The following is a 134,625-nucleotide window of genomic DNA, read 5'->3' on the forward strand; positions in this document are numbered from 1 at the left end:
ACAGAGAGCACTGACGTTTTTGATGGCTTAGCAAGTTAAAACGTCACTGAGAGCGCAATAGTGTTTGTGTTACTCGTGCTAGCTATGGCTACATTGGTTAATTAGTCCGGCTGTAACCGTCAGAGTTTCAGAAGCTGGGAGGGCCACAGTGCCATACCTTAATTCTTGCTGATGACATGCACTCAAGTTATAAGAAGGATCCTGCCACCATGCCCAAATAATACAGCAGATATCTACAAGGAGATAAGTTTGTTCAACAGACTATGTCTTATTAAGTGATGTATAGTGAATTTTCCAAAATCGGCCCAAAACAAATTAGGACCCTTTCCCCCCCTCTTTTTTTCTAGTTTGTGTAGAACGTATGTGAGCTGCTTCTCAAAACATTATGTATAAATGAGGGAAAGATTGGTACTTTAAAGAAACCATTGATGCTCTTCTGGACTGGAATACCTTTTTTCAATTAAAATTAATGTTTTTTGTGATGGTGGAATTTTTACCTTTATAATTACAGAAGTCAAAACATCAGATGATTATAGCTTACCATCTAAACTCCCCATCTCTTGGCAAGTCTGAATTAGAGAGCTCAGCTGTATCGGCCTTTCTAGTGGATTTGCTTAAAGAGGAGATAGCTTAAGTCATTAGGTACATATTCCCTGACATTCTAGAGGTCAACCTTGCACAGTGTGTGACATAAAGAGTATAACTTATAGAAATGGAATGGTACTGGCCCAAAGGGCAGCAGGTGGATTGCCAGAATACTGAAAAACCATATCTGCATTGTACCACAGCATATTCTACATTGTCAGAGAGCTTGGTGGCTGGTACAGAGAGCACGACAGAGCTTTTGAGCTCCGCCCAGTATCCACAAGAATATTCACTCTCGCTTCGCTCTGTGAACTCCTTGATACTTATCCATTGGTTGACTATGAGATTGGATCAGTCCACATTGTGACTTTAAAAAGGCATATAGAAATAAAAGGTGTTCATATAAGTGTAATAGGTTCAGTCGCATGTATTTCATTAGATAAATTCTACTTTTTTATGTCTGATCTTTATAACTTTGAGTATTGGGTATGGATAGCTTTATGAAAACTAAACTGAAAGGATTCTTTCTGAATGTCTGATATGTAATTCTTTTTTTCCTACAGAGTCCTATGGGGAGTCCTATGGTCCTAAAGACTGTTTTGGCTGACGGAACCTGTCGAAGGCTCACTCTCTAATGAAGCGCCTGAATCAACTGAGGATCTCATCGTTGAAGTCAAGAGACAGTGTTGTCTTCAGGGCAGCTTCAGTTTATGGATTCCTTGTTTGGGAATGAGTTTCTTAACCTTACCTCAGTTTCAGAAGTAGCAGACAAGGGGACTCTTAAAGCTATTGACATGTCAAAGCCCACCACATGGACATAAAAAAGAGTAACAGAGTTGGTGAAACTCAAGATGGAAAAGACTTTTTCATACAGAAGACATGAAGTTGTTCGTGATGCACCAATGGTGGAGGCTTTCATGGCAAGATGGCCTGCTCTATTTGATTTCCATGAGGTAAGGTTTGCCTCATACACGGTGTTCTTGTGGTATTAGCCTAAAATGGTTAAGGCACAGTTGTTATTTGACAGCCCATTTCTTCAGCATGAGTGATTGCGGCCTTCTTCCAGGCATTAAACCTTTGAAGCTCATTTCTCTGTGCTCATGTTTTCAGATCAACGCTGAGTTTAAGAGAATTGCCACTATCCCCCCTCAAACAAAGTTCCTGGCTCAGCTGGCTCTCCACTTGGACAACCTGGTGAAGTTGGTCAACAGAAGAGGAGAGCTTGGACTAATACTGAAAAGAATTGTGGCATAAATGGATAATGTAAGTGATAAAGCCTCAACATTCACTTAACATGATCCTCTTTGGATGAAATTTTATAATTGTGGAAGATTTCAAATGTTTCCCATGATAAATTCTCTCATTTTGTATTTTTACATCTACTTGTTTTTTTTAACCTTCACTTTGTCAACTTATTATTAATTGCCAGTAAACCTATTATTAATTTGTGTGCCTTTACTTTAAAAACATTCATGTAAAGTACACTATTAAAACTTAAATGAAGGACAAGAGCTGAATGAAGATGCTAATTACATACATTTCATTTCAGTGTGAAGATGTTGATGCTGAGTGTGTTAAGGGAGTGTGTATCTACATGGGTGAAGACCCTGGCATGCTTATCCATGAGTATGTGGTATGTACTTGTCTTTTTTTTTTTTTTTTTTGGACTTTCCACAGTGTGTCATATTACTTACTTGGAAATGACTAACATGGCTTCTTTTTTACAGGGCATGGAAGAACGTGCCATCAGTGAGACTGTTGAAGACACCACTGTTTGAATTTATCTTCTTAAAGAGCAAGCTTCAGCAGATGAACAAGAGTTGTCCTTGCAGGCATCAGGGTGGCGAAGACTTTGGATAATGTAGCATTTGCTGTGATAATGCTATTTGGACTCATGTATGCATTAAACCTTGCCTACCCTGCTGACCTTTGCTACAACTTTGACGTTTTCCAGAAGGTTTTCATGGAACTGGATGGAGCTAAACTCTCTAAAGTTCTTGCTTTCAAAAACCATCTGTTTCATTGAGAAGTCAAAGACTGCACTTCTGCAATTCTTTGCAGTTTTTCATTTTGTGTTCAGTAATGTTATACTGCTTATGTTTTTATTGCTTTCCCCTCATGTGACTGCAATGCAGGATAATTTTTCCTTTTGGTATCATGTTGTAAGAAATTTTTACTGACGATTTTTAGCAATATGTTCTAAGTCAACCTTAATGTCCTGCTTACATGTTTAAAATGAAGATTAAAATTCATGTAGGTGTTTGGTATTAGTTATGTAACAATGTCATTTAAGGCTCAACTTAGTTGAAATCTTGTACAGGTAAATACATGTACAGAAGCTGAAACTGTTGTCAAATAACACACAAGTTATATTTGGGTAAATCTGTTTATTCATAAAAGCGTGTTGCTTTTTTTTCAGGTAGTCTTAATTTAGTTTACATTTTCAATTGTGTAATTAATACAAATGTTTTATATGTAAGAGATGACAGGATCATCTATAAGCACTTTCTTTTATTTGCTGCTAAGGTCAGTTTTTTGTGAAATATTTGCAAATATATTCTCAAACTAACTTTTTCTTTTAGTTATTTCTGCAGGCTATCTTTAAAAATGTGTTAACAAGTTTACATGGATGTGATTTTGGACTTGTTCATGGCAGAATTGCTGCTTTCACTGCTGTTACAGTTTAATAAAGGTGAATTGTTCAGTAGCACTCACAGTCTTTGCCTTTTTTGTCAATAATAATCAGTTAATATTTCAATTGAAAAAATTAAGTAGGATTTAAAGCCATAATTTGTGTTGCAGGAACATAATTGCAATGTGTTTACATTACATAATATCATTGCGTACCACTGGCAAATAAAAATAAGTTGGTGTTAAACATTAAAATATATTGACATTATGCAATACATTGATATTATGATAATAGATTAATATTAGTACATCAAACATGATTTTTTAAAGTAATCTGATATAAATAAAATACTTTGATCTGACAAGCATTAATTACTTGAGGGAAAGTGGAAAATTAAGTCAGTCATACTTATTCATATTATGTGGGACCGATGTACACAATAAAATCAAGTAAATTGAAAGAACTTTTTTTTTTCAGTGTAGGATAGACCCTACAATAATACATGCAGAGAAAAACCCAACAACCACATGACCTCTATGAGCAAGCTCTTTAGCGACAGTGGGAAGGAAAAACTCCCTGTCTGTCACACTCAGTTTAAATGGCTAACTTTAAACCAGGTTCAGGCTGTGCAAAAATGCCAGAGGAAGAAGGCTTTGGTGATTGATGTCGCTGTCAGGGAATTACATCTTAGATCTCTATCCAGAAGAAACTAAAGCATTTTTTTGTACCTGGGTATAAACATGGTATAAGAACTGAATCTCTTTGGAAGCCAGCCTCTAGTGGTCATTCCTGGAACTGCAGTGTTGGTCATTTCCAACCAGGCTTAATTTTTCAGCCGAGGACATTGTTGCTTGATTGAAACATGGTGACATTGTTACTTAAAGATGGGTACATTGACAGCTAACGACAGCTGTGATTCCAGCTAATTTCATTTAAAAATGAAATCTAAGGGACCGTTTTAAAAATGCACAATTTGGTTACCAATACTAAGTAAATGAAATTTAAATCATACACATTGTCAAAGCAAAAGGCTGGCAACATAAGTTAATAACTGATGAAATACATTGTTCAAATGTTTAATTTAACTAACATTAATATGTAAATGAACTGAATGGTTTGATGCTGGTATCAGCTCTGCTGTCTTCAACAGTTAAATGGTCTTAAGACCAGGCAGACAGACTAACATTACAACAGGCTTTAAAACTAAGATATTGCTGACATTCAGGCCCAGTTATGCTCACTAACTTCACTTATACCTTTAGTAACAATCAGTCTGGGTTTACATTACAAGTTGTCCACCACTATATTTATGCACATAAGAGTTATTGGGACTATGACACACTTCATTTAGGCTGCGTCGTGACTTCAGCTGCGCGGCTTCTATTACTGTGTGACTTTATAGATGTTCCCACTTATTTCAAACAACACAAAGTGACGCGGGTATAGCAGAAAGAAAAACAAATTTGTGTGTGGCCAACTTGTAAATAAGCCATCGCTGGTCAAAATTGGAAGGAATGCTGAGGTCCAGAATTGGAGGTGAAAAGAGGCAGCCTCCTGTCATGCTGCCAGCTGCAGATCCAATCAGCTTTTATTTGTTGGATTGGACTGCTCTCATCTCTCATGTCTCTCATATGCTCTCTTTCGCTTCGTCAGGCTAAAAAGCAAAAAAATTGCAAATGCAAACCCAAGTGAGCAAGCTGCAGAGACCGGAGCACAGCCACAAGCACGGTAACAGGCGCAGTATTGGCACAGTGTAGATCGCATCAAAGCACGACACTGGATAGCGTCGTATTACATACAGAACATATCAGGGAAGCAGGTTTTTGCCTGAAAGCTCTTCCTTCTGCCCGTCTTTTGTTTTTTACATATGGCAGGACTTAAAGCTGCGCGTTTTATTAACAAGCATGAAAATCTAAGTTTAGCAGAGAAGAGCAAACAAGTCCCACCTGCTACAAAATTGTCAGATATGGGAAACCTGCTGTTCATGGAACGGACTCATTCATTTACGCAGCTTATTGCTCCTGCTGAGTTAAATTAATGTTTAAGAAAAAGTGCTTTGAGCAAATACTGATGTCAGCATGACAACTACTTCAATTAAAATCTGCGGGTGCATAAAAGCACCATGACATCAACCATTGTCTGGTGTCAGAGGAGGAAACCACACAAGTCAAATTTCAAATTCAAATTCAAATTCAAATTTTATTTGTCACGTACACAGTCATACACAGTACGATATGTAGTGAAATGCTTGGACAACTGCTCGTGACCTAAAGAAAACAAAAAAGGAAAAGGCTATGAATAAGATAGGAAATAAATATGAAAAATTAAAAAGGGTAAATTTAACTAGTCCAAGCCATTCTTTGCACCAGGCTGTAAACATGCTTTATAATGTTGTTAAGCAGGACATTTTACCACAGGAGTCAGACTCAAGCAGCCACTGGAGGAACTTCGCACACCCACTTTGAGCCCCAGATTTGATGATCATGTTGATTCATATTTTTATATTTGTACATGTGTGCTCCTGATCAGCTGGCGTTTTAAATGTGAATTCATTTTATACCTGCCATGATGCTCACAGGTTATAGAACAACGAGAGAAAGGACAGGACCAGGATCATATCCATTGTAATCCATTTCATTCATTCAAGCATGTCTGCAGGGTTCAGTCTAAATCATTCTAAATGGATTTGATGCCCCTTGTCTCCTTGCTCCTGTCTGCAGGTTTATTACATTTTAGGGAGCTGTGCTGTCAAAAAGGAGCAACTGCTCCTTTAGATCCCGCAGCCTTTTATTATTTATTATTTAATATTTATAGGCAAACTATAAATCTCTGTGAGTACAACAGGGTATACATTGTATACCTGCTCGCAGGCTCCACTGCAGCCAAAATAGCTGTGACTCACCTGGACCTCTGTGGAGGTGCTTAGGGGTTGTTTAACGTTATTTACCGTAATCGAATTATTACACTCAACGATTGCAGTTAACTTAAAAAAAAACAATCAATGTGATCTTTTTTGTTGAAAAGAAACTGGGAAATGTTTTTTCCATTGGTGCATACACATAGTAAAATTGGGCAAAGTTACACATAATGTGATCATTTCATCCTTACATGGACAAAAGTGCTGGGCCATCTTACACCTACAGGAGCTGCTTGGGTGTGGAAACTCATGCCACTAAGCTCTCTGTGCAAAGTTGTGGTGCTAAAGTTAATTCCAGAGGAGGTTTGGAGCTATTGAGCATTATTTGGCTCAGCACTTGGCAAACCCTGTTGATTTGTAATACATTTGTCCTTATTGTGAACATCCAAATGTTGTTGAACAGAGGGGATATCCTGAATATGGTCACCTCAGGCACACCACGGCCTGGTTTAAAGCAAATAAACATTATTTCAACTGTGAATCAAGCAAAGCTACCCTAATAGATTAATATATGTTATGTCCACCAACCATTAAGTTGTACATTTTTACATATATTTTTAATGTATCTAAATGTTTCAATAATTTTAGTAGAGTCAAAAATATGGCCGTTTACTTGAAGACATTTACTGCAAAGCTTGAAAGTTATAAAGCTAAACAGCTTCCAGTGTTTTTTCCACCCTGAAGTGCTGAATTCCTATCACATTAACTTGCTCTAAATCTTACGGGTCTCCACTGAAATGCTTCTCCCTGAGCTGCACCTCTACAGGTAATGAATACTGGTAGTAAACATGAAAGGATGTTTCCCCACACTTTATAATTAGATTGCTAAATCATTTGCTGCAGAGATGCTGGCCCTGCTTTGGGGGAGGGAGAGTTACAGCACGCCTGTGTGCAGTGTTTGAGTGTAGGATAGTATTTTAACATCTGCTTGTTTGTGTGTTTTTAGCATGTGCTTGTGTACTGTAATGAAATGTATGTACTCAGGAGTTTAATTATGCGAACAATGAGAAATATACACATTATTTACTGGGAGAGAAGTGATAACAAACATTTTGGCGCTGACTGTCAGCTGAATGTCTTTTCTTGACATCTAGGCCTGCGGATGATATATAAGGAAATGCTCTACACTGGTGTCCAAAACAAACAACCATGTTTCCTCGAGTGAAGGTCAACACATGCAGATAAGGTTCTTGAATTCATGCCCTGCCACTGCCGGGTTAACCTCTGCTAACTAATAGCTTAATAAGACTCCTCTCTGGTGGTTTGGTAAACATCTGCTCCGCATAATGTCATTAAAATTGCTAATAAAGAATTTGAAAATGAGCTTGACATTGCTTTTATTTCGTTAACTGGGTCACAATCACAAAGATGCTGGAGAAGGACGGAAGTGATATTTAATTTGGGTAAATTCAAAATGACACAGCTGTGTCAACAAAAAGAGAGGAAGGCGGGGAATGAATGACGATATTTCTCATGTCTCTTGTGTTAAACACGGCGGCCTTTGAAGGACGTTCTGACCTTCAGAATCATCAGATCAGCACAAGCATCAACAAACGGGAGCCAAACACTGAAGCTCTTTTAACAGCTGCTCCAGTTCAGGAAACAAGACCAGTGCTGACACTGGTCTCACTGCTGTCTTTGTTTAAAGCCTCTTAGTGTGGAGAGGGCACATGTTTTCAAGAGGAGGGACTTGCACGAGCTGGTATACACAACAAAATTTAGAATAACGCATGACTTATTATCTGCTAATTACATCAGCACTGTACAGTATTTTGTTTACCGTAGATAGGACAAACATTTTATGTACCAGTGCAGTGAGCCAGTATTGTGCAAAGAAAATTACAACAAATCTATCAGGACATAATTGTAACTTGACTGTTATTACTATTTGCATTCAGCGCTAAAAAAGTCAAAATAAGGACAATAAAAATATATCGATGCAGCTATTAGAAATAATATATATGGAGGATTAGGTTATTAGTAATTACATTAATATTAAGTGGATTAGTAGAATTATCTATACTCTCTTAAGAAAAGTATTGTTATAATAAAATGTGATAATGTTGCAATGCAGTGTTAAAGCATCGTGTCCCCGGGTTTCACGTGAGTTGAGCACCTAAGAGAGTTGCCCTAATTAACAGGCATCAATATGTTTGCACATTAACGTGACTGAGTCGTGACTATTTCAGTGTTTAAATCTCTGTTCAGTCACAAATCTTCATAAAACAAACAAACACAAAGGTGCAGTGATTCACAGTGGACCAGCTGCTCCATTACAAACCTTGATCCACAACATCATCTAGTGGTGGAGCACAGCTCTTACATCCACCGTTAAATATGTGACTGTGAAGAACTTCACATTCAGATTATATATCAGACAGGATATGAGTATGATGCTAGTGCTAATTATTATGAGGCACAACCTGAAACATGTTTAACATCTTGTTGTGAGTGTGGCCTTCTCAGGATGCTCACACTGGTCTATAATATGTTTATCACTTGAATTTGTGAATTAATTAAATGATTTCCTGTTAAAGGGCTGAATTAATTCATTATTGGTGAATTAGAAAATAGTTTTCCATAATTAACTAAAGCTATGAACAAAATGTGAAGAAACAGCAGATGTAACTTTATATCTGAATATCTCTTGAAGAGGCTGAACGAGGGCCAGGTTGTTCTTTCTTGTAATACTGATTTGTACCACGAGATGGTGAAGCAAGATAATACAGCCTCTGTGCCAGCCCAGACACTTTTATTATTCCTGTACCTCATGTGGTGAAGCCAGCTCATAACAAGCAAGAGGACCCTGAACCTGCAAAGCTTCTAGAGCCAGCTGAAACTTTGACCGTATCAGGCCTTTTCCACTAAAACCTACTCGGCTTGACCTGATTCGACTCAGTTTTTAGGGTTTTCTCTGGTACTTTTTAAGCACCTGCTTAAAAAGCTGCACAAAAACCTGACAAAAAGCTATAGATATATATTATATACACATATAAGCAGCAGGTATACCATCACATCCTCCATTGTTGTGTTGTGTTTGTGTCACATACAAATGCTGTGTTGCTAACGTGATGCACATTTAGGTGCTACACAGTTGAAAAAGGCACAAGTCTGAGGAGACTGGGAGTGCAACAGTTCCCCTGTCATCACCAACAGCAGTAGTTAAGCTCCATTTCCATCACTGGTCTCCCAGCCTCCCTGCTGAGTTGCTCCACTGCTGCCCACCCAGCCGTCCCCCTTAACAGATTTGCTTTCTCTACGCGCCCCCACGTGGGCATTCCTGCAATGATCCACAGCCAGTGACTCAGAACTGCTCCACAGTCTTGTCATACTGTTTTGTATCATTTGTCTGCATGTGAGTTTCCATTGTTCTCCGCCTGATAGAATGTATGGATTTTGTCGTTTGCTGCCTTTTGGACTTTTGCTTCACCAAAAGTTTGCTTTTGTTCATTTACTCATATCAAAGTCTGCATTTTGGGTAGGCACGTTTCACTAGACATGGCACAGGGTTCTGCAAATATTGTTAGAAAGTACTGGAAAGACTCAATTCCAAGGTCGCCTCTTAATGCTCCCATAAAGATTCCCAAATATTACTGTTCCTTAATGTAAGGAGCTCCATATTGTGGCCCCTTTGGGCACATTATAACATGGGAGTCTGTAAATGTCCTGAGAATGTCTCAATAGTCCAGTTAGTTTGTTAACCTCAAAAATCGTCACAGGCTCTGCAGTGTCACTGTCTACCCCAGTAGATTCCAGCACGGAGAGGAAACGGAGAGGTGCTGGGCGACATGGCATGAGGCTGGAGCGGTTCTCCTGAACCCCCAGCAGGAACAAAGGCAGGGCCAGCGGGTGCAGAGACCTCTGGCATGGGTGGAGCTAACTGTAGCTGCACAAGGCACACAGCTGGCTCAGGTTGCAACGGCAAACAGTCTGTCAAGGATTTATTAGCGAGATGCGGTCCCCTGCTGGCTGAATGAGCTCCTTGGAGCTTCCAGCAGAGGATGGAAGTGGCTGAACAGGTGGCTGAGCTACTGACTGAGCTGGAAACAGAGCTGATGCCAGAGCTAAAGACTGAACAGGTAACAGAGTTGACAACAGGGCTAGAGACTGGAGTAGAGTTTGTAGAGGTGGTTGTTATAATGAAGGTTGTAGTGGCAGTGGATAAGCAGTTAGCTGAACTAGGACCCCTGAGCCTCCAGAACACGAGGAAAACTGCTGGATGGGCTCACCTGAGCCTCCACCGGAAACAGGAATGGGTACAGGCACCTGCTGGACACTAGTTGCTCCCACCTGAGGAGTAGGTACGGGTGAAAATGTTACGGGTCCCAAGGATGAAGACCACGATGACAAATATGTTACCTGTAAAAGCAGGTGAAGAGCAGAATAAGGAAGACACGATGCGTCTCTGCTTTCCTCCAGAACGTGTCTGTCTGATTTATTTCACACAAATAAATGCTATATAAACACTAAACATGAGCTTTCAATATACTGTTCAGCTGGTTCCTCATTCACATCAATTACATTTACTTATTTCACAACCTCAGTGAAATATACTCTTTTTAACTGGTTCAGTTTCTCAAATTCACACTTCTTTCACAATGGCGGACGAGCGGGGCTGAAAACTTTTAAATATTACTCTTTCTGGGTCACAAAAGAAACTTTTAAGTTATTTTCAAGCGACAATGTAGCTGTGTAAACTTCAAATATCTGCTCGATTTATCAAGACATCATATATTTCCAAACGCGCTCCGACTCGGAGACATCTGTGACCCGCCAGCTCCATAGCAGACAGCGAGGTCGAGGATTATTAGAGCCGGCGAGAACAGCGGACTCCCGGCACATCGTTTTCAACCCCCCCGCGGTCTTTTCGCTACTCAGGTTAAACAAACCCCAAACCCCAGCAGCTGTCTATTGTATTGAGTGTCCACTAAAATAAAAATAAAAGCATTCTAACATCTCACCTGCTTGTTTTTATTAAGGTATGTACACGTATGTACATGTACACTATTTTTATTAATAGAGCCAGGCGATGGCGAAGCAGAAGCCGAGGCCGAAGCTGGACCAGGCGGAGGCGAAGCAGGAACAGAGGCCGAAGCCGGACCCGACGACGGCGAAGCAGGAGCTGAGGCCGAGGCCGGACCAGGCGAAGCAGAAGCTCAGGCCGAAGCCGGACCAGGCGAAGCAGAAGCTGAGGCCGAAGCCGGACCCGACGACGGCGAAGCAGGAGCTGAGGCCGAAGCCGGACCAGGCGAAGCAGAAGCTGAGGCCGAAGCCGGACCAGGCGAAGCAGAAGCTCAGGCCGAAGCTGGACCAGGCGAAGCACAGGCAGAAGCTGGACCAGACGAGGCAGAAGCAGAGGCCGAAGCCGGACCAGGCGAAGCAGAAGCTGAGGCCGAAGCTGGACCAGGCAGAGGCGAAGCAGGAACAGAGGCCGATGCTGGACCTGACGATGGCGAAGCAGGAGCTGATGCTGAGGCTGGACCAGGCGAAGCAGAAGCCGAAGCTGGACCAGGCAAAGCAGAAGCAGAAGCCGAAGCTGGACCAGGCGAAGCACAGGCTGAAGCTGGACCAGGCGAAGCAGAAGCAGAAACCGAAGCTGGACCAGGCGAAGCAGAGGCAGAAGCTGGACCAGGCGAAGCAGAAGCAGAGGCAGAAGCTGGACCAGGCGTAGCAGAAGCAGAGGCTGGACCAGGCGTAGCAGAAGCAGAGGCTGGACCAGGCGTAGCAGAAGCAGAAGCTGGACCAGGCGTAGCAGAAGCAGAGGCTGGACCAGGCGTAGCAGAAGCAGAGGCTGGACCAGGCGTAGCAGAAACTGGACCAGGCGTAGCAGAAGCAGAGGCTGGACCAGGCGTAGCAGAAGCAGAGGCTGGACCAGGCGTAGCAGAAACTGGACCAGGCATAGCAGAGGCAGAGGCTGGACCAGGCGTAGCAGAGGCAGAACCAGGTGACAGTGAGGCAGCCACAGGTGGTGGCTGGACGGGCTCCTCGGGCCCCCCAGCTGACGTGGCAAGAGGCTGTGTAAGTTGCAGCAACACACAGTCTATCGTGGGTGAAATGAGTTTGTATGAGTTCTCAGACTGAGGTGTGGCAGAACCAGGCGAGGTGTCGTCCTCAGGCTGAGGCGCAGAAGCAGCAAGCGGTAGCGCAGCAGGTGGTGGTCCTGCAGGCGGCGGCGCGGGAGCCGCAGGTGGTGGCACTACAGCCACAGGTGGTGAAGCAGAAGGTGGCCGGACGGGTTCCTTGGGCCCACCAGCTAACGAGGTGTGAAACTGGACAGGCTCCTCAGGCCCTCCAGCTGACGTGGTGTGAGACTGAACGGGCTCCTCGGGCCCTTCAGCAGACGAGGCGTGAAGCTGGACGGGCTCCTCGGGCCCTCCAGCTGACGTGGCGTGAAGCTGGACGGGCTCCTCGGGCCCTCCAGCTGACGAGGCATGAGGCTGGACGGGCTCCTCGGGCCCTCCAGCTGATGAAACATGAAGCTGGCTGGGTTAGTATTTAGTATTTTAGTATTAGTATTTATTTATTTATTGTCATTGTCAAGAACAATGAAATTGCGTTTGGGGCTTCCATACAACCCAAAAAAAAGAAGAAAATAATAAATACCCCTTAAAACCCAAGTGTACATATTTAACCCAGTGTGACTCCAATGCAATAAGACAATCCTTAGCAATAATGTTCGTAGAAATTCAGACAAAGACCTGAGAAACATGACAAAATACAACAATGCAACCCATTCAATATTATTGTACTGTGAGATATGATATCAGATATGATAGTTATCTATTTAAGAAAGAGGGGGGGGGGCAGGAGGGGGAAGAGAATAAAGAACCTCCAGCAGACGAAGCATGAAGCTGGCAGGGTTCTCCCGAACCTGCAGCAGATGAAACATGAAGCTGGCTGGGTTCTCCCGAACCTCCAGCAGACGAAACGTGAGGCCGGACGGGCTCCTCGGGCCCTCCAGCTAACACTAAAAAAGGCTGCACAAGCTGCACCTCCGTCCCCGGCTCCAAAACGGCCTGGATAGCAGTCCCACAACAGCTTAGCTGAGCCTGATGGCTAGCATTTCCTGTGCAAACAGTCTCTTTACAGCCGGGCTCATGAACCGGAAAAGCAGTGTCAGTTTCCATAACCTCTGAAGAAAAAACATGAGGAGACAAAACATAGTCACTCACTTGCGTTCGTGGTGCGGAGCGTCGGTGGCGCGCACGCCGTTTCTTCTTGGGAGTGGAAGACGGCGGAGCGATAGGTGGAAGTCCCTGGTAACTCCGAGGTCCCCCGAGAGCCAGTCGAGTTCCCCGGAAAGAGGGCTTGTGCTCCGGAATGAGCCATGGCTTCCACCGGAGCTCCTCCTCCAATAGAGCGCAGAATATTAACTGGCGCTCGTCGTGGTCCAAGTCTATGGTGTCCAGTGCTTCCCCGCACTGGACCGTGGCAAGAGCATGGCGAGACTGTGACGAGGGCGTGGAAACTGGTGAGCTGTGAGGTGGGGACGCTGCAGCGAGTCTCAGCGAGCCGACACGAACTGTCTCAGGCACGCAAGGCAGCGGCAGCGATTCCTGTTCACAGTCCTGATGTTGTTGAAGTGAAAAAACAGTGCGAACGAAATCCTGCACATCCTCCGACAATTCTGCCGTGTAGACAGGGTAAGCAGACAGGATCTGGAGAAGCCGAACTTTAACTGACTCCGCCTCACTCTCCTGTCTGCATACAGAATAGATGTTCCATTGTCCCTGGAGGATGGTCACACGTGCGCTGAACTCAAAAAAATCCTCGCAGACATCCGCTGGGTCCATACTGGTCGGGTCGTTCTGTCACGGCGGGGTGCGCCGCTGTGTAATGGAAAAAGGGACCCAAAAGCAGATGAGGACGAGGAGTAGTAAGTTTCAACAGAAAAGTGATCCTTTAATGATAACGGCAAGGGAAGACCAGGAAACCAAAACAAACTGGCAAAACACTAAGAAACAAAACACTAAAGGTACTAAGACCAAAAACCATAACTGTCATGGTCCTGCGACCATGACTCAGTGACTTTGTGTTTGTGTTCTTTATTGTTATTATTCTCTTTATTATTCATGGGCTGTTTTGGGATGGTTTGTGTTTTGGGATTTTAGGTACTGGGTTCTGAGTTTGTGCTCCCTCTATTGGTCCCTGGTGTTAGTGTTCCCCTGTCTCGTCAGGTTAACCAGGTCCAGCTGTGTCTCCCACCTGTGTGTGATTTCCCAGTGTCTCTGTGTACTTATAGTGTGTGTTTTCCTCTGCTCCTCGTCGCGTCGTCTGTATTCATAACTTGTGAAATCCCCTGCGTGCTCTCCCTGCTGTTCTCCCTTCATGTTCAGGTTTGCCACTCCTTTGTGTAGTTTATCCCAGTTTAGTTCGTCCTTAGTTCTGTTTGCCATCTCCACTTTATGTCTGGTATTGTTAATAAATCACCCTTCACGTCTGAATAAGTGCTGCATTTGAGTCCTCCTTCCACTCTTCACACGGCCGCTGCCCCGAACCGTGACAGTACGACGCGACCACGAAATGGACCCAGCAGCGCTTAATCCGACTAAGGAGCTACGGGAGAATCTCATCGATGCCACACAGGAGCTCATCGACCTGTGGCTGGAAAACCCGGGCGGGGAGTCCCAGCGCGCTATAGAGAGGCGGCTACAGGACTTTGTTTTCTGGGGCTATTCAGAGCGGGATGGGAGACTGTACGGGTCGCTTACCCACCTTCGTGGTAACAGATCCTTCGCAAGTGGGCGTGTACAAACCCTCTGTAAAACCAAGAGACTGTTTCTCTGCCGCCCCCTCTGAGCCAGGACTTTATCGCCATTCTCCGGCTCAGTTCTGTGTCCAGCCACAAACCTCCCAGTCTGTAGCTCAACCGCTAGCCTCCCCAAGGCTAGCGGTTCAAAAAAGTTATAACATGCCAGAATCTAATGCTATAGCTGCAGCATGGGCTGCAAAAAACTTTCCTTTCCAGTTGTTAAAGTTATTCCTATAGGCTGTATGCAGTATTTTATATATCTACTTGTGAGTTGAAATGTTTAATTTGGCATTGAAGTGGTGCTTTGAGATAGCAAAAACATTTTCATACTGTTTAATCTCATTTAGTGTTTTCTTTTTTTCTGTAGAGCATTTATGGTTGACAAAGACTTTGTGGAAATAAATGCTTTGCAGAAGGTTTTTCCAGAGTCAGCTATCCTTCTATGCTGGTACCATGTCTTGCAGGTAAACCACATTGTTTTCTTTTCACGTTGTCTAAGATGCACCTGAAACACATTTTTACAACAGGGTCCTGTTGTTATGATTTGCCTCATTGTGATATTCACCTACTCAGGTTAATGAATATAAAGGGATAAAATGTTGAGTGACTATGTCCATCCATTTAAGACCACAGTGCACTCATCTTCTGGTGGCTGCTTCCCAAAGCTCTTTTTGACATTTAAAAATATGTTTGCCTGGTTGATTTCTGTAATGCACAGGTCCTCTTGTCCAGTGAGTGACAAAGTTATTTTTGGACGTCAGCTTTCTTTTATGCTTTTTGTACAGCTGCTCCTCTGTCTCTCTCTCCAGATTAACTTTTTTTCTCTTACATTCACAGGCTGTTAATCGATGGCTTTCAAAATCAGAGTCCGGGGTCCATGGGCTTTCTAACACCCAAAAGAGAAATGAAATCATTTCTTTCTTTTGTAAGCTGAAAGCTTGCACATCTGTAAGTGTAATTTGTCTATTTCACATTTTGATTTCTTGATTACACTAAGAGCATAATAACTTTCAGTTGCTAAAAGAAGTTACAGAGAGATACAAAATAGATTTTTGAAACAATTTCTAAAACTGGCTTCTTATCTTGCTTATCAAAACAAGTACTTAAGCTGTGCAGAACATCATTGTGTCACCCACTATGCAGTAGAACTTGTGAGTGGGATTCTTTCACAGACAGATGCTGAAACCAAATATGCTTATAGGTTTAGTGTTCCTTCTTAGCCATTGTAAGGGAAGAAATAATTGCTTCTTAATACAAAAACACGACATATTATTAATAACTTAAAATTCTTAATGTTATTCAATAAAAGGAAAAGGGCTTCAATACATAATATTAAAGATTTCAATAGGTCTGTTAAATGGATTGAAATATATTCTGTTGCATCCAATTCTCTTAGGAGGACGACTTTAAAGCCACATCAGCAGAGTTCTGCCAGACATTTAAGCAATACCCTTTGGTGTGCCAGTATTTTCAGAAGCACTGGGAAGGCATTGGCCACATGTGGTGTGACTACGGCCGTCACTTCAGTCACGCTCGTTCTGAAACAAACAATGTGATTGAAAGGTATGATTTATTATTTTGACCTCATTCAATTGTATTGCTGAAAAAAAGATATTATGCTTTAATCCAAGAGGCTAAACTGAGTAGGTTCGTCATGTCATTGCCAGAACAGGTTTTAGGCAAATCCTTTAAATTCTAGCAGCGTTTTTTATGTTATCACAACAAAAAACAGAGTAGGTGGATTTGCCTAAATCAGCTAAACCGGCACAGAGCATTCCTTTATAAAAGACGTGTGCAATAGGTATTCCAATTTTTAAAAAAATAATACAGTCTTGATTAAAACTTTAAATTCCTTCAATTACAGTTACTAATCATTTCAAATAACTTTTGTTCAGATTTTTCCACCGCCTGAAATACCAGTTTTTATCTGGCTACAAGAATAGGCGTCTGGATGATCTGATTGAAGTGCTCCTAGGGAAGGCCGACGACTACTTCTCAGTCATAAAAACCCTGCAAGATGTGGGCCGCATGAAAAACAGGTTTGCTGACACCTTGTCTCAAGTTTCAGACTCTGCTTCAAGACTGATGGAAAGTGGTTGGGCTCTTAAAATTACAGTCCAGAACAGCCATGGAGTTAATGCATATCAAGTCCCATCTGAGTCTAGAGAAGACATGGTGTATGATGTCTGCCCTGTTGAGTCCTACTGCAACTGTACATATGGCTTACGAGGACTTCTTTGCAAGCATCTAGTGTTACTTGCAAAATTAGCAGAGGTTGACAATGACATCTATCCAAACATGGAAACAGACATTTCTACCTTGGCAAGAATTGCAGTGAAAGAAAGGCATTACTTTGTACACTGTGAGGACTTGAAAGTGATAAAAATGCCAAGTTTGTTTGGAAATCTGTGTTTTTTTGCATCGGCTGAAACACTTCAGTGCACTTGTTGTACGTTCTCTCTCTATAACACATGTGCTTGCCTGAAGGTGGCTTGTAGCCATTTTAAACAAATGAAAAACTCTCTGAAAAGTCCTCTATCAACTTTGAATGACACTCCTGTAGTTGAAAGCACAGACAAAAAATGCACAGAAGATGCGGTTGGAAAACTAAATGCTGTTTTAGACACAGTTAAACAGTGGGCATTCATTCCAGAGGGTATTACTGCAATGATAGATGAACTGCATACAAATGTCTTAAAAACAAAACAAGTAGGCAAAAGTATATGCCAGTACGAAATAAAGACGACAGATAATGCACGCAAAATTAGGCCATTGTATTCTAGCAAGAAACGTTCGGCCAGCATCGACATTCCAGCAGTCTGTGAAAATGAATGTGAACAGTCGATAACCACTGAAAGAGAGACATCCTCTGGAGAAAATGAAAACCTTTTGGAATACAAAACAAAAAAGAGAAGAGTTAAAGCTAAGTATATGCACAAGTAGACTTTTGTGTAGACATTTCAAAGGGACTGCATCCATTACTTCTGTTTATTGAAACTAAAGCTGTCTTAACTTTCTGCCAAGGAACAGATGAAAAGAAATTGTTTGCTCTCTCAAGCAGTTGTTATTTATGTGTGTTATTCATTACTTTGGCTTGGTTGCTGTTTTTGATACAAATTCATCTGTGCCCATTGTAATATTTTCATATGTTACTATTTTTATATTGCTATGCATTATAAATAAAGGATTACTTATTACTATTAAAGGTCTGCATTTGCAATTGTTGGTATTATTTATAAAATATGCGCTCTTAAGTTTTTTGCTCCATAAAATGGTACCTGTCACTTTTTGGACATAGAGTATCAGCTGTTGAGAATCCTGGCTCATGCAAAATAGAAGTAAAAGGTTTCAACATCCAGCCTTTTTATGATTAAATACAAAGTGTAATAACAGAGTTATTGGGGTGTGATTTTGTTAATAGTTAGTCTTAAGTATAAGTTTAATAGTAATGAGTAAGAAAATATAGCCAGAATAATGGAATGAGACTAACACCTGACCTCACACTGAGATTTGGTATGAAGTGGCATGTTTGTGCTAATGCTGACATTGGGGCTCAGAGTTCCTCTGTGTGTATATATTTGTGAACGTTAACTTGGCTAATGTCCAAGGGTTTGACTGCTTTCCTGTTGGATTGTATCACAAAGAACAGGGATAAGAGCACCAGTGGCCGTGCACACCCTCATCTCTCTCCTTCACCCGATCATTAGTGTTGGAAACCGGCATTAGCTCAGAGTAGATTAGACTTCAGTATAGTGCAAGTGATTTGATTTTATGATTATTTGATTCAGTTTTTTCTGTGTTCAAGCTCAATTACTTTAATAAAATATGTTGAATTCAAACAAATAAATAAACAAATAAACTGTGGACATTACCCTTTTAAACCTTTCTGAAACAAGACAGGTAAAAACCAGCGTATAAAAGTTTACATAGGTATAAATAGCTCTAACACTTTACTCCAGCCTGGCGTCCACACATGTGGACATCACATTTTGGGTTATTTAGACCAAAATACTAAATCTTGATCAACAAGTGCCTGATATACAGTTATGAGGACATTATACTGCAACTGTTCTATCGAAATTTCAAATGAATGTCCTCATATGTGGCTCTCATTTTTCTCAGAAACAAAAATTAGGTAAAAAAAAACAAAACCTCTTTTTACATTCATCGGGTTCCAATCGGCCCAAATATCAAAGAGAAATTAAAAATGCATGCCATGGAAGATTTCGGGTCTTAGGGGGTTAAAATGACCAGACCCCTCCGGCCTGTTTTCCAGGCCACTAAATTAAACCCAGTCAATTACCAATTGAACAGAATAAAAACCTACGAGGTCCACTAATAGTCCAAAAGTCCAAATCTTTAATAGAAAAGACAGGCAGAACTCAAACAAACAATAATCCAAACGAGGAGCATATATACACACTGGAAAGTAAATAATTATAAGTTATTAAATCAGACTAATTAAATACAGTAAAACTAATAAGGGAAGACGAACACACGGGAAATAAAAATAACAGTGTAAACATACCAAAACTCAAAATAAAACAGGAAAGCTACTACAAACCGAGTGTGACACAATTACATTCATATTGAAACATATGTGATAATTTTCTTTCTTTGTAGCATTTTTAAGATACAGTGGGGCAAAAAAGTATTTAGTCAGCCACCGATTGTGCAAGTTCCCCCACTTAAAATGATGACAGAGGTCAGTAATTTGCACCAGAGGTACACTGCAACTGTGAGAGACAGAATGTGAAAAAAAAATCCATGAATTCACATGGTAGGATTTGTAAAGAATTTATACGTAAATTAGGGTGGAAAATAAGTATTTGGTCACCTCAAACAAGGAAAATCTCTGGCTCTCACAGACCTGTAACGTCTTCTGTAAGAAGCTTTTCTGTCCCCCACTCGTTACCTGTATGAATGGCACCTGTTTGAACTCATCATCTGTATAAAAGACACCTGTCCACAGCCTCAAACAGTCAGACTCCAAACTCCGCCATGGCCAAGACCAAAGAGCTTTCGAAGGACACCAGGAAAAGTATTGTAGACCTGCACCAGACTGGGAAGAGTGAATCTACAATAGGCAAGCAGCTTGGTGTGAAAAAATCAACTGTGGGAGCAATCATCAGAAAATGGAAGACATACAAGACCACTGATAATCTCCCTCGATCTGGGGCTCCACGCAAGATCTCATCCCGTGGGGTCAGAATGATCATGAGAACGGTGAGCAAAGATCCCAGAACCACACGGGGGGACCTGGTGAATGACCTGCAGAGAGCTGGGACCAAAGTAACAAAGGTCACCATCAGTAACACACTACAACGGCAGGGAATCAAATCCCGCAGTGCCAGACGTGTTCCGCTGCTGAAGCCAGTGCATGTCCAGGCCCGTCTGAAGTTTGCCAGAGAGCACATGGATGATACAGCAGAGGATTGGGAGAATGTCATGTGGTCAGATGAAACCAAAGTAGAACTCTTTGGTATAAACTCAACTCGTCGTGTTTGGAGGAAGAAGAATACTGAGTTGCATCCCAAGAACACCATACCTACTGTGAAGCATGGGGGTGGAAACATCATGCTATGGGGCTGTTTTTCTGCCAAGGGGACAGGACGACTGATCCGTGTTAAGGACAGAATGAATGGGGCCATGTATCGTGAGATTTTGAGCCAAAACCTCCTTCCATCAGTGAGAACTTTGAAGATGAAACGAGGCTGGGTCTTCCAACATGACAATGATCCAAAACACACCGCCCGGGCAACAAAGGAGTGGCTCCGTAAGAAGCATTTGAAAGTCCTGGAGTGGCCTAGCCAGTCTCCAGACCTCAACCCCATAGAAAATCTGTGGCGGGAGTTGAAAGTCCGTGTTGCTCGGCGACAGCCCCAAAACATCACTGCTCTCGAGAAGATCTGCATGGAGGAATGGGCCAAAATACCAGCTACTGTGTGTGCAAACCTGGTAAAGACCTATAGTAAACGTTTGACCTCTGTTATTGCCAACAAAGGTTATGTTACAAAGTATTGAGTTGTATTTTTGTTATTGACCAAATACTTATTTTCCACCCTGATTTACGAATAAATTCTTTACAAATCCTACCATGTGGATTCATGGATTTTTTTTTTCACATTCTGTCTCTCACAGTTGAAGTGTACCTCTGGTGCAAATTACTGACCTCTGTCATCATTTTAGGTGGGGGAACTTGCACAATCGGTGGCTGACTAAATACTTTTTTGCCCCACTGTATGTGTTAGAACAGTCATTATGCTGTTTGGATTAGGAACCAATCATTTTTGCCAAATAGTTAACACAAACTTAGAACAACAATGAACAATTTTCAAGATTCTGATTTACAGAACAAACAAAAGTCACAAAAGGTTTCATTATTTAAGAGACAAGATCAAGTTTTTCACACAGGAATGAAATGACAGAATCCAGTGCAGCGGGGCCAAAGGTGTGTGTCAGCAAACTGAAGGTTGAGGAATCAGTCAGCTCATGTTTAAGATTGTGTTGGATTTTGAGAAGAGTCTGTCTGTTATTAGAAAGTAAGATTAACGATGTTACACCAATAACCCAAATACGGGGAAATGACAAATAATACCAAAAAAGATACAACTTTCATATTGTTTTACTAACTTACTTTGTCATATCAGCACTTGAATGGTCGATGCCTTTACAGACCATGTCTGTTGTGACATCGCAGGCCAATCTTCCGGCAAACCCGAGGGCTAGCTCCCCAGCCTCCTCTTCACTCAGAACACTAAACACTGTTACTTTAGTTTTGGCCTTCTTAGGCCTGTCAAGAATCATTGCGGGCAGTTTGGCTTTACGGCCCTAAAAAAGAAAAAGTGCAAACACCAAAAGAGCAGAGAGAGACACACACACGCGCACAAAGTTAAATGCTTTTGTTTACATGGTGTAATTGTGTATATGTTGCAGCAAATGCACAATTTCCAGCCACATTGTCACTTCATTGATACGAGTAACCCGGATTTATTTCAGGTGACATCAAAATCACGAAATGTATACCTACCCCAATCAAACCTCTGAAAACATGAACTGACATGTTCTCTGCGTTGATTCTGCGCTTGATCTCGTCTTCTGTTATTGTGTAGGTTTTCTTTTTTGAGCTTGGTACAGATAAGCGACCATGCACTCTGTAAACTGTACTAGTTCCTTCTGAATCAGTTTGAAATTCTGCATCTGCATCGATCCTGTCAACATCATCAGCAGCAGCATTATCTGTACTCAGACTTGTGCCGTATACTTCTGCTTCTTTTTCGTTGTCTTCAGTCTGTGTACCTTCATCTCTTTCAGTCTGTGTACCTTCATCTCTGACTGTCAGTCCTCCTATCTCACTGTTACTTGTCGATTTGCTGCAGATGTTCTCTCCCTTAGGAACTTTTCCTTTGTCATTCGCTGCCTGATGCTTTCCCTGATGACATTCTTCACTGGCTACTTCTATTGCTCCTCCTGTATAGCCACCTACTATGCTGCACAACTCCTTTCCCTCTGCTGTGCTGCACTGTGCTGTTACATAAAGAAGAATGATATAAACAGCACTATATCAATTTAATTGTGAAGAGAAATCCCCACAATACGACACAGTTATGTCTAAAATAGTTTTGTGTAAAAACTGGATCTTGAAACGTCCACTTTAATTACACAGTCCTGGTGTGCAAAGGCAAAATTACGAAAAAAAAATTCACTTTAAACATTTTTGGACATTGTTTAGTTATATTGTGACTTACTCTCACAGAAGATACAGATGCCACAAACAGACTTTGAACAACGCATGTGCTTGTAGGCACCACATTTCTGGCACTGCACCTGTGAATTAAAAAAAAAAAGAAGAAGAAGAAGAAATAAACAAACAAAAAACAAATGAACAAAGTCCATTAAATAAACAATCTATATGGCTAAGGACATGTCATAGTGTACCTGGTCTTTGGCTGCAATCACATGGGACAACATCTACACGATGTCCCAGGGCAACTTCTACATGATGTCCCAGGGACAACATTTACGCGATGTCCCAGGGACAACATTTACACAATGTCCCAGGGACAACATTTACGCGATGTCCCAGGGACAACATTTACGCGATGCCCCTGGGACAAATTTGTAAATTTCTGGATTACTGTTAATCTCCATAGAATCAAGAACTCATGTCCAGTTTCACAGCTATGGACCAGTTAATTATGTTTCCAGGTGATAGTTTGATTCATAGATTCAGCACACAACCATAAGTCTAGGCCTTTTAGTCCAGATTCTCTTCACTTATGTTTGTAAAATGATCAGGGAAGCTACTGCAATTTTGCCTGACCCAACCCCCGGGCCACGAAACACCCAAAAAGTTGGGGAACGCTGGTCTAGAGAACACTGGTTAGCTAATGCTGTCGTCAAGTAGCCTATCGCTAGCAAACAAACAGCAAGCCAAGTGAGGAACATATGTATAATGCTTACCGTTTATTAAAGGAAAGTATCCTAAATTGACTTCAAATTCGGCGGACAGGCGAATTGACTTCTGTGACCTGTGGCTGCTTCTCCACCTGTGGCTGCTTCACCACCCGTGGCTGCAGCGCCGCCTCCTGCAGTACCACCACCTGCAGCGCTACCACCTGCTACTGCCACGCCTCACCCTGAGGACGCAGCCTCGCCTGGCCCGGCTTCATCCTCGCCTGGCCCGGTTTCATCCACGCCTGGCCCGGTTTCATCCACGCCTGGCCCGGTTTCATCCACGCCTGGCCCAGCTTCATCCTCGCCTGGTCCAGCTTCAGCTTCATCCTCGCCTGGCCCGGCTTCAGCTACAGCTTCGTCCTCGCCCGGCCCAGCTTCACCCTCGTCTGGTCCAGCCTTCGTGTCTGCGTCCTCATCTGGTCCAGCCTTCGTGTCTGCGTCCTCGTCTGGTCCAGCCTTCGTGTCTGCGTCTTCGTCTGGTCCAGCCTTCGTGTCTGCATCTTCATCTGGTCCAGCCTTCGTGTCTGCATCTTCGTCTGGTCCAGCCCTCGTGTCTGCATGTTCGTCTGGTCCAGCCTTCGTGTCTGCATCTTCGCCTGCAGCAGCGTCTTCAGCATCCGCACCATCGCCTGCAGCAGCGTCTTCAGCATCCGCACCATCGCCTGCAGCAGCGTCTTCAGCATCCGCATCATCGCCTGCAGCAGCGTCTTCAGCATCTTCGCCCGCTGCGGCCCCGGCTTCCGTGCCTTCAGCCTCGCCTGGCCCAGCCTCGTTTGGGTCTGGAGCTAAACGGCCGTTTTCTAGACCGCTGGCTAGGCTACTGGCCGGGCGCCGTCGCCTGACTGGCCGCCGTTGCCTTCCGCACGGCCGGCCCCCGGACCGCCATTGCCTGAGCGGCCGCCGTTGCCTTCCGCACGGCCGGCCCCCGGACCGTCATTGCCTGAGCGGCCGCCGTTGCCTTCCGCACGGCCGGCCCCCGGACCGCCATTGCCTGAGCGGCCGCCGTTGCCTTCCGCACGGCCGGCCCCCGGACCCTCTTCGCCTGAGTGGTCGCCGTTGCCTTCTGCACGGCCGGCCCCCAGACCCTCTTCGCCTTTTTTTTTTTTTTTTTTTTTTTGGGACTCTGGGGCCTCCATCTTTGGTCATGGCCCAGTCCCTCCGTCCTGCGCCCCCTGCCGCCCGCCCGGATCTGGTGGTGTGTTTCTGTGGCTGTCGGGGGCCAGCCCTTGAGGGGGGGGGGGGGGTACTGTCATGGTCCTGCGACCATGACTCGGTGACTTTGTGTTTGTGTTCTTTATTGTTATTATTCTCTTTATTATTCATGGGCTGTTTTGGGATGGTTTGTGTTTTGGGATTTTAGGTACTGGGTTCTGAGTTTGTGCTCCCTCTATTGGTCCCTGGTGTCAGTGTTCCCCTGTCTCGTCAGGTTAACCAGGTCCAGCTGTGTCTCCCACCTGTGTGTGATTTCCCAGTGTCTCTGTGTACCGGGACAAACTGTGTGAAGTGCGAAGAGTGGACCCAGGTGCGGACATACTAAAACTCAACTTTAACTGAAGATGAGCTGTTTATTAAGGCAGACAAAATGGTACAAAAATAAAATGGCCAACAAAATGCAAAACTAAACAATAACCTAAACTGGGTAAACTAGAAAGGTGAAATGAACCATGAAAAACCCTGGTGAATAGAAAAACAAACAAGAAAGACTCTGAACATGGCAATGTCATATGGAAACCCGAAAGCATGACATGGCGTGGAAAAACCACAGACGGTCCACCAAGGAATAGCTGAAAACACACAGACTAAATACACAGGAGGTGATCAGGGGAAGTGACAACACATGGGGAAACAGCTGACACACATGAACATAACGACGTCACGGGGGAGGAGTAAAACTAAACACACTGAACGTAGAACACAGGACCTCTTCAAAATAAAACAGGAAACATAATGAGACACAGACGTGACAACATGAACTTGACAACATAAGACACACAGACATGAAACACATGAGAGGCAAGGGAGACTTAAACATAGAGGAGAAGACACAAAGGAAATCTAAGAAACAATGAACTACAGCAACAACCTGGGCATGACAGGAAAGAACTTAGGTAACTTAAAGAACTTAAATATAAGACAAAAAACATCAAAATATATATACACTCAAAACGCTGAGCCAAATGGCCCAGGATCGTGACATATACTCTGGAATCAAAAGTATTATAAGGCTACAATTTAGTATTTAAGTGACTAAAAGAGTGAGGAAAAGAGGTAACTTCATAATTTGATAACTTTATAAATTTGAGAGATTTGTCATACGCATATGATTTGAAAAAAGACAGCTTCTTTTTCACATAGTTCTCAAAAAAAGACCTGATCTCATAGCAGAAATGGCCTGGAATATTGATATAATCAAATCAATTGTCCCTTAGCCTAAGGCCAGTCTGTCCACCAAACTTCAAGAAATCCATTTCTGCTGGCAGACAGACTAGCATGGAAGAAAGCATAACCTCTTTCACAAGGGAGATAAACCCTCAACTGTGAATCAAACAAAGGCATTTATATCAGTATCTGACACCGCAGTATATGAAACGTCATATATATTACATAAAACACATCAGCCTCTATTAAACTACATGAATCAACATGATAGCCCTCTTCCTTGTGTGTGTGTGTGTGTGTGTGTGTGTGTGTGTGTGTGTGTGTGTGTGTGTGTGTGTGTGTGTGTGTGTGTGTCTGTCTTCATTACATTTTGAGAACACTTACAGCACACTCCAACTCTGTAAATTAAAGAAAGAAAGAGAACCCTGTCAAATTGTCAGGGTTCTCCCCACAATACCAACCAAAGTTTTGTGCTTTAGTGTGCTTAGGAACGTTAATACAGTATTTACACTTGGTGGTGTAAAATGGTTAAGTGATGACGTGACGAATCCTACTTCCGGGCCTAAAGTAGTCTGCGTTTAATATGGCTTTTGTGTTGTTAACATGTTTAATGTTATGTATTTTCTTCTATTTAATCTCAAAAAGCTCCTAAAACAGTCAGTGATCACTGTTGACCTCCCTCGGCTTTTATTACCGCTAATCATTTATTTAAGGTCAGTTTTTAAAACCTTAGGATGTAACTACAGCCCAGCCCATGCAGCAGTATATGAATGACTAACCTCGTATTGTGGATGGATTATCTCAGTTGTTCTCCTGGCTGAAGTTTGGTCCTTTTACAGCATCCTGCCATGCGATTACATTTGTTCCTGACCACCGAGAACACTCACGGTAACTTTTATCGAGTGGAAAAAAAGTTAGCTTGTTTATATTATGCTAACATAGCTGTGTCGCTAGCGGTCACGTAGCACATCATTATATACCAGCTAGCCCAACTTCAGTAACCCTACAAACGTCACTGCTGTTTAGTTTTCTGTCTTCATTTATGCTGGAAGTGATAGCAGAGCTGTACGTTTTAATTTGTTTCCAAAACCCCGCAGTCAGGACATGCTATATTGTATTTAGATAGAAGCTAGCGAGCTAACTCCCTGCTAACTTCTAACTCCGTTAAATGTCATAAATTCCGTTTTCATGGATGCCTGGATGTTAAACTCAATTGTTACACCTGGTAGAGCAGAACGCTGATCATTTTATTAAAGATGAAAGACTTTAGACTGTTTTTCAACTCTCAGTAATGCCATAGTGATCGTTTGATATATGGACCTGCAGCGGAGTTTAGGCCCAGACACGGCTAGTGACGTCAGACTGAACAACCGCATAGCATTGTATAAGTTGCAAACACACACTAAGCTAAAACGCACACATTGAAGCAGCAAACATCACTGGAGGCTCTTAGATTAGTTGCTGATAGTAAGTTTCTTAAACAAATAAGAAGATAGGTGTCACATTGAAAAATGCCTGAGGATCTTAAATTCAATACTATTAACAGATAAAATATGTTTTAGTCCTAAACTTATGCTAGTAATGCATCAATAACCGGCTTTTTCTGTCTGCCTGTGTATGCTGGAGATCCAAATGCTAAGCTAATTACTTAGCCATGCTTTTCACATCTGTATTTATTAGCTGCTAAGCTAAAGTAATATAAAACAATGTTCCAAATAGTCAATATATATAAGAAGACGTACTGGACTTGAGTAACTCAGATTTAAGTTTTCACATTCACGCTTGAACGATTACATTTATTTGTAATTTTGATTTTCTTCTGCTTAACTGAAATCTGTTGATGGTTGCAGGGTAGGCAGCTTATTCCAGATGTACTTTTCCCCAGCAACATTTTGCAGTTTTTTCCAGAAGATTTGATTTGTTCCCAGTGATGGGAATAACGGCGTTACAGGTAATGGCTTTAGTAATGGCGGTACTTTTTTCAGTAACGAGTAATGTAACTAATTATTATTGCAATCGTTACAACGCCATTACCATTACGAACAAAAAATGCGGTCGCGTAACTATTTTTCAACAAACAGACGGTTGAAGCTGTGTTCAGCTTACCGCATCTTATATCAGTTGCTGTAGCAAGTAGCTGTAAGTAATCTGGGAGCTGCAGCTTTAAGCAGCTGTGCGCTCCCGCAGACAGCAATCGCTGTCTGACAGACGATCACTTTTTGGCACAACACCTGCAGCTAGGGGCCAAAATGAGTGCTGCTGTTTAACTGAGGAAGAATAAAGTAGTCGTGGTAACCCAATCACATGACCACTTTAAGATGACAGGGCAACAAGGTGATATATGCCAGTTTTTACAGTACATTGTGTTGATAGGCCACGTAAAACCAGAGTTATGATGAACAATATATACGCGTGTTTTTTCCTGAATAGTTTCGTCACGTTTACTGTCTAAGGACAGCAGCGAGCACTCTCTGCTTATGAGCAAAAAAAATAAAACAAAACAAAAAACGTGTGTGGGAAAATGCACCATGTCGACCAATCAAAAAATAATATGGCGACATGACATTTGGCTGTTTAGGAAGAGGGGGAAGATTTAGGAGTGACGGCGAGAGAGAGAGAGCGCGAGTTTTGAGATGTGAGAGATTTGTGACGTTTAGCGTGTTTGGAGTGTGTAGTTAATGTGTTGTCTTGTGTAGTTAGTGTGTAGAGTTGTGGATAGTTTTGTGTTGTGTCAGAACAATGAGGCGACTGCTGTCTCCAGGTAGAAACAGGAGTGATACACCTGCTGCTGTCAGACCTGCAGGTATCAGGCTGTGATGTTCTCCTTTATAGTGGACAGAAATTATGTTTTAGGAGTGGCACAAATATTTGTGTGGCATCTTATTGAATGCAGAACAGCTGATGGTTATGTAAATAGATGTGGTTATTAAAAAAAGGGTAAAAGGTAATTGGCTGCAAATAACTTTGTTGTTTGCAAAACTTGTGCATATGATTTTAAACTTTAAAACATTTAAAGTTATGAAATATGATTCATTAAACATGTTTGTGGTTGTTACAGTAAAAAAATTACTTTTTCTACTCTGATTTCATGTTTTTTGTCTGATTTTAGATCAGTTGTGTTAATACAGTATGTCAACATGAAAACATAACTGTAAATTCAGACACGTGAGGTTGTGCTGGAAAGGCAGCTTAGTTGGCAGCTTAGTGTCTCACCTTTCTACTTCTGTTTCTTCCCGTCTAACGGTTCCTTGTCCAGTGCTTTCTGGACTTCCAACAGTTCCTTCACTGTATTTTCAAGTCAGGATAACTGCTGGATTCTCTCAAAGAAAAGATCTTTGCACACATAAGGAGACGTGCTCAGAAGATGTTGGCTGTCTTTGGATCTACCTTTACACGTGAACAAACATTCTTACTTATAAAATTTCACAAGTCCAGGTACAGATCCTCTCTCTTGGCGATGATCACCTGTCCAGTGTCCATTGTATTTCGACCTCTTGTTGCACTTATTCAAGCCTAAAACAGGCAAGTATTTCTTCACTTAACAAGAAAAAAATAACTGAAAAATACCAGATAAACTAAAAAACTAAATGCAAAGTTGCAACAGCACTTCAAATCTTTAACATTTTGCCAGAACATGCACATTTTGTTTACAGGTCTCTGGACGTAGCGTTTTCAGTGGCAGAAACGTCCAGATGAACAGAATCAACTTTTGGAGATTTACTTACCTTGATTATTGAGAATGCATCAAGACATTTTGTTTACAGTTGTTTTTCTGGATTTGATTAAATAGTGATAAAATGTTTGCATTTTTACAATGCCTGTCTCATATTTTCATTCCCTACAGCATCCACTCTTACCATTGGCAGCTTTATATAATAATAATTTATGTATTATGGAGATAAAAGTAATATTATACGAAACTGAGTTCAGCTTATTGGTGCAGCACTCTACAAGAGTCCCAGGAGCACCTCGGGAAAATTAATTGCCTGCCTTTGGTTTGAATGGTACATAGAGATGTAGCCTAAAGTCCAGTTATATCGAGCATGACGCTGAATCATGCTGGTTCAGCACCTATGATGCAGTTATATAACAGAAACCCAAGTCTCAAAATTATGACTTCTTACTGCTAGTTCAGCTCTTAACCTGCTGAGTTATTCAGCCACTGAGAAAATATGATGATATTATGGACTAGAGCTACAGTTTGTAGTTCATAGACTCACCAAAAAAAAGCAAATAAGCTCATCATGTGACACACAGTGACACCAATTTAATTTACAAGTGGATGAACATAAATAAGATTAACATGTTTCTTACATTTAATAATAATAAGTCTTTGTACACCAAACAGATGTACCGCGTTGTGATCATACAAATAGTCAATATAATTGTTGACTGTGGGAGAAAAAAACAAACATAATTATAAATCAATAAGACTAACAGAGATGACAGAGGAGACATGACACTCAAATATCCCTAATAGAACTACTGGGGATTGTTTCACATCAGCAAAGATGGTGGTACAGTGGAAATAAAAGTTTCAGGGAAAAACATGTTTTAACTTTTTGACATTCAGCTGGTCATTAATAACTCATCTAAAGTTAGGATTCAGGTCTGGTTAACCTTCTCAGGTCTGAGCTATTATAGGTGGTAACACTAACCCTGTATTTAGGGCTGCCACGATTGGTCGACTAGTCACGATTACATCGACTATCAAACTCGTCGACGACTGATTTAATAGTCGACGCGTCGTTTGAAGCTTTGTAAGATCCCAAAAGACGCAGGAATAAGTAGCAGGATTTAAGAGTGTAATAACGGACTGAAACAGAAGATGGCAGCACTGCATGTACAAGGATGCCAGCTGCCGTTAAACCCCGAAGAAGAAGAAGAAGCTGTGTCCCAGAATTCATAGTGCGGCCCACCTCAGTTTCCAACAATGGCGGCAGCTAGCTAGTTTTAATATTACTCTTATTATTCTTTCTGGGTCACAAAATAAACGTTTAACATATTTTCAGGCAAGAATGTAGCTGTGTAAACCTCAAATATCTGCTCAGTTTATCAGGACACCACATATTTTCAAAAGCGCTCCGACGTTTTCGGAGACGTCTGTTACCCACTAGCTCGATAGCGAGCCGGGGGGCTAGGCTAACTAGAGCCGTGAGAACACCGCACTCCCGGCAAATCGTTTTCAAACCCACCGCCGTCTTTCGCTACTCAGGTTAAACATGATATATAAGTCACTTAGATAACTTAACAATGTTATTGTTTGGCTTTTTTCAGTGTTTTATTTGTTCCTGAGTAAATCGGTTTGTCTGAGATTAAAGTTATAGTTTTTACACAGCTGAATAAACGTCAAGCAGACAGCTGATTATCAGAAGTGTGAGATGCTCCAGAATTTACTCCGGTGTCCTGTTATATTTTAGATAGCAAGGAGTTTATTAAACTTCACCGAAAGAATCTGCAAACTTCATTAAAATTCAATAAACTCTCATCTTGTCTTTATTTTTAGTTAGCACAAACACTTAAAGCTGTAAGCTAATGATAGTTATATAAGAGCAGATGCTGCTGGTGCAATAAGCTGTACGTTTTACGTCCAATGGATGATGATCTGATTAGTCGACTATCAAAATAATCGTTTGTGGCAGCCCTAACTGTATTGTAAAGATAGGAAAATGGAATTTTTAGGAAAACCAATCCAAAAGATTTTTGACAAGGTTCCTGGAAGTATTCCATGATGGCTCCTGAGTGAAAGTATTGCTGTGTCCAAATTCAAGACCTGCATCCTTCGAAGGACCCGGCCTTCACGGTCAACATAGGCCGGGTCCTTCGAAGACCCAGAAGGCTGGAAGTGCGAGGCTGTGAAATGGGACGGTCTAGCCTTCAGATTTGTGTCACCGCTGTCTCAGTGGAGTTTAATAAAATCAGCCGTCTGCTCCTTGCTCCCTAAAATATAACAGGACACTGGAGTAAATTCTCCAGCATCTCACACTTCTGATAATCAGCTGTCTGCTTGACATTTATTCAGCTGTGTAAAAACTATAACTTTAATCTCAGCCAAACAGATTTACTCAGGAACAAATAAAACACTGAAAAAAGCCAAATAATAACATTTTTAAGTTGTCTAAGTGACTTATGTATCATGTTTAACCTGAGTAGTGTAAAACCGCGGGGTCTGAAAACGATGTGCCGGGAGTTTCCGCCTGCTCTAGTGAGCCTTGAACCCCGGCTAGCTATCGAGCTGGTGGGTAACAGACGTCTCCGAAAACGTCGGAGCGCTTTTGCAAATATGCAATGTCTTGATAAATCGAGCAGATATTTGAGGTTTACACAGCTACATTCTCCCTGAAAATATGTTAAAAGTTTATTTTGTGACCCAGAAAGAGGAATATTAAAACTAAGTAGCTGCCTCCGTTGATGGAAACTGGAATTGGCTGCACTATGAATTCTGGGACAGGTTGGGCATCGAAGGATACAACTGACCCATCCTTCAAATCTGGGGAAATGAAGGACGCATTTGTCGGACGCATTTGTCGGAGTCTTTGAATTTGGGCAGCTTTCGTCGCCTGGCTGTGATGTCATCGGTCTACAAATGCGGCCTCTGAATTTGGACACAGCTTATTTGGACTTTGGCTGAAGTCTATGCGAGCGGACTCTGGATATAAAAATCTAGCCCAAAAGTCTAACTGAATTAGCATCACTCATTTTTAGACAAAATAAAAGACTTAGTGTATTTTCATTGTGCATAGATTTTTTTGGGTGAAACAAACCGGCTATGTAATAATGCACAGGCTAAAACTGGACTATGTGTTTTAGCCTGTGCATTATTGCATGAACTATTCCATGTACTGATGAAATGCCATTCACAATATTTTTGCCCAGTATATGAAGTTCATGTGGAGGTTTTCTTATACATAAATTACATAAAGAATTAAAACTACTTGTGCTAGAATTGGTCTAAGCATAAGCATTAATATGCCTTTTTTAATTTATGCCTAAAATATTTTTTATTAATAAATGTCAACATTCTCAATTTGTGGTACAGTACCACATTGTAATGAAAAGAAATTGAGGTTTGTTTGATTGTTTCCTCTTTTTTGCTTGCAGTGGGTGCATCCATTTGTTTTTTGCCATCACAAAGTGGTTGTGGAGTGGTGCACGGTGAGCGTGTGCATGCGACGAGCTTGTGCGTGAGACTGTGTGCGTATGAGGCTGCGTACAGCGTGTCTGTATCTGGCAGACATCAGGTTGTACAATAAAGGATTGACGGCGGCACTGAGGTAGAAGAGCACGGAGGACACAAGATTAAAATACTGAGACAGATAATATAAAAAGTACAAGTGTGTATCAGGGGGTGCGTATGTGTCGCTGAAGACTGTGTCATTGTAGGTGTGGTCATAGTGCAGCTCTGTAGATGCTGCAGAATAGGCAGTTGTGGGGATGGGAGGCGCTGTTTCAGGTTTGTCATGTTGGGACTTTACGGTAATTGATAGCTTACTTTGCAGGCTGTGTGTGATTGTGTTTGTGCTTCTTTGCAGTTGGTTATGTGTGTTTCTGTTGTCTGGTTGTGTATTAATAACATGAGCCAAAACATTTTTATTTTGAGTGTGTCCATTATGTATGTCGGTCTTTTCATGTCGCCCTTTTGTGTGTGACATGATATGAGAGTGCAAGGACAGTGTTTCAGTGTTTATGTCCAGGTCTAAGTGGCTAGGTGGGTTAGTAACAGTGGGTATGGTGACATCTTTTCTGTCCATGCTGACATGCGTGATAGTGTCTGACTGGGAGTTAGTGTCCAGGTAAGTTTCCTGTCTCTCAGTCCCAGTGCCCAGAGAAAGAGAAAATATGGTTCGACCAACATGGAACGGCAGCCAACACAAGACGAACGCCAAGACGATCACTCCTGAAGAAAAAAAGATGAGAACATTAAGTCAGAACCGCCAACGTTCCAGATCGAGTCCTGACCAATCACGGCACGTACTACATGGACTACAGTATGCAAACGTCTTTGCCCACCCCTCAGTTTTTTTATATGTTGTTTTAAAAAATGGAAAATAGGCACAGCCATTAATGTAACCATGTACAAACATACATGGAAATACAGGTCGAATGAGCGTCTGAGTCAGTATTAGGTATGACTGCCTTTATGAACTCTCTCAGGCAGCTTTCGTCTAATTTCTTGAAGCAGTCTTCAGGAGTAGTTCTCCAGGCTTTTTGAATGCTCATCTTTGGATGTTTGTGACCCTTTGGTTCCATTCTGTATCAAGCTGTTTCTATACGGCTCCATGACGGACAGGCTTCCAAGAACGAACTAACCCATCAACAACTCTACCAACGTAAATAAAACAAAAAACAAAACTGCTTGAATATCCCCCCCAAAACAAAAAACATGTCTTTCACCTGGCCGCCATACTGGTGAGAATTTAAAAGAATTTGAAATTGTGTGTGTGTGTGTGTGCTTACATATCTTTGTGGGGACCAAAAATTGGAAGTTTACTATGCTTGTGGGAACCAACAGCCTTTATGGGGATAAAATCCACGTCCCCACAAGTTTGAAGGTATTTTTGAGGCTCAAAATATGGTTTTAGTGTCAGGGTTACTATTAGGTTATGGTTAGGTTTAGGCATAGTGTGTGTGTGTGCTTCCTCACCCAGCATTTTGACAGTGTTCCTGTGACTCTGGTCTCTACGGCTGCTTTTTGGGCGGAGCCACAGTGTGCGCCCAATCAGACTATATACCACTCCCAGAATGCAGAGAGGTACCAAGAAATACAAATTGGAGAGAATCATCATGGCTGACAACAGGCCAGAGGAGATGGCAAAATGTGTACAGCGGCACTCTCTCTTGTCAGTCTCTCCCTCACGGCCTTCATTGGAGCTTCCGTCCATTCCTCCTCCCTCGTCTTCCTTTTTGTTTTGCTGCTCTCCCTCTAATCCCATCTTTCCGTCTCCCTCCCTTCCATGTTCAACTGTATGTTTTTCAAGTTTCATTTCACCTTTGTCTTCCGGTGGCCTGTTATCTACTTCTGCTGTTTCTGTCTCCACTTTTTCTCCGATCCATTTCAGTTCACCAGCTCGTTCCTCCCAACTCTTTGTCTCTTTTTCACCCCACTTTATTCCCTCTGGGCCTCCATCCATGTGTCTGCTTTCTTTTTCTCCTCCACCCATCATAAACCCTCCCTGATCTCCTTCCCTGCCTGTCCACCCCCCGTCTTCTTTCCATTGGATGAGCCCGAGGTCTTCTCGTCCAACGTCCTCCACTCCAACCATGACCAGCACTGGTGCGGCACTCACAGCCGCACTCAGCCAGAGGCAGCCTATGATGGCCCGGGTTCTGCGCCGTGTCACTACTGTCTTGGCTGTGATCGGCCAGCAGACTGCCAGGTATCTCTCCAGGGAGAGGAAGGTGATGTGGAGGATGGTGCAGAAGGTGCAGCACTCTGAGAGGAACATAGTCAGCTTACAGGCAAGGTCTCCCAGGGGCCAGGGCCGGGGCCTCCAGAGCTTGGAGAGACAGAACAATTATTTTCCTCTGATTGCATTTTATACCTTTTTTAACCTGTAAAGAATATGTGAGCAGTGCATAGCATGTCAACAGACTCAGATAAGAACAAGTATTTAATATTAACTCAGCTGCTTAGTTTAAATGAACATTCTGAAAACTACTTTATTATAAGAAAATCATAATTTTCTACTTATCAAGACAAAAGGTATCGTTTTTTAGTCAGTGCCCACCTAACCAGAGCGAACCCCCACAGGCACACGAGAGCATGCAAACTCCACACACAACTGCCCCACTGTGACCAGATCATCCTCACTGAACTGAGCTTTTAGCTCCTTTAATGCCACATCCTGTCGGCCCATCTGTTGATTGACTGTATGCTTCAGATGACTATTTTAAAGATGTCTTCTCTTTATGAAATTATACAGAGTGCTGCCTTCCTCCCCTCACCCCAACCAGTCACAGTAGATGGCCTCTCCTCCCTGAGCCAGCTCCTGCAGGAGGTTTCTTTCCTGTTATAAGGGAGTTTTTCCTTCCTACTAGCACCAAAATTGTGTGCTCATAGAGGGTTGTCTGATTTTTAGGGTTGTCTCCATTTTCTCCACTGTAGGATCTTTACATTACAATATAAAGCACCTTGAGGCACCTGTTGCTGTGATTTGGGGCTATATAAGTACAAATAAACTGTTGGAAATTCAGTGCTCAGCTCAGTCTGAAGCCTGTCTTTGAGTTTGTACGTACACAGACCTCGTTATGTAAACCATGTTTTACTGAGCGTCTGCCATTCTGACAATATATATGAAAGAAAAATTAAAAACTTATTAGGGCTCTTTATTATTGTGGCAACATATGGGTTAGTTGTAACGTTTGTTCTTCAAGCTCTTGGCGTCTTACAGAATCAAAGGCCAGATCTGTCTTTGCTTGTGTTAATTAAGTTACGCTGCACAAGGAATATGATAAAAACCCATGCAACTAACAAAAATATGACTTGTTATTTATCCACATACTTAAAGTGATTGTGCCAAGCCTGCGATAGAAGAGTGATTTAAGATTTCTCTAAGTGTGACACAAGCTTTCAATGTAACAAGATTTAATTTAGAGGCAGGGGTCCCCCTGAGGGGAAGGCAACAATAACATCTTTAAACAATTACTAGAAAACACAAACAGGAAGCGAATCTATTGTGCCTGCTTTGTTCACCCAATGGAGTGATTTTCTGTGACTCGACTAAACCTAACTAACATCATGATCTGATTGCTTAGTGCCACAACGTGGCTGTAGGTCTGGTGTTCAGGCCAAAGTAAAGCAAGCATGCATTACAAAATATGCACTGTGTCAGTAGATACCTTATATAAATCCAGAGGCAGCAGCAGGAGTATCAGCAGATCACTAACAGCCATGCTGCTCAGGTAGAGGTAGGTGGAGGTTCTCATGTGTGGACGCAGCCAAACCACCAGAATTGTTAGTATATTTCCCAGGAGGCCAAATAACATCAGGGGGATGTAAATCACAGTCACGCACACTGCAAGAAGAAATAATTATCTGTTTTTATCAGATCTCAATTTGATCTGTTTCCATCTATCTTCCTCATATACATAACACACACACACACACACATATATGTACATATATACAGGGCTGCACATACGTGGTCCGCAGGTGTGCATGCGCTGTCAAAATAAAAAACGTGCACCAGATAAGAAGTTGTCCGCTAGAGTGGGATTTTCATGGCACCACCTCTCTGTGCGTTCATCATTTGTTTGAAGCCAGCTCACCTCCTGCAACCACTTTTCCGAGAATACGTGCTTCTTTTGTGGTTCGGACTCCTGACATTTGTTTGGAGGTGGAGGAAAACCAAAGTAATTGCTTAAAGGAGCTTCTTCGACATCTTTAAGAGTTCTAAACAAACTCTGTCCTCCTCCAGAAAATCTTATGTACGCAAACGCGCGTCGCAATTTCTTATGTGGTGCGCGTCTTTTATTTTGACAGCGCATGCGCACCTGCGGACCACTTATGTGCAGCCCTGTATATATGTATATATATGCGTGTGTGTGTGTGTGTGTGTGTATTTTTTTTACATATTGTATAGATTTCTTTACAAATAATTCAATGAAACTATAGCCAGCAGCTGGTTAGCTTAGCTTAGCACCAACCATAGACTGTACATAAAGGTGGACATGCCTTTTCAGCACAGATAATAAAAAGGATCAACATTTCCAGATACTAGACAAAGAGTGTAGCTAGAATCATGTCCTCATATTACCACCGCTGCCTGCTTGATATAATGAGAAAACGACAAGGAGAATGCAGGGTGGATCTGCCTGGAAACACAGGCTTCACAGGCTAGCAACATGTGAAATACCTGGAAAGGCTTCTGACTCTAATAAGGACGTCATTAGAGTCAGACCTTTTATTTCTTAGAAGAGTTGCCCCCCTTTCCTTATCACTGACTGCATACAAGGAGAAAATAAAACCAGTCAATGATAAGGCCAGTGTTGCCAACTTAGCGACTTTTCACAACAAGCAGCGGTGCTGCCGTGGGCACCTCGCCCGTGCCAAAGTGCTCACGGGCGGAGGATAGTCCTCCCCCAGCAGGTGATTTTCACCCCTATGCGTCCAAACTGCAAATGAATCGCACATGAGCGAAGCCGCTGCTCCCGCACTGACTGTAACGCAGTCAGTTCTTCTTTTACTCTTATGCTGTTTTGTGGATCACAAGGTTTAAAACTACTAATAAACACACAAACACAAACAGAGTACCTCCACCAGAGCGCCTATTTCGGATCACAGCCGGTCCAAGCCCGGGTAAAGGAGCAGGGTTGGAATTGTGACATTAAAAAACAATAATTGCTAAAAGAAATTTAATTTGTAGTTCTAAATAAACTCTAACTGCATTTTTTACTCACTTTATGTCTCTTCCACGATGTTATTTTTCTCTCCTACAACATAGGTTACAATGACGTTAGCATGACCAATTGTGCAAATTAGGCGATGACATCGTTTAGCTTTAAGCCAATAGCGATTTTCCTTAATGAGGAGTTGGCAACACTGGCTAAGGTTGCAGTGTCCCTCAGACTGACATTCAGGTCAGGCCCCCTGCTTGTAAAGTCTGGATTTAAAACATCAGCTTGAGCTTTCAAAACACAACTTCAATAACCATGTGTGGTGTTTCTTGTTATATACACTTTTATATACGCTCTGGACACAAAAAGTGGAAATGGAGAGTGCTAGCTAATAAACAAAAAAAGAAGAAAAGAAAAGGAAACCCTATATGTCATAGGTGTCAAACTCTGGCCCGCGGGCCAAATTTGGCCTGCAGCCTAATTACATTTGGCCCATGAAGCCATACCAAATTACTATTAGAGCTGGCCTACTGGTATTACACAGCTAATATATATATTGTTTAGTATTAAGCTTTGCTTGTTGCATATTCAGTTTTTCAGCAAAACGTGTTTGAGTCCATAAGAAAAGATTCATTCTTAAATCTGGAGGAATAAATATATTTCAATAAATATTAACGTTAGCCCGCGACTTTGTTCCAGTTTTGACCTTTGGCCCACTGTGTGTTTGAGTTTGACACCCCTGCTATATGTTAAGATAAGCAAACGAGCCTCTGGCATTAGATTTCAGTGCCTTGTGCCATGTTTACATCAGATAAAGTTTACTACTGATATTGACAAATTTAACTAACAGGGACATGTAACCATGCAAGCTTGCACGAACATCTCACAACACAATCCACTGCTGATGAGTTGCTTAGATGTGAGTTGCACAACCCATGAAACCAATCCTTTTATTTAGCCTAAAACCACATGTACAGAGCAAATCAGGTTCCTGGAGTGAATCAAGCAGTACTCAGCATCACCCAGAAAACAGCATTATACACCCAAACTACTTTAACACCAATGGAACGTAAGAGAAAATATGACTTTGAAATATTCAGATACCACAATTTCCTTCAATCAACAATTTGTTCTTTTTCTTTCTAAAGAGAAAGATGCGCTGTAGCTGCAGGTTTTTATTTTTATTATTTTATTTCTAAGACTACTTTTACAACTGTGTTTACCCACCTAATTCAATCAGTCCAAACATAGGTTCCTCCCAGTGGCACTCTTGGTTGGAGCAGTCCTCCGGGAAGCCGGACGTAAGGCCGCAGTTTTTTTCTCCACAGCCACGGCCCCCGTCTACATCCATCAAATCCATGATGGGTGGGGTGCGAGGGGGGAAAGGGTGGGCATCGACAAGAAAAGTGACAGCAGGAAAAGCAGCGGAGTATGTCCCCCAGGTTACAGGGTGCAGAGGTGACGCACGCTGATGGATTTCCTATGGCGCTCGATAGCGGCCGACGCTGACAGCGATGTTCAGGGGAGAGAAACAGTCCAGTTGGAACGAAGAAAAAACACATTTAGACGGGTTTACAAGACAAAGTGTTGGTGATGTAAGTGAGTACAGTTAAATTAAAGGTTAACAACAACATTATAGAGTACACACCAGTGTTTACATCGGCCCTAGCTCCAAAGTCACAACTTTATAACATCAAGAAAACCAGTATACAAATATGGGGACATGCATATTCAACACTGACTGTAATGGTCCGTTTCTCCAAGCAATACTTTTGTTACCATGTGGAACAAATAATATCAATGAAAACAACAACAAAAACATACATATTTTTTGTATTAGCATTTTCAGATTGAAAAATTAGCCACATGCAAAAACACAGTTATAACCTAAAATACTCACTGACTGAGCCTCGGCGTGTCATGTATCGCTGCTGCGGACACACGTCTGCCTTGGCCGTGACTTACACACCTACCATCTCTCTCTCTCTCTCTTTCTTATACCTCTCTCTCTCATGTCTTACTGTGTACAGCACCCTGCGCACCACATACCTCTTTTACACTACGCCACCTGATGTTTCCTAAGATGCCACCGGCTGTTTCATGTCGTAATGAAATCAAACTTGTTTCAGGACACCTTGTTCTTGTTCAGATGTATCTTTGTAAACCTTTTCTCTGATGGCCGTTTCAGTCAGAAGAGGCTTTCTCGTACAACTCGTCCATTATGAGAAGTTCGTGTTCTTTTTCTAATTGTGCTGTCATGAATATTCGCATTCAGCACGTTAATCGAGGCCTGTGAGATAATAATAATAATAATAATAACTTTATTTATAAAGTGCTTTCAAACAAAGTGCTGTACAACTAAAGGGATAAATAAAATAAAAGTGATACATAGCAACACAGGTAAGAGACACAAGACAAGTTAAAAACAATAAAAATGTAAAAACTAAAAGCCACAGAATTAAGACATGTAGGATGAACAAATGTGTCTTCAACTTAGCTGTAAAAACCTCCACAGAGCAGCCTGCTGAATATCTTGAGGGAGGTTGTTCCACAGAAACAGGCACGAAAAGAAAAAGCTCTCCAACTGTCTTTGTTCAGGCTCTATGAACTTTTAGAAGGCCAGAGTCCTGAGATCGGAGAGCACGAGAACCTGACAAGGTAGCCAATGCAGAGATCTCAGCACAGGGGTAATGTGCTCAAATTTCCCAGTTCTTGTTAAAATGCGAGCAGCTGCATTTTGCACCATCTGTAGACCTCTAAAACTTTTCTTTGGTAGGCCAATAATCAATGCAGGAAGACACAAATGCATGGACAAGAACCTCTGCAGTGTCGCTTGACAGAACTTGTCTGATTCTGGCGATGTATCTCCTGGGTGTTTTGGAGTTTGTCCGAGTATTGCACAGTCTGAGCTTGGGGTGAATTTGATGAGATGTCCACACCTGGGACGATTGTGGCATTGTGTTAATACCTGAATGTTTCAAACCAGCAAACTGCCAAACGTTCTGCTTTTGTAGGTGCGCTCACAGTCGCTGATTATCAGTTAACCAGGTTCATTCTCTTGATTGTTACAGATACAGAACGGTTGTTCTTCGTTTGTGACAAACTTTATTTTTCTCGTGACTGTTTATAGTTCTGAAGTGGAAATTTAAAGCTCTAAAAGAAATAACTTTCTGAGTTTTAAAAAAACCTCTTGGATTGTTAGCTCAGCTTGGTCCCTAACAGGACAATACATTCATGTATTTTACTCAAAGATGTTGTCTAAGCATTTACTTCTGTCTCATAACTATGTACAAATCACTGTCCTTATTTGGAGCAGTTTTTAATTTGTACTTAAAGGTGGAGGCCATAAAACACGAAGACTCATGAACACAATGTATCACAATGGTCATAAGGTGATGTTTTCAAACTTGGCACAAATATTCTCATGGAAAATATCACTGTCATCTCATACAACAAGGTTTTCTCAAGAAGCATAATTAATTCATGAGCAATTATAACATTTTTCACATTTTGTTGATTTTGTTTGTGGGGATAGGTTAATTGAAAAATCTAAATTGCCCATGAGTATTAAAGTCTAATAATAAAAACATATGATTCCAGGAATAAAATGAAATGATATAATATAAATGAAAAACCAAAGAGATATATGTATGATCTTAACTGATATGCAAATTAGATTAGATTCAATTTATTGTCATCATTACAGTGAAATGGTGAATAGCAGAATGCAAAGTAACAGTATAATATCATATGAGAATGTTATGTTATGATTATCTTTGACCGAATCACAGCAGTGCTCATATTAAAAAACAGCATTCCCTCTCATGTGATATTGCTTAATTAACATTAATGATGTGCGCTTTAACAACTAGGCTTACAACTATAATATATACAGGGGTGGAAAAGTGACTATTACCTGCAGGGTAAACGTTAGCTAACCAGAAGGCAATAACAATGTAAACAAAAAACACCTGCTTAAAAGATGAATACAAATGAGGAATGGTGGGAAAGGTGGGAGTACTGTAATTACCTAATGTTACATTATTATTTTCCATAACAATTTAGCCCCCTCCACAATATTAACTGACGTTAAAACAGTTAACTAGCTATTTATTGATTAGCAATTAGCGAATCATGTAACATTAGCTTAATGCTAAAAATTTAGGTTACTATCACATTCAGACAAATAATTTCATGTAGGCTAACGTTACCTACCTCTGTCTTTTTCTCGTTTCTCCTCCTCTTCTTTTCTCTTTTTTCTTCCCTGGGCACCTGACAGTTTTGGCCGTTTTGACATCTTGTGTTGATTTTTTGATGTGGTGACGTCCAAAAGGAACCATGATACGGGAAGGGAGGGGGCGCACCGTGCGGGGAGGGGGGGGGCGTAATGTTGTAACAAATAATATTTCTATTAAATAAGCTTTACTTTGCATTTTAATTAACGTGGGATTATTTTTTGTATTTAGAAATAATAGTACCAACTTTTTTTTTTTTTTTCAACATTTGTGGCACTGGCGTGGCGCCCCCTGATGGACGGCGCCCTTAGCGTTTGCCTATACGGCCTATGCCACGGGCCGGCCCTGCTGGCAGGGCTAGGGGCCAGGACTCTCCTCTTCGGGTTTTTGGATCTGGATGTTTACGCCATTGCTCTGTCTGCAGTCTAAACCTAATCCTAACAGTAAACAGTAAGCGTTCTTATGTAGCGCTTTATATAACCTGCCTCATTCACTCATTTACAGAAGCACTTAAAAATCTCTGAACATGGAATGATAGATGTTCTCCAATTCATCAAAGAGCAACTTGTGTTTGAGTATCTTCCCCAAGGATACATTGGCATGCAGACTGGAGCAGCCAGGGTTTGAACCACCAGCCTTCCAGTTAGTAGATGACCTGCTCTACCTATTGGGTAGGAAGTCTTTGATATTTGCTAGAGTTATTTTTTTTTTTCGTCATCTGTTTGCAAAGACTTGTAAGAACAATTCAATGAGTATATAAAAAAATTAGGTCAGGGTTAGTCAGTGATGATGATTTATACCTCAGAGGGTTAACAGTTATCTGTGGGTGAAATGTGCATGTGTAAGGAGCTTGGTGACTTTGTTGGTGGTTTTGCCTAGAGCAAAAAACGCTTCTGGAAGGGATGAGCCATCTTATGAGCTTTTGAAGCTCATAGAGATAATTTGTTTTTAAAGGAAGTCGTATCATTGCTCAGGTCAGTTGCCGGCAGAATGGAAATGGGTTGTTTTTCTAGCTGTCAGACTTGGCGATGAAAACAATTGTTTCAGCCACACAGTACTTCTACAATAAAATGATGTCTATGATGTGTTCTTTTCTCGATAGACAAAAACTTGAAGCAGTTTACATAAATACAATTTTATATCAACTGACCATAAAATAGATAGCACAGTGGCACAACAAGAAGGTCCTGGCTTTGGCCTTTCCGTGCAGGGGTTTGCATGTTTGTGTGGTACTCTGGCTTCCGCTCACAGTCCAGACATGCAGTTATTGGGATTAGGTTAATTTGAAAATGGTGGTAGGTGTGAATGTGAGCATGAATAATCTCTCTGTGTTAGCCGTGTGACAAAGTGGTGACCTGTCCAGGGTCTTATGGCAGCTGGGATAGGCTCCTTGCCCCCCATGACCCTGACTTGGATAAGCAGAAGAGGATGGAATTAAAGTACATCTACATGATGCTCATAATGTCCTTAAAGGGACTTTCTTAATCCATCTATTCTCTTATGCTTATCCAAATCCCCCAAAGGAAGCATTGTTTTACCAGCAGGCATGTTTTCAGATGTCTGCTGCTGTATTTTTTAAAGCCCTGCCCCCATTTCTTCTGGGGGCGGGATTTCCTTTTCCCAGGTCACCATAGTAAATAAAAATGCTTCTCAGTGACTTGCCTGGTTAAATAATGAATTACATTAATGTGATGTACTATGTTTTTGTACAAATTGGTCTTGCACAGAAGTACAGCCCCGCTCTAGTTCAACTTCAGTTGATGTCTCTTCAACACAAAACAGATTTTTTGAACATTTTTGGATTATTTGATAGCTTTACTTCATTTTGAAGGTTTTTAGCTAGTTTGGAGATCAGAAATATACAAAAAGTAGCTTTTAAGTACCTTGTATTTTTCATTGATTATATGGTGATTTATGATACAGGGTTTCTTTGAGCATCAGGGATGTTGGCTAGTTGGTAATCCTGGATTCTCTATCCCTCGTTTCACTATACCCGGCTCGCAAACATTATCAGTGGGGTGTGTGATTATTGATCACACGATGAGTTTCTGTTGTTTATTTTGGTATAGATGTCGGTCTGTTAATTAGACTGAGCTCAATGTTTTGATTGTTTTTCCTGTCTTGCTTCTGTGGATCACCTGTGTTTCCTGGAGTCAGTCGGCCATCGGTCTAAATGAAGAGAGTATGACTGACTGGAGCACAAGAGCAGTGAGGCAAATTATAGGAGTGATTTTCTGTAGTCTGTGACACTTTATGAATATATGGATGAACAGTACCAATACTATAGTTACCCACAATCAAAAGGCATGGCAGCAGGAAGAAGGATTACCTTTGAGAAAAACAATCCAGACGAGTAAAAACTCATCATATGTATATCTCGAGATGATGTGCACCATGTCCTCAAAAAGTCTGAAGAAACTGGACAAGTGGAGGACAAAAGAAGAAGTGACGGGACTGAAAACCCATGTACAGCAGATGAACAGCATCTGGAAGTCATGTCCTCAAGAAACAGGAATAAACCAGCAAATAGTAAAGCACAGTTCTGTGCATTTGAACCTGTGGTGTTGTGCATTCATGTCAAAACTGATGGGATTATGAATTCAGAAAAGTACTATCAGAGTTTAATCCACCATGCAATACCATCTGAAAAGTGTCTGATTGGTTAAGCCTTAATTTTTTTCATCAGGGCAATGATCCCAAACACACTGCCAATGCAGAAAAAAAGACCTGGATAGAGGAACTATTCCTGAAGAAACAACAAGAAAGCTGCCTAAGAGAGTTCAGGCTGTGTTGGAGGATAAAGGGCCTCACACCAAATATTAACTAACTAAATTGCGCAAACTCGGTTTTTGCCTCATATACTGTATTTGCATGTTTGCTTAAATGGCTGCACTTATTTTATATTTTTCTTACAAAACATGAAGAGATGACTGGTGGCTCAAGAAGCAAAAAAAAAACTAAATAAATTACTGAGGAGGAGATTCTTTGGCAGGATTGAAAATCATGAAGCCAGCCAACCAGAAGGTGGCGCTATTCCGTCACAACACAGTCAAACTAAAAGCCTGTTTCTAAAAGACCCGGTGAAGAAGACCAGACGCTAAAGACGAGAACGGGAGGACGTGACTGTCTGAGCGAATGAAAATGGCTTTGAGGGCATGTTTGAGGACCAAGCCGGGTTTAACAGGTAGGTTTGAGAGTTTCGGGGGGAGAAAGTCCGAGTTTGTGCGTCTCTATTTCCTCAAAACACACCGAGCTCCTGCTGCCGACGGTGCGCTGCAGAAACTGGAGCAAAGGTCGCAGCGCTTGTCTCTTTATGTCGGTGTGTGCAACTCCACTCACCCACAACACGGGAGCTGAGAGCGAATACGAGGCTGAACGTGTAAAGAAGCGTGTGTTTGTTATGTGCTGCATGCCAGCTGTTAGCTTTAGCTGTCTGTCACAGAGGCTCCGGAAACAAAAGCTCATGAGAAACTGTTTTTCTGTTCATTAGCGAAAGAAAAAAATGTTTTCGTGCATCATTTCAACTTGGATCTCTTCAAACTATTAACACGACTGCACATTGATACGTATTATATCAAGTTCTATAATAAGTATGCTACATGGCTGTTTCCTGTCTTTTGAATGTGTGTGTTGCTGCTTTGTGACCGATGACTTTGAACTGAGCCAGTGTGCTGTGTTCCTGTGCAGGTCTTCTGTCCCAGCTCTCCTGCAGCGGTCATGCTGCTGCTCGCAGGGCTCCTGCGCTTGTTGCTCAGCGGAGCAGCAGCTCCACCTCACAGAAGATCAAAGTGGATTTTGACCAGAGCTCAGGTGAGCATTTTGCTAATACGACTGTGCAGGTGAAAGGATGCTTTGTAAATGAGACATGAAGTACAACTGTGAGTGAGTTGTTCTAAATATGTAGGGGAAGGTCATGTAAATACAGATGTGTGGAAAATTCAGCTGGCTCTGCCTGTAAGTCTCTTGTCCCACAGACATTAACTCCCCCTGTTTAACTCCAGCTGGCACATGAGGCAGTTCTCCAGCTGTAGCATGTTCAGCTCGGAGCTGAGCGAGCACCACGATCACCAGGAGGAGTTGGAGTCCGTCTGCTGGACTAGAAGAAGCCAAATTACATCAAGGGCAGCCACAACAGAAATACCTGTGACTCACCAAAGCTGCATTGTAATGAAATTAAATAAAAGTTATTGTCCAGCATAAAAGGAGCATTTTTAAAAGCTGAGGCGCGTAGCAAGCTTAGAGCAGCGTGATGGATAATGCAAACCCAGCAAAAAAGCAACTGTGTGAATATTTAAAACAACAGTTGATGCTCAAGGCTATTAACCAACCCAGGGAGGTGTAATACACTTCGATAAAATCTTCTTCTCCATCAGAAAAACAATGTTAGTATATTTATTATGCTATAATAAATATCATCTTATATATTACTCGCCTCCCAGTCTGACTGCGAGGAGACAGAGGGGGGAGGGGCAAAAAAACCTGGCAAATCAAATATGTGGATCTGGTGCTGCGATGACTGACTGAGCCCATAAAGTCATCAGGAAAGTGTTTACTGAGGCTAGGAGCTTCTCCCACACTTTTATAGGGCTGTGTCATTGATATTGATGTCCGCAGTGCCGTGTAGAGTGAAATCCAATAACGTGGGCGATTAAAGTAGAAAAGAATTTATCAGCGTGGTGGCCCCCAAAGCCCCTCCTCTCACCACATCCAGAGCAGAGCCAAGCCTCTGGGAGACCGCTGAGGTGAGTTTCTCACATCACTGTCAGTCCAATTAAAGCACCTTAGCGGGTGGATACACCCGTATGAATCAATATCCTCTCACCCCATTGACTTAATTAGTCGGATGCAAAGTGCAGCAGGCCGGCGATCGCTCAGGTTGTTTGTCTTTCCTCTCAGGGATCACTAATTTGAGTTTAATCCAGTGTGACCTCAGCTGCCATCATCAGCAGACACAAAGCATGCAAAATCTCCATCGCAGGTTTCCTGGCACAGCAATCACTGCAGCATTCAAGTGAATGATCATGGCCTCTGTCTCTGCAGGTGTGGCAGTGATGCACATGCAGAGTCCTCCTGTCAACAGTCTTAGTTTAGAGTTTCTCACTGATGTCTGCATTGCTCTTGAGAAGCTGGAGATGGACAAGAGCTGCAGAGGCCTCGTCGTCACCTCGGTACAGTTAAAGCAGCTTTGTGCAGATGGACTAACATCTGTGTTACAGTGAAGTCTTTCATGTTTACAGTTCCACAGCTGAAGTTTGAACATGCTAAGTATAATGACAGTTTATCCAGCGGGTTTAGCTTCTGGATGTGTTTTACCCTGAAATCCAGAGCCAGCCCAAGGTGTTCTCAGCCGGGCTGGACATCTTGGACATGTATGGGAAGAGTCCAGAGCACTGTGCGGAGTTCTGGAAAGCTGTGCAAGAGATGTGGCTCAAGTTCTATGGCTCCAACATGATCACTATAGCAGCAGTCAATGTACGTATAGAACAACGCAGCACCTACCTCCACACTGTCTGCACCTCACACAAGGACAGAGTGGTGCATTCTGGGGGGCAAACACACTGAAATAAGCTTGCGGGCTTCTCGTTACTCGTCACCCAGGGCTCCAGTCCTGCAGGAGGCTGCCTGCTGTCGATGACATGTGACTACAGAATAATGGCGGATAACCCTCGTTACAGCATCGGTCTCAATGAGACCAAGCTCGGCATTGTAGCACCTTTTTGGTAAGAAATTACACCAACACTAATTACAATAATAATTGATAGTACCAGCAGCAAGGTAGAAACACAGTTTACATGCATTAGTCTCATTTAAGCTCAGTGAATGCGAGAGGTTTGCAGTTAGCTTCTTCTTGCATGGTTCTCCTGCGCTGTAACGCCGCTGCTCATGTTGTGGAGATAAAAACAAAGAACTCATTTCAGTCTCACTGCGGTTCATCTTTTTGAATCGGGGTTTGTATAATTTTGTGCCAAAGCCCCTAAAACCAATACAACTTCTCAGTTTAAAAACTGTTTTATTAACATTTCACACCCATCTTTGTTTTGTCTTGTCACTGTAAAACTGCTCCTGCAGGTTTAAGGACACTATGGTAAACACAGTCGGACATCGGGCCACAGAGATGGCCCTACAGTTGGGGCTGCTCTACAGCCCTGCAGAGGCCTTGAAGATAGGATTGGTGGACCAGCTGGTGCATGAAGACCAGGTCCTCACTACAGCCACAGAGACCATGACCAAGTGGTTGGCTATTCCAGGTATACTAAACATCAGTTATACTTGTCATTTTTTCCACCTGTGGTGCTGCAACTTGGTCTGCACAATATGTTCATGTGTATGTCAGGTTATTGCTGCCAAAAAGATTCACCTGAGTCAAGATTTCTAATCTTGTTTCTATTCAAGATAAAGTAAAAAGTCTGACAGCTCTTTGGTCATTTGACCACATTTTGAAGTCAAGGTAAAAATGTCTCCGCCTGTCCTCTTCGCTGCTGTGCTGCTCATATGTGTCATAATCAACACAGGAGAACCTAGAACAAAGTTTAATCGGTCGTCCTATTATCTCAATGCTGCTGTGGGTTTTTTTCAGTCAAACAGATGTTAGATGGAAATGTGTGATCACCTCTGTAAAATCAGACGTTTTGGCACGTTGAGGTTTTGGAGTATTCAGGTGGTTAATTCCATGGTCTTCACAAGGTCGAACTACAACACTCTACAACAAACAAAACGAGCTACATGTCTGAGACTACAGGCTCAGTTAGCATGTTAGCACTTGTCAACATTTCAAGACCAGACAAGCATGACTCATTTGACACCAAAGCGGAAACGTTTGAACATAATGTTGCATGGTGCAGTCAGTGAGTCGATCATAAGCACGTCATGCATCTATCCAATATCGAAAGCTTTGCCCAAATTGTGCCACGATCCCTTCACAGCAGCCAACCTACAACAGACGTGCTGGAAATGAAAAGAATCGAGGTTTTGCAGTGGCCCCGTCAAAGTCCAGACGTCAGCTGGATTGAAATGCTGCGACCTTATGAAAGAATTCTCCCCAAACCTCAATGAGCTGGAGTCGCACTATAAAGACAAACGGGCCAAAACTCCTCCGACGATGTGAGACTGAAAGTCGTGCAGTCAATAACGACTTTATTGCTGTTCAAGGTAGTTCTGCAGTCTACTGCATCATGGGGAGTAAAACCAGGGTTCCTGCACACTATCAAAGACAAGGAAATGATGTTTTATTTAAAGTAGATTTATTTGTGTAGCTCAGGTGGTGGAGCAGGTCATCCACTGATCGGAAGGTTGGTGGCTCGACTCCTGGCTTCCCCTGGTCTATGTGCCAAATATCCTTGGGCAAGATACTAACCCCAAATTGCTCTGAATGTGTGTGAACATTAGCTATGAAGCACTTAGAAAGATGTGCTTGTGCGAATGGGTGATTGCACAAGTTGTGTAAAGTGCTTTGAGCGCTCAGATGAGTAGAAACGCGCTACATAAGAACCAGTCCATTTACCATTTGGGTAATATAATTGCAGGTAACATTTCCAAGGCAGGTAGGAAAAAAATGAGCTGCTATCAGTGTATGTTTGTTTTAAGGTGAGGTGGCACGAACCCGCATGTAGGGAGATGTAACCTCGTACCTCAGAAGTGTCGATATGGGTGTATTTCCATCTGTACAGCAGTATTTAGTACATCCTGGTACTTGGCAGGATGTGCAGGAGGCAGAGAAAGAGCATAAGCTTTCAGCACCTGTTAGAAATGTCACTTTCCCACATAAGAAATAAAAGGTGCTCCACAATAGTGCTGCAATTGAATATATTTTGCAATGAATTGAAGCCCATGTCAGTATTCATAGAAGAAATTGTATATGAATGCACAGCTTCCTTACATGTGCATTTGTTTCATTTGCAGATCACGCCAGACAGCTCACAAAGTCCATGATGAGGAAGCCAACCATAGACAAGCTGGCGGCTAACAGAGAGGCTGATGTCAATAACTTTGTCAAGTTCATCACCAAGGACTCTATTCAGAAGTCCCTGGGGATGTATCTGGAGATGCTTAAGAGAAGAAAGGCTTAGAGAGGGGAAACATGTTTGCACACTTTGTAGCACCAGCTACAGATGTGATCTGACATCAGGCAGTGAGCAGTCTACATGTTTGGGGGATAAAACCCAGCATTTACCCCTCAAGGTGTTAATAAAAACACTCGAGGTTAGGGTGTGACTTTTTGTTTTGGTTTGAAGAGCCGTACACTCGGGCAACCTGCCGAGCCTTCTCCATCACTCAGCATTACCTGCAGTATGCTTACGCGAGCAAACTGCTAATTGTTGCAAAAGAGTCTCACATATGAAGGACTAACAGCAAATCTGACCTTTAGTGCATCTAAATGTGGCAAAGCCTTTGTCATCTCTAACAAATGTTTGGTTTTTACTGTGAAATATCCAAATAAATGTCTGGATTCATACATTAAATGGATTAAAGCGTGTGGTTCTCATTCATTATCTCTGTAACTCAGACGTCTCTACATTCAAATGACAGTTGAGAATGTTAAAAATTCAGCGGACAACCAAATCAAAATGAATCTTGCATTCTTATAACAAGGAGCATTTTTCATTCTTTGTATGTTTGTGTTTTGGACAATTGAATCAATATACGACACTTCAAAAGGACCTGAGTGTCAGCGCAACACAATCGGCTAAACTTCAGGTGTGCATTGTCTCCACACTTTTCACTGTCACGTCCTGTGTGTGACAGACATGAATGACCTCTGCTGTGGTGCTCCCTGTTTTCTTTGAGCACTACATTTACACATTTAAGAGTATTACCCTCAAATGTGTTTGGATTTGTCAATGTGTGAGTCGTCTACTAAGCCTAAAGCTACAAGTCACTAATGTGACTCCTGGAAAAGTAAATGTTCTTTCATGTAAAGAGATGAAATCAGCACGTGTATTCACTTTAATATTACATCCTCGGGGGGGAGGCTAAGTATTTTGCAGCAGCTTGGTATTGAACTGCAAACCTTCCAATTAGTAGAACTGAACTACAGCAACCCCAACTCAACTGTTCAGCCAGGACAAGCAGTGCTTGTCTAGTCAGTTATACCAAAGCATAAGTGATGTGCTTCTACATCACTGCCATCTTGAGGCTGCAGTCAGCTATCGTCTCTCCAAGCACACTTCTCTTGGACGCTATTAGAAACTCTAGTGTCTCTATTTCCCAGGCGTCTTTAGCTTTTTGTATGCAGACAACCTGATTTTCCATTTCAGTGTTTAAAAATCACAGGTTAACATATGTGGTGAACACATTTCAGCTTTACAGGAGTAACTGAAGATGACTGAAAATAATCTTTAATGAATACATTGTTTCTTCTTTTGTGTAGGGGAGACCGGGGATAGTTGTAACGTGGGTCAGTTGTAACACTTCCAGTTTCTCCAATCAGGGCTAAGTTTCAAATGATGTGACTCATCCTGTGCATGCCCAACTCAGTTCTGCTATCACATGTGAAAAATCAGCACATTTTGTCAAACACAGACAATTTAACATGAAAAAAAGTCATTTGTATGCCAAAAAGTAAGTTTTTCTACTTTATTTCAATTTCTAATAGCATTATCTGCTTTGCAGTTAAACTCATCAAACTTAAATTGTGTTATTTGTATGTCTATGGGGATATATTCTGTGTAGGTCTTTAGTGCTAGTGTTTTAGCTGTTGGCTGTAATGTTAGCTAGTTCATGGCTATAGGAGTCTGGGTCAGTTGTAACAGCTACAGTCGGGGTCAGTTGTAACAATAACGCAGATGTTACAACTTACCACACTATTACTTTAACTTATATTAAACAAGTTGGGGCAACGACATCAGCAGAGAGAGGTTCACTGGTCACCTTTGTATATGCGGTTAATGCCATTGGCAACACAATTCCTCCACTGTTTGTGTTCCCACACATACATTATGCAGACCACTGTGTCAGAGATGGACCAGTAGGAAGTACTGGTAGTGGAAATAAATCAGGATGGGTGCAAGAAACCCAAAAGTAATGGAATTGCGATGCTGGTGCACAGCTACATTTTTTCAGCTTCATTGTTATGTTCAAAGTTGGTGCAAGAGTTGTAGGTTATAATGCCCACTGAGCCAATGAGGCCAAACTCAAGGAAGACCAACCAAAATTAATGAAATATTCAGTTGCAGAAAATTCCATAATTTGGAATTTAAGCTAGATTTCTGCATTCTGTCTCTCTCACACACACACACACACACACACACACACACACACACACACACACACACACACACACACACACACACACACACACACACACACACAGCTACATAAATGGCTCTAAGTGGATTCATGTGTTGAATAAACAAAGATTACATGTTAATGTTTTGTTAGTACCCTTATTTCATTGTGTTACATTTCACCCCAGGATATGTTACAACTAACCCAGACTATGGGGTTAATTGTAACATTTCACTCTTCGTGTTTGAGGCCATACCATGCAATGGGTAATTGTGCTGCAGAGAAAGTAGCTGCACTATTTAATAGCAGAGACATGTAAATACTTTGCATTACATTTTGAATCCACTACCTTAAAAGAGCTCCAATTTACAGACAGAAATGTCAAAGATGTGACAACTATCCCCGGTCTCCCCTACAGATGTATTACTCTACCGCTCTTTTATGTTTTTTCAACATTTTTGGCTCAGTTTTGCAGGTTAGTGTTTTGCTGTGTGTCTGAGCTGTTTTGGGAAATTAATTAAAAAACTTCAGTAACTCAAAACTCTGAAGACATTTAAGCAGACAAAAGAAGTGAAATAAAATACACACGCGTTATTAAAGGTTTCCAAATCAACAAAGGGTCTCAGTAAATGTTCAGACTTGTTCCAGACAAATGTGCTCCACTGCAACAAGAAGCCGAATTCTTTACAACACACAAGTTTTCAGTGAAATTCTTTTAGTGGCTTTATTGTGCATTTGCATTTCATGAAGCTGTGGCTGACAGTAGTCCCCAACTGAATGATCATTGTGCTGGCTGCAGATTGAGCACGATGTGTGGAAAGCTTGTGGAAGTCACGGTTCAAGCAACGTGAGCCTAACCGCTCAGCTTCACCTCCACGGGGAAGTGGTCGCTGACAGCCAACGCCTGAGAGACAGAGAAACCCTTCTTTTAGTGGCTCACAGTTTGTGCTGCAGACGGCTTCAGTTTCCACAGGTTTCTTTCCAGTGCTGAAAAACTCAACGTGCCTGCATGGTAATGCCATCACTACAGTATACACTGCATTATGATTTTGTTTGCATCTCTGTGGTCGTTACTACAGCCACTGCTTTACAAAGTTGCTCGATTTTCTGTAGCTCAAAGCTGATATTAAAAAAGCAAAAGTGCTTTAAAACTGCATGATTTCTGATGGGGCGACTGCTTTGCCCTTTGTGTAGAATGCCTCTCTTCTGATTGGAGCTCAGTAAACATTTTGCTGACGAGTCTATGGTCTCAGTTGCAGTGAATACAGCATTATGTTAACTTTTTATATTGACGTTTCCATTAGTGTCAGCGGGGAATGAGGCAGGTTGTGCTTTTTAGTTCAAATGAATTCTTACAGAGATAAGGATTGAAATTCATCTGTTACCAGATCTTGTTTGAGATTCAGGTCCGTCATGTAGTTATACACCTTCGCACTATCTTTCACCACTCCTCTCATCATGTCCGCAGTGACCACAATCCTGCAAACACAGAAAGATGATTAGAGTTTAGAGTTTGCGTGCACACATCAGAACGACCTGCCACAATCTGTCTACCTGTCGTAAGGGCAGACAGTTTGCGACACGGTAGTGTCGGCCGCATCAGTGATCAGCCAATGGAAAGTCTTGTCAGTGAAGATGCGGATCTGCTGCCAGTCAGACCCGGACACATAACTACAGCCTGCGTTGAAGTCACCCAGCAGCACGATGTCCTGCAGGGAGAGTAGTGTGAGTCGCATTTACCGAATGTGTGTTTTTCCACCAAATAAATGATTTTTACTTGTAGGCTGTAAATACATCATTGTTCCAGCGAGCGCGGACATCTGCCACCACGTCATAGAGAGCATTTAGCTCCCGAACAGCTGATTCTGGGGAGGTGTGCTGAGGGATCAGAGTAAAGTCTCTCACAGCTACAGAAGAGAAGGGAACGAAGGAGTGTTGACAGTGACGGAGGCGCTTACACCGCATGAGAATGATAAAGGACTAGTGACTAACATGTCCCAGGAACTACCACGCACAAATGTTTGAATGAGGATCCACATCATTATCAGTGTGATGCAGAAACAGCTGTATAGCTCGAGCCACAGCACCTACCAGTGTGTTTGGAGGAGAACATTACGACAAACGGCTCCCTGCTAAAGGCGTCTTGTCCAGTTTCCTCCGGGCCGTCGTCATAGGTGTAGCTTTTTGCCACCGATACCAGCGCCTCCCTGTGGAGAAAATCACCACCTTTTCATTTGCTGCCAGTGTGTACTTCATTTCTAAACATGTCCAGTTGCTTCTCGGGACAAATTTATTGTAGTTCTGCTTTTCCCCTTTTTTAAAATCACTTCTTCTGAATTCTGAGTGTGTATAAGATGTATGTTTATGCCAGAACAAAGACGGAGGATTTGCCGTTAAATTACTTCAAACATGCCTCAAACACTACAAACATGCTGGAAATATAAATTTTTAATCAAGTTGTTTTGAATGGTTATTTGAGAAACTTATGGGAGGTTCTTTAACCCTCTGAGGTCTAAGTGATGATGATCCAACACCAATCCTGACTTTAACCCCGGGCAACGTGAACAAGTCATTTTTATTTTTGTTAAATTGTTTGGCTTTAAGAAACAAAGAAAACAATCAAACTATTCACATTCTGCCATGAAAAAGACTTTTTCCCTTTCTACAAAATACATATTTAGAGCAAGAACTAAAAATGCTTTTTACACGGCATCACTGCAACGAACCATGTTTTGTTGCAAACAGCCGCCCCTCCCTGAGCCTGACTCTGCCGGAGGTTTCTTCCTGTCAAAAGGGAGTTTTTCCTTCCCACTGTTGCCAAAGTGCTGCTCATAGGGGTCATATGATTGTTGGGTTTTTCTCTGTATGTGTTATTGTAGGGTCTACCTGACAGTATAAAGCGCCTTGAGGCGACTCTTGTTGTGATTTGGCGCTGTGTAAATAAAATTGAACTGAATAAATATCATTTCACTGTGTGTAGAGTAGAGACTTATTTTTTTCATCGTGGTGCACCTGTAAAGGAAGAGATATCGCTCTTTATAGGTGCTCGCACCGAGAGGCTCGCTGACGATGTATTTGTACTGAGGAGAATCTCTGGGGGGAAACAAACACACACTTTTATGTTTCCATACGTTTGCATTTCATGCTCAGTGTTACTCTGAATGTTCCATGTTCGGTGTGTGGACTCACTTGTTGACGTACTCCATGAGTTTTTGGGTTGCTGAGAGATCACCGTCTCTGACCTCTTGGATCAGAATGACGTCATAGCGTTGGACAATCTGCAAAACACACATAAAAAATGAAAATGAATCAGCTGATTGTCCATCTTGCAACATCACGTTTGTTTATATTTTACCTTGCACGAAAAAATTCATGTGTTAAGCTTTAGATTGTAAAGGCAACACTACAGCTGTTGCACATCCAGTTATTTCATTGATCATTCCTTAAGCATAGAGGTGGGAATATTCTAGGAATATTCAGGTTTACTTCTGCAACAGGCCAAATCATCCAAAGCATTTCTCAAAATTCAGTTCAAACTATTTCAAAACGCACACACAAGATAACACTTCTGGATTGGTTTTGAAAGCACTCTGACCAAAATTGCATTACAAATGGGTGGATGTGAACATTTTGTACAAACTGTCATATCTACCAAAGAGGGAAAAGTCCCAGACCTTGGTAATGATGTTCATCAGAGTGGTGTTGGAGGCTTTGGTGTCTCCGAAGGATTTGATGTTAAAGGCTCCCAGCAGCAGCGAGTTAGAGAGATGCAGCAAGGTCAGAAAAAGCCCCAAAGTGCCCACCAAATGCATCCTACACCAAACAGGTCACATGTTAAAAATGACTTAGAAATCACATGAAACACTGACGCTTACAAATGATTTCATATTTATTTTACACGTATGTAAGCTAATGACTTCCCAGGTTAATAATTTCCAGTTCCTGTGCATTAAAAACCGATTTGCAGGCTGAAGTAAGGCCTTTCCTTTCACTCCATATTTCTCTGTCATAAAGTCCAGTTTAACATGGAGGTTAGTCCAAAACAAAGCGGCTCATGTTCCACCATCTGCTGAGAGCTCATGACATGAGAGTGAGAGACCAAACACCTGCTCCTCTGGATGTATTTTTGGCAGTTTATCTAACATGCTATTTAGCGCGTCGCTATTTGCAGCATGTTGCAAGGCTTGGTAAAATATTATCCTTTTAGGACAATATATTACTCTGTTGCCCTGGTTACACCGTCCTGGAGCTGTTGTGGAAGACCAAAGGTTGCCAAATATGGAAACAGAGAGCTGCATTTATACTGTGATGGTTTGCATGTGCTGCTGAAATGTGTTTGTAAACGCACAATTACTGCAGGAAAAATGCACAAAAGTTACTGTAATGCTGCTGTAGCCTGAAACATCCACTCTAAACAAGAAACTGGCTCACAGTATTGCACCGAATACAGCTCAGATGTTTTTGTAGCGAGTGAGAGGTCCATACCTGCTCCTGTATGTCTGCACGGTGGAGACGCCTGAACTCGTGAATCTTCTGAAAGCTCCTGAAAAGCTTCTGAGCAGAATGGCGACCAGTGTCTCTTTTGAGGTTTTTATCTACCTGCAGGCGCATGTGACTGCAGGGTGCTGGGGAGGAGTACAGAGAAAAGGTGTGTTGTGGATGGGGTACAGATTTCAGGCTTTCAGGTTCTCACATCCCAAGATTGCAGTGCAACAAGGATAACGTTGCAACCTCAAATTCTTTTCTGCTCGTCATACAATAAAAACACTTCAGCATTGTTTTAACTTGCTGTTGTCCTGTTTGGCATTTGTGTGAAGTTCTGTCACACTTCACAAATGAACTCAGAATGAGTGTCGCAGTGTTGGGATGACCTTAAACTTTGGCAAAATCCTTACGGAAACTGAAGAAATTCCTTCAAGCAGTTTGAAAGATGCCTTGTTCATGAGAGCAGGGACAGACAAAACATAATATCTACTCTAGGTCTGCTCCAGCAGAGACACGTAACAGTCATTAGCAATAACAACAGTAATATTGCTACAGCCTTGTTAAACTATCATCTGTCCCAGTGTTATATCTTGAAATCAGACCTTCAAAAACCTTCCGATAGGCTGATACAACACAAGTATGCCACCGTCTCCACCTTATTGGTCAGAAAGTTTTTCTTCCCAGTTGTAGCTGAACAAACAGAACCCATTCACTTACAATGCATTCAAGCTTGACAACACAATAATACACTTTAGTGAAGTTTCATAAAAGTGCTCATACTTACAGCATGTTACAGTTGTCATGTTACTGATGAGGGTTAAGCTCTATGTTTTTAACATTGTAATCAGATCTGCCAGGTCGGTGCTTAGACATATACCGGTATCCACTACACCCAGCCTCCTGACTCTTTCTTTACTGCCAGCTGTCGAGAATCTGATGCCTCAGCAAATACTGAATAAATTTCGGTGTCACCGCTGCTGTCCACATTCATGCTCCCGTCAGGGTAAACCATAGTTTCCCAAACTTTCCATGTATTTTAAACTTGAGAATCCAAGTGAAGCCAAGATGTTTGCTGACTATTAGTCTTGTTTATGAAGTAGACAAACGAATTTTGTGTAGAAAGGATGAGGGCTCAGTGTGCGCGTGAGGAAAGCTTGCACGAGAGGAAATCTCCACTGGGACATGGAAAACTACCACATACTGACCTAAAGAGCAACGAGTACAGAGGGAGAAACAGCAGGAAGTGCAGCTTAACCACAGATTTGTAGCCACTCTTGCAGTTTAAACCAAAGACCAACAGAGAGTTGCACTAGGGCCAAAGTAGCAGGATCATTTTCTGTATTTGACTTTTGGTTATATGCACATGTGACCTGATGGGGACTGCAGATGTGCAGTATCTGCACCTTATATTTATATTTTATTTTATATTATATTTTTCTCTAACATCCATAAACATGCACACTCTGGTAAAACTAATTAAAGTTAAATACTTCTTTGTAAGATGTTTAATAAAGAATGATAAAATGGAAAAGTGCCATGTGTGTAGCTAAAAATAAGCCCCAGAGCGAACGCCAAGGCTGCAGTCTGGGAACCGGCGGGGCGGTCACCGCTGGGATGTGCTTATCAGAGTGTGGAAAGTTGTGGACTTTAAAGTGTTGAACTTTGATGGATAACCAGTAGGGGTGCAACGATACACAAAATTCACGGTTCGGTTCGGTTCGATACTTTGGTGTCACGTTTCGATATTTTTTCGATACAAAAAAATGTTCATGCATTTTTAATTTGTCATTTATTAAAATTATAAATATATATTTTAACTCAAAAGTACAGTTTTTAAATTTAACCCTAACCCTTGTGCGTGTTTTTTATTTTGACAGCGAATGCGCACCTGCGGACCACTTATGTGCAGCCCTGGTTATTTAGCTCGTCATATTGCAGCCACAGAAATTCTTTTGTCCATGAAACCATAAAGCTGCACTTTCTTTTTGCCTTATAGTCTGATTTGTCATAACTTCTCCGTTTTGTGGTAAGCTTTTCTTTGGCTGTCACTTCTTCACCCTGACCTGTCTTATTTGGCTCAGCAGAACTGAAATGCTTTTACACACGCACTCACATAAGCTCAGCGATTCTCTGCGCGATCAACCTCTCACATATATTTTTCCTTCCTACAATAGCCCGACGGGCAGGGCAGAGATAGATTTTGGTAGCCCGACTGGAAAAATCGCTAGCTCCGGGACGTCGGGCTAGCGATATTGCGAGCCCTGTATCTGATTGAGGAATCACTCATCTTTGGAAAAGAGAGTTTATTACAGAGAAATGGCTCTTTCCAAAATAAAAGCTATACTATCCGCTTCTTCTGGGCTATATTCTCAGCAGCATAAGGAGAATCATGTGCTAACAGCTGTCTAAATGACTCGGCTAAAGTTAGTAGCATGCTTGTTGTTTTTGTCTTTGCACTAGGATGATGTCGGCGTAAATGTGCAGTCATATTCGTTGTGTTCCCACTAGTGCTTTCAGGTTAATCTCGTTGAAATGACCTTAACGCCACAACACGGCAAATCTCCGTTAACGAGCTACCGCCGATCGCCCCGTGCATGGGGCTAGACGGCCAACACGTTAACGAGCTAACTGCGCTAACACACTAGTTCCCACCCATGTAATTGAGCATTGCATGGCACATCCAACATACTGTTTTACTTTAGTCCATGACTCGCTTACCTTCAGGGTCATACGTTACATGAAAACCAAAATAATTCCAAACGCCAGATCTGAATGAGGTTCAATTTGCCTGTTGCAAGGAGAGCTTAGCTTCTGTCTCGCTAGCTTGCCCTGCGCTCTTCCTTCTGACTATGCTGTCTGTGTTGAGCGCTCAGTGGATCTGCGCTGGACAGTGCAGCCTAGGCGGAGTAGTCGAACACAGATTCACTGAGCGCTCAACACAGACAGCATCGTCAGAAGGAAAATTTATAAAATAAATTACAAATAGTAAGTGTTTACCTGTTTTACTAAATGTACTTAAGAACTGCTGAGACCGTTTATAAACCTGTGTTTAAATTTCAAGAAAAGAATGATGCATTTGCATTTCTGTATTAATAGTTGGAACCGAGGAGGAAATATGAATATGAATGCAGCTGCATCGTTTTTTGCATTCATGATGTCGTTTTATTCAAATCAGTTTGTGTTAAATGCCCCAGACAACAAATCTGTTGTCGGTTTAATTTCAGAAAGGATGGCGCCACATCATGTGATCATTACAGCATATGTACAGATCTAAATGCATTTCATGTCCTATTATAGTTTTATTCACTTCAGATTAGCATCAAAGTTGTAGCCGCGTCTTTGCCCATTATGAGCCATAAAGTTGGACACTGTTGGAGACTGTTCTGCTGGTGATAAATGAAACGAGACGATCGTTTAAAAGGATTTTATTTTGAAATCTAACACCCATGTAGAGCTAACATTGACCGTAATAACATCGTAATAACATCGTAATAACATCGTAATAACATCGTAATAACATCGTAATAACATCGTAATAACATCGTAATAACATCTTTACAGTTTGTGTAAACCCAACAGAAACCATGTTGTCCCAAAACGCTGCGTTTGTGTCCCATATGTAACACCGTGTATTATCCAACTTATTTCACATGGTTTAACTTGAACTTTAAAAACTACAATAAAGTTTTGCTGTATTACCAGTAACAAATCTTTTATATACACATTAGCTTGTTTAAAAAAACTGACTGAATTACCTCTAAACTGGTTCTAGGCTTTGTCACACTGGTCGCACTGGTGCGTGTCCATGGTCAGTAAGCGTAGAGTTGACTTAAGCTCGAGTTTGTGTAAACTGAACTGCTGCACCGATCACGTATCAGCGTCTGTTGGTGTGTTTCTGGGGTCGCTGGCTGGAGGCTTTCCCAGAAAGGTCACATGCTGCGCCAGCTTGTGTGTCGCCAAGCTCGACTTCAAAGCAAAAGCCCTCCCACACTGGTCACACTTGTGTGCTTTAACTCCACTGTGGACCAGTTTATGTCTCTTTAAGTTGCTCTTATAATTAAAAGCCTTTCCGCACTCCTCACATGTGTGGGGTTTTTCTCCGCTGTGGACCATCTCATGGATTTTTAAGTGGCTCATCCGAGTAAAAGCCTTCTCACACTGGCTACATGCGTATGGTTTGACTCCTCTGTGCAGGCGCTGATGAGTTCTCAAGTTGCCCATCAAACTAAATGTCTTTCCGCACTCCTCACATGTGTGGGGTTTTTCTCCGCTGTGGACCATCTTATGGGTTTGTAAGTGGCTCATCTGAGTAAAAGCCTTGCCACACTGGCTACATGCGTATGGTTTGACTCCTCTGTGCAGGCGCTGATGAGTTCTCAAGTTGCCCATAGAACGAAATGTCTTTCCACACTGGTGGCATATGTGTGGTTTGACGCCGCTGTGGCTGAGGTGATGTGTTTTTAAGTTGCTTTTCCGAGTAAAAGTCTTTCCACACTGGTCACAACTGAAGGGCTTTTCCCCACTGTGGATGCGCTGGTGTCTTCTGAGGTGACACGGGGCATGAAACTTCTTGTTACACTGATCACACCTGTAGTGCTCAAGTAAGTTTGCACTTGAGTGAGCATCTTCAGCCAACTGAGAGCACTGAGGTGTTGGGCTCTCTTTGTCGTCTTGTTCCTACAGCAACAAAGACACAGGCAGGGAGTCAGAAGCTTAATAAGTGTTTGAGTTAAATCTTGTTTTGTCGTGCCGGCCTCTCTGCTTCGATAAGAAACCTGTTTGTTGGATGATGCCCATAATAGTAACCTGTTGTGTTGTAAATTGTTTGGATGCGTTTTGGAAAAGAAAGACTGTATTATTGCATAAAATACATTTAAACAAGTGCATCGCTGATTGCATCTTGTGGACATCGGTTCTACCAGCTGATTGCCCTGCTCAGTCTTTACGCCCGACCCAACGAGGGACAATCAAATGCAGAGGGGACAGTGCGACTTCACCCGTGCACTTGCACCTCTTGCACACAGTCCTCATTTACAAAGTGCTCTGCAAATCACCCCGTCCCTGTTACAGTGCAGCGAGCCAAAAATGAACCATTTAGTCCTTGGTGTAAGACCAGGGGTGTCGAACTCCAGGCCTCGAGGGCCGGTGTCCTGCAGGTTTTAGATCTCACCCTGGGTCAGCACACCTGAATCAATTGATTAGTTCGTTACCAGGAGAACTGGAAGTCATTTAACCATTTAAATCAGCTGTGTTGGAAATAAGGAAAGGTCTAAGAGGTTGAAGCCTTCGTCTTTCCATTTACTATTTTCTTTTCTTAACATGCATTTAGTTTCTCATGTTCTGGAAAACTGTAAATAATTACTAAAGGGTGGTAGTTAACAATAATCATAATGATATAATGACAATAAATGATGATCATTCATGAAAGTTGTACTGATAGACTTTTCACGTTTCCTAAAAGCAGCTCGGCCTTGGTTTGCATGGCACTTCCAGATGTGTTTATAAACTACGAACAATTTCACGTATAAAAGTCTGTAAAATGTTCGGACTCATGATTTATAAAAACGATGTTTTTCTCACCGTGTGTGAAGAAAACATTTTCTTCTTTCCAAGATGGCCGACTACGTTCCTCCGTCAGACTGCTCGACCCACCAACACCTGCCAGGAAAGAGCTTTATTAGGCTCCGGAGCCGAAATGCACATTAAAGTCACTTTACATCCAGATGACTTAGACCGTCCTAAGATAATAAACTTTTAGCCTGGTCTAGATTAAACTGAGCTGATGGCAAGACGGAGGATCAGAGGACTTGAAGCTTTAAATAATCCCTCAAGGAGACAGGTCTAACCTTTCCTTTGAAATATCTCTGAGGTAGCATGGACAACATACACGTGCAGATGAGAAATGACACCCTGATTCAATCATTCCCTCTCTGTAAACACTTTAACTGGGAAGCCAAGCTAAAGGTTAAATGATCAGCGGCTGTAGGTTTAGCTGTGCTCGTATGCCCGGACAATACAAATATATAAATAAAGAACTGCACACAAACACAATTACACTACTTGATCTGTTACAATCGAGCGACATTACTTGTCAGCATCTGGAATCATGGAACTCTTTGGTCACGGTGAAGGAACAGTGTGCAGGGCTGTTTTTAAAATGAGGTTTTTCACCAAGCATCCTGATGGGCTCTTCCCAAGAGTTAGTGGACAGATAGTTGGAGGTCATGTTCCCAACAAGCAGCAACTGGTGCCGAGGATGAAAGGAACCATGAATGTGCTCAAAGCTAGATTGCGAAACCGCGATATCAGAAACACATCCTGCATGTGCTGAACTTGCTTTCTAGCAAAGCACCCTGGTTTGCAGTGTCCCAGGTGTAGGCCAGCACTGAGGATTGTTCTCCAGTCACTGTACACACAGTTTAAGGGAGGACAGCAGTTCCTACTTTGAAGGTAAACCTTAAATGATCAGCAGCCATGAGTTTAGTTGTGCTCGTACAAGTTATTGTCTCCAGTGTCTCTGCGGGTCCCTAACACTCCCTCACAAACACACCTGAGCTGGGAACATACCTGAGGGAGAGCAGCAGATGACAGCATGCAGGAGACAACAAACTAATCTAAACATATAAAACAACTCCAACCAACATCAGCTTGGTGGTTACCTTTGGAGGAGCCCAGCCCATGAGCTGTGCTGTGATGACTTATGGTGAACAGGTGTGCCAACAACTAAGAGCCGAGACAGAGCCTCTTAAAGCTGTAGGACAAAAAACAGCACGTCCAGAGCACCTGAAGGCCAGAAGGTGGCAGCAGCAAACGGGTGTCAGGTACAATCTTCAGCTTCCATAGTATCTACAGATCATACACTCCTCCCTTTGCTCAGTGTTTTCACCTTCAGCACATAAAGGTGAACTTCAACCACACCAACAGACTGGAATATGTTCACCCACACAGACCTGGACCAGTACGCCTCATCTGTACTGGATTACATCTCCAAAACCACAGACAGTGTCACCACCTGACAGTGGGCAGGGATAGCTCAGTAGGTAGAGTGGTGGCACCATGATCGGAAGGTCGGTGGTTCGACTCCACTGAACGGCTACCCTGAGGTACCCTTGAGCAAGGTACCGTCCCTACACACTGCTCCCCGGGCGCTGCATTGGTGGCTGCCCACTGCTTCACTGGGTGAATGGGTTAAATGCAGAGGAACTATATCGATAAACCCATCTTGCCTCAATGACTACCGCCCAGTAGCACTCACCCCCATCATCACTAAGTGCTTAGAGCAGCTGGTCCTAGCACACTTCAAATCCTGTCTCCCCCCCACCCTGGACCCCCACCAATTCGCATACCGCCAGAACAGGAGCACAGAGGATGCAGTCTCCATCGCACTGCACTCTGTCCTCTCACACCTGGACAATGTTACGAGTTCAAATATTGGGGATGGAGACAAGAGGAAAAACCACAATAACAACACTGGTCCGGCCGGGTTGAGTCAAACGATGATTTTAATGATCACACGCGTGGGAGATGGACACCGTACGCAGACAGCATCAGATCTCAAAATGGTGGAGCATTGCTCAAACTCTTATAGCCTCTGGTGCCTCCACCTTATCATAAAAAGCCTAAACATTCACATGCTTTCTCTCACACAGCGCCTAAGCTACGACCTTGGCTCCCCGGTTATCTGCTCCTGCTGAGATGGGGCAGAAAACTCCAGCATGTTCTCTTCTAATCAGACAAATAAGGCGATGACTTTCTGCGAACAGTATTTCTTATAACTCAGCAGTATAATGCATCATAAAACAATATCATTCATCCACAATAAATCAGCAGTCTAATGTAATGCAAACTAATGCAAGAGTTATCACCTTCTTCTAATTCAGGAGAATAATGCAAACTAAAGCTACATAATAATTCACAATCTTTAATTAGGGGTCTAACATGGCATAAAATAATATTATAATCTCACAACAACAACACCACCTACGCCAGAATGCTGTTTATAGACTTCAGTGCAGCGTTCAATACAATCCACCCCTCACAACTCATCAGGAAACTGACAGACCTGGGCATCAGTTCCCTCATCTGCAAATGGTTACTGGACTTCCTGACCAACCGCCCCCAACATGTCCGGCTGGATAACCGCTGCTCATCTACCATCACAATGAACACCGGTGTACCACAAGGCTGCGTGATGAGCCCTTTCCTCTACTCCCTCTTCACCCACGACTGCAGACCTGCTGATGGTTCCAACACCATCATTAAGTTTGCAGATGACATCACGGTGATTGGCCTCATCAGTGCTTTGAGCGCTCAGATGAGTAGAAACGCGCTACATAAGAACCAGTCCATTTACCATTTGGGTAATAAAATTGCAGGTAACATTTCCAAGGCAGGTAGGAAAAAAATGAGCTGCTATCAGTGTATGTTTGTTTTAAGGTGAGGTGGCACGAACCCGCATGTAGGGAGATGTAACCTCGTACCTCAGAAGTGTCGATATGGGTGTATTTCCATCTGTACAGCAGTATTTAGTACATCCTGGTACTTGGCAGGATGTGCAGGAGGCAGAGAAAGAGCATAAGCTTTCAGCACCTGTTAGAAATGTCACTTTCCCACATAAGAAATAAAAGGTGCTCCACAATAGTGCTGCAATTGAATATATTTTGCAATGAATTGAAGCCCATGTCAGTATTCATAGAAGAAATTGTATATGAATGCACAGCTTCCTTACATGTGCATTTGTTTCATTTGCAGATCACGCCAGACAGCTCACAAAGTCCATGATGAGGAAGCCAACCATAGACAAGCTGGCGGCTAACAGAGAGGCTGATGTCAATAACTTTGTCAAGTTCATCACCAAGGACTCTATTCAGAAGTCCCTGGGGATGTATCTGGAGATGCTTAAGAGAAGAAAGGCTTAGAGAGGGGAAACATGTTTGCACACTTTGTAGCACCAGCTACAGATGTGATCTGACATCAGGCAGTGAGCAGTCTACATGTTTGGGGGATAAAACCCAGCATTTACCCCTCAAGGTGTTAATAAAAACACTCGAGGTTAGGGTGTGACTTTTTGTTTTGGTTTGAAGAGCCGTACACTCGGGCAACCTGCCGAGCCTTCTCCATCACTCAGCATTACCTGCAGTATGCTTACGCGAGCAAACTGCTAATTGTTGCAAAAGAGTCTCACATATGAAGGACTAACAGCAAATCTGACCTTTAGTGCATCTAAATGTGGCAAAGCCTTTGTCATCTCTAACAAATGTTTGGTTTTTACTGTGAAATATCCAAATAAATGTCTGGATTCATACATTAAATGGATTAAAGCGTGTGGTTCTCATTCATTATCTCTGTAACTCAGACGTCTCTACATTCAAATGACAGTTGAGAATGTTAAAAATTCAGCGGACAACCAAATCAAAATGAATCTTGCATTCTTATAACAAGGAGCATTTTTCATTCTTTGTATGTTTGTGTTTTGGACAATTGAATCAATATACGACACTTCAAAAGGACCTGAGTGTCAGCGCAACACAATCGGCTAAACTTCAGGTGTGCATTGTCTCCACACTTTTCACTGTCACGTCCTGTGTGTGACAGACATGAATGACCTCTGCTGTGGTGCTCCCTGTTTTCTTTGAGCACTACATTTACACATTTAAGAGTATTACCCTCAAATGTGTTTGGATTTGTCAATGTGTGAGTCGTCTACTAAGCCTAAAGCTACAAGTCACTAATGTGACTCCTGGAAAAGTAAATGTTCTTTCATGTAAAGAGATGAAATCAGCACGTGTATTCACTTTAATATTACATCCTCGGGGGGGAGGCTAAGTATTTTGCAGCAGCTTGGTATTGAACTGCAAACCTTCCAATTAGTAGAACTGAACTACAGCAACCCCAACTCAACTGTTCAGCCAGGACAAGCAGTGCTTGTCTAGTCAGTTATACCAAAGCATAAGTGATGTGCTTCTACATCACTGCCATCTTGAGGCTGCAGTCAGCTATCGTCTCTCCAAGCACACTTCTCTTGGACGCTATTAGAAACTCTAGTGTCTCTATTTCCCAGGCGTCTTTAGCTTTTTGTATGCAGACAACCTGATTTTCCATTTCAGTGTTTAAAAATCACAGGTTAACATATGTGGTGAACACATTTCAGCTTTACAGGAGTAACTGAAGATGACTGAAAATAATCTTTAATGAATACATTGTTTCTTCTTTTGTGTAGGGGAGACCGGGGATAGTTGTAACGTGGGTCAGTTGTAACACTTCCAGTTTCTCCAATCAGGGCTAAGTTTCAAATGATGTGACTCATCCTGTGCATGCCCAACTCAGTTCTGCTATCACATGTGAAAAATCAGCACATTTTGTCAAACACAGACAATTTAACATGAAAAAAAGTCATTTGTATGCCAAAAAGTAAGTTTTTCTACTTTATTTCAATTTCTAATAGCATTATCTGCTTTGCAGTTAAACTCATCAAACTTAAATTGTGTTATTTGTATGTCTATGGGGATATATTCTGTGTAGGTCTTTAGTGCTAATGTTTTAGCTGTTGGCTGTAATGTTAGCTAGTTCATGGCTATAGGAGTCTGGGTCAGTTGTAACAGCTACAGTCGGGGTCAGTTGTAACAATAACGCAGATGTTACAACTTACCACACTATTACTTTAACTTATATTAAACAAGTTGGGGCAACGACATCAGCAGAGAGAGGTTCACTGGTCACCTTTGTATATGCGGTTAATGCCATTGGCAACACAATTCCTCCACTGTTTGTGTTCCCACACATACATTATGCTGACCACTGTGTCAGAGATGGACCAGCAGGAAGTACTGGTAGTGGAAATAAATCAGGATGGGTGCAAGAAACAGATTTCCTCATTGTAATGGTGGGCGGTACTAACCAGTCCTCATGAAGAACAGTGCTCTTTAATGAATTCAGCACAGACTAACATCCAAGGGATAGCAGTGACACACATCGGCTATCAGCTAGCCACCTAACTGTATTCTATCTCTTTCTATTCTCTAAACCTTTTCCGGCTCCGCTTTACCTCTTATTTTGCGACACCACCCTCTAGTGGTGCAATATGATATAAACATTACGGAACACAACATCTCCTCTCTCTTTATAAAACGAGTTCACCAAATAGCATAGTACAGAAATAAAGTAATTCACTGTTTAGCAAACCAAACATACACTGGTGAACTTAAATGTCGCAATAGTTATAACATCAGAATACTACAGCTAGAAAAGCTAAATAAGCCTGACATTGTAAAATGAAAAGAAATTATTCCCGTTTTTCCATTACAATATTTTTCTCTAGTGCATTGGTGACAGGAAATCAGTTCTTCTTAAACCCAAAATAGAACAAGTAATGACATTTCTCTAATGTCCTTTTCAAGCAACCTATTATGGTACAATATAGTCTTTGTGCCAACGAGGCTTGTACTTGACGCGTGGCAGTCTTCTAGCAGTAGGTGAGCCAGTCTGGGTGTGGTGCAACCTAGCAGTGTCAGCGTTCTTTTCAGTCACTGGGCGACAGCGTGCTAGATGAGTGGCATTCCAAATCTTCCCATCACTCAGCAAGAAGGCATTCGAGCCTTTGGCTTTTGTTACTGTTACAGGAGGGGTAAATCTGGGATGTCCTTTAGGGACATGGTGGGGTTTCCTTATCCTCACACTCTCTCCTGGTAGAAAAGAAGGTTTCCGTGCGTGACGCCTACCATCAGTGTAACGTTGCATTTTCAACTGATATTTCTGAACTGAGCGACGTGCAACGTCATCCAGTGGAGACACAGCAGGAGGCAAAGGGAGGACATCCAGTTTAGTACGCATCTTCCTGCCATACAGGAGTTCATAGGGAGCGAGGGAAGTAGTTGCATGCTGTGTTGCACGGTAAACTTGAAGCCAATCCAGCACAGTCGCCTTCCATGGTTTCGACTGCTGGATTGCTGTCTGGATACAGGTGTGGAGAGCACGATGAAACCGTTCGATTGCTCCGTTTGAAGCTGAGTAGTAGACAGATGTTCTGCTGTGGGAGATGCCTCTATTCTGGAGGAATGAGGTGAACATTACAGAGGTGAACTGTGTACCATTGTCAGTCACGATGTTCTCTGGGTTGCCATGACGACTAAAGACAGATGAGAGAAACTGAATGACATCATCAGTAGTAGCAGAAGGTGAAAAGGCAAGCTCAGGCCATTTGGAGTAGTAGTCAGTCAATGTTATGACATATCTACAAGCAGGTATAGCAGTATCAAAAGGCCCAACAATGTCAAGACCAAATTTCTTCCACGGTCCATCAGGCAGTGGGACGGGTTGGAGAGGAGCAGGGTTAGTATGTGCAGTTTTGTCATTGGACTGACAGAGGAGGCATGAGGTTATGGCAGACTGAACTTGTGAGTCCATTTTTGGCCACCAGTAGAGGTCTCGTAGTCTTTGTTTTGTGCGCACAATCCCTTGATGACTTTCATGTGCCAGTGCAATCAGTTTAAGTCTCACTGAAAGTGGTGCAATGAGCCTTGAGCCTCTGAGAACATAATCACTTAGGGTTGAAAGTTCATTACGGATTTTGTAGTAAGGTGCAAGCGTGACATCAAGTGCTTTGATTGAGGCAGGCCAGTCGCTTTGTATTTGTGAACGCAAAGCAACCAGTTCAGGGCAAGTTGAACAGGCAGAGTCAAAGTCCGCAACTGGAAGTGAGGACATGGCAGCAGAGACTTGGGCTACCATTTCATGATCTGCATCTGATGTAGGATGGGAAGAAACAGGCAGGGGCAGGCGAGAGAGACAGTCAGCTGTATAGTTCTGAGAACCTGGGCGGTAAATAACATCATAGTCAAAACACAGGAGGCGGGCAGACCAGCGGGCGATGCGCATTCCAGCCCTATTAATCCCTTTGGTGCTCAGCAGTGTTGTCAGAGCTTGGTGGTCTGTCCGCAGAGTAAAACGTCGGCCCCACAAATACGTTCTCCATTTCTCTGCAGCCCACACACAAGCATAAGCTTCTTTTTCAACAGTTGAGTACTTTTGTTCTGTTGCAGACAGTGTGCGGGAAGCAAACGCCACAGGTTTTTCTGTGGCATCAGGTTGCACTTGAGCAAATACAGCACCAAGCCCATAGTCACTTGCATCAGTAGAGATCACGACACGCAAGGCAGGGTCAAACAGTGCCAGTGCAGGACTATTCACCAGGAGTTTTTTTACTTCTTCAAAGCTCGCTTGTGCATCTAAAGTCCATGTGAAGGTGTTCTTGTCATTAGCACAGGCAGGCATAGGGGCTACAACAGTTGCAAAGTTTGGCAAGAACTTGGAGTACCATGACACCAAGCCCAGGAAGGATCTCAGAGCAACAGCATCAGATGGGGGAGGGGCTCTCAAAACAGCATCAATATGCTCCTCATCAGGAAGAATGCCATCAGCAGTGACAACATGACCTAGGAAGCGTAGCGATGTCTTCCTAAAATGGCATTTGTTTTCGTTAAGCACAAGTCCAGCATCTTTGAGCTTCTGCAGGACAGTGCTAAGGTTTTGGTCATGCTCAGCTGCACTTTTACTGTAGACAATAAGGTCATCCAGGTAGTTTTGGACACCTGGGAGGTTTTTAAGGGTGGCTGTAGCTTAGGTGGCAGAGCAGGTCAGCCACTAATCAGAAGGTCGGTGGTTCGATCCCAGGCTGCCTCCTGGCTGCATGCCAAATATCCTTGGGCAAGATACTAACCCCATGTTTGCCTACTGGTGGTGGTCAGAGGGCCCGGTGGCGCCAGTGTCCGGCAGCCTCGCCTCTGTCAGTGCGCCCCAGGGCAGCTGTGGCTACAATGTAGCTTGCCATCGCCTGTGTGTGAATGGGTGAATGACTGAATGTAGTGTGAAGCGCTTTGGGGTCCTTAGGGACTAGAAAAGCGCTATACAAATGCAGGCCATTTACCATTTTAAGAATTTCAGCCATCATTTTCTGAAAAGCTGAGGGGGCAGAGGCCAGTCCATAAGGTACTCTACAGAATTTGAAGAGTCCATCATGTGTAATGAATGCTGTCAAATCTCTGCTATCTTCATGCAGGGGCAGCTGGTAGTATGCATTTGCAAGATCAATTGTAGAAAACACTTTTGCACCCTGTAAGCTGGCAAACAATTCATCCACATGTGGTAAGGGGTAGCAATCAGTGATCACAGCTTTGTTTGGTTCACGGAGGTCTGCACACAGCCTTATTCCACCAGTTTTCCGTCCTGTCACAACAATTGGGGATACCCATGGTGATGCATCAATCCGTTCAATGACACCAGCTTTGAGTAAACGATCCAGTTCTGCTGAAACTGAAGCCCTCACAGCAAACGGGAGACGTCGCAGCTTCTGACACACAGGTTTGACTGTTGGGTCAACTTTCACTTTATGCACAAAGGCACGCACACAGCCAATATCTGGGGCAGCAGGGATGCAAGAAGCAGGTGATGGGTTTGTAGACATCACAGAAGCAGTAGGCTCACTACATGGAGGTAGAACAGTATTGCCTGCAATGCTGACATTCAGCGCTTCCATCAGATCTCTTCCAAGAAGAGGAGTTCCTTTTCTTACAACAAAGAACACAGCTGAGGCAGATGCATTTCCTCTGCTCACTGTGACTTGCAGGCAGCCTAACACAGGGATTGTTTTCTTTGTGTATGTAACTAGTTGAAGGTCAGGTGGTTTTAGTGGCGTACCACTGAAGTGCTCTTCGTAGATGTGGTTAGGCAGGATAGAAACTGCAGAACCTGTGTCCACAATCAGTTCAATATCCTTAGCTGATGACGTAGGTGTGCTCACATTTATGCTGCATTGCAATCCTTTTGATGCATGAGAAGGATCTGTTAAGTAAAGGACTGTGAGTTTTGGTAAATGGACTTCCCGTACATCTCTTGTCTTGGATGAGCAGCAGACACGAGCAAAATGTCCAATTTTATGACACAGTTTACAAGTAGCTTTGGCAGCAGGACACTGACGAAAGTTGGCTAAATGACTGTTTGAACCACATCTAAAACAGTTCTTAGATGTTTTTGTTGCATGAGATGGCTTTGCAGGGTGAGCATTGTACTTATGTTTCCTCTGCATGGAGTGCGAGTGAGACTGCACAGCTTGGACTGGAGTACTGCTGTCTGCAGCTATGGATTTAGCTTGTTGGACTGCAGATTCCATTTGTGTTGCCAGTGTAACAGCTTTATCTAGTGTCAAATCAGGTTCAAGCAAGAGGCTTTCTCTTATGCTGGGGCTAGACACATGTTCAACTAGCTGATCACGGATCATTTCTTCTGTCCTGTCATCAAACTCACATTTAGAAGCAAGGTCACGCAAGCTGGCCACATACTGGATAACAGTCTCATGTGAAGCTTGTGTTCGCTGTCTGAAAGCATGTCTTTCCACAACAACATTTACCTTGGGTGAAAAGTATTGTTCTAGGGCAGTAACAGCAGAGGCAAAAGTGTCACCTGTATTTGGCAGTGAGTAGAAAATCCTTTGTCCCTCAGTTCCTAAGCAGTGAAGTAAAGTAGCTCTTCTTCGTGCTTCAGGCCAAGCATTCCCTGTTGCATTGATCACAAGCAAATAATTGTTGAACATACGCATCCACATGTTGAATGGCAAAGGAGGGTCTCCAGGGCAAGGCAAAAACATCGGTGGCGGATGGACGTTTGCAGTCATGATGACTCGGCAAAAAAACTCAAAGCAGAGAAAAAAAAACACGCAGGGTTACTCGTCGCCAAAATGTAATGGTGGGCGGTAATAACCAGTCCTCATGAAGAACAGTGCTCTTTAATGAATTCAGCACAGACTAACATCCAAGGGATAGCAGTGACACACATCGGCTATCAGCTAGCCACCTAACTGTATTCTATCTCTTTCTATTCTCTAAACCTTTTCCGGCTCCGCTTTACCTCTTATTTTGCGACACCACCCTCTAGTGGTGCAATATGATATAAACATTACGGAACACAACACTCATCTTTCTGAAGCACTTTGCAAACCACACCAAGGTAAGCCATGAAAAAAAGTAATGGAATTGCGATGCTGGTGCACAGCTACATTTTTTCAGCTTCATTGTTATGTTCAAAGTTGGTGCAAGAGTTGTAGGTTATAATGTCCACTGAGCCAATGAGGCCAAACTCAAGGAAGACCAACCAAAATTAATGAAATATTCAGTTGCAGAAAATTCCATAATTTGTCTTTTTTGGGGGGTTGGAATATGTTCAAAAGCTAGATTTCTGCATTCTGTCACACACACACATAGTTGCATAAATGGATGTAAGTGCATTCATGTGTTGAATAAACAAAGATTACATGTTAATGTTTTGTTAGTACCCTTATTTCATTGTGTTACATTTCACCCCAGGATATGTTACAACTAACCCAGACTATGGGGTTAATTGTAACATTTCACTCTTCGTGTTTGAGGCCATACCATGCAATGGGTAATTGTGCTGCAGAGAAAGTAGCTGCAATATTTAATAGCAGAGACATGTAAATACTTTGCATTACATTTTGAATCCACTACCTTAAAAGAGCTCCAATTTACAGACAGAAATGTCAAAGATGTGACAACTATCCCCGGTCTCCCCTACAGATGTATTACTCTACCGCTCTTTTATGTTTTTTCAACATTTTTGGCTCAGTTTTGCAGGTTAGTGTTTTGCTGTGTGTCTGAGCTGTTTTGGGAAATTAATTAAAAAACTTCAGTAACTCAAAACTCTGAAGACATTTAAGCAGACAAAAGAAGTGAAATAAAATACACACGCGTTATTAAAGGTTTCCAAATCAACAAAGGGTCTCAGTAAATGTTCAGACTTGTTCCAGACAAATGTGCTCCACTGCAACAAGAAGCCGAATTCTTTACAACACACAAGTTTTCAGTGAAATTCTTTTAGTGGCTTTATTGTGCATTTGCATTTCATGAAGCTGTGGCTGACAGTAGTCCCCAACTGAATGATCATTGTGCTGGCTGCAGATTGAGCACGATGTGTGGAAAGCTTGTGGAAGTCACGGTTCAAGCAACGTGAGCCTAACCGCTCAGCTTCACCTCCACGGGGAAGTGGTCGCTGACAGCCAACGCCTGAGAGACAGAGAAACCCTTCTTTTAGTGGCTCACAGTTTGTGCTGCAGACGGCTTCAGTTTCCACAGGTTTCTTTCCAGTGCTGAAAAACTCAACGTGCCTGCATGGTAATGCCATCACTACAGTATACACTGCATTATGATTTTGTTTGCATCTCTGTGGTCGTTACTACAGCCACTGCTTTACAAAGTTGCTCGATTTTCTGTAGCTCAAAGCTGATATTAAAAAAGCAAAAGTGCTTTAAAACTGCATGATTTCTGATGGGGCGACTGCTTTGCCCTTTGTGTAGAATGCCTCTCTTCTGATTGGAGCTCAGTAAACATTTTGCTGACGAGTCTATGGTCTCAGTTGCAGTGAATACAGCATTATGTTATCTTTTTATATTGACGTTTCCATTAGTGTCCGCGGGGAATGAGGCAGGTTGTGCTTTTTAGTTCAAATGAATTCTTACAGAGATAAGGATTGAAATTCATCTGTTACCAGATCTTGTTTGAGATTCAGGTCCGTCATGTAGTTATACACCTTCGCACTATCTTTCACCACTCCTCTCATCATGTCCGCAGTGACCACAATCCTGCAAACACAGAAAGATGATTAGAGTTTAGAGTTTGCGTGCACACATCAGAACGACCTGCCACAATCTGTCTACCTGTCGTAAGGGCAGACAGTTTGCGACACGGTAGTGTCGGCCGCATCAGTGATCAGCCAATGGAAAGTCTTGTCAGTGAAGATGCGGATCTGCTGCCAGTCAGACCCGGACACATAACTACAGCCTGCGTTGAAGTCACCCAGCAGCACGATGTCCTGCAGGGAGAGTAGTGTGAGTCGCATTTACCGAATGTGTGTTTTTCCACCAAATAAATGATTTTTACTTGTAGGCTGTAAATACATCATTGTTCCAGCGAGCGCGGACATCTGCCACCACGTCATAGAGAGCATTTAGCTCCCGAACAGCTGATTCTGGGGAGGTGTGCTGAGGGATCAGAGTAAAGTCTCTCACAGCTACAGAAGAGAAGGGAACGAAGGAGTGTTGACAGTGACGGAGGCGCTTACACCGCATGAGAATGATAAAGGACTAGTGACTAACATGTCCCAGGAACTACCACGCACAAATGTTTGAATGAGGATCCACATCATTATCAGTGTGATGCAGAAACAGCTGTATAGCTCGAGCCACAGCACCTACCAGTGTGTTTGGAGGAGAACATTACGACAAACGGCTCCCTGCTAAAGGCGTCTTGTCCAGTTTCCTCCGGGCCGTCGTCATAGGTGTAGCTTTTTGCCACCGATACCAGCGCCTCCCTGTGGAGAAAATCACCACCTTTTCATTTGCTGCCAGTGTGTACTTCCTTTCTAAACATGTCCAGTTGCTTCTCGGGACAAATTTATTGTAGTTCTGCTTTTCCCCTTTTTTAAAATCACTTCTTCTGAATTCTGAGTGTGTATAAGATGTATGTTTATGCCAGAACAAAGACGGAGGATTTGCCGTTAAATTACTTCAAACATGCCTCAAACACTACAAACATGCTGGAAATATAAATTTTTAATCAAGTTGTTTTGAATGGTTATTTGAGAAACTTATGGGAGGTTCTTTAACCCTCTGAGGTCTAAGTGATGATGATCCAACACCAATCCTGACTTTAACCCCGGGCAACGTGAACATGTCATTTTTATTTTTGTTAAATTGTTTGGCTTTAAGAAACAAAGAAAACAATCAAACTATTCACATTCTGCCATGAAAAAGACTTTTTCCCTTTCTACAAAATACATATTTAGAGCAAGAACTAAAAATGCTTTTTACACGGCATCACTGCAACGAACCATGTTTTGTTGCAAACAGCCGCCCCTCCCTGAGCCTGACTCTGCCGGAGGTTTCTTCCTGTCAAAAGGGAGTTTTTCCTTCCCACTGTTGCCAAAGTGCTGCTCATAGGGGTCATATGATTGTTGGGTTTTTCTCTGTATGTGTTATTGTAGGGTCTACCTGACAGTATAAAGCGCCTTGAGGCGACTCTTGTTGTGATTTGGCGCTGTGTAAATAAAATTGAACTGAATAAATATCATTTCACTGTGTGTAGAGTAGAGACTTATTTTTTTCATCGTGGTGCACCTGTAAAGGAAGAGATATCGCTCTTTATAGGTGCTCGCACCGAGAGGCTCGCTGACGATGTATTTGTACTGAGGAGAATCTCTGGGGGGAAACAAACACACACTTTTATGTTTCCATATGTTTGCATTTCATGCTCAGTGTTACTCTGAATGTTCCATGTTCGGTGTGTGGACTCACTTGTTGACGTACTCCATGAGTTTTTGGGTTGCTGAGAGATCACCGTCTCTGACCTCTTGGATCAGAATGACGTCATAGCGTTGGACAATCTGCAAAACAAATAAAAAATGAAAATGAATCAGCTGATTGTCCATCTTGCAACATCACGTTTGTTTATATTTTACCTTGCACGAAAAAATTCATGTGTTAAGCTTTAGATTGTAAAGGCAACGCTACAGCTGTTGCACATCCAGTTATTTCATTGATCATTCCTTAAGCATAGAGGTGGGAATATTCTAGGAATATTCAGGTTTACTTCTGCAACAGGCCAAATCATCCAAAGCATTTCTCAAAATTCAGTTCAAACTATTTCAAAACGCACACACAAGATAACACTTCTGGATTGGTTTTGAAAGCACTCTGACCAAAATTGCATTACAAATGGGTGGATGTAAACATTTTGTACAAACTGTCATATCTACCAAAGAGGGAAAAGTCCCAGACCTTGGTAATGATGTTCATCAGAGTGGTGTTGGAGGCTTTGGTGTCTCCGAAGGATTTGATGTTAAAGGCTCCCAGCAGCAGCGAGTTAGAGAGATGCAGCAAGGTCAGAAAAAGCCCCAAAGTGCCCACCAAATGCATCCTACACCAAACAGGTCACATGTTAAAAATGACTTAGAAATCACATGAAACACTGACGCTTACAAATGATTTCATATTTATTTTACACGTATGTAAGCTAATGACTTCCCAGGTTAATAATTTCCAGTTCCTGTGCATTAAAAACCGATTTGCAGGCTGAAGTAAGGCCTTTCCTTTCACTCCATATTTCTCTGTCATAAAGTCCAGTTTAACATGGAGGTTAGTCCAAAACAAAGCGGCTCATGTTCCACCATCTGCTGAGAGCTCATGACATGAGAGTGAGAGACCAAACACCTGCTCCTCTGGATGTATTTTTGGCAGTTTATCTAACATGCTATTTAGCGCGTCGCTATTTGCAGCATGTTGCAAGGCTTGGTAAAATATTATCCTTTTAGGACAATATATTACTCTGTTGCCCTGGTTACACCGTCCTGGAGCTGTTGTGGAAGACCAAAGGTTGCCAAATATGGAAACAGAGAGCTGCATTTATACTGTGATGGTTTGCATGTGCTGCTGAAATGTGTTTGTAAACGCACAATTACTGCAGGAAAAATGCACAAAAGTTACTGTAATGCTGCTGTAGCCTGAAACATCCACTCTAAACAAGAAACTGGCTCACAGTATTGCACCGAATACAGCTCAGATGTTTTTGTAGCGAGTGAGAGGTCCATACCTGCTCCTGTATGTCTGCACGGTGGAGACGCCTGAACTCGTGAATCTTCTGAAAGCTCCTGAAAAGCTTCTGAGCAGAATGGCGACCAGTGTCTCTTTTGAGGTTTTTATCTACCTGCAGGCGCATGTGACTGCAGGGTGCTGGGGAGGAGTACAGAGAAAAGGTGTGTTGTGGATGGGGTACAGATTTCAGGCTTTCAGGTTCTCACATCCCAAGATTGCAGTGCAACAAGGATAACGTTGCAACCTCAAATTCTTTTCTGCTCGTCATACAATAAAAACACTTCAGCATTGTTTTAACTTGCTGTTGTCCTGTTTGGCATTTGTGTGAAGTTCTGTCACACTTCACAAATGAACTCAGAATGAGTGTCGCAGTGTTGGGATGACCTTAAACTTTGGCAAAATCCTTACGGAAACTGAAGAAATTCCTTCAAGCAGTTTGAAAGATGCCTTGTTCATGAGAGCAGGGACAGACAAAACATAATATCTACTCTAGGTCTGCTCCAGCAGAGACACGTAACAGTCATTAGCAATAACAACAGTAATATTGCTACAGCCTTGTTAAACAATCATCTGTCCCAGTGTTATATCTTGAAATCAGACCTTCAAAAACCTTCCGATAGGCTGATACAACACAAGTATGCCACCGTCTCCACCTTATTGGTCAGAAAGTTTTTCTTCCCAGTTGTAGCTGAACAAACAGAACCCATTCACTTACAATGCATTCAAGCTTGACAACACAATAATACACTTTAGTGAAGTTTCATAAAAGTGCTCATACTTACAGCATGTTACAGTTGTCATGTTACTGATGAGGGTTAAGCTCTATGTTTTTAACATTGTAATCAGATCTGCCAGGTCGGTGCTTAGACATATACCGGTATCCACTACACCCAGCCTCCTGACTCTTTCTTTACTGCCAGCTGTCGAGAATCTGATGCCTCAGCAAATACTGAATAAATTTCGGTGCCACCGCTGCTGTCCACATTCATGCTCCCGTCAGGGTAAACCATAGTTTCCCAAACTTTCCATGTATTTTAAACTTGAGAATCCAAGTGAAGCCAAGATGTTTGCTGACTATTAGTCTTGTTTATGAAGTAGACAAACGAATTTTGTGTAGAAAGGATGAGGGCTCAGTGTGCGCGTGAGGAAAGCTTGCACGAGAGGAAATCTCCACTGGGACATGGAAAACTACCACATACTGACCTAAAGAGCAACGAGTACAGAGGGAGAAACAGCAGGAAGTGCAGCTTAACCACAGATTTGTAGCCACTCTTGCAGTTTAAACCAAAGACCAACAGAGAGTTGCACTAGGGCCAAAGTAGCAGGATCATTTTCTGTATTTGACTTTTGGTTATATGCACATGTGACCTGATGGGGACTGCAGATGTGCAGTATCTGCACCTTGTATTTTTCTCTAACATCCATAAACATGCACACTCTGGTAAAACTAATTAAAGTTAAATACTTCTTTGTAAGATGTTTAATAAAGAATGATAAAATGGAAAAGTGCCATGTGTGTAGCTAAAAATAAGCCCCAGAGCGAACGCCAAGGCTGCAGTCTGGGAACCGGCGGGGCGGTCACCGCTGGGATGTGCTTATCAGAGTGTGGAAAGTTGTGGACTTTAAAGTGTTGAACTTTGATGGATAACCAGTAGGGGTGCAACGATACACAAAATTCACGGTTCGGTTCGGTTCGATACTTTGGTGTCACGTTTCGATATTTTTTCGATACAAAAAAATGTTCATGCATTTTTAATTTGTCATTTATTAAAATTATAAATATATATTTTAACTCAAAAGTATAGTTTTTAAATTTAACCCTAACCCTTGTGCATGTTTTTTATTTTGACAGCGAATGCGCACCTGCGGACCACTTATGTGCAGCCCTGGTTATTTAGCTCATCATATTGCAGCCACAGAAATTCTTTTGTCCATGAAACCATAAAGCTGCACTTTCTTTTTGCCTTATAGTCTGATTTGTCATAACTTCTCCGTTTTGTGGTAAGCTTTTCTTTGGCTGTCACTTCTTCACCCTGACCTGTCTTATTTGGCTCAGCAGAACTAAAATATATATACTGCTGCTTTTACACACGCACTCACATAAGCTCAGCGATTCTCTGCGCGATCAACCTCTCACATGTTTAAGCTGCGGGAGATTTCACTTGTCATGTTTGCATAGTAAGCTAACGATTAATAAGACGATGTCAGAGGAATTGGTGCACAAATTATCATCACTCACAGATCAGTGCTGTCGCTCTCTATACACAGTTCACACGATTGCAAAGTGAAAGCAAAAAAACAAGCGCAAATTCAAACGCGACTTCAATATGTCACATATTGACAGTGGCTCACCGATGCCAATGACATAATTACCCAGCTACATTTCTGAAAGAATGCAAAAGCATTGACATATATTTTTCCTTCCTACAATAGCCCGACGGGCAGGGCAGAGATAGATTTTGGTAGCCCGACTGGAAAAATCGCTAGCTCCGGGACGTCGGGCTAGCGATATTGCGAGCCCTGTATCTGATTGAGGAATCACTCATCTTTGGAAAAGAGAGTTTATTACAGAGAAATGGCTCTTTCCAAAATAAAAGCTATACTATCCGCTTCTTCTGGGCTATATTCTCAGCAGCATAAGGAGAATCATGTGCTAACAGCTGTCTAAATGACTCGGCTAAAGTTAGTAGCATGCTTGCTTTTTTTGTCTTTGCACTAGGATGATGTCGGCGTAAATGTGCAGTCATATTCGTTGTGTTCCCACTAGTGCTTTCAGGTTAATCTCGTTGAAATGACCTTAACGCCACAACACGGCAAATCTCCGTTAACGAGCTACCGCCGATCGCCCCGTGCATGGGGCTAGACGGCCAACACGTTAACGAGCTAACTGCGCTAACACACTAGTTCCCACCCATGTAATTGAGCATTGCATGGCACATCCAACATACTGTTTTACTTTAGTCCATGACTCGCTTACCTTCAGGGTCATACGTCACATGAAAACCAAAATAATTCCAAACACCAGATCTGAATGAGGGTGGGGGAGGTGCCCTGCGCTCTTCCTTCTGACGATGCTGTCTGTGTTGAGCGCTCAGTGGATCTGCGCTGGACAGTGCAGCCTAGGCGGAGTAGTCGAACACAGATTCACTGAGCGCTCAACACAGACAGCATCGTCAGAAGGAAAATTGATAAAATAAATTACAAATGTTGTATTGTTCGATACATATGCGTACCGAACCGAAAGCACTGTATCGAACGGTTCAATATCGATACGAATATCGTTGCACCCCTAATAACCAGTCGTGTCTCAGATCAAACGTGCAGAATAAAATCTTTGCCATAACTGTTGGCATGAGAGTGATGCTCATTATCCCTTCTGGCAACATTTTGAATAGCACCATCTGGTCAAGCAAGGCCATGTGACACACTGAGCTCGTGATACTGATTTTGGGCGGCAGTGATACGGACACTACTGGACTGAAACTGGTTTGAGAGTCTGCTAAAACGACAGCATGTAAGGACACAATGACTGTGTTTTAGTAAGTGTTTACCTGTTTTACTAAATGTACTTAAGAACTGCTGAGACCGTTTATAAACCTGTGTTTAAATTTCAAGAAAAGAATGATGCATTTGCATTTCTGTATTAATAGTTGGAACCGAGGAGGAAATATGAATATGAATGCAGCTGCATCGTTTTTTGCATTCATGATGTCGTTTTATTCAAATCAGTTTGTGTTAAATGCCCCAGACAACAAATCTGTTGTCGGTTTAATTTCAGAAAGGATGGCGCCACATCATGTGATCATTACAGCATATGTACAGATCTAAATGCATTTCATGTCCTATTATAGTTTTATTCACTTCAGATTAGCATCAAAGTTGTAGCCGCGTCTTTGCCCATTATGAGCCATAAAGTTGGACACTGTTGGAGACTGTTCTGCTGGTGATGAATGAAACGAGACGATCGTTTAAAAGGATTTTATTTTGAAATCTAACACCCATGTAGAGCTAACATTGATTGTAATAACATTGTAATAACATTGTAATAACATTGTAATAACATTGTAATAACATTGTAATAACATTGTAATAACATTGTAATAACATTGTAATAACATTGTAATAACATTGTAATAACATTGTAATAACATTGTAATAACATTGTAATAACATTGTAATAACATTGTAATAACATTGTAATAACATTGTAATAACATTGTAATAACATTTTTACAGTTTGTGTAAACCCAACAGAAACCATGTTGTCCCAAAACGCTGCGTTTGTGTCCCATATGTAACACCGTGTATTATCCAACTTATTTCACATGGTTTAACTTGAACTTTAAAAACTACAATAAAGTTTTGCTGTATTACCAGTAACAAATCTTTTATATACACATTAGCTTGTTTAAAAAAACTGACTGAATTACCTCTAAACTGGTTCTAGGCTTTGTCACACTGGTCGCACTGGTTATTGTCCATGGTCAGTAAGTGTAGGGTTGACTTAAGCTCGAGTTTGTGTAAACTGAACTGCTGCACCGATCACGTATCAGCGTCTGTTGGTGTGTTTCTGGGGTCGCTGGCTGGAGATTTTCCCAGAAAGGTCACATGCGGCGCCAGCTTGTGTGTCGCCAAGCTCGACTTCAAAGCAAAAGCCCTCCCACACTGGTCACACTTGTGTGCTTTAACTCCACTGTGGACCAGTTTGTGTCTCTTTAAGTTGCTCTGATGATTAAAAGCCTTTCCGCACTCCTCACATGTGTGGGGTTTTTCTCCGCTGTGGACCATCTCATGGATTTTTAAGTAGCTCATCTGAGCAAAAGCCTTCCCACACTGGCTACATGCGTATGGTTTGACTCCTCTGTGCAGGCGCTGATGAGTTCTCAAGTTGCCCATCAAACTAAATGTCTTTCCGCACTCCTCACATGTGTGGGGTTTTTCTCCGCTGTGGACCATCTCATGGATTTTTAAGTATCTCATCTGAGTAAAAGCCTTCTCACACTGGCTACATGCGTATGGTTTGACTCCTCTGTGTAGGCGCTGATGAGTTCTCAAGTTGCCCATCAAACTAAATGTCTTTCCACACTGGTGGCACATGTGTGGTTTGACGCCGCTGTGGCTGAGGTGATGTGTTTTTAAGTTGCCTTTCCGAGTAAAAGTCTTTCCACACTGGTCACAACTGAAGGGCTTTTCCCCACTGTGGATGCGCTGGTGTCTTCTGAGGTGACACGGGGCATGAAACTTCTTGTTACACTGATCACACCTGTAGTGCTCAAGTAAGTTTGCACTTGAGTGAGCATCTTCAGCCAACTGAGAGCACTGAGGTGTTGGGCTCTCTTTGGCGTCTTGTTCCTACAGCAACAAAGACACAGGCAGGGAGTCAGAAGCTTAATAAGTGTTTGAGTTAAATCTTGTTTTGTCGTGCCGGCCTCTCTCTGCTTCGATAAGAAACATGTTTGTTGGATGATGCCCATAATAGTAACCTGTTGTGCTGTAAATTGTTTGGATGCGTTTTGGAAAAGAAAGACTGTATTATTGCATAAAATACATTTAAACAAGTGCATCGCTGATTGCATCTAGTGGACATCGGTTCTACCAGCTGATTGCCCTGCTCAGTCTTTACGCCTGACCCAACGAGGGACAATCAAATGCAGAGGGGACAGTGCGACTTCACCCGTGCACTTGCACCTCTTGCACACAGTCCTCATTTACAAAGTGGAAATAAGGAAAGGTCTAAGAGGTTGAAGCCTTCGTCTTTCCATTTACTATTTTCTTTTCTTAACATGCATTTAGTTTCTCATGTTCTGGAAAACTGTAAATAATTACTAAAGGGTGGTAGTTAACAATAATCATAATGATATAATGACAATAAATGATGATCATTCATGAAAGTTGTACTGATAGACTTTTCACGTTTCCTAAAAGCAGCTCGGCCTTGGTTTGCACGGCACTTCCAGATGTGTTTATAAACTACGAACAATTTCACGTATAAAAGTCTGTAAAATGTTCGGACTCATGATTTATAAAAACGATGTTTTTCTCACCGTGTGTGAAGAAAACATTTTCTTCTTTCCAAGATGGCCGACTACGTTCCTCCGTCAGACTGCTCGACCCACCAACACCTGCCAGGAAAGAGCTTTATTAGGCTCCGGAGCCGAAATGCACATTAAAGTCACTTTACATCCAGATGACTTAGACCGTCCTAAGATAATAAACTTTTAGCCTGGTCTAGATTAAACTGAGCTGATGGCAAGACGGAGGATCAGAGGACTTGAAGCTTTAAATAATCCCTCAAGGAGACAGGTCTAACCTTTCCTTTGAAATATCTCTGAGGTAGCATGGACAACATACACGTGCAGATGAGAAATGACACCCTGATTCAATCATTCCCTCTCTGTAAACACTTTAACTGGGAAGCCAAGCTAAAGGTTAAATGATCAGCGGCTGTAGGTTTAGCTGTGCTCGTATGCCCGGACAATACAAATATATAAATAAAGAACTGCACACAAACACAATTACACTACTTGATCTGTTACAATCGAGCGACATTACTTGTCAGCATCTGGAATCATGGAACTCTTTGGTCACGGTGAAGGAACAGTGTGCAGGGCTGTTTTTAAAATGAGGTTTTTCACCAAGCATCCTGATGGGCTCTTCCCAAGAGTTAGTGGACAGATAGTTGGAGGTCATGTTCCCAACAAGCAGCAACTGGTGCCGAGGATGAAAGGAACCATGAATGTGCTCAAAGCTAGATTGCGAAACCGCGATATCAGAAACACATCCTGCATGTGCTGAACTTGCTTTCTAGCAAAGCACCCTGGTTTGCAGTGTCCCAGGTGTAGGCCAGCACTGAGGATTGTTCTCCAGTCACTGTACACACAGTTTAAGGGAGGACAGCAGTTCCTACTTTGAAGGTAAACCTTAAATGATCAGCAGCCATGAGTTTAGTTGTGCTCGTACAAGTTATTGTCTCCAGTGTCTCTGCGGGTCCCTAACACTCCCTCACAAACACACCTGAGCTGGGAACATACCTGAGGGAGAGCAGCAGATGACAGCATGCAGGAGACAACAAACTAATCTAAACATATAAAACAACTCCAACCAACATCAGCTTGGTGGTTACCTTTGGAGGAGCCCAGCCCATGAGCTGTGCTGTGATGACTTATGGTGAACAGGTGTGCCAACAACTAAGAGCCGAGACAGAGCCTCTTAAAGCTGTAGGACAAAAAACAGCACGTCCAGAGCACCTGAAGGCCAGAAGGTGGCAGCAGCAAACGGGTGTCAGGTACAATCTTCAGCTTCCATAGTATCTACAGATCATACACTCCTCCCTTTGCTCAGTGTTTTCACCTTCAGCACATAAAGGTGAACTTCAACCACACCAACAGACTGGAATATGTTCACCCACACAGACCTGGACCAGTACGCCTCATCTGTACTGGATTACATCTCCAAAACCACAGACAGTGTCACCACCCAGAAACAGATCACCATGTACCCCAACCAGAAGCCTTGGATGAACCGGGATGTTCGTCTCCTCCTGAAGGCCCGCAACACCGCCTTTAGGTCAGGAGATGCACACGCCTACAGTACAGCCAGGGCTAATCTAAAGAAGGGCATCAAAAAAGCCAAACACCATTACAAAAAGAAGGTAGAAGAACACTTCTCCAACTCCAACCCCCGACGCATGTGGCAAGGACTCCAGACCATCACAGACTACAGGACCACCAAACCCTCCCCCGCATCCTCTGATGTCTCCTTCCTCAACGAGCTCAACAACTTTTATGCTCGTTTTGAGCGAGGGAACCCCACAATCACAACCAAAGCAGACGTGACGCCAGACCACCAACCTCTGACTCTCTCCCCCACCGATGTAGGAGCGGTGCTGAGCAGGATCAATGTCCACAAGGCTGCAGGCCCTGATGGCATCCCCGGGCGTGTTCTCAGAGCGTGTTCTGGGGAGCTTGCAGGAGTGCTGACAGACATATTCAATCTGTCCTTGGCCCACGCTGTGGTACCGGCCTGCTTCAAATCCACCTCCATCGTCCCGTTACAGAAAAACTCCAACCCATCTTGCCTCAATGATTACCGCCCAGTAGCACTCACCCCCATCATCACTAAGTGCTTAGAGCAGCTGGTCCTAGCACACTTCAAATCCTGTCTCCCCCCCACCCTGGACCCCCACCAATTCGCATACCGCCAGAACAGGAGCACAGAGGATGCAGTCTCCATCGCACTGCACTCTGTCTGTCTCACACCTGGACAATGTTACGAGTTCAAATATTGGGGATGGAGACAAGAGGAAAAACCACAATAACAACACTGGTCCGGCCGGGTTGAGTCAAACGATGATTTTAATGATCACACGCGTGGGAGATGGACACCGTACGCAGACAGCATCAGATCTCAAAATATTGGAGCATTGATCAAACTCTTATAGCCTCTGATGCCTCCACCTTATCATAAAAAGCCTAAACATTCACATGCTTTCTCTCACACAGCGCCTAAGCGACGACCTTGGCTCCCCGGTTATCTGCTCCTGCTGAGATGGGGCAGAAAACTCCAGCATGTTCTCTTCTAATCAGACAAATAAGGCGATGACTTTCTGCGAACAGTATTTCTTATAACTCAGCAGTATAATGCATCATAAAACAATATCATTCATCCACAATAAATCAGCAGTCTAATGTAATGCAAACTAATGCAAGAGTTATCACCTTCTTCTAATTCAGGAGAATAATGCAAACTAAAACTACATAATAATTCACAATCTTTAATTAGGGGTCTAACATGGCATAAAATAATATTATAATCCCACAACAACAACAACACCTACGCCAGAATGCTGTTTATAGACTTCAGTTCAGCATTCAATACAATCCACCCCTCACAACTCATCAGGAAACTGACAGACCTGGGCATCAGTTCCCTCATCTGCAAATGGTTACTGGACTTCCTGACCAACCGCCCCCAACATGTCCGGCTGGATAACCGCTGCTCATCTACCATCACAATGAACACCGGTGTACCACAAGGCTGCGTGATGAGCCCTTTCCTCTACTCCCTCTTCACCCACGACTGCAGACCTGCTGATGGTTCCAACACCATCATTAAGTTTGCAGATGACATCACGGTGATTGGCCTCATCAGTGCTTTGAGCGCTCAGATGAGTAGAAACGCGCTACATAAGACCCAGTCCATTTACCATTTGGGTAATAAAATTGCAGGTAACATTTCCAAGGCAGGTAGGAAAAAAATGAGCTGCTATCAGTGTATGTTTGTTTTAAGGTGAGGTGGCACGAACCCGCATGTAGGGAGATGTAACCTCGTACCTCAGAAGTGTCGATATGGGTGTATTTCCATCTGTACAGCAGTATTTAGTACATCCTGGTACTTGGCAGGATGTGCAGGAGGCAGAGAAAGAGCATAAGCTTTCAGCACCTGTTAGAAATGTCACTTTCCCACATAAGAAATAAAAGGTGCTCCACAATAGTGCTGCAATTGAATATATTTTGCAATGAATTGAAGCCCATGTCAGTATTCATAGAAGAAATTGTATATGAATGCACAGCTTCCTTACATGTGCATTTGTTTCATTTGCAGATCACGCCAGACAGCTCACAAAGTCCATGATGAGGAAGCCAACCATAGACAAGCTGGCGGCTAACAGAGAGGCTGATGTCAATAACTTTGTCAAGTTCATCACCAAGGACTCTATTCAGAAGTCCCTGGGGATGTATCTGGAGATGCTTAAGAGAAGAAAGGCTTAGAGAGGGGAAACATGTTTGCACACTTTGTAGCACCAGCTACAGATGTGATCTGACATCAGGCAGTGAGCAGTCTACATGTTTGGGGGATAAAACCCAGCATTTACCCCTCAAGGTGTTAATAAAAACACTCGAGGTTAGGGTGTGACTTTTTGTTTTGGTTTGAAGAGCCGTACACTCGGGCAACCTGCCGAGCCTTCTCCATCACTCAGCATTACCTGCAGTATGCTTACGCGAGCAAACTGCTAATTGTTGCAAAAGAGTCTCACATATGAAGGACTAACAGCAAATCTGACCTTTAGTGCATCTAAATGTGGCAAAGCCTTTGTCATCTCTAACAAATGTTTGGTTTTTACTGTGAAATATCCAAATAAATGTCTGGATTCATACATTAAATGGATTAAAGCGTGTGGTTCTCATTCATTATCTCTGTAACTCAGACGTCTCTACATTCAAATGACAGTGGAGAATGTTAAGAGGCCCTGGGACCATTTTTGTACATTTTAGTTTTTCAGTTACAAGCCATTTGCACTGTGTTGAATGGAATATAGCCAAATTCTCTAAAAAAAAGTTTGGCATAATTTCATTTCAAAATTCAAGTCTGACTTCCTTAAATTAGCTTCAGTGGCTAAGCTAACAATACACATCCTCTTAGAGCCCTAGGGACCATTTTTGACCCATTGACTTCCATTATAAACGCTATTTTTCACTGCAGAATTATTACCGTTAATGTCTTGGTGATTACTTATGTTTCCGTTTCGTTTTGGTCTATGAGCCTTAGAGTTGTAATTTTTTTTATTTGTCCACCGGGTGGCGCCCTTGCTCCACATTTGATCCCTGCTGGAAAACAGCGGGCTGCTTGGACAGACCTGCGGGAAATGAAGCCTCATTTCCGGCATGCAGCAGCGGCTTCGCCCGCTGATCGGGCGGGACCATTTTCGGTCCCTAGGACCGTGAGAGGGTGCTTTTTTTTTTTAGTCAACAGGAAATGACGTATTTGTTGTCACGTGGTACCGGACGTATGTGCTGGAAAAAGGAGTCCCCGGTCATCGTGCCCCGGTCATCGTCGCGACTTACCCCGGGAAGATGCACTTATTTCGGCCGAGAGGAGAAGCATTTGCCACCTGGAGACCATTTTCTGGTCCTGAAAAAAATAATAAAAGGCGATCGAAATGAATGTTGGTGCCAATCTTTAGTCCATCTAAAGGCCTAATTATAATAACAATTGAATATTACCTCAAATGTTTTTTTTGGAAAATATTCAAGTTTTATGTTTTTTGGGGCAAAAAAAGCAGTGCGCTCATGTGACGAAACCGGGATATAAAGGGTTAAAATCCGCGAAATGTAATTAAAACTTGACATGAATATTTCAAGGAGAAGTAGGTCTAAAAGATTGGCTAATTTAAAGTGGAATAAAATATTAATATATAAATTTTTTATAGCACTTTTTTGGGCGTGGTCGATTAGGACCGATAGTGTGTGCATTTTATGAAATGCGCTCCTGCAAAAAAAATAAAAGGCGATCAAAATGAATGTTGGTGCCAATCTTTGCTCCATCTAAAGGCCTAATTATAATAACAAACAAATATTACTTCAAATGTTTTTTTTGGAAAATATTTAGTTTTTTGGGGCTAAAAAAACAGGACGCTCATGTAATAAAACTGGGATTTAAAGGGTTAAAACAACGAAAATCGAATTAAACCTTTATATGAATATTTCAGGGAGAAGTAGTTTTAAAAGACTGACCAATTTAAAGTGGAAAAAAATATGAATATATAATCTTTTTATTGCACTTTTGGGGCGGGACCATTTTTGGTCCCCAGGGCTCTAAAGGGATGCATTTTTAAGGGTCAGCCAGGAGTTAAAAATTCAGCGGACAACCAAATCAAAATGAATCTTGCATTCTTATAACAAGGAGCATTTTTCATTCTTTGTATGTTTGTGTTTTGGACAATTGAATCAATATACGACACTTCAAAAGGACCTGAGTGTCAGCGCAACACAATCGGCTAAACTTCAGGTGTGCATTGTCTCCACACTTTTCACTGTCACGTCCTGTGTGTGACAGACATGAATGACCTCTGCTGTGGTGCTCCCTGTTTTCTTTGAGCACTACATTTACACATTTAAGAGTATTACCCTCAAATGTGTTTGGATTTGTCAATGTGTGAGTCGTCTACTAAGCCTAAAGCTACAAGTCACTAATGTGACTCCTGGAAAAGTAAATGTTCTTTCATGTAAAGAGATGAAATCAGCACGTGTATTCACTTTAATATTACATCCTCGGGGGGGAGGCTAAGTATTTTGCAGCAGCTTGGTATTGAACTGCAAACCTTCCAATTAGTAGAACTGAACTACAGCAACCCCAACTCAACTGTTCAGCCAGGACAAGCAGTGCTTGTCTAGTCAGTTATACCAAAGCATAAGTGATGTGCTTCTACATCACTGCCATCTTGAGGCTGCAGTCAGCTATCGTCTCTCCAAGCACACTTCTCTTGGACGCTATTAGAAACTCTAGTGTCTCTATTTCCCAGGCGTCTTTAGCTTTTTGTATGCAGACAACCTGATTTTCCATTTCAGTGTTTAAAAATCACAGGTTAACATATGTGGTGAACACATTTCAGCTTTACAGGAGTAACTGAAGATGACTGATTGTATTACTCTACCGCTCTTTTATGTTTTTTCAACATTTTTGGCTCAGTTTTGCAGGTTAGTGTTTTGCTGTGTGTTTGAGCTGTTTTGGGAAATTAATTAAAAAACTTTAAACTCTGAAGACATTTAAGCAGACAAAAGAAGTGAAATAAAATACACACGCGTTATTAAAGGTTTCCAAATCAACAAAGGGTCTCAGTAAATGTTCCAGACAAATGTGCTCCACTGCAACAAGAAGCCGAATTCTTTACAACACACAAGTTTTCAGTGAAATTCTTTTAGTGGCTTTATTGTGCATTTGCATTTCATGAAGCTGTGGCTGACAGTAGTCCCCAACTGAATGATCATTGTGCTGGCTGCAGATTGAGCACGATGTGTGGAAAGCTTGTGGAAGTCACGGTTCAAGCAACGTGAGCCTAACCGCTCAGCTTCACCTCCACGGGGAAGTGGTCGCTGACAGCCAACGCCTGAGAGACAGAGAAACCCTTCTTTTAGTGGCTCACAGTTTGTGCTGCAGACGGCTTCAGTTTCCACAGGTTTCTTTCCAGTGCTGAAAAACTCAACGTGCCTGCATGGTAATGCCATCACTACAGTATACACTGCATTATGATTTTGTTTGCATCTCTGTGGTCGTTACTACAGCCACTGCTTTACAAAGTTGCTCGATTTTCTGTAGCTCAAAGCTGATATTAAAAAAGCAAAAGTGCTTTAAAACTGCATGATTTCTGATGGGGCGACTGCTTTGCCCTTTGTGTAGAATGCCTCTCTTCTGATTGGAGCTCAGTAAACATTTTGCTGACGAGTCTATGGTCTCAGTTGCAGTGAATACAGCATTATGTTAACTTTTTATATTGACGTTTCCATTAGTGTCAGCGGGGAATGAGGCAGGTTGTGCTTTTTAGTTCAAATGAATTCTTACAGAGATAAGGATTGAAATTCATCTGTTACCAGATCTTGTTTGAGATTCAGGTCCGTCATGTAGTTATACACCTTCGCACTATCTTTCACCACTCCTCTCATCATGTCCGCAGTGACCACAATCCTGCAAACACAGAAAGATGATTAGAGTTTAGAGTTTGCGTGCACACATCAGAACGACCTGCCACAATCTGTCTACCTGTCGTAAGGGCAGACAGTTTGCGACACGGTAGTGTCGGCCGCATCAGTGATCAGCCAATGGAAAGTCTTGTCAGTGAAGATGCGGATCTGCTGCCAGTCAGACCCGGACACATAACTACAGCCTGCGTTGAAGTCACCCAGCAGCACGATGTCCTGCAGGGAGAGTAGTGTGAGTCGCATTTACCGAATGTGTGTTTTTCCACCAAATAAATGATTTTTACTTGTAGGCTGTAAATACATCATTGTTCCAGCGAGCGCGGACATCTGCCACCACGTCATAGAGAGCATTTAGCTCCCGAACAGCTGATTCTGGGGAGGTGTGCTGAGGGATCAGAGTAAAGTCTCTCACAGCTACAGAAGAGAAGGGAACGAAGGAGTGTTGACAGTGACGGAGGCGCTTACACCGCATGAGAATGATAAAGGACTAGTGACTAACATGTCCCAGGAACTACCACGCACAAATGTTTGAATGAGGATCCACATCATTATCAGTGTGATGCAGAAACAGCTGTATAGCTCGAGCCACAGCACCTACCAGTGTGTTTGGAGGAGAACATTACGACAAACGGCTCCCTGCTAAAGGCGTCTTGTCCAGTTTCCTCCGGGCCGTCGTCATAGGTGTAGCTTTTTGCCACCGATACCAGCGCCTCCCTGTGGAGAAAATCACCACCTTTTCATTTGCTGCCAGTGTGTACTTCATTTCTAAACATGTCCAGTTGCTTCTCGGGACAAATTTATTGTAGTTCTGCTTTTCCCCTTTTTTAAAATCACTTCTTCTGAATTCTGAGTGTGTATAAGATGTATGTTTATGCCAGAACAAAGACGGAGGATTTGCCGTTAAATTACTTCAAACATGCCTCAAACACTACAAACATGCTGGAAATATAAATTTTTAATCAAGTTGTTTTGAATGGTTATTTGAGAAACTTATGGGAGGTTCTTTAACCCTCTGAGGTCTAAGTGATGATGATCCAACACCAATCCTGACTTTAACCCCGGGCAACGTGAACAAGTCATTTTTATTTTTGTTAAATTGTTTGGCTTTAAGAAACAAAGAAAACAATCAAACTATTCACATTCTGCCATGAAAAAGACTTTTTCCCTTTCTACAAAATACATATTTAGAGCAAGAACTAAAAATGCTTTTTACACGGCATCACTGCAACGAACCATGTTTTGTTGCAAACAGCCGCCCCTCCCTGAGCCTGACTCTGCCGGAGGTTTCTTCCTGTCAAAAGGGAGTTTTTCCTTCCCACTGTTGCCAAAGTGCTGCTCATAGGGGTCATTTGATTGTTGGGTTTTTCTCTGTATGTGTTATTGTAGGGTCTACCTGACAGTATAAAGCGCCTTGAGGCGACTCTTGTTGTGATTTGGCGCTGTGTAAATAAAATTGAACTGAATAAATATCATTTCACTGTGTGTAGAGTAGAGACTTATTTTTTTCATCGTGGTGCACCTGTAAAGGAAGCGATATCGCTCTTTATAGGTGCTCGCACCGAGAGGCTCGCTGACGATGTATTTGTACTGAGGAGAATCTCTGGGGGGAAACAAACACACACTTTTATGTTTCCATACGTTTGCATTTCATGCTCAGTGTTACTCTGAATGTTCCATGTTCGGTGTGTGGACTCACTTGTTGACGTACTCCATGAGTTTTTGGGTTGCTGAGAGATCACCGTCTCTGACCTCTTGGATCAGAATGACGTCATAGCGTTGGACAATCTGCAAAACACACATAAAAAATGAAAATGAATCAGCTGATTGTCCATCTTGCAACATCACGTTTGTTTATATTTTACCTTGCACGAAAAAATTCATGTGTTAAGCTTTAGATTGTAAAGGCAACGCTACAGCTGTTGCACATCCAGTTATTTCATTGATCATTCCTTAAGCATAGAGGTGGGAATATTCTAGGAATATTCAGGTTTACTTCTGCAACAGGCCAAATCATCCAAAGCATTTCTCAAAATTCAGTTCAAACTATTTCAAAACGCACACACAAGATAACACTTCTGGATTGGTTTTGAAAGCACTCTGACCAAAATTGCATTACAAATGGGTGGATGTAAACATTTTGTACAAACTGTCATATCTACCAAAGAGGGAAAAGTCCCAGACCTTGGTAATGATGTTCATCAGAGTGGTGTTGGAGGCTTTGGTGTCTCCGAAGGATTTGATGTTAAAGGCTCCCAGCAGCAGCGAGTTAGAGAGATGCAGCAAGGTCAGAAAAAGCCCCAAAGTGCCCACCAAATGCATCCTACACCAAACAGGTTACATGTTAAAAATGACTTAGAAATCACATGAAACACTGACGCTTACAAATGATTTCATATTTATTTTACACGTATGTAAGCTAATGACTTCCCAGGTTAATAATTTCCAGTTCCTGTGCATTAAAAACCGATTTGCAGGCTGAAGTAAGGCCTTTCCTTTCACTCCATATTTCTCTGTCATAAAGTCCAGTTTAACATGGAGGTTAGTCCAAAACAAAGCGGCTCATGTTCCACCATCTGCTGAGAGCTCATGACATGAGAGTGAGAGACCAAACACCTGCTCCTCTGGATGTATTTTTGGCAGTTTATCTAACATGCTATTTAGCGCGTCGCTATTTGCAGCATGTTGCAAGGCTTGGTAAAATATTATCCTTTTAGGACAATATATTACTCTGTTGCCCTGGTTACACCGTCCTGGAGCTGTTGTGGAAGACCAAAGGTTGCCAAATATGGAAACAGAGAGCTGCATTTATACTGTGATGGTTTGCATGTGCTGCTGAAATGTGTTTGTAAACGCACAATTACTGCAGGAAAAATGCACAAAAGTTACTGTAATGCTGCTGTAGCCTGAAACATCCACTCTAAACAAGAAACTGGCTCACAGTATTGCACCGAATACAGCTCAGATGTTTTTGTAGCGAGTGAGAGGTCCATACCTGCTCCTGTATGTCTGCACGGTGGAGACGCCTGAACTCGTGAATCTTCTGAAAGCTCCTGAAAAGCTTCTGAGCAGAATGGCGACCAGTGTCTCTTTTGAGGTTTTTATCTACCTGCAGGCGCATGTGACTGCAGGGTGCTGGGGAGGAGTACAGAGAAAAGGTGTGTTGTGGATGGGGTACAGATTTCAGGCTTTCAGGTTCTCACATCCCAAGATTGCAGTGCAACAAGGATAACGTTGCAACCTCAAATTCTTTTCTGCTCGTCATACAATAAAAACACTTCAGCATTGTTTTAACTTGCTGTTGTCCTGTTTGGCATTTGTGTGAAGTTCTGTCACACTTCACAAATGAACTCAGAATGAGTGTCGCAGTGTTGGGATGACCTTAAACTTTGGCAAAATCCTTACGGAAACTGAAGAAATTCCTTCAAGCAGTTTGAAAGATGCCTTGTTCATGAGAGCAGGGACAGACAAAACATAATATCTACTCTAGGTCTGCTCCAGCAGAGACACGTAACAGTCATTAGCAATAACAACAGTAATATTGCTACAGCCTTGTTAAACTATCATCTGTCCCAGTGTTATATCTTATATCATCCAAGATGGCGCCGAGTATGGCAGCCTCGTCGCGAGCTCCCCCAAGCAACGGCTTTTTTCTGTGTTTAATTTTACTTTTCCTTCATTTTTTCGCGAGTAGCACATGTCTCCTTGTCTACGACCGCCAAACCTTACTGGACATAAAAGACGGTCTTTCTTATAACTTTCCGGAGTTCAAGTTTTGCAACATGGATGCTCCGTTTGCAGACCCCCCATTCATCTCACCTGAGACGCCTTTGTTCTCTGGTCCTGGAGGCCGCAAACGCCGACGCAGAGGGAGAAGATCTGGCGTTCTGGTTCGACTGAGACGGCGCACTAACAGACCACCGTTACCCAGTTTATTACTGGCTAATATGCAGTCTCTGGAGAACAAGCTGTGCGAGCTTCGGGCACGGATCTCATTCCAGCGAGAGATGCGGGACTGCTGCGTGATCTGCCTCACAGAAACCTGGCTATCGGACAAGGTACCGGACTCCGCAATACAACTGCCGGGGTTCTCTGTGCACTGCGCGGACAGGTCACAGGATCTTACTGGGAAAAGCAGAGGCGGTGGTGTGTGTTTCATGATCAACAACAGCTGGTGTGATTATGCGAACGTGCACCCGGTCAAATCCTTCTGCTCACCGGACCTGGAGTACCTGATGATTAAGTGCCGGCCATTCTGGCTACCGAGGGAATTTACAGCAGTGATTATTACGGCTGTTTACATTCCCCCACAAGCCGACACTGACCGTGCACTCAGGGAACTGTACAGCGCGATCAGCAGCGAAGAAACCGCACACCCAGAGGCAGCGTTTATCACAGCCGGAGACTTTAATAAGGGAAACCTGAAGAAAGTCTCACCCAAACTCCACCAACACATCCATTTTAACACCCGTGGAGACCGGCTACTCGACCACTGCTACACCTCTTTCCGGGATGCGTACAAAGCCCTCCCCCGCGCCCCATTCGGCCAATCAGATCACCGCTCCATCCTGCTCCTGCCCGCCTACAGGCAGAAGCTGAAACAGGAAGCTCCAACCCGGAGGGCGGTGCACTGTTGGACGGACCAATCGGAGTCTGCTCTGCGGGACTGTTTTGATCACGCGGACTGGGAAATGTTTCACGTGGCTACTAGGGACATTAATGAATACACAGACTCAGTCTGTGGATTTATCAGGAAATGCGTGGAAGATGTCGTCCCATCCAGAACAGTCAAATCCTTCCCAAATCAAAAACCCTGGATTAACGGAGATGTTCGCGCGGCACTGGCGGCACGGAACACCGCCTTTGCCTCCGCGAACACATCGGACTACAAACACGCACATTACCAACTCCGGAAGACGATCAAAGCAGCCAAACGTGAGTACAGGGACAGGGTGGAGCAACAGTTTGACAACCCTCGGAGTATGTGGCAGGGACTAAACACGATCACAGACTTTAGAGGGAAAACCAGCACACCGCAGACCACGGCCTCTCTGTGTGAGGATCTAAATGTATTCTATGCTAGATTCGACACAGCGAACACCATGAGACCGGACAGTGTGCGCACCGCGGATGACGTCAGTGCGCACACTGTGTCTGAGGAGGATGTGCGGAGGTGCTTCAGGAAGGTGAACGCGCGCAAAGCTACTGGTCCGGACGGGATTCCCGGCCGCGTCCTCAGGTCATGCGCGGCTCAGCTGGCTGGAGTGTTCACGCACATCTTCAACCTTTCCCTCTCTCTGTCTGTAGTCCCAGCCTGCTTCAAAATGGCCACCATCGTCCCTGTACCCAAATCCTCCACCATCTCCTCATTGAACGACTGGCGACCTGTAGCCCTGACCCCCATCATGAGCAAATGCTTCGAGAAGCTGGTCAGGGACTTCATCTGCTCTGCACTACCCGACTCACTGGACCCTCTACAGTTTGCATACCGCCACAACAGGTCCACTGATGATGCCATAGCCCTGACACTACATACTGCCCTGTCACACCTGGAGAAGAGAGACACGTATGTGAGAATGCTGTTTGTAGATTACAGCTCAGCATTCAATACCATCGTTCCCTCGAAGCTGGACAGGAAACTGCAGGATCTAGGACTGAGCAGCTCCCTCTGCAGCTGGATCCTTAGCTTCCTGTCTGACAGACGCCAAGTGGTCAGACTGGGCAGCATCACCTCATCCCCCATCACACTGAACACTGGTGCTCCACAGGGGTGTGTACTGAGCCCTCTCCTGTACTCACTCTACACCTACGACTGCACGGCCACTAACAGCTCCAACATCATTGTGAAGTTTGCGGACAACACTACAGTGGTGGGTCTTATCACCAACGGTGATGAGACGGCTTACAGGGAGGAGGTCAGCGCCCTGACCCACTGGTGTCAAGACAACCATCTCACCCTCAACGTCGCAAAGACAAAGGAGTTGATAGTGGACTTCCGGAGGTGCAGAGAAGTACACACCCCCATCACCATCAGCGGCGCTGCTGTGGAGAGACTGAGCAGCTTCCGGTTCCTTGGAGTACATCTGGCTGAGGATCTTACGTGGTCAGTACACACAAACAAAACAGTGAAGAAGGCGCAGCAGCGCCTCTTCTTTCTCAGGAGACTGAAAAGATTCGGCATGAGCCCCCGCATCCTCAGGACCTTCTATCACTGTGCCATTGAGAGCATCTTCACTGGATGCATCACCACCTGGTACGGCAACAGCACCGCCTACAACTGCAAAGCTCTCCAGCGAGTAGTGCGGTGCTCTGAACGGATAATTGGAGGTGAGCTTCCCTCCCTCCAAGACATCTACAGGAAGCGCTGCCTGAGGAAAGCGGGGAGGATCATCAAGGACTCCAGTCACCCCAGCCATAAACTGTTCAGACTGCTTCCATCAGGAAGGAGGTTCTGAAGCATCCGGTCCCGTACCAGCAGACTGAGAGACAGCTTTTTCCATCAGGCCATCAGACTGCTGAACACGTCATAGACACCTCAGCTTCACTACTGGAACTTCAACATTATGCACTCCATACTGTACAGTAATGCCACTGTTTTGCACATGTCTCACTCTGTATATTTTATTTTATATATTTTATTTATTGTTTACTCTATTTAATTTGTAAAATATGTGTACACACACACACACACACACACACGTAGAAAAATATTTAGTATACACATCCAGGAATGCATATACTATTATATATTGTACATATATTTATTAGTTTCAGATGTAGCCATTCTTGTATTTTGCTTGTTTACATTATTGTATTTTGCACAACTCTGTTGCTTGTGAAGCTCGCACACAAGAATTTCACTCGCATGTGCTGTACCAATGTACCTGCACATGTGATATGACAGTAAAAGTGATTTGATTTGATTTGATTTGAAATCAGACCTTCAAAAACCTTCCGATAGGCTGATACAACACAAGTATGCCACCGTCTCCACCTTATTGGTCAGAAAGTTTTTCTTCCCAGTTGTAGCTGAACAAACAGAATCCATTCACTTACAATGCATTCAAGCTTGACAACACAATAATACACTTTAGTGAAGTTTCATAAAAGTGCTCATACTTACAGCATGTTACAGTTGTCATGTTACTGATGAGGGTTAAGCTCTATGTTTTTAACATTGTAATCAGATCTGCCAGGTCGGTGCTTAGACATATACGGTGTCCACTACACCCAGCCTCCTGACTCTTTCTTTACTGCCAGCTGTCGAGAATCTGATGCCTCAGCAAATACTGAATAAATTTCGGTGCCACCGCTGCTGTCCACATTCATGCTCCCGTCAGGGTAAACCATAGCTTCCCAAACTTTCCATGTATTTTAAACTTGAGAATCCAAGTGAAGCCAAGATGTTTGCTGACTATTAGTCTTGTTTATGAAGTAGACAAACGAATTTTGTGTAGAAAGGATGAGGGCTCAGTGTGCGCGTGAGGAAAGCTTGCACGAGAGGAAATCTCCACTGGGACATGGAAAACTACCACATACTGACCTAAAGAGCAACGAGTACAGAGGGAGAAACAGCAGGAAGTGCAGCTTAACCACAGATTTGTAGCCACTCTTGCAGTTTAAACCAAAGACCAACAGAGAGTTGCACTAGGGCCAAAGTAGCAGGATCATTTTCTGTATTTGACTTTTGGTTATATGCACATGTGACCTGATGGGGACTGCAGATGTGCAGTATCTGCACCTTATATTTATATTTTATTTTATATTATATTTTTCTCTAACATCCATAAACATGCACACTCTGGTAAAACTAATTAAAGTTAAATACTTCTTTGTAAGATGTTTAATAAAGAATGATAAAATGGAAAAGTGCCATGTGTGTAGCTAAAAATAAGCCCCAGAGCGAACGCCAAGGCTGCAGTCTGGGAACCGGCGGGGCGGTCACCGCTGGGATGTGCTTATCAGAGTGTGGAAAGTTGTGGACTTTAAAGTGTTGAACTTTGATGGATAACCAGTAGGGGTGCAACGATACACAAAATTCACGGTTCGGTTCGGTTCGATACTTTGGTGTCACGTTTCGATATTTTTTCGATACAAAAAAATGTTCATGCATTTTTAATTTGTCATTTATTAAAATTATAAATATATATTTTAACTCAAAAGTACAGTTTTTAAATTTAACCCTAACCCTTGTGCGTGTTTTTTATTTTGACAGCGAATGCGCACCTGCGGACCACTTATGTGCAGCCCTGGTTATTTAGCTCGTCATATTGCAGCCACAGAAATTCTTTTGTCCATGAAACCATAAAGCTGCACTTTCTTTTTGCCTTATAGTCTGATTTGTCATAACTTCTCCGTTTTGTGGTAAGCTTTTCTTTGGCTGTCACTTCTTCACCCTGACCTGTCTTATTTGGCTCAGCAGAACTGAAATGCTTTTACACGCTCACTCACATAAGCTCAGCGATTCTCTGCGCGATCAACCTCTCACATATATTTTTCCTTCCTACAATAGCCCGACGGGCAGGGCAGAGATAGATTTTGGTAGCCCGACTGGAAAAATCGCTAGCTCCGGGACGTCGGGCTAGCGATATTGCGAGCCCTGTATCTGATTGAGGAATCACTCATCTTTGGAAAAGAGAGTTTATTACAGAGAAATGGCTCTTTCCAAAATAAAAGCTATACTATCCGCTTCTTCTGGGCTATATTCTCAGCAGCATAAGGAGAATCATGTGCTAACAGCTGTCTAAATGACTCGGCTAAAGTTAGTAGCATGCTTGTTGTTTTTGTCTTTGCACTAGGATGATGTCGGCGTAAATGTGCAGTCATATTCGTTGTGTTCCCACTAGTGCTTTCAGGTTAATCTCGTTGAAATGACCTTAACGCCACAACACGGCAAATCTCCGTTAACGAGCTACCGCCGATCGCCCCGTGCATGGGGCTAGACGGCCAACACGTTAACGAGCTAACTGCGCTAACACACTAGTTCCCACCCATGTAATTGAGCATTGCATGGCACATCCAACATACTGTTTTACTTTAGTCCATGACTCGCTTACCTTCAGGGTCATACGTTACATGAAAACCAAAATAATTCCAAATGCCAGATCTGAATGAGGTTCAATTTGCCTGTTGCAAGGAGAGCTTAGCTTCTGTCTCGCTAGCTTGCCCTGCGCTCTTCCTTCTGACTATGCTGTCTGTGTTGAGCGCTCAGTGGATCTGCGCTGGACAGTGCAGCCTAGGCGGAGTAGTCGAACACAGATTCACTGAGCGCTCAACACAGACAGCATCGTCAGAAGGAAAATTTATAAAATAAATTACAAATAGTAAGTGTTTACCTGTTTTACTAAATGTACTTAAGAACTGCTGAGACCGTTTATAAACCTGTGTTTAAATTTCAAGAAAAGAATGATGCATTTGCATTTCTGTATTAATAGTTGGAACCGAGGAGGAAATATGAATATGAATGCAGCTGCATCGTTTTTTGCATTCATGATGTCGTTTTATTCAAATCAGTTTGTGTTAAATGCCCCAGACAACAAATCTGTTGTCGGTTTAATTTCAGAAAGGATGGCGCCACATCATGTGATCATTACAGCATATGTACAGATCTAAATGCATTTCATGTCCTATTATAGTTTTATTCACTTCAGATTAGCATCAAAGTTGTAGCCGCGTCTTTGCCCATTATGAGCCATAAAGTTGGACACTGTTGGAGACTGTTCTGCTGGTGATAAATGAAACGAGACGATCGTTTAAAAGGATTTTATTTTGAAATCTAACACCCATGTAGAGCTAACATTGATCGTAATAACATCGTAATAACATCGTAATAACATCGTAATAACATCGTAATAACATCGTAATAACATCGTAATAACATCGTAATAACATCGTAATAACATCGTAATAACATCTTTACAGTTTGTGTAAACCCAACAGAAACCATGTTGTCCCAAAACGCTGCGTTTGTGTCCCATATGTAACACCGTGTATTATCCAACTTATTTCACATGGTTTAACTTGAACTTTAAAAACTACAATAAAGTTTTGCTGTATTACCAGTAACAAATCTTTTATATACACATTAGCTTGTTTAAAAAAACTGACTGAATTACCTCTAAACTGGTTCTAGGCTTTGTCACACTGGTCGCACTGGTGCGTGTCCATGGTCAGTAAGCGTAGAGTTGACTTAAGCTCGAGTTTGTGTAAACTGAACTGCTGCACCGATCACGTATCAGCGTCTGTTGGTGTGTTTCTGGGGTCGCTGGCTGGAGGCTTTCCCAGAAAGGTCACATGCGGCGCCAGCTTGTGTGTCGCCAAGCTCGACTTCAAAGCAAAAGCCCTCCCACACTGGTCACACTTGTGTGCTTTAACTCCACTGTGGACCAGTTTATGTCTCTTTAAGTTGCTCTTATAATTAAAAGCCTTTCCGCACTCCTCACATGTGTGGGGTTTTTCTCCGCTGTGGACCATCTCATGGATTTTTAAGTGGCTCATCCGAGTAAAAGCCTTCTCACACTGGCTACATGCGTATGGTTTGACTCCTCTGTGCAGGCGCTGATGAGTTCTCAAGTTGCCCATCAAACTAAATGTCTTTCCGCACTCCTCACATGTGTGGGGTTTTTCTCCGCTGTGGACCATCTTATGGGTTTGTAAGTGGCTCATCTGAGTAAAAGCCTTGCCACACTGGCTACATGCGTATGGTTTGACTCCTCTGTGCAGGCGCTGATGAGTTCTCAAGTTGCCCATAGAACGAAATGTCTTTCCACACTGGTGGCATATGTGTGGTTTGACGCCGCTGTGGCTGAGGTGATGTGTTTTTAAGTTGCTTTTCCGAGTAAAAGTCTTTCCACACTGGTCACAACTGAAGGGCTTTTCCCCACTGTGGATGCGCTGGTGTCTTCTGAGGTGACACGGGGCATGAAACTTCTTGTTACACTGATCACACCTGTAGTGCTCAAGTAAGTTTGCACTTGAGTGAGCATCTTCAGCCAACTGAGAGCACTGAGGTGTTGGGCTCTCTTTGGCGTCTTGTTCCTACAGCAACAAAGACACAGGCAGGGAGTCAGAAGCTTAATAAGTGTTTGAGTTAAATCTTGTTTTGTCGTGCCGGCCTCTCTGCTTCGATAAGAAACCTGTTTGTTGGATGATGCCCATAATAGTAACCTGTTGTGTTGTAAATTGTTTGGATGCGTTTTGGAAAAGAAAGACTGTATTATTGCATAAAATACATTTAAACAAGTGCATCGCTGATTGCATCTTGTGGACATCGGTTCTACCAGCTGATTGCCCTGCTCAGTCTTTACGCCCGACCCAACGAGGGACAATCAAATGCAGAGGGGACAGTGCGACTTCACCCGTGCACTTGCACCTCTTGCACACAGTCCTCATTTACAAAGTGCTCTGCAAATCACCCCGTCCCTGTTACAGTGCAGCGAGCCAAAAATGAACCATTTAGTCCTTGGTGTAAGACCAGGGGTGTCGAACTCCAGGCCTCGAGGGCCGGTGTCCTGCAGGTTTTAGATCTCACCCTGGGTCAGCACACCTGAATCAATTGATTAGTTCGTTACCAGGAGAACTGGAAGTCATTTAACCATTTAAATCAGCTGTGTTGGAAATAAGGAAAGGTCTAAGAGGTTGAAGCCTTCGTCTTTCCATTTACTATTTTCTTTTCTTAACATGCATTTAGTTTCTCATGTTCTGGAAAACTGTAAATAATTACTAAAGGGTGGTAGTTAACAATAATCATAATGATATAATGACAATAAATGATGATCATTCATGAAAGTTGTACTGATAGACTTTTCACGTTTCCTAAAAGCAGCTCGGCCTTGGTTTGCACGGCACTTCCAGATGTGTTTATAAACTACGAACAATTTCACGTATAAAAGTCTGTAAAATGTTCGGACTCATGATTTATAAAAACGATGTTTTTCTCACCGTGTGTGAAGAAAACATTTTCTTCTTTCCAAGATGGCCGACTACGTTCCTCCGTCAGACTGCTCGACCCACCAACACCTGCCAGGAAAGAGCTTTATTAGGCTCCGGAGCCGAAATGCACATTAAAGTCACTTTACATCCAGATGACTTAGACCGTCCTAAGATAATAAACTTTTAGCCTGGTCTAGATTAAACTGAGCTGATGGCAAGACGGAGGATCAGAGGACTTGAAGCTTTAAATAATCCCTCAAGGAGACAGGTCTAACCTTTCCTTTGAAATATCTCTGAGGTAGCATGGACAACATACACGTGCAGATGAGAAATGACACCCTGATTCAATCATTCCCTCTCTGTAAACACTTTAACTGGGAAGCCAAGCTAAAGGTTAAATGATCAGCGGCTGTAGGTTTAGCTGTGCTCGTATGCCCGGACAATACAAATATATAAATAAAGAACTGCACACAAACACAATTACACTACTTGATCTGTTACAATCGAGCGACATTACTTGTCAGCATCTGGAATCATGGAACTCTTTGGTCACGGCGAACAGTGTGCAGGGCTGTTTTAAAATGAGGTTTTTCACCAAGCATCCTGATGGGCTCTTCCCAAGAGTTAGTGGACAGATTGGAGGTCATGTTCCCAACAAGCAGCAACTGGTGCCGAGGATGAAAGGAACCATGAATGTGCTCAAAGCTAGATTGCGAAACCGCGATATCAGAAACACATCCTGCATGTGCTGAACTTGCTTTCTAGCAAAGCACCCTGGTTTGCAGTGTCCCAGGTGTAGGCCAGCACTGAGGATTGTTCTCCAGTCACTGTACACACAGTTTAAGGGAGGACAGCAGTTCCTACTTTGAAGGTAAACCTTAAATGATCAGCAGCCATGAGTTTAGTTGTGTTCGTACAAGTTATTGTCTCCAGTGTCTCTGCGGGTCCCTAACACTCCCTCACAAACACACCTGAGCTGGGAACATACCTGAGGGAGAGCAGCAGATGACAGCATGCAGGAGACAACAAACTAATCTAAACATATAAAACAACTCCAACCAACATCAGCTTGGTGGTTACCTTTGGAGGAGCCCAGCCCATGAGCTGTGCTGTGATGACTTATGGTGAACAGGTGTGCCAACAACTAAGAGCCGAGACAGAGCCTCTTAAAGCTGTAGGACAAAAAACAGCACGTCCAGAGCACCTGAAGGCCAGAAGGTGGCAGCAGCAAACGGGTGTCAGGTACAATCTTCAGCTTCCATAGTATCTACAGATCATACACTCCTCCCTTTGCTCAGTGTTTTCACCTTCAGCACATAAAGGTGAACTTCAACCACACCAACAGACTGGAATATGTTCACCCACACAGACCTGGACCAGTACGCCTCATCTGTACTGGATTACATCTCCAAAACCACAGACAGTGTCACCACCTGACAGTGGGCAGGGATAGCTCAGTAGGTAGAGTGGTGGCACCATGATCGGAAGGTCGGTGGTTCGACTCCACTGAACGGCTACCCTGAGGTACCCCTGAGCAAGGTACCGTCCCTACACACTGCTCCCCGGGCGCTGCATTGGTGGCTGCCCACTGCTTCACTGGGTGAATGGGTTAAATGCAGAGGAACTATATCCCTACGGGGACTAACATGCACACTTTACTTTACACCCAGAAACGGATCACCATGTACCCCAACCAGAAGCCTTGGATGAACCGGGATCTTCGTCTCTTCCTGAAGGCCCGCAACACCGCCTTTAGGTCAGGAGATGCACACGCCTACAGTACAGCCAGGGCTAATCTAAAGAAGGGCATCAAAAAAGCCAAACACCATTACAAAAAGAAGGTAGAAGAACACTTCTCCAACTCCAACCCCCGACGCATGTGGCAAGGACTCCAGACCATCACAGACTACAGGACCACCAAACCCTCCCCCGCATCCTCTGATGTCTCCTTCCTCAATGAGCTCAACAACTTTTATGCTCGTTTTGAGCGAGGGAACCCCACAACCACAACCAAAGCAGACGTGACGCCAGACCACCAACCTCTGACTCTCTCCCCCACCGATGTAGGAGCGGTGCTGAGCAGGATCAGTGTCCACAAGGCTGCAGGTCCTGATGGCATCCCCGGGCGTGTTCTCAGAGCGTGTTCTGGGGAGCTTGCAGGAGTGCTGACAGACATATTCAATCTGTCCTTGGCCCACGCTGTGGTACCGGCCTGCTTCAACTCCACCTCCATCGTCCCGACACCCAAAACCTCCAACCCATCTTGCCTCAATGATTACCGCCCAGTAGCACTCACCCCCATCATCACTAAGTGCTTAGAGCAGCTGGTCCTAGCACACTTCAAATCCTGTCTCCCCCCCACCCTGGACCCCCACCAATTCGCATACCGCCAGAACAGGAGCACAGAGGATGCAGTCTCCATCGCACTGCACTCTGTCCTCTCACACCTGGACAACAACAACACCTACGCCAGAATGCTGTTTATAGACTTCAGTGCAGCGTTCAATACAATCCACCCCTCACAACTCATCAGGAAACTGACAGACCTGGGCATCAGTTCCCTCATCTGCAAATGGTCACTGGACTTCCTGACCAACCGCCCCCAACATGTCCGGCTGGATAACCGCTGCTCATCTACCATCACAATGAACACCGGTGTACCACAAGGCTGTGTGATGAGCCCTTTCCTCTACTCCCTCTTCACCCACGACTGCAGACCTGCTGATGGTTCCAACACCATCATTAAGTTTGCAGATGACATCACGGTGATTGGCCTCATCAGTGCTTTGAGCGCTCAGATGAGTAGAAACGCGCTACATAAGAACCAGTCCATTTACCATTTGGGTAATAAAATTGCAGGTAACATTTCCAAGGCAGGTAGGAAAAAAATGAGCTGCTATCAGTGTATGTTTGTTTTAAGGTGAGGTGCCACGAACCCGCATGTAGGGAGATGTAACCTCGTACCTCAGAAGTGTCGATATGGGTGTATTTCCATCTGTACAGCAGTATTTAGTACATCCTGGTACTTTGCAGGATGTGCAGGAGGCAGAGAAAGAGCATAAGCTTTCAGCACCTGTTAGAAATGTCACTTTCCCACATAAGAAATAAAAGGTGCTCCACAATAGTGCTGCAATTGAATATATTTTGCAATGAATTGAAGCCCATGTCAGTATTCATAGAAGAAAGTGTATATGAATGCACAGCTTCCTTACATGTGCATTTGTTTCATTTGCAGATCACGCCAGACAGCTCACAAAGTCCATGATGAGGAAGCCAACCATAGACAAGCTGGCGGCTAACAGAGAGGCTGATGTCAATAACTTTGTCAAGTTCATCACCAAGGACTCTATTCAGAAGTCCCTGGGGATGTATCTGGAGATGCTTAAGAGAAGAAAGGCTTAGAGAGGGGAAACATGTTTGCACACTTTGTAGCACCAGCTACAGATGTGATCTGACATCAGGCAGTGAGCAGTCTACATGTTTGGGGGATAAAACCCAGCATTTACCCCTCAAGGTGTTAATAAAAACACTCGAGGTTAGGGTGTGACTTTTTGTTTTGGTTTGAAGAGCCGTACACTCGGGCAACCTGCCGAGCCTTCTCCATCACTCAGCATTACCTGCAGTATGCTTACGCGAGCAAACTGCTAATTGTTGCAAAAGAGTCTCACATATGAAGGACTAACAGCAAATCTGACCTTTAGTGCATCTAAATGTGGCAAAGCCTTTGTCATCTCTAACAAATGTTTGGTTTTTACTGTGAAATATCCAAATAAATGTCTGGATTCATACATTAAATGGATTAAAGCGTGTGGTTCTCATTCATTATCTCTGTAACTCAGACGTCTCTACATTCAAATGACAGTGGAGAATGTTAAGAGGCCCTGGGACCATTTTTGTACATTTTAGTTTTTCAGTTACAAGCCATTTGCACTGTGTTGAATGGAATATAGCCAAATTCTCTAAAAAAAAGTTTGGCATAATTTCATTTCAAAATTCAAGTCTGACTTCCTTAAATTAGCTTCAGTGGCTAAGCTAACAATACACATCCTCTTAGAGCCCTAGGGACCATTTTTGACCCATTGACTTCCATTATAAACGCTATTTTTCACTGCAGAATTATTACCGTTAATGTCTTGGTGATTACTTATGTTTCCGTTTCGTTTTGGTCTATGAGCCTTAGAGTTGTAATTTTTTTATTTGTCCACCGGGTGGCGCCCTTGCTCCACATTTGATCCCTGCTGGAAAACAGCGGGCTGCTTGGACAGACCTGCGGGAAATGAAGCCTCATTTCCGGCGTGCAGCAGTGGCTTCGCCCGCTGATCGGGCGGGACCATTTTCGGTCCCTAGGACCATGAGAGGGTGCTTTTTTTTTTTAGTCAACAGGAAATGACGTATTTGTTGTCACGTGGTACCGGACGTATGTGCTGGAAAAAGGAGTCCCCGGTGATCGTGCCCCGGTCATCGTCGCGACTTACCCCGGGAAGATGCACTTATTTCGGCCGAGAGGAGAAGCATTTGCCACCTGGAGACCATTTTCTGGTCCTGAAAAAAATAATAAAAGGCGATCGAAATGAATGTTGGTGCCAATCTTTAGTCCATCTAAAGGCCTAATTATAATAACAATTGAATATTACCTCAAATGTTTTTTTTGGAAAATATTCAAGTTTTATGTTTTTTGGGGCAAAAAAAGCAGTGCGCTCATGTGACGAAACCGGGATATAAAGCGTTAAAATCCGCGAAATGTAATTAAAACTTGACATGAATATTTCAAGGAGAAGTAGGTCTAAAAGATTGGCTAATTTAAAGTGGAATAAAATATTAATATATAAATTTTTTATAGCACTTTTTTGGGCGTGGTCGATTAGGACCGATAGTGTGTGCATTTTATGAAATGCGCTCCTGCAAAAAAAATAAAAGGCGATCAAAATGAATGTTGGTGCCAATCTTTGGTCCATCTAAAGGCCTAATTATAATAACAAACAAATATTACTTCAAATGTTTTTTTTGGAAAATATTTAGTTTTTTGGGGCTAAAAAAACAGGACGCTCATGTAATAAAACTGGGATTTAAAGGGTTAAAACAACGAAAATCGAATTAAAACTTTATATGAATATTTCAGGGAGAAGTAGTTTTAAAAGACTGACCAATTTAAAGTGGAAAAAAATATGAATATATAATCTTTTTATTGCACTTTTGGGGCGGGACCATTTATGGTCCCCAGGGCTCTAAAGGGATGCATTTTTAAGGGTCAGCCAGGAGTTAAAAATTCAGCGGACAACCAAATCAAAATGAATCTTGCATTCTTATAACAAGGAGCATTTTTCATTCTTTGTATGTTTGTGTTTTGGACAATTGAATCAATATACGACACTTCAAAAGGACCTGAGTGTCAGCGCAACACAATCGGCTAAACTTCAGGTGTGCATTGTCTCCACACTTTTCACTGTCACGTCCTGTGTGTGACAGACATGAATGACCTCTGCTGTGGTGCTCCCTGTTTTCTTTGAGCACTACATTTACACATTTAAGAGTATTACCCTCAAATGTGTTTGGATTTGTCAGTGTGAGTCGTCTACTAAGCCTAAAGCTACAAGTCACTAATGTGACTCCTGGAAAAGTAAATGTTCTTTCATGTAAAGAGATGAAATCAGCACGTGTATTCACTTTAATATTACATCCTCGGGGGGGAGGCTAAGTATTTTGCAGCAGCTTGGTATTGAACTGCAAACCTTCCAATTAGTAGAACTGAACTACAGCAACCCCAACTCAACTGTTCAGCCAGGACAAGCAGTGCTTGTCTAGTCAGTTATACCAAAGCATAAGTGATGTGCTTCTACATCACTGCCATCTTGAGGCTGCAGTCAGCTATCGTCTCTCCAAGCACACTTCTCTTGGACGCTATTAGAAACTCTAGTGTCTCTATTTCCCAGGCGTCTTTAGCTTTTTGTATGCAGACAACCTGATTTTCCATTTCAGTGTTTAAAAATCACAGGTTAACATATGTGGTGAACACATTTCAGCTTTACAGGAGTAACTGAAGATGACTGATTGTATTACTCTACCGCTCTTTTATGTTTTTTCAACATTTTTGGCTCAGTTTTGCAGGTTAGTGTTTTGCTGTGTGTTTGAGCTGTTTTGGGAAATTAATTAAAAAACTTTAAACTCTGAAGACATTTAAGCAGACAAAGGAAGTGAAATAAAATACACACGCGTTATTAAAGGTTTCCAAATCAACAAAGGGTCTCAGTAAATGTTCCAGACAAATGTGCTCCACTGCAACAAGAAGCCGAATTCTTTACAACACACAAGTTTTCAGTGAAATTCTTTTAGTGGCTTTATTGTGCATTTGCATTTCATGAAGCTGTGGCTGACAGTAGTCCCCAACTGAATGATCATTGTGCTGGCTGCAGATTGAGCACGATGTGTGGAAAGCTTGTGGAAGTCACGGTTCAAGCAACGTGAGCCTAACCGCTCAGCTTCACCTCCACGGGGAAGTGGTCGCTGACAGCCAACGCCTGAGAGACAGAGAAACCCTTCTTTTAGTGGCTCACAGTTTGTGCTGCAGACGGCTTCAGTTTCCACAGGTTTCTTTCCAGTGCTGAAAAACTCAACGTGCCTGCATGGTAATGCCATCACTACAGTATACACTGCATTATGATTTTGTTTGCATCTCTGTGGTCGTTACTACAGCCACTGCTTTACAAAGTTGCTCGATTTTCTGTAGCTCAAAGCTGATATTAAAAAAGCAAAAGTGCTTTAAAACTGCATGATTTCTGATGGGGCGACTGCTTTGCCCTTTGTGTAGAATGCCTCTCTTCTGATTGGAGCTCAGTAAACATTTTGCTGACGAGTCTATGGTCTCAGTTGCAGTGAATACAGCATTATGTTAACTTTTTATATTGACGTTTCCATTAGTGTCAGCGGGGAATGAGGCAGGTTGTGCTTTTTAGTTCAAATGAATTCTTACAGAGATAAGGATTGAAATTCATCTGTTACCAGATCTTGTTTGACATTCAGGTCCGTCATGTAGTTATACACCTTCGCACTATCTTTCACCACTCCTCTCATCATGTCCGCAGTGACCACAATCCTGCAAACACAGAAAGATGATTAGAGTTTAGAGTTTGCGTGCACACATCAGAACGACCTGACACAATCTGTCTACCTGTCGTAAGGGCAGACAGTTTGCGACACGGTAGTGTCGGCCGCATCAGTGATCAGCCAATGGAAAGTCTTGTCAGTGAAGATGCGGATCTGCTGCCAGTCAGACCCGGACACATAACTACAGCCTGCGTTGAAGTCACCCAGCAGCACGATGTCCTGCAGGGAGAGTAGTGTGAGTCGCATTTACCGAATGTGTGTTTTTCCACCAAATAAATGATTTTTACTTGTAGGCTGTAAATACATCATTGTTCCAGCGAGCGCGGACATCTGCCACCACGTCATAGAGAGCATTTAGCTCCCGAACAGCTGATTCTGGGGAGGTGTGCTGAGGGATCAGAGTAAAGTCTCTCACAGCTACAGAAGAGAAGGGAACGAAGGAGTGTTGACAGTGACGGAGGCGCTTACACCGCATGAGAATGATAAAGGACTAGTGACTAACATGTCCCAGGAACTACCACGCACAAATGTTTGAATGAGGATCCACATCATTATCAGTGTGATGCAGAAACAGCTGTATAGCTCGAGCCACAGCACCTACCAGTGTGTTTGGAGGAGAACATTACGACAAACGGCTCCCTGCTAAAGGCGTCTTGTCCAGTTTCCTCCGGGCCGTCATCATAGGTGTAGCTTTTTGCCACCGATACCAGCGCCTCCCTGTGAAGAAAATCACCACCTTTTCATTTGCTGCCAGTGTGTACTTCATTTCTAAACATGTCCAGTTGCTTCTCGGGACAAATTTATTGTAGTTCTGCTTTTCCCCTTTTTTTAAATCACTTCTTCTGAATTCTGAGTGTGTATAAGATGTATGTTTATGCCAGAACAAAGACGGAGGATTTGCCGTTAAATTACTTCAAACATGCCTCAAACACTACAAACATGCTGGAAATATAAATTTTTAATCAAGTTGTTTTGAATGGTTATTTGAGAAACTTATGGGAGGTTCTTTAACCCTCTGAGGTCTAAGTGATGATGATCCAACACCGTCCAACACTGCTGAGAGATCACCGTCTCTGACCTCTTGGATCAGAATGACGTCATAGCGTTGGACAATCTGCAAAACACACATAAAAAATGAAAATGAATCAGCTGATTGTCCATCTTGCAACATCACGTTTGTTTATATTTTACCTTGCACGAAAAAATTCATGTGTTAAGCTTTAGATTGTAAAGGCAACACTACAGCTGTTGCACATCCAGTTATTTCATTGATCATTCCTTAAGCATAGAGGTGGGAATATTCTGGGAATATTCAGGTTTACTTCTGCAACAGGCCAAATCATCCAAAGCATTTCTCAAAATTCAGTTCAAACTATTTCAAAACGCACACACAAGATAACACTTCTGGATTGGTTTTGAAAGCACTCTGACCAAAATTGCATTACAAATGGGTGGATGTAAACATTTTGTACAAACTGTCATATCTACCAAAGAGGGAAAAGTCCCAGACCTTGGTAATGATGTTCATCAGAGTGGTGTTGGAGGCTTTGGTGTCTCCGAAGGATTTGATGTTAAAGGCTCCCAGCAGCAGCGAGTTAGAGAGATGCAGCAAGGTCAGAAAAAGCCCCAAAGTGCCCACCAAATGCATCCTACACCAAACAGGTTACATGTTAAAAATGACTTAGAAATCACATGAAACACTGACGCTTACAAATGATTTCATATTTATTTTACACGTATGTAAGCTAATGACTTCCCAGGTTATCAGGTTAATAATTTTCAGGTTGTCAGAGATTTACAGTTAACAAACAGTCAGGTGAATAAACAACACTGAGACACTTGTGTAGGTTAACGTGCTGCACGGGTGAAAAGCTCAGAGCAAATCACCCCGAACTGCAGTATTCGTTTATTTTTATAGGTTACATCGTCAATATGCAAATATATTTCCTGTTACGCAGGTCCTGATGCTGTCTGTGTGTGTGTGTGTGTGTGTGTGTGTTTGTCACAAAGTATGTGTGTTGCAAGTCAATTTCTAAGAATAATATACTGCGAGTCAACTTCTGCAGATGTGTATTTCTGTACTGATCTCTTGTCAGTGTCACAGGGTCAGCTTCCTGTTTTAACAGAAAACTGTGTCTGGTGAAATATGTATAACATAACTTTTGAAGCATAAGCAAATAAAACAATAAAAACTCCCTGACATTCCCTCCTGTTGTTACCGTATTTCACCACTTCAATCATACTTTATTATCAGCCAACAATCACTTGCTTATAACCTTTTCAATTGTAGCATCATTCAGTATGTGTGAGTGTGTGTGTTCCTATACTAAATCTTCTTCGTCCGGTTCATCTTCTTGTGGCAGTCCAACATATGTGATCACTGTGGCCTGTACCATCTTGCCAATCATTGATCTGATACAGGGTAGAATGCATGTAGAGAACATGCAAAGCAATAAAAGAAGATCTCCTATCAAGACAAGTCCTTTGATCACGAGGGTCCTCCAGCTGCCGCTCAGCAGCCAGGTCAGCCAGTCCTCTGTGTTCATGACATAGTCTTGTTGCTGTGCATTGCTCAGTTGTCGTAACTTCTCCAGGGCGGTGGTCATGGTCAAGGAATGCACGCTATCTGGAATATGGGTGCAGCAAGTGGTGTTGAATAAGACACAGAGGCCCCCTCTCTCAGCGAGAATCATGTCCAGGGCGACTCTTTGTTGCATGACCACTGTTCTGATCGCGTCGATTTCCTCATTCTGAGCCTTGTTTTATCCATGTTGAGCTGTTCAGGAAAAGTCCAAATCGGTAGTCAAGAGTCTCGATCCTTAGCATGTTTTTTCCATTCCCGATCCATGGGAAAAGTGAGTGCAGGACTTTCTGTCCAGTGGTCCACAACTTGAACTCCGCTGGCACATCACTGCCCCAGATTGGATCATGAGGTTGCACGTCATCAGTGCTCCTCTTGCGTCTTGGTTGGTCCTTGTCTTTCCTGCGGCATCCGGAAAGTCTGGGAGCAGTTTTGGTTCATCCCCAGCTTTCTGTTGCCGTATGCGAAGGTGAAACACATTGGATGTTGTATTCCTGGTTCCCTCCTGACATTGAAAGATTTTCCCTTGTCTTTTTAACTCAAACTTGAAGGCGAAGATGTCTTCGGGGGAACATGTTCCGCTGGTGGCTTTGTAGAATATACATAGGGCTTCAGAAAGGCTGGGTGATTTTCCATATAGGGTGGCTTGCATTGCTGTTGTTGGGAGGTGTGAACAGACGTGGCAGCCAGTGTGGTTGTCTTCTGTATGTACTCGGTTGTAGACGTACCAGTACCAGGCATTGTTCAGCCAGGGGTGGTTGTGCTCTTTATCCATATCCTTTAGGTGTAAGTTGTTATATGACCATTTCTTCTGCAGGTGGTGCTGTGGGTCCTCGTCTTTCCAGGTGAGTATCAGTAGGCTCTCTAGGAGCGCAATGCCAGTCATTATGAGGACAAGGTTCTTCATGATGACCAGGCACACCCGGGCTCCAGGTGAGTAGACCACTGGCGAGAAGACAAAAGGGCGGGATATACCCAAACAGCCCTTTCCTCCACCAGGGAACACCTAGGAGTCGGGGGAACCGGCGTCTATGCTTGTGTTGTCACTCACTTTTTTGCAGTGGCTTTGGTGGATCCAAGATGGTCTTTCTGCTATTTTGCAGGCAGTCAGTGTGGTGGGCCTGATATTGGCCTTCCCACCTTGGTGAACTCCAATTTTTCCTCTGGAGCACTTTGATCAGGATCCAATCACCTGGGTGCAACCTGCAAGAAACTGGAGAGATATCGCTCGGCAGTTTATTGTTAGCACAATCTCTTTATTCTCAAATAATTTAGTCATCCACTCTGCTAGAGTGGTTTCTCTTATAGACTTATTAATAGGCTCACTAGTGAGAGGAAGCGGAAATTGCCTCCCGTGAACGATTTCAAAGGGTGTGAGCTTTTGCGAACCCTGGGTTAGTCGCATCCACATCTTCACCAGGCCCAAACACTCAGGCCATTGTCTGATCTTATCAGAGTAGGAATGCCGTAAGTAGGAATAAAATGGTTGCATAAACATTTTGCTACTGAGATTGCATCTGCTCTTTTTACTGGATAGATTTCTGGCCATTTTGAGAACACATCCACAATTACTAGAGCGTATTTTGATGCTTGACATTCGTTCAGTTTAATAAAATCCATGTGGATTGTGTGAAATGGGTGCGGTGGTGTTGGGGAAAAGCCTCTTTTAGGCCTGAGGTTCCCCTGTGCAATATGTTTCTGGCAAATCATGCATGTTCTGATAAACTCTTGTGCTGAAGCTTCAAAATTTTGAGTATAGAAGTGTTTGGGGAGGATATTCATCATTCCACCCCTTGACAAATGCGTTAAGCTATGTGTCACTAATGCTGCTGTCTTGTGTAGCAATTTTGGCAGTATTGGTTCGCCATTACAGGTCATTTTGTAGCCGTGCTCCACACTTTAACCACTTCTTTTGCTCTGCGATGGGTGCGGCTTTCTGTCCATCTTTAAGTACATCAAGTGGTATTAGATGTGAGGTTTCAGACATCAAAGTCTGTACAGGTTGCTGTGCTGCCCTCTTTGCTGCTCGGTCTGCAAAGTTATTGCCTTCAGTAATTTCTGAATTATCTTTTTTGGTGTGCAACGCATATTGACTGTCAGTGTGAATATTTATATATTTCTATTTCTCGACCTTTGCGCAGCATGCACGTATGATAGCCGCTAGTTCTGCACTCTGTGCTGAAAAAGAGGAAGTAAGAGCTTTCACTTCTAAAACAGTAGGCTGCAGTGTACTAAAAATGTCTGGTCGGGGTTTCATTTTTTCAGTTAGCTTCAGCATACAGCTGTGTTCGGCACCATCTACTTCCGCAGGAAGGAGAGTGCTTGTCACCGACAGGCAAAGCTAAAACTGTGCTTGTTTGCAGGGCAAGTTTTAAGTCAATAAATGCTTTGTCTGCCTCTGGTGTCCATTCTATTTCATCTTTCAGAGCTAAGTGTTTGCCATAGATCAGGTTTTGCAAAGGTTGGTCCAGCAGTGCATATTCAGGTATCCAACATCTGCAAAAGTTGCAGAGACCTAAATAACTCATCATTTGTTGTTTGGTGACAGGCTTAGGAGCGTTTTGTACAGCTACTATTCTGCTGTCTAACAGCTGTCTGCCTTGTCCTGTCAGTTTGTGGCCAAGGTACGTTACTTCTTGGCTCCACAAGTGCAATTTATGCTGTGAGACTTTATGGCCTTGCTTCGCTAGATGTTGCAAAACTGTCAGTGTGTTTGCTACGCAATTAGTCTGTGTGTAGCCTGTAATCAAAATATCATCAACGTATAGCAGGAGTTTACCTGGGGCAGGAAGCGTGCAAAATGACATGGATTTTCTTAGAGCTTCTGCATAAAGAGTGGGGCTATTCTGGAATCCCTGAGGCAACCTTGTATAGGTATACTTCTGGTTGCCAAAAGTGAATCCAAATAACTTTTGTGAGTCAAAGTGTAGTGGTATGGAAAAGAAAGCATTTGATAGGTCTATTACAGAAAAGCACTGTTCTTTTGGTATTACTTGATTTAAAATGGTGTGTGGATTTGCCACCACAGGTGGGATTTGTTCTGTTATGTCATTCATTGATCTAAGGTCATGTACTAGTCAATATTTCCCCGTGTTTGCGTTTTTCACTGGGAAAATCGGAGTGTTACAGGTTGTTTCAGTTGTTTTTACTAAAATGCCTGCTTTTTCCATATCTGCAATTACTGGCCTGATCCCTGTTTTTGCTTCTGTGCTTAAGGGATATTGTGGTTTAATTGGCCTGTAAGTTGTGGTAGTTTTTACTACAACTGGATCTGCTAGATCTGACAACAGAGGGTTTGTGTTCAGAGCCTAGAAGTAATTGTTCTATGTTATACACGTCCATGTTTCCATTGCTCTTTGCTTCTTCTTCTTTGTGTTTTTTTGTTCATTACGTTTATACTCGAGGCATTCCTAGATACCCCCTAGTTTTTCAAAGAATTCACACATCTTACATATTTCAACTTTGAAGTTAAAGTTTTCTTATTTTTATCTGTCCTGTGCATTAAAAACCGATTTGCAGGCTGAAGTAAGGCCTTTCCTTTCACTCCATATTTCTCTGTCATAAAGTCCAGTTTAACATGGAGGTTAGTCCAAAACAAAGCGGCTCATGTTCCACCATCTGCTGAGAGCTCATGACATGAGAGTGAGAGACCAAACACCTGCTCCTCTGGATGTATTTTTGGCAGTTTATCTAACATGCTATTTAGCGCGTCGCTATTTGCAGCATGTTGCAAGGCTTGGTAAAATATTATCCTTTTAGGACAATATATTACTCTGTTGCCCTGGTTACACCGTCCTGGAGCTGTTGTGGAAGACCAAAGGTTGCCAAATATGGAAACAGAGAGCTGCATTTATACTGTGATGGTTTGCATGTGCTGCTGAAATGTGTTTGTAAACGCACAATTACTGCAGGAAAAATGCACAAAAGTTACTGTAATGCTGCTGTAGCCTGAAACATCCACTCTAAACAAGAAACTGGCTCACAGTATTGCACCGAATACAGCTCAGATGTTTTTGTAGCGAGTGAGAGGTCCATACCTGCTCCTGTATGTCTGCACGGTGGAGACGCCTGAACTCGTGAATCTTCTGAAAGCTCCTGAAAAGCTTCTGAGCAGAATGGCGACCAGTGTCTCTTTTGAGGTTTTTATCTACCTGCAGGCGCATGTGACTGCAGGGTGCTGGGGAGGAGTACAGAGAAAAGGTGTGTTGTGGATGGGGTACAGATTTCAGGCTTTCAGGTTCTCACATCCCAAGATTGCAGTGCAACAAGGATAACGTTGCAACCTCAAATTCTTTTCTGCTCGTCATACAATAAAAACACTTCAGCATTGTTTTAACTTGCTGTTGTCCTGTTTGGCATTTGTGTGAAGTTCTGTCACACTTCACAAATGAACTCAGAATGAGTGTCGCAGTGTTGGGATGACCTTAAACTTTGGCAAAATCCTTACGGAAACTGAAGAAATTCCTTCAAGCAGTTTGAAAGATGTCTTGTTCATGAGAGCAGGGACAGACAAAACATAATATCTACTCTAGGTCTGCTCCAGCAGAGACACGTAACAGTCATTAGCAATAACAACAGTAATATTGCTACAGCCTTGTTAAACTATCATCTGTCCCAGTGTTATATCTTGAAATCAGACCTTCAAAAACCTTCCGATAGGCTGATACAACACAAGTATGCCACCGTCTCCACCTTATTGGTCAGAAAGTTTTTCTTCCCAGTTGTAGCTGAACAAACAGAATCCATTCACTTACAATGCATTCAAGCTTGACAACACAATAATACACTTTAGTGAAGTTTCATAAAAGTGCTCATACTTACAGCATGTTACAGTTGTCATGTTACTGATGAGGGTTAAGCTCTATGTTTTTAACATTGTAATCAGATCTGCCAGGTCGGTGCTTAGACATATACCGGTGTCCACTAGAGGTCTGCATTCCCGCGGCTGTCCCGCGGGAGCCGCGGGACCCGACCAGATTTCTTGCGGCGCGGGAATAAATTTCCAAATAAAATGCGGTAGCGGTCGGTAACTCTGGTGTAATTTGAACGGGAGCGGGCGGTCTGAAAATATAGCGTGCCCGACATTTTTTCGGAACAGCATATCTGTGATTTCCTCATTCTAATTGAGCACTGGTACAGCCAGTGCTCACGCCTGTTACATGCACTGAGCGCATGGATCAGTGCTTTTTGCACGTGCATTTTACTTGCACAGTCTGTGACTCTGTGCGCGCATCACCTGCATCAGAGCGCGCTTTACCAACATGGCAGAGCAAACTGAAGATGCAATTTCCTTGAAGGACGTTCAGCTGGGATTAGACAACGGTCAGTTTACTTTAAGGAAACCCACATCAGGCAAGTCTGATGTATGGGAGTCTTTTTCATGCGTCATAGACGCAAATGGAAAAAAATTACCCTTTGTACAATGCGATAAATGCCTCAAAGTTTTACCCTTTTGCAGTCACAAGACTGGAACCTCAGGTTTAAGGCGGCACTCATGTCCCATCACAAAGGGGCAAACAAAACTGGCATTTACTAAATCTTTGCTGGTGCCAGAGAAGTTTAAAAAAGAAACCAGAGACAAATGTGTTCAGTTTGTTTGCCAAGACATTCGACCGTATGATACCATCTCTGGAAAAGGCTTCACACAGCTGGCCCAACATTTGGTCGACACAGCAGCAAGAATAGGAAAATTCGATGTCTGTGAGATACTACCACACCCCACAACGGTGTCAAGAAATGTTGAAATGAGGGCTCAGAGTCTACGTAAACATGTTGTGGAGGAAATCACTGCAACAATATCGAAGTTTGGATGCGCTGTTACAGCAGACATATGGACAGAAACATATCGAAAAACGTCCTTTTTGTCTGCAACCATCCATTACGTTAATGAGCAATCTGAGCTACATTCAAGAGTGCTTTTTGCTGCCCCTTTTGACCCAAGCACCTCAAAGACAGGTGAAAACATTCGAAGGCACCTGCTGCAGAATCTCAGAGTGTTTGGCATTGATGCGACAGACATGGGCAAAAAGATTATTTTTGTCACAGATCGTGGAGCCAACATGATCAGTGCCTTACGAGAATACACGAGGCTAAACTGCACAGCGCACATACTAAACGTGACTCTCTCCAGTGCGTTTGGTACTGCCATAATCGAAAAGTCTCCAGAGATCGCTAGCCTTCTGACTGATGTTAAAAAGTTGGTTACATATTTCAAACACTCAGGACAGCAGGGCAAGCTTAAAAAGTCACTGAAACAATCCATAGAGACACGATGGAACTCTAACTTTGACATGTTAAATTCTGTCTTGGAACAGTACGAAGACATTGCATCTGTGCTGACTGAGAGCAATAATTATGACAAGATCGGACGCATTAGCATCAGTACTCTTAAGTTACTAGTATCATTCCTAAAACCCTTCAAAGAGGCAACTGACGACTTGGAAACTGATAACACAGCTCCCAGTGCCTCACTTGTTCTTCCGTGGTCTGTGCGATTAATTGAGCACTGTACATCAGCCACAAAAGACCCTCTGCTCTCTGAAATTGCAACCGTCTGTGTAACACGGCTGAAAGAATTACTGTCAGCAGACAGCACTTCATCCCATTCTGTTCACATGCTTTATAAAATAGCAACCTTTCTGACACCAAATCTGCGAGGTCTGAGAATGTTAGATGAAAGAGGGCGACAGAATGTGATACAGGGAGTCAAGGAGATGATCGAAGATTTAAAGTTTGATCATGCACATGATGAGGATGTTGAACCAACACCTGCCAAAAGGCCTACTGTTCTTCATAAATTTTCAGATTGGGAGGAAGAGGAAGAATCATGTGGATCAAAATCACTAGATGTTCAGATTCAGGAGTACAGGACCATGAAACTTGAATTATCAAGTCAACAAAACATTTTGCAGTGGTGGAATTCCAACAGTTCCCAGTTCCCTGCCCTGAGCAACCTTGCAAGATTTGTCCTCTGCATCCCGGCAACGAGTGCACCTTCCGAGAGAGCATTCAGCCTTTGTGGTCGGATTTTGGAGGAGAGACGTTCAGTACTGAAACCCTCATCAGTCAGTGACATTCTTTTCCTGCATGGAAATTTAAAATAATTTGGATTTTTTAAGTAAGTTTCGTTCATTTGATTAATAGTTTATAATTTTGAGATGTCGTTTATTGTTGTATTTATATATGCATATTTTCTTTTGTAGGAGAGACCTTGAATTCGACATTGGGACATTTTTTCGTTAAACTGATAGTTTAAACAACCATTTAATTTCGCAGTGGCCAACTATTTTGTTCTTTTGTTTACAATTTTAAGTGACTTTTTTTTTTTTTCGCGACACTTTCCCTACTGTGTTGACAGAAAAATGTTACGTTTGTATTTTACATAAAAATAACAAGTAGGCCACAATGCTGTATTCGTTTTTATTTATTTTATTTTTGCAACACGTTTTCCATGTTAAAAGATAAATGTTGCATGTTGACAGATAAATGCATCTTGTTTAAGAAAAATAAATACAATCATTGCACAACCTGCAGTTTTATCTGTTATCTCTATTTTTTGGTGGTACCCCATTTAAATGTGAGATTTTGGAAACCAGATCTAAATTTAGCGGGAACGGTCGGGTCGGGTAGAAAATTATTCTAAGCGGGCAGCGGGTGAACAAAGACTGAATATACAGCGGGAGCGGTCGGGTGCGGTACAAAACCTTGCGGGAGCGGGCGGGAGCGGGACTAAAAAAACATTCCCGCGCAGACCTCTAGTGTCCACTACACCCAGCCTCCTGACTCTTTCTTTACTGCCAGCTGTCGAGAATCTGATGCCTCAGCAAATACTGAATAAATTTCGGTGCCACCGCTGCTGTCCACATTCATGCTCCCGTCAGGGTAAACCATAGTTTCCCAAACTTTCAATGTATTTTAAACTTGAGAATCCAAGTGAAGCCAAGATGTTTGCTGACTATTAGTCTTGTTTATGAAGTAGACAAACGAAGAGGATTTTGTGTAGAAAGGATGAGGGCTCAGTGTGCGCGTGAGGAAAGCTTGCACGAGAGGAAATCTCCACTGGGACATGGAAAACTACCACATACTGACCTAAAGAGCAACGAGTACAGAGGGAGAAACAGCAGGAAGTGCAGCTTAACCACAGATTTGTAGCCACTCTTGCAGTTTAAACCAAAGACCAACAGAGAGTTGCACTAGGGCCAAAGTAGCAGGATCATTTTCTGTATTTGACTTTTGGTTATATGCACATGTGACCTGATGGGGACTGCAGATGTGCAGTATCTGCACCTTGTATTTTTCTCTAACATCCATAAACATGCACACTCTGGTAAAACTAATTAAAGTTAAATACTTCTTTGTAAGATGTTTAATAAAGAATGATAAAATGGAAAAGTGCCATGTGTGTAGCTAAAAATAAGCCCCAGAGCGAACGCCAAGGCTGCAGTCTGGGAACCGGCGGGGCGGTCACCGCTGGGATGTGCTTATCAGAGTGTGGAAAGTTGTGGACTTTAAAGTGTTGAACTTTGATGGATAACCAGTCGTGTCTCAGATCAAACGTGCAGAATAAAATCTTTGCCATAACTGTTGGCATGAGAGTGATGCTCATTATCCCTTCTGGCAACATTTTGAATAGCACCATCTGGTCAAGCAAGGCCATGTGACACACTGAGCTCGTGATACTGGTTTTGGGCGGCAGTGATACGGACACTACTGGACTGAAACTGGTTTGAGGGTCTGCTAAAACGACAGCATGTAAGGACACAATGACTGTGTTTTAGTAAGTGTTTACCTGTTTTACTAAATGTACTTAAGAACTGCTGAGACCGTTTATAAACCTGTGTTTAAATTTCAAGAAAAGAATGATGCATTTGCATTTCTGTATTAATAGTTGGAACCGAGGAGGAAATATGAATATGAATGCAGCTGCATCGTTTTTTGCATTCATGATGTCGTTTTATTCAAATCAGTTTGTGTTAAATGCCCCAGACAACAAATCTGTTGTCGGTTTAATTTCAGAAAGGATGGCGCCACATCATGTGATCATTACAGCATATGTACAGATCTAAATGCATTTCATGTCCTATTATAGTTTTATTCACTTCAGATTAGCATCAAAGTTGTAGCCGCGTCTTTGCCCATTATGAGCCATAAAGTTGGACACTGTTGGAGACTGTTCTGCTGGTGATAAATGAAACGAGACGATCGTTTAAAAGGATTTTATTTTGAAATCTAACACCCATGTAGAGCTAACATTGACCGTAATAACATCGTAATAACATCGTAATAACATCGTAATAACATCGTAATAACATCGTAATAACATCGTAATAACATCGTAATAACATCGTAATAACATCGTAATAACATTTTTACAGTTTGTGTAAACCCAACAGAAACCATGTTGTCCCAAAACGCTGCGTTTGTGTCCCATATGTAACACCGTGTATTATCCAACTTATTTCACATGGTTTAACTTGAACTTTAAAAACTACAATAAAGTTTTGCTGTATTACCAGTAACAAATCTTTTATATACACATTAGCTTGTTTAAAAAAACTGACTGAATTACCTCTAAACTGGTTCTAGGCTTTGTCACACTGGTCGCACTGGTTATTGTCCATGGTCAGTAAGTGTAGGGTTGACTTAAGCTCGAGTTTGTGTAAACTGAACTGCTGCACGTATCAGCGTCTGTTGGCGTGTTTCTGGGGTCGCTGGCTGGAGGCTTTCCCAGAAAGGTCACATGCGGCGCCAGCTTGTGTGTCGCCAAGCTCGACTTCAAAGCAAAAGCCCTCCCACACTGGTCACACTTGTGTGCTTTAACTCCACTGTGGACCAGTTTATGTCTCTTTAAGTTGCTCTGATGATTAAAAGCCTTTCCGCACTCCTCACATGTGTGGGGTTTTTCTCCGCTGTGGACCATCTCATGGATTTTTAAGTGGCTCATCCGAGTAAAAGCCTTCTCACACTGGCTACATGCGTATGGTTTGACTCCTCTGTGCAGGCGCTGATGAGTTCTCAAGCTGCTCATCAAACTAAATGTCTTTCCGCACTCCTCACATATGTGGGGTTTTTCTCCGCTGTGGACCATCTTATGGGTTTGTAAGTGGCCCATCTGAGTAAAAGCCTTCCCACACTGGCTACATGCGTATGGTTTGACTCCTCTGTGTAGGCGCTGATGAGTTCTCAAGTTGCCCATCAAACTAAATGTCTTTCCACACTGGTGGCACATGTGTGGTTTGACGCCGCTGTGGCTGAGGTGATGTGTTTTTAAGTTGCTTTTCCGAGTAAAAGTCTTTCCACACTGGTCACAACTGAAGGGCTTTTCCCCACTGTGGATGCGCTGGTGTCTTCTGAGGTGAGACGGGGCATGAAACTTCTTGTTACACTGATCACACCTGTAGTGCTCAAGTAAGTTTGCACTTGAGTGAGCATCTTCAGCCAACTGAGAGCACTGAGGTGTTGGGCTCTCTTTGGCGTCTTGTTCCTACAGCAACAAAGACACAGGCAGGGAGTCAGAAGCTTAATAAGTGTTTGAGTTAAATCTTGTTTTGTCGTGCCGGCCTCTCTCTGACTCTGACACTGTATTATTGCATAAAATACATTTAAACAAGTGCATCGCTGATTGCATCTAGTGGACATCGGTTCTACCAGCTGATTGCCCTGCTCAGTCTTTACGCCCGACCCAACGAGGGACAATCAAATGCAGAGGGGACAGTGCGACTTCACCCGTGCACTTGCATCTCTTGCACACAGTCCTCATTTACAAAGTGCTCTGCAAATCACCCCGTCCCTGTTACAGTGCAGCGAGCCAAAAATGAACCATTTAGTCCTTGGTGTAAGACCAGGGGTGTCGAACTCCAGGCCTCGAGGGCCGGTGTCCTGCAGGTTTTAGATCTCACCCTGGGTCAGCACACCTGAATCAATTGATTAGTTCGTTACCAGGAGAACTGGAAGTCATTTAACCATTTAAATCAGCTGTGTTGGAAATAAGGAAAGGTCTAAGAGGCTGAAGCCTTCGTCTTTCCATTTACTATTTTCTTTTCTTAACATGCATTTAGTTTCTCATGTTCTGGAAAACTGTAAATAATTACTAAAGGGTGGTAGTTAACAATAATCATAATGATATAATGACAATAAATGATGATCATTCATGAAAGTTGTACTGATAGACTTTTCACGTTTCCTAAAAGCAGCTCGGCCTTGGTTTGCACGGCACTTCCAGATGTGTTTATAAACTACGAACAATTTCACGTATAAAAGTCTGTAAAATGTTTGGACTCATGATTTATAAAAACGATGTTTTTCTCACCGTGTGTGAAGAAAACATTTTCTTCTTTCCAAGATGGCCGACTACGTTCCTCCGTCAGACTGCTCGACCCACCAACACCTGCCAGGAAAGAGCTTTATTAGGCTCCGGAGCCGAAACGCACATTAAAGTCACTTTACATCCAGATGACTTAGACCATCCTAAGATAATAAACTTTTAGCCTGGTCTAGATTCTCTAGACCTCTATCATACTCACTGCCGTGTATATCCCCCCCGACGCTAATGCTAGGTTGGCCATGAAAGAACTTTCTGCAGCCATTAACAAACACCAGAATAAACACCCCGAGGCTGCTTTTATTGTTGCTGGCGACTTCAACCACACCAACTTAAAGACAGTCCTCCCCAGATTCCACCAACATGTCTCCTGCCACACCAGAGGAGACAAGACTTTAGACCATGTGTATTCCAACCTGGCTGGAGCCTACAAAGCCACACCCCTCCCCCACATTGGACAATCGGACCATCTCTCCATGTTCCTCACACCTCGGTATTCACCACTCATCCAACGTGTGAAACCTGCTGTGAGGACAATTAAAGTGTGGCCAGAGGGGACAGAGGCAGTGCTCCAGGACAGATTTAAAAACACAGACTGGAATATGTTCACCCACACAGACCTGGACCAGTACGCCTCATCTGTACTGGATTACATCTCCAAAACCACAGACAGTGTCACCACCCAGAAACGGATCACCATGTACCCCAACCAGAAGCCTTGGATGAACCGGGATGTTCGTCTCCTCCTGAAGGCCCGCAACACCGCCTTTAGGTCAGGAGATGCACACGCCTACAGTACAGCCAGGGCTAATCTAAAGAAGGGCATCAAAAAAGCCAAACACCATTACAAAAAGAAGGTAGAAGAACACTTCTCCAACTCCAACCCCCGACGCATGTGGCAAGGACTCCAGACCATCACAGACTACAGGACCACCAAACCCTCCCCCGCATCCTCTGATGTCTCCTTCCTCAACGAGCTCAACAACTTTTATGCTCGTTTTGAGCGAGGGAACCCCACAACCACAACCGAAGCAGACGTGACGCCAGACCACCAACCTCTGACTCTCTCCCCCACCGATGTAGGAGCGGTGCTGAGCAGGATCAATGTCCACAAGGCTGCAGGCCCTGATGGCATCCCCAGGCGTGTTCTCAGAGCGTGTTCTGGGGAGCTTGCAGGAGTGCTGACAGACATATTCAACCTGTCCTTGGCCCACGCTGTGGTACCGGCCTGCTTCAAATCCACCTCCATCGTCCCGATACCCAAAAACTCCAACCCATCTTGCCTCAATGATTACCGCCCAGTAGCACTCACCCCCATCATCACTAAGTGCTTAGAGCGACTGGTCCTAGCACACTTCAAATCCTGTCTCCCCCCCACCCTGGACCCCCACCAATTCGCATACCGCCAGAACAGGAGCACAGAGGATGCAGTCTCCATTGCACTGCACTCTGTCCTCTCACAGACGTTGCGAGCGGAGGCAGAAGAGAGGCAGGTGGGGAGGCCTGTGGGCACGGCTAAAGACTAGTCCGTTTAAACCACCACTCCCGATCAATCCGTTACAAACTGGATGAGATACGACTGCAGATCGCCACTCGACGGACTTTTAATAACTGTTCGTGCATGATTTTCACTGAAACCTGGCTGGACAGCGCCATTCCCGATGCGGCTATTGATCTAGCAGGCCGCACCGCCTATCGAGCCGACAGGTCTGCGGACTCGGGTAAGAAGACTGGCGGGGGGCTGTGCATCTATATTAACAACTTTTGGTGCACGAACGTCACGGTAACGGAAAGACTGCAGTACAGAGGTAGAACTGTTGGTGTTAAAGTGCTGTCCATTCTATCTCCCTCGGGAATTTTCTGCCGTTTACATCTGCGCTGTTTACATTCCACCAGATGCTAATGCTAAGCTAGCGTTAGCACAATTGAGCAGCAGCATCAATAACAGCCTGGTAGCACACCCGGACAGTGTCTTTATTGCGGCTGGGGATTTTAACCACGCGGACCTGAAATCTGTACTTCACAATTTCCACCGTAATGTGAAGTGTGCTACCAGAGGAGATAGAACGTTGGACCAGGTGTACACCAACATGGCGAATGCGTACAGAGCCCAGGCTTATCCCCACCTGGGTCTGTCAGACCATCTCTCCCTTCTGCTACACCCAATATACACACAAAAGATCAAGAGCACTGGGATTACAACCAAAACCGTGAGAACATGGCCGCAGGATGCTATTCCGATGCTTCAGGACTGTTTCCACTGCACAGACTGGGAGGTATTCAAGGTGCAGGACACTGACAATCGTGTCGCATTGGACAGTTACACCTCCACTGTCTTGGACTACATCTGTTTCTGTGTGGACAATGTAACAACTTGGAAACGATTCCGTGTGTTCCCTAATAATCCACCCTGGATGACACACGGAGTTCAACAACTTATTCGAACAAGGAACAACGCTTTCAAATCCGGGGACCAGGAGGCATACAGTGCTGCCAGGGCCAACCTGAGAAGAGGCATCAAGACTGCCAAGCAGCAGCACAGGAGGCGTATCGAGGCCAGGTTTGAGAACAACAGAAACCCAAGGCAGGTCTGGGAGGGCATCAGGGCTATCACGGACTACAAAAGAAGAACACCATCACCCTCAGCCGACAGTTCTACTCTGGCTGAGGATCTAAATCTCTTTTATGCCCGTTTTGATAGGGAGAACACCGACCCTGTCCTGTCCCCTCTCCCCTCAACCGACCCTGCTCCGGTCCTGAGCACTCATGAGCTGAGGCGTGTGTTCCGGAGCATTAACACCAGGAAGGCGGCCGGGCCAGATGGAGTGCTGGGCCGGGTGCTAAAAGACTGTGCTGCGGACCTGGCGGACGTCTTCACCTCTATATATAACACCTCGTTGTCCTGTTCACTGGTACCATCCTGTTTCAAAGCAGCAACCATCGTTCCCATCCCAAAACAGTCAAATGTCACATGTCTGAACGATTTCAGACCTGTGGCACTCACCCCCATTCCCGCCAAATGCCTGGAGAGACTGGTCATTAAACACATCAGAGCTGCTTTTCCACCATCCCTGGACTCGCACCAGTTTGCATACAGGGAGAACCGGTCAACCGAGGATGCGATCGCCACAGTGCTGCACACATTACTGAAGCACTTGGAACACAGGAACACCTATGCACGGCTCCTCTTTGTAGACTACAGCTCGGCTTTTAATACCATCCGGCCATACAAACTCCGTCCCAAACTCCACCAACTGGGACTTAACTCCTCTCTGTGCAACTGGATTGTGGACTTCCTCACTAACCGTAGACAGAGTGTCAGAGTGGGTAAGAACACCTCTTCCACCCTTGTGGTCAACACCGGTGCCCCTCAGGGGTGTGTTCTGAGCCCTCTGCTATACACTCTCTTCACCCATGACTGTATTTCCTCCTGCGCGTCCAATCTCATCGTTAAGTTTGCAGATGACACTACAGTGCTCGGACTTATATCCAACAATGATGAGACAAACTATAGGACAGAGGTGCAACAACTAGAGTCATGGTGCCACGACAATAACTTGGTCTTAAACACCAAAAAGACCAAGGAGATCATTGTAGATTTCCGGAAGAGGGGTCATAACAACCATCTGCCTCTCTTCATTGGCAGTGAGGCGGTGGAGAGGGTGAGCAGTTTTAAATTCTTGGGGGTAACTGTGACCGAGGACCTGTCCTGGGGCAACCATATCACCTCAGTTGTACGGAAGGCCCAACAGCGCCTCTACTACCTGAGGAGACTGCGGAGCGCACACATTCCCAGATCTCTGATGTTGAACTTCTACAACTGTGCCATCAGCAGCGTTCTGACATATGGATTTCTAGTGTGGTTCCCCAGCTGCACCAAGGCCGATCAGCAAGCACTCCAGCGGGTGGTGAAAGAAGCTGGCAGAATTATTGGAACAAGTCTGCCAGAGATCAGTAATATCTTCCCCACTCGCTGTCTGAGGAGGGTGCACAGTATCCTGCGGGACCAACATCACCCTGCGCGCCACCTTTTCCATCTGCTGCCCTCAGGGAGAAGGTACAGGTCTATACAGGCCAGAACATCCAGACTGGCCAACAGCCTGTATCCACAGGCTGTGAGGCTCCTGAACTCTCTGCCTCCCTCTCACGGACAATAACCATATCCAACTTCTTAATAGCAATGAACTGGTCTGCATTGGTGCATCATATCTTTATTCTCTTCCCCCTCCTGCCCCCCCTCTTTCTTAAATAGATAACTATCATATCTGATATCATATCTCACAGTACAATAATATTGAATGGGTTGCATTGTTGTATTTTGTCATGTTTCTCAGGTCTTTGTCTGAATTTCTACGAACATTATTGCTAAGGATTGTCTTATTGCATTGGAGTCACACTGGGTTAAATATGTACACTTGGGTTTTAAGGGGTATTTATTATTTTCTTCTTTTTTTGGGTTGTATGGAAGCCCCAAACGCAATTTCATTGTTCTTGACAATGACAATAAATAAATACTACTACTATACTACTACTACACCTGGACAACAACACCACCTACGCCAGAATGCTGTTTATAGACTTCAGTTCAGCATTCAATACAATCCACCCCTCACAACTCATCAGGAAACTGACAGACCTGGGCATCAGTTCCCTCATGTGCAAATGGTTACTGGACTTCCTGACCAACCGCCCCCAACATGTCCGGCTGGATAACCGCTGCTCATCTACCATCACAATGAACACCGGTGTACCACAAGGCTGTGTGATGAGCCCTTTCCTCTACTCCCTCTTCACCCACGACTGCAGACCTGCTGATGGTTCCAACACCATCATTAAGTTTGCAGATGACACCACGGTGATTGGCCTCATCAGTGACAACGATGAGGCCGCGTACAGGGAGGAGGTGGATCGTCTGGCTGAGTGGTGCGACAGAAACAACCTGCTGCTTAACACCGAGAAGACCAAGGAGCTCATCGTGGACTACAGGAGGAATGCTGACCCACATCCACCCATCCACATTAAGGGGACGGCTGTGGAGCGTGTGAGCAGCTTCAAGTTCCTGGGAGTCCACATCTCCGAGGATCTCACCTGGACGACCAACTGCTCCAAGCTGGTCAAGAAGGCTCACCAGCGCCTCTTCTTCTTGAGGACTCTGAGGAAGAACCACCTGTCCTCAGACATCCTGGTGAACTTCTATCGTTGCACCATCGAGAGCATCCTGACCAACTGTATAACAGTCTGGTACGGGAACTGCTCTGCCTCGGACCGGAAGGCGTTGCAGAGGGTCGTGAAAACTGCCCAGCGCATCGCCGGAGCACCACTTCCTGCCATAAAAGACATCTACAGGAAGCGGTGTCTGAAAAGGGCTGGGAAAATCATCAAAGACCCCAGTCACCCATCACATGGACTCTTCACCCTCCTGCCCTCTGGGAGGCGCCACAGGAGCCTCCGGACTAAGACCACCAGGTACCGGAACAGCTACTTCCCCACAGCTGTCAGACTCCTGAACTCTGCCTCCTGACATCTGACCCACGTTAAACTCATGGACTGAACATACACACACCCACAATGGACAACTGTACCCTCAAACACACAATAATAACATGGACTGAACCACCACTCACAACCACTAGCACTTTATATAGCCTCTGTAGAAACTATCTACACCCTCACTTATCTTAACTGCACTACTGTATAGCTCTGTGTAAATAATCATCCTGTACATACGATAATTTTTAATCCTACAACTGTTTACAACTTGCATAGTTCCCATTTCTGTATAGCTGTATATCCCAGATTCTGTAAAGTTATTTATTTCATATTCTGTATAGTTTTTCATATTTATATCCTGTACATAGCTTGTACTCACTACAGCCTGTACATACTTATAGTTATAGAATATTCACAACATACTTCATACCGTGTACATTATAACATAATAGACCCATTTCTGTAATATACTTACATATCTATATTATTGCTAATATATATTGTAATATATCTATGTCACTAAAGCACTTCTGGATGGATGCAAACTGCATTTCGTTGCCCTGTACCTGTGCATGTGCAATGACAATAAAGTTGAATTCTATTCTATTCTATTCTATTAAACTGAGCTGATGGCAAGACGGAGGATCAGAGGACTTGAAGCTTTAAATAATCCCTCAAGGAGACAGGTCTAACCTTTCCTTTGAAATATCTCTGAGGTAGCATGGACAACATACACGTGCAGATGAGAAATGACACCCTGATTCAATCATTCCCTCTCTGTAAACACTTTAACTGGGAAGCCAAGCTAAAGGTTAAATGATCAGCGGCTGTAGGTTTAGCTGTGCTCGTATGCCCGGACAATACAAATATATAAATAAAGAACTGCACACAAACACAATTACACTACTTGATCTGTTACAACCGAGCGACATTACTTGTCAGCATCTGGAATCATGGAACTCTTTGGTCACGGTGAAGGAACAGTGTGCAGGGCTGTTTTTAAAATGAGGTTTTTCACCAAGCATCCTGATGGGCTCTTCCCAAGAGTTAGTGGACAGATAGTTGGAGGTCATGTTCCCAACAAGCAGCAACTGGTGCCGAGGATGAAAGGAACCATGAATGTGCTCAAAGCTAGATTGCGAAACCGCGATATCAGAAACACATCCTGCACGTGCTGAACTTGCTTTCTAGCAAAGCACCCTGGTTTGCAGTGTCCCAGGTGTAGGCCAGCACTGAGGATTGTTCTCCAGTCACTGTACACACAGTTTAAGGGAGGACAGCAGTTCCTACTTTGAAGGTAAACCTTAAATGATCAGCAGCCATGAGTTTAGTTGTGCTCGTACAAGTTATTGTCTCCAGTGTCTCTGCGGGTCCCTAACACTCCCTCACAAACACACCTGAGCTGGGAACATACCTGAGGGAGAGCAGCAGATGACAGCATGCAGGAGACAACAAACTAATCTAAACATATAAAACAACTCCAACCAACATCAGCTTGGTGGTTACCTTTGGAGGAGCCCAGCCCATGAGCTGTGCTGTGATGACTTATGGTGAACAGGTGTGCCAACAACTAAGAGCCGAGACAGAGCCTCTTAAAGCTGTAGGACAAAAAACAGCACGTCCAGAGCACCTGAAGGCCAGAAGGTGGCAGCAGCAAACGGGTGTCAGGTACAATCTTCAGCTTCCATAGTATCTACAGATCATACACTCCTCCCTTTGCTCAGTGTTTTCACCTTCAGCACATAAATAGGCATGCACACAGCACAGATAACAAGCAACTGTGTACGGCTCTTCAAAAAGCTGGTTCTCTGATGATCCGACTCTCCATGTAAACAGAGCTTTTCATGTTATGCTACATTTTGAATTTGATTAGATGCAGAGCGTTCAAACTCAGCTTTAATGTCACTTTAAAGTGAAAATCCAAGGCACAGATGTACGGGCCTGTTGCCTTGACTCCCCTCTCCTCGTGGTACCTCCTACAGAATAGAATAGAATAGAATAGAATTCAACTTTATTGTCATTGCACATGCACAGGTACAGGGCAACGAAATGCAGTTTGCATCCATCCAGAAGTGCTTTAGTGATATAGATATATTACAATATATATTAGCAATAATATAGATATGTGAGTATATTACAGAAATGGGTCTATTATGGTATGTTATAATGTACACGGTATGAAGTATGTTGTGAATATTCTATAACTATAAGTATGTACAGGCTGTAGTGAGTACAAGCTATGTACAGGCTATGAACAGGATATAAATATGAAAAACTATACAGAATATGAAATAAAGAACTTTACAGAATCTGGGATATACAGCTATACAGAAATGGGAACTATGCAAGTTGTAAACAGTTGTAGGGTTAAAAATTATCGTATGTACAGAATGATTATTTACACAGAGCTATACAGTAGTGCAGTTAAGATAAGTGAGGGTGTAGATAGTTTCTACAGAGGCTATATAAAGTGCTAGTGGTTGTGAGTGGTGGTTCAGTCCATGTTATTATTGTGTGTTTGAGGGTACAGTTGTCCATTGTGGGTGTGTGTATGTTCAGTCCATGAGTTTAACGTGGGTCAGATGTCAGGAGGCAGAGTTCAGGAGTCTGACAGCTGTGGGGAAGAAGCTGTTCCGGTACCTGGTGGTCTTAGTCCGGAGGCTCCTGTGGCGCCTCCCAGAGGGCAGGAGGGTGAAGAGTCCATGTGATGGGTGACTGGGGTCTTTGATGATTTTCCCAGCCCTTTTCAGACACCGCTTCCTGTAGATGTCTTTTATGGCAGGAAGTGGTGCTCCGGCGATGCGCTGGGCAGTTTTCACGACCCTCTGCAACGCCTTCCGGTCCGAGGCAGAGCAGTTCCCGTACCAGACTGTTATACAGTTGGTCAGGATGCTCTCGATGGTGCAACGATAGAAGTTCACCAGGATGTCTGAGGACAGGTGGTTCTTCCTCAGGGTCCTCAAGAAGAAGAGGCGCTGGTGAGCCTTCTTGACCAGCTTGGAGCAGTTGGTCGTCCAGGTGAGATCCTCGGAGATGTGGACTCCCAGGAACTTGAAGCTGCTCACACGCTCCACAGCCGTCCCCTTAATGTGGATGGGTGGATGTGGGTCAGCATTCCTCCTGTAGTCCACGATGAGCTCCTTGGTCTTCTCGGTGTTAAGCAGCAGGTTGTTTCTGTCGCACCACTCAGCCAGACGATCCACCTCCTCCCTGTACGCGGCCTCATCGTTGTCACTGATGAGGCCAATCACCGTGGTGTCATCTGCAAACTTAATGATGGTGTTGGAACCATCAGCAGGTCTGCAGTCGTGGGTGAAGAGGGAGTAGAGGAAAGGGCTCATCACACAGCCTTGTGGTACACCGGTGTTCATTGTGATGGTAGATGAGCAGCGGTTATCCAGCCGGACATGTTGGGGGCGGTTGGTCAGGAAGTCCAGTAACCATTTGCAGATGAGGGAACTGATGCCCAGGTCTGTCAGTTTCCTGATGAGTTGTGAGGGGTGGATTGTATTGAATGCTGAACTGAAGTCTATAAACAGCATTCTGGCGTAGGTGTTGTTGTTGTCCAGGTGTGAGAGGACAGAGTGCATTGCGATGGAGACTGCATCCTCTGTGCTCCTGTTCTGGCGGTATGCGAATTGGTGGGGGTCCAGGGTGGGGGGGAGACAGGATTTGAAGTGTGCTAGGACCAGCTGCTCTAAGCACTTAGTGATGATGGGGGTGAGTGCTACTGGGCAGTAATCATTGAGGCAAGATGGGTTGGAGTTTTTGGGTATCGGGACGGTGGAGGTGGATTTGAAGCAGGCCGGTACCACAGCGTGGGCCAAGGACAGACTGAATATGTCTGTCAGCACTCCTGCAAGCTCCCCAGAACACGCTCTGAGAACACGCCCGGGGATGCCATCAGGACCTGCAGCCTTGTGGACATTGATCCTGCTCAGCACCGCTCCTACATCGGTGGGGGAGAGAGTCAGAGGTTGGTGGTCTGGCGTCACGTCTGCTTTGGTTGTGGTTGTGGGGTTCCCTCGCTCAAAACGAGCATAAAAGTTGTTGAGCTCTATGCCTGCATCATTGGTGGGAGGGGCTAAACTAATAAGAAACAAGACTAATTTCACTTTTACGGTTTCACGTCCTGAAATCAAACCAACTTAAGAACACTTTCTGTGCACATAAGTACAGTATATCATCTGTGAGTGGAAATACTGATGTCTGTGGGGTTTTTTTTACTTTCCACCGCTACACTGATGGTAGACGATGAGTTTGACTGCCAGCACTTCAACTTCATCAAATCTGTATAATTAATGTGTGTTCCTCAAACATGAGGAGCTACAAGTCAGAGAGCTTTACTGTTTCACTGACCATCAGTACAAACTGAAGTTATAAACAGGATTTTATTTTTAACCTATGGAAAAACCACTGGAAGATCATTACATGTGACATGTTGTAGCTACATTGCACCGCCTAAACACGAAAGAAGCCAAGTCGTTCCAAAATGTTGCATCGTGTCATAATACATGATGTTCAGATGTTAACACACGATCCAATAGTACAACTCAACCAAACTTTAAACACTGCTAAAAATACAGCTTTACTGCAGTACTATATGTACAGATGTGTTGATTCCATGCAACAACAACAACAACAACAAAAGAAAGAAAAAAAAATACAGTGAATACAAAAAATATACAATTTAAGATTCAAAAAGTTACCGTAGTATCAGATTTCTTTCAACTATAAATACTAAACTGCTGGGGGGGAGGGGGGGGGCACTTTTTCCTATAAGCAGCTAATCAATTACTTAAGAGAAGCAGTCAGTTTAATAAGCAGTTAAAAGCAGTTTTAGCTTTCACTTGGTGATCTGATTACTTTCTGGATGTTTTACTACTGGTCAGGTTCAATTGATGGGAGATCTGAATGCGCACCTCAATCAGTGGGACATTAAAACTGTTCAAAGTTAGAAACGCAAGTGACCAAATGTTCACTGTGACACTTTAGAAATTACAGATACTGCAGATCACAGAAAAGAAAAGAAGACATTTGAGTTCTAGGAACCCCCAACTCCCGGTTTTTCCTGTCTG

At 43.1% G+C, this 134,625-nt stretch overlaps 9 protein-coding genes and 2 pseudogenes across 17 annotated transcripts; 3 read left to right on the top strand and 8 right to left on the bottom strand.

Moving 5' to 3' along the window:
• The first annotated feature begins 1,396 nt into the window (after positions 1–1,396).
• On the top strand, positions 1,397–2,611 carry LOC146670809 (uncharacterized; annotated as a pseudogene).
• A 12,440-nt stretch (positions 2,612–15,051) lies between these two features.
• On the top strand, positions 15,052–17,831 carry LOC146670810 (uncharacterized). The gene is made up of 4 exons (XM_085405063.1): positions 15,052–15,350; positions 15,724–15,834; positions 16,283–16,449; positions 16,782–17,831. Exons 1-4 carry the CDS (start codon positions 15,261–15,263, stop codon positions 17,827–17,829), a joined length of 1,416 nt encoding a protein of 471 aa, XP_085261189.1. The 5' UTR covers positions 15,052–15,260; the 3' UTR covers positions 17,830–17,831.
• A 15,018-nt stretch (positions 17,832–32,849) lies between these two features.
• On the bottom strand, positions 32,850–39,418 carry LOC146670811 (growth hormone secretagogue receptor type 1-like). The gene is made up of 5 exons (XM_085405064.1): positions 39,286–39,418; positions 36,562–36,737; positions 34,367–35,219; positions 33,453–33,619; positions 32,850–33,266 (listed from the first exon to the last, which is right to left on the bottom strand). The coding sequence occupies exons 1-5, from the start codon at positions 39,416–39,418 to the stop codon at positions 32,850–32,852; spliced, it is 1,746 nt and encodes a 581-aa protein (XP_085261190.1).
• Positions 39,419–45,341: 5,923 nt separating this feature from the next.
• Positions 45,342–50,761, top strand: eci1 (enoyl-CoA delta isomerase 1). The gene is made up of 7 exons (XM_085402894.1): positions 45,342–45,477; positions 45,981–46,103; positions 47,334–47,461; positions 47,619–47,765; positions 47,892–48,013; positions 48,363–48,541; positions 50,193–50,761. The coding sequence occupies exons 1-7, from the start codon at positions 45,429–45,431 to the stop codon at positions 50,357–50,359; spliced, it is 915 nt and encodes a 304-aa protein (XP_085259020.1). The 5' UTR covers positions 45,342–45,428; the 3' UTR covers positions 50,360–50,761.
• Positions 50,762–53,174: 2,413 nt separating this feature from the next.
• Positions 53,175–57,905, bottom strand: dnase1 (deoxyribonuclease I). 2 transcript variants are annotated; one of them, XM_085405065.1, is made up of 10 exons: positions 57,787–57,905; positions 57,003–57,142; positions 56,192–56,330; positions 55,707–55,795; positions 55,530–55,631; positions 54,609–54,724; positions 54,312–54,424; positions 54,072–54,226; positions 53,903–53,996; positions 53,175–53,421 (listed from the first exon to the last, which is right to left on the bottom strand). In XM_085405065.1, the coding sequence occupies exons 3-10, from the start codon at positions 56,327–56,329 to the stop codon at positions 53,371–53,373; spliced, it is 858 nt and encodes a 285-aa protein (XP_085261191.1). In that variant the 5' UTR covers position 56,330; positions 57,003–57,142; positions 57,787–57,905; the 3' UTR covers positions 53,175–53,370. The 2 variants fall into 2 exon arrangements, with proteins under 2 accessions (XP_085261191.1, XP_085261192.1); XM_085405066.1 differs by having other exon boundaries at positions 53,184–53,421; positions 55,530–55,610.
• Positions 57,906–60,420: 2,515 nt separating this feature from the next.
• LOC146670814 (deoxyribonuclease-1) lies at positions 60,421–78,553 on the bottom strand. 6 transcript variants are annotated; one of them, XM_085402897.1, is made up of 10 exons: positions 78,435–78,553; positions 77,651–77,790; positions 76,840–76,978; positions 76,357–76,445; positions 76,180–76,281; positions 75,259–75,374; positions 74,962–75,074; positions 74,722–74,876; positions 74,553–74,646; positions 73,826–74,071 (listed from the first exon to the last, which is right to left on the bottom strand). In XM_085402897.1, the coding sequence occupies exons 3-10, from the start codon at positions 76,975–76,977 to the stop codon at positions 74,021–74,023; spliced, it is 858 nt and encodes a 285-aa protein (XP_085259023.1). In that variant the 5' UTR covers position 76,978; positions 77,651–77,790; positions 78,435–78,553; the 3' UTR covers positions 73,826–74,020. The 6 variants fall into 6 exon arrangements, with proteins under 6 accessions (XP_085259029.1, XP_085259028.1, XP_085259025.1 ...); XM_085402898.1 differs by having other exon boundaries at positions 73,835–74,071; positions 76,180–76,260; XM_085402903.1 differs by lacking the exons at positions 73,826–74,071; positions 74,722–74,876; positions 74,962–75,074; ... (4 more) ...; positions 77,651–77,790; positions 78,435–78,553 and adding exons at positions 60,421–61,679; positions 62,583–62,660 and having other exon boundaries at positions 74,553–74,613.
• Positions 78,554–81,784: 3,231 nt separating this feature from the next.
• LOC146670815 (uncharacterized) lies at positions 81,785–104,151 on the bottom strand. Its single transcript, XM_085402905.1, has 4 exons — positions 104,044–104,151; positions 103,065–103,142; positions 101,452–102,161; positions 81,785–82,870 (listed from the first exon to the last, which is right to left on the bottom strand). The coding sequence occupies exons 2-4, from the start codon at positions 103,080–103,082 to the stop codon at positions 82,195–82,197; spliced, it is 1,404 nt and encodes a 467-aa protein (XP_085259031.1). The 5' UTR covers positions 103,083–103,142; positions 104,044–104,151; the 3' UTR covers positions 81,785–82,194.
• LOC146670816 (deoxyribonuclease-1-like) lies at positions 82,868–98,383 on the bottom strand. Of its 2 annotated transcripts, XR_014911372.1 has the most exons (10): positions 98,248–98,383; positions 94,120–94,259; positions 93,309–93,447; positions 92,824–92,912; positions 91,726–91,841; positions 91,429–91,541; positions 91,189–91,343; positions 91,020–91,113; positions 83,697–83,774; positions 82,868–83,004 (listed from the first exon to the last, which is right to left on the bottom strand). XR_014911372.1 is itself a non-coding variant. In XM_085402904.1 (8 exons), the coding sequence occupies exons 1-8, from the start codon at positions 93,444–93,446 to the stop codon at positions 90,488–90,490; spliced, it is 837 nt and encodes a 278-aa protein (XP_085259030.1). In that variant the 5' UTR covers position 93,447; the 3' UTR covers positions 90,259–90,487. The 2 variants fall into 2 exon arrangements, 1 of the variants encoding a protein (XP_085259030.1); XM_085402904.1 differs by lacking the exons at positions 82,868–83,004; positions 83,697–83,774; positions 94,120–94,259; positions 98,248–98,383 and adding exons at positions 90,259–90,538; positions 92,647–92,727.
• A 4,572-nt stretch (positions 104,152–108,723) lies between the features above and the next one.
• On the bottom strand, positions 108,724–111,806 carry LOC146670817 (deoxyribonuclease-1-like). Its single transcript, XM_085404988.1, has 7 exons — positions 111,667–111,806; positions 111,201–111,270; positions 110,758–110,892; positions 110,461–110,573; positions 110,221–110,375; positions 110,052–110,145; positions 108,724–109,570 (listed from the first exon to the last, which is right to left on the bottom strand). Exons 1-7 carry the CDS (start codon positions 111,802–111,804, stop codon positions 109,520–109,522), a joined length of 756 nt encoding a protein of 251 aa, XP_085261114.1. The 5' UTR covers positions 111,805–111,806; the 3' UTR covers positions 108,724–109,519.
• Positions 111,807–112,901: 1,095 nt separating this feature from the next.
• Positions 112,902–113,820, bottom strand: LOC146670818 (uncharacterized; annotated as a pseudogene).
• Positions 113,821–121,965: 8,145 nt separating this feature from the next.
• Positions 121,966–131,245, bottom strand: LOC146670819 (uncharacterized). Of its 2 annotated transcripts, none has more exons than XM_085402896.1 (3): positions 131,054–131,245; positions 124,046–124,123; positions 121,966–123,220 (listed from the first exon to the last, which is right to left on the bottom strand). In XM_085402896.1, exons 2-3 carry the CDS (start codon positions 124,061–124,063, stop codon positions 122,360–122,362), a joined length of 879 nt encoding a protein of 292 aa, XP_085259022.1. In that variant the 5' UTR covers positions 124,064–124,123; positions 131,054–131,245; the 3' UTR covers positions 121,966–122,359. The 2 variants fall into 2 exon arrangements, with proteins under 2 accessions (XP_085259022.1, XP_085259021.1); XM_085402895.1 differs by having other exon boundaries at positions 130,962–131,069.
• Between the last annotated feature and the right edge of the window lie 3,380 nt (positions 131,246–134,625).

The sequence above is a fragment of the Rhamphochromis longiceps genome, linkage group LG4, assembly GCF_057381845.1.
Source record: "Rhamphochromis longiceps isolate RC_006_pf linkage group LG4, R_longiceps_female_GT1.1, whole genome shotgun sequence".
Classification (NCBI taxonomy): domain Eukaryota; kingdom Metazoa; phylum Chordata; class Actinopteri; order Cichliformes; family Cichlidae; genus Rhamphochromis; species Rhamphochromis longiceps.

Bases quoted from the DNA above. Each gene is read 5' to 3' on its own strand.
- eci1 (XM_085402894.1), top strand. From the start codon at position 45,429: ATGAAAATGGCTTTGAGGGCATGTTTGAGGACCAAGCCGGGTTTAACA. The intron at 47,766-47,891 runs GTACGTATAGAA...CTCGTCACCCAG, and splicing joins TCACTATAGCAGCAGTCAAT to GGCTCCAGTCCTGCAGGAGG. The intron at 48,542-50,192 runs GTATACTAAACA...TTTCATTTGCAG, and splicing joins CAAGTGGTTGGCTATTCCAG to ATCACGCCAGACAGCTCACA.
- LOC146670816 (XM_085402904.1), bottom strand. From the start codon at position 93,446: ATGCATTTGGTGGGCACTTTGGGGCTTTTTCTGACCTTGCTGCATCTC. The intron at 92,728-92,823 runs GTGAGTCCACAC...GTTTCCCCCCAG, and splicing joins CTCATGGAGTACGTCAACAA to AGATTCTCCTCAGTACAAAT. The intron at 91,542-91,725 runs GTAGGTGCTGTG...TCTCTTCTGTAG, and splicing joins GTTCTCCTCCAAACACACTG to CTGTGAGAGACTTTACTCTG.
- LOC146670815 (XM_085402905.1), bottom strand. The intron at 82,871-101,451 runs GTCGAGCTTGGC...GTGTCACCTCAG, and splicing joins GGGAGGGCTTTTGCTTTGAA to AAGACACCAGCGCATCCACA.
- LOC146670814 (XM_085402897.1), bottom strand. From the start codon at position 76,977: ATGCATTTGGTGGGCACTTTGGGGCTTTTTCTGACCTTGCTGCATCTC. The intron at 76,282-76,356 runs GTGAGTCCACAC...GAAACATAAAAG, and splicing joins CTCATGGAGTACGTCAACAA to TGTGTGTTTGTTTCCCCCCA. The intron at 75,075-75,258 runs GTAGGTGCTGTG...TCTCTTCTGTAG, and splicing joins GTTCTCCTCCAAACACACTG to CTGTGAGAGACTTTACTCTG.
- LOC146670811 (XM_085405064.1), bottom strand. From the start codon at position 39,418: ATGGATTTGATGGATGTAGACGGGGGCCGTGGCTGTGGAGAAAAAAAC. The intron at 35,220-36,561 runs GTATCTACTGAC...TGTCTCTCCAAG, and splicing joins TGCCTCTGGATTTATATAAG to CTCTGGAGGCCCCGGCCCTG. The intron at 33,620-34,366 runs GTGAGGAAGCAC...TTTTTTCTTCAG, and splicing joins GAACACTGTCAAAATGCTGG to GAGTGATCGTCTTGGCGTTC.
- LOC146670810 (XM_085405063.1), top strand. From the start codon at position 15,261: ATGGTTGACAAAGACTTTGTGGAAATAAATGCTTTGCAGAAGGTTTTT. The intron at 15,835-16,282 runs GTAAGTGTAATT...CAATTCTCTTAG, and splicing joins AGCTGAAAGCTTGCACATCT to GAGGACGACTTTAAAGCCAC. The intron at 16,450-16,781 runs GTATGATTTATT...ACTTTTGTTCAG, and splicing joins ACAAACAATGTGATTGAAAG to ATTTTTCCACCGCCTGAAAT.
- dnase1 (XM_085405065.1), bottom strand. From the start codon at position 56,329: ATGCATTTGGTGGGCACTTTGGGGCTTTTTCTGACCTTGCTGCATCTC. The intron at 55,632-55,706 runs GTGAGTCCACAC...GAAACATAAAAG, and splicing joins CTCATGGAGTACGTCAACAA to TGTGTGTTTGTTTCCCCCCA. The intron at 53,997-54,071 runs GTAGACAGATTG...CTGTGTTTGCAG, and splicing joins ACTGTCTGCCCTTACGACAG to GATTGTGGTCACTGCGGACA.
- LOC146670817 (XM_085404988.1), bottom strand. From the start codon at position 111,804: ATGCATTTGGTGGGCACTTTGGGGCTTTTTCTGACCTTGCTGCATCTC. The intron at 111,271-111,666 runs GTCTGGGACTTT...TGTGTTTTGCAG, and splicing joins TGATGAACATCATTACCAAG to ATTGTCCAACGCTATGACGT. The intron at 110,376-110,460 runs GTATTTACAGCC...CTCTCCCTGCAG, and splicing joins GCGCTCGCTGGAACAATGAT to GACATCGTGCTGCTGGGTGA.